This window comes from Equus quagga, chromosome 8, assembly GCF_021613505.1.
Source record: "Equus quagga isolate Etosha38 chromosome 8, UCLA_HA_Equagga_1.0, whole genome shotgun sequence".
NCBI lineage: Eukaryota > Metazoa > Chordata > Mammalia > Perissodactyla > Equidae > Equus > Equus quagga.
The window spans coordinates 60,069,264-60,213,442 of NC_060274.1; the positions used below are offsets into that span (position 1 = coordinate 60,069,264).

Genomic DNA, 144,179 nt, shown 5'->3' on the forward strand with positions numbered 1-144,179 from the left:
TAGAATAGTGCCTGGCACATAGTAGATACCGTGGTTGGTACTGTGTTTAGCCACCCAGATTCCCCTTCAGGAGTGAAGACTCCTGGGAGTGTTGCTGAACAGCTTTCACCTATCACCCTGATTGAAGGTTGCCTCTAGCCAAGACAATTGCACAAGGTCACTCCTCCTTCTCGTTTGCAAAGACTGATCAATACAAAGATATAAAGGCCTGGATGGTACGCTCCAACTTGAGACAACTCTGAAGGGCCACTTGAGTTCCAAAACTTTCCATGAAGTTGGTTGATGACTTCTTTGAGACTATACCAGAGCTCAACTCTTCCTTTGCCTGATTTTGCTTCCTTCCCCTACATTCCCCAAGTGCTGATTTCAAGAGCACTCCCTAGTGAACATGCCACATGCTCTGCTCTGTCTCAGAGTCTGTCTTCCAGGGAATCCCACCCGAGATGGTGTCCAGAGTGGCACTGAGAAAATAGAAGCTTGAATGGGATTTTGGAGGAAAGCCAACTGCCACCTGACAGGCAATGAGGACTCCAACACTGGTGTCACATGGTATGTCCCCCACTAGGTAGTACAGCAATTGTTAAAACTTCTATTGGTGGTAAGCCAGGATAGTATCCTAGTGACAATAAATGCATTAGGTGGTACACTGTGTAGGCATTTGAGAAGTATGGGAGCAACCATATCTCTAAGAACTTTGGAATTGAGTGGTGGCTATTGCTAAGCCCAATTAACACTCTGGGAAAATATGCATATTTTTAAACTACTGACAGGGATTACTCAGCAATTACAAGTTAAGTTTGAAGGGCTGGCCTGGTAGCATAGTGGTTAAGTTCACGCACTCCGCTTCAGCAGCCTGGGGTTCAAAGTTTTAGACCTAGCGCCACTGGTCAAGAAACACCGTGGCGGCATCCCACATAAAAAAGAGGAAGATTAGCACAGATGTTAGCTCAGCAACAATCTTCCTCACCAAAAAAAAAAAAAAAAAAAAAACTTACTAGGATCTAACACATTAAGATTATGTATTTTCTTTACATCATCAAGGAATCTATCAGTGAGAATGGGAGATTATAAATTGGTTAATTCCTTAGACTATCATTTTGAACTTTAGTCTGGAAATAATGAGTTTTAAACTGTACATAACATTTTTTAGGATCTGTCATCTTTTTACATATGCAAGAGTCAGTTCAATTCCCTTAAACAAAAGAACACAACCATTATTCTCGTTTCACCTAAATTTTGCCAACAACAATGGTTTCTCAGCAGCAGACTCCCTGCAGTTAGTTAGGGATAATTTTACAATGTGACAAAAGATTGCAGTATAAAACTCGTTCCAATTAACGTTCTTAAAATGTTTGCCTGCTGGAGGAAGAACCTTTTTTTTTCCTTTTATTTAAAGTGCTATGGATTTTCTTTTAACGTATTTTGGTTTAAACCTCCTGTTATAGCTTAACTGAGTTGGCCCTAAATAGAGTTAGATGGAGCCAGGAAATTTGGCATAAACCAGCCATGGCAGAAACTAGCATGGCCACACCCTTAGGTTGCAAAAATAAATCTTGAACAACAAAAACACTGGGGTTACTTATTATTGTCCTATGTTTTATTTGAACATTTCTTCACTGACCTATAGAATTGTCTAGTCGCTTATTCATTCGTTCTTAACAAATATTTGTAGAATGCCTATTTCGTGCAAGGTACTATGCTATAGATACAAAAACAGTTTAAAGTCAGTTGTGTAGTGTCAACATAAACAAAGAGGTAAACTGAGGCAAGCTCGAATTACTAGAAATTGAGTTTATTTGGGAATAGCAGAGGAATTGTAATATGGGAAATGCAAATTGTAGCAAGTTATAGGCACCAGTTGAAGGTTTGGGGCGGGCTATATTCGTGGGCAAACAATGCAAAGAGCAGGGAAGCACAGCCAGAGTCCAAGCAGTAAGTTCATTGGATTGAGGATGGGGAGAGATTCTTGGCGGATGTTCATTGGGCAGGAGATAAGTACCGTTATCTATAAATCAGGCATTTACGGGAAATCCATCTCTCAGTTCTTAAGTATCATTTTCCTGAGGGCACATGCATGATATTCTCCATTTCATATCCTCTGGTTCCATTTTATTTATTTTTTATTCTTTACTTTTTAAATTTTATTTTATTGCTATGTTGGTAACATTGATTTATAACATTAAATAACCTTCAGGCGTACATCATTATATTTCAGTTTCTGTGTAGATTACATCATGGTCACCACCCAAAGACTAATTGCAATCCATCATCATACACATGCGTGCCTAATCACCCCTTTCACCTTCATCCCTCCCCCCTTCCCCTCTGTTAACCACTAATCCACTCTCTGTCTCCACGTGTTTGCTTGTTTTGTTTTGTTTTTTTACTTAAAAATGAGGAATTTTATTTCCTTCTGACTTAAAAGTCTAATGCGAGTGTTCCAGCAACTTTGTTCCACATAGTCATTCAGGACTCAGTAATGATTCACCTAGTGATAACTTTTCCAGCCAACTTGAGGCAGAACAAACCAAAGCCCAGGGCTGGGGATTTCTTCCCAAACAAACAAATTACCTTCCTCACATTCCAATGATAAACGTTACACATAGCAATAAGAGAACTGGGAAATGTCTGATGGCTTTGTGTCCAGGAAGAAGGAAAAACTGGATTTGGGTGAATGGCTGGCAGTATTTATCACACCTTGATGGACAACAGTTAATCTCCCTTCTTCTGCTCCCTGCTCCTCTAATCATCTCCCAATGGAGAAAAGAGAGTCTCTTGAATAAATGGTGTTGGGAAAACTGGACAGCCACATGCAAAAGAATGAAAGTAGACCATTCCCTTACACCATGAACAAAAATCAACTCAAAATGGATTAAAGACTTTAATGTAAGACCTGAAACCATGAAACTTCTAGAAGAAAACATAGGCAGCACGCTCTTTGACATTGGTCTGAGCAGCATATTTTCAAGTCCCATGTCTGACCGGGCAAGGGAAACAAAAGAAAAAATGAACAAATGGGACTACATCAAACTAAAAAGCTTCTGCACATCAAAGGAAACCATCAGCAAAACAAAAAGACAACCTAACAATTGGGAGAAGATATTTGCAAACCAAATATCAGATAAGGGGTTAATATCCAAAACATACAAAGAACTAATACAGCTCAACAACAAAAAAGCCAACAATCCAATTAGAAAATGGGCAAAAGATCTGAACAGAGATTTCTCCAAAGAAGAAATATGGATGGCCAACAGGCATATGAAAAGATGCTCAACATCATTAGCTATCAGAGAAATGCAAATCAAAACTACAATGAGGTATCACCTCACTCTGGTCAGAATGGCTATAATTAACAAGACAGGAAACAACAAATGTTGGAGAGGATGTGGAGAGAAGGGAACACTTGTTCACTGCTGGTGGGCGTGCAAACTGGTGCAACCACTATGGAAAGCAGTATGGAGTATCCTCAAAAAATTAAGGATAGATCTACCATATGATCCAGCTATCGCACTGCTGGGTATTTATCCAAAGAACTTGAAAACACAAAGGCATAAAGATACTTGCACCTCTATGTTGTTGATTTTATCTTCTACTTATGAGTGAAATCATACAGTATTTGACTTTTTCCCTCTGACTTATTTCTCTGAGTGTAATACCCTCAAGTTCCATCCATGTTGTCACAAATGGTCAGATTTCATCATTTCTTATGGCTGAGTAGTATTCCATTGTGTATATATACCACATCTTCTTTATCCATTCATCCTTCAATGGGTACCTAGGTTGCTTCCAAGTCTTGGCTATTGTGAATAATGCTGCAATGAAGATAGGGATGCATGTATCTTTACACACTTGTGTTTTCATGTTCTTTGGATAAACACCCAGCAGTGGAATAGCTGGATCATATGGGAGATCTATTCTTAATTTTTTGGAGGAATCTCCATACTGTTTTCCACAGTGGCTGCACTAGTTTGCACTGCCACCAGCAGTATATGAGGGTTCCCTTCTCTCCACATCCTCTCCAACATTTATTTCCCGTCTGGTTAATTAAAGCCATTCTGAAGGGAGTGAGGTGATATCTCATTGTAGTTTTGATTTGCATTTCCCTGAGAATTAGAGCTGTCGAACATCTTTTCATGCTCCTGTTGGCCATCTGTATGTCTTCTTTGGAGAAATCTCTGTTCAGATCCTTGGCCCATTTTTTAATTGAGTTGTTAGTTTTTTTGTTGGTGAGATGTGTGGGTTCTTTATAGATTTTGGATAGTAATCTCTTATCAGATACATGGTTTACAAATATCGTCTCCCAATTGTTAGGTTGTCTTTTCATCTTTTGATGGTTTCCTTTGCTGTGCAAAAGGTTTTTAGTTTGATGTAGACTCATTTGTTTGTTTTTTCTTTTGTTTCCCTTCCCTGGTCAGACATGGTACTTGAAAATATGCTTCTAAGACCGATGTCAGAGAGCATACTGCCTGTGTTTTCTTCTAGACATTTCATAGTCTCAGGTCTTACATTCAAGTCTTTAACCCATTTTAAGTTAATTTTCATGTATGGTGTTAGTATAGTCTACTTTCATTCTTTTGCATGTGGCTGTCCAGTTTTCCCAACACCATTTACTGAAGGCAGTGTCCTTTCTCCATTGCATGTTCTTCCTTCTCTTGTCGAAAATTAGCTGTCTGTAGATGTGTGGGTTTATTTCTGGACTCTCCATTCTGTTCCATTAATCTGTGTTTGTTTTTGTGCCAGTACCATGCTGTTTTGATCACTATAGCTTTGCAGTATATTTTGAAATCAAGGATTGTGATACCTCCAGCTTTGTTCTCTTTTCTCAAGATTGCTTTGGCTATTCAGGATCTTTTGTTGTTCCATATAAAGTTTAGGATTCTTTGTTCAATTTCTGTGAAAAATGTCATTGGAACTTTGACAGGGATTGCATCCAATCTGTAGACTGCTTTAGGAAGTATGGACATTTTAACTAAGTTAATTCTTCCAATCCAAGAGCATGGAATATCTTTCTGTTTCTTTGTATCTTCTTTCTTTCAACAATGTTTTATAGTTTTCGGTGTGCACATCTTTCACTTCATTGGTTAAGTTTACTCCTAGGTATTTTATTCTTTTTTGTCACGATTGTAAATTGGATTATATTCTTAATTTCTCTTTCTGCTACTTTGTTGTTAGTGTATAGAAACACAACTGATTTTTGGATCTTGATTTTGTATCCTGCAACTTTACTGTATTCATTCATTATTACTAAGAGGTTTTTTGGTGGATTATTTAGGGTTTTCTATATATAAAATCATGTCATGTGCAAATAGTGACAGGCTCACTTCTTCCTTTCCAATTTGGATCCCCGTTATTTCTTTTTCTTGCCTGATTGCTCTGGCTAGGTCTTCCAATACTATGTTAAATAAGAGTAGTGAAGGTGGGCATCCTTGTGTAGTTTCTGTTCTTAGAGGGTTAGCTCTCAATTTTTCTCCATTGAGAATGATATTAGCTGTGGGTTTGTCATATATGGCCTTTATTATGTTGAGGTACTTTCCTTCTATACCCATTTATTCAGAGTTTTTATCATAAATGGATGCTATATCTTGTCAAATGCTTTCTCTGCATCTTTTGAGATGATGATGTGATTTTTATTCCTCATTTTGTTAGTGTGGTTAACGTTGATTGATTTGCAAGTGTTGAACCATCTCTGCATGCCTGGAAAAAACACCACTTGACCATGGTGTATGATCTTTTTAATGTTTTGTTGTATTTGATTTGCTAATATCTTGTTGAGGTTTTTTTGCATTGATGTTCGTCAGTGATATTGGCTAGTAATTTCTTTTTTTGCATTATCCTTGTCTGGTTTTGTTATCAGGGTGATATTGGCTTCATAGAATGAGTTAGGCAGCTTCCTCTCCTCTTAAATTTTTTGGAAGAGTTTGAGAAGAATGGGTATTAAGTCTTCTTTGAATGTTTAGTAGAATTCACCAGGGAAGTTGTCTAGTCACAGACTTTTAATTTTGGGGAGGTTTTTGATTACTGTTTCCATCTCTTTACTGGTGATTGGTCTGTTCAAATTCTCTATTTCTTGATTCAGTTTTGGAAGGTTGTATGATTCTAAGAATTTATCCATTTCTTCTAGATTGTCCCATTTGTTCGCATATAGCTTTTCATAGTATTCTCTTATAATCTTTTTTATTTCTGAGGTATCTGTTGTAATTTCTCCTCTTTCATTTCTGATTTTATTTATTTGAGCCTCCCCTGTTTTTTTCTTGGTGAGTCTAGCTAAAGGTTTGCCAATTTTGCTTATCTTTGCAAAGAGCCAGTTCTTAGTTTAATTGATCTTTTTCTATTTTTTTAGTCCCTATTTCATTTATTTCTGCTTTGATTTTTATTATTTATTTCCTTCTACTGATTTTGGGCTTTGCTTGATCTTTTTTATGGTTCCTTTAGATGTACTGTTAGATTGTTTATTTGAGATTTTTCTTGTTTGTTGAAGTACTCCTGTTTTGCCATAAACTTCCCTCTTAGAACTGCTTTTGCTGTATGTCCTAATTTTTGCCATGTTGTATTTTCATTTTCATTTGTTTCAAGGTATATTTTTATTTCTCCTTTGATTTTGTCATTGACCCAATTGTTGTTCAGCAGCATTTTGTTTAATCTCCACATGTTTGTGGCTTTTCTCATCTTCTTCCTGTAGTTGATTTCTAGTTTCATAGTGTTGTGGTCAGAAAAGATGCTTGAGATGATTTCAACCTTCTCAAATTTATTGAGACTTGTTTGTGGCCTAATATGTGATCTATCCTGGAGAATGTTCCATGTGCATTTGAAAAGAATGTGCATTCTGTGTTTTTCGGATGGAATGTTCTGTACTTATCTACTAAGTCCATATGGTCTAATGTGTCATTTAAGGCCAATGTTTCCTTATTGATTTTCTGTTTGGATGATATGTCCATTGGTGTAATTGGAGTGTTGAAGTCCCCTACTATTATTGTGTTGCTGTCTATTTCTCCTTTTATGTCTCTTAATTGCTTCATATATTTAGGTGCTCCTATTTTGGGTGTATAGATATTTACGAACTTTCTATCCTCTTTTTGGATTGTTCACTTTATCATTATGTAGGGCCCTTCTTTGTCTCTTGTTACAGTTTTTGTTTTAAAGTTTATTTTGTCTGATATAAGTATTGCTACCTGCTTTCTTTTCATTGCCATATGCACGGAGTATCTTTTTCCATCCTTTAACTTTCAGTTTGTCAGTGTCTTTAGGTCTGAAGTGTTTCCCTTGTATGCAGCATATATAGGGGTCTTGTTTTTTTATCCAGTTGGCCACCCTATGTCTTTTGATTGGAGCATATAGTACATTTACATTTAAAGTAGGGGTTGATAAGTGTGTACTCATTGCCATTTTGTTTCTTTTTTTCTTGGTATTTTAGTAGTTCTTCTCTGTTCCTTTCTTCTTCTCTTGCTCTCTTCCCTTGCAGTTTGATAGCTTTCTTTAGTGTTATGTTTGGATTCCTTTCTCTTAGTTTTTGTATATTTATTATACGTTTCTGGTTTGTGATTACCATGAGGTTCCTATACAATAATCTGTGTATATAGCAATCTATGTGAAGTTGACAGTCTCTTTAGTTTGACCTCTTTCTAAATGCTCTACTCTTTTACTTCCCTCCTCCCACATTTTATGTTTTTGATATCATATCTAATCTCCTTTTTGTGTGTATCTGTTACCCTCTTATCATGGAAATAAATAATTTTAGTACTTTTGTCATTTGACCTTCATATTATCTTCATAGGTGATTGATGTGCCACCTTTGCTATATATTTGCCTTTAGCAGGCAAATATATTTTATTGTTTATTTTTATGATTCTCTTACTCCTATTTATGGTCTTCTCTTTTCCACTTAAATAAGTCCCTCTAGCATTTCTTGTAAGGCTGGCTTCTTGGTGATAAACTCTTTTAGTTTTTGCTTGTCTGGGAAACTCTTTATCTCTCCTTCCATTCTGAATGATAAACTTGCTGGGTAGTGTATTCTTGGATGTAGGTTTTCTCCTTTTAGCACTTTAAATATATCGTGTCACTGCTTTCTAGCCTGTAAGTTTTCTGCTGAGAAGTCAGCTGATAGCTTTATGGGGTTGCCTTTGTATGTAACTTGTTGTATTCCTCTTGTGGCTTTATGATCCTTTCTTTATCTTTAACCCTTGACTTCTTAATTATAATATGTCTTGGTGTGGGCCACTTTGGGTTTATCTTGTTTAGTGCTCTCTGTGCTTCCTCTACCTGGATGTCTGTTTCCTTCCTTAGGTTAGGAAATTTTTCAGCTATTATTTCTTCAGATAGATTTTCTGCCCCTTTGTCTCTCTCTTCTCCTTCTGGGGCATCTATAATATGGATGTTAGCATGCTTGATGTTGTCTCAGAGGTCCCTTAGACTGTCCTTGTTCTTTTTAATTCTTTTTTCTTTTATCTGTTCAGCTTGGATGATTTCCTCTGGTCCTTCTTCTAGCTCCCTGATATGTTCTTCTGTCTCATTTACTCTGCTTTTGAGTCCCTCTAGTGAATTTTTCATTTCCAGTATTGTATTCTTCATTTCCGATGAATTCTTTTTTATATTTTCCACTTCTTTGTTGACATTGTCACTGAGTTCATCCATTCTTCTCTCAAGATCAGTAAGCATCCTTATGACTCTTAGTTTGTACTCCTTGTTAGGTAGATTGTTTATCTCTTTTTCATTTAGTTCTTTTCCTGGGGTTTTGTCCTGTTCTCTTACTTGGAATATATTCCTTTTTCTCTTCATTTTGCTTCTTTCTCTGTGGTTATATCTATGTATTAGGTAGGTCAGCTATGTCTTCCTATCTTGGAGAGGTGGCCTTATGTAAGAGATGCCTTATGAGGCCCAACAGTCTGCTTCCTTCTCATCACTAGTTCCAAATGTTCCAGGAGTGACCCCTGTGTGGGCTACATGTGTCCTTTTGTGTCAGGATTGCTCTTGCTGCAGGTGCCCAGGGAAGATAGGCTGTCCCCCTGGCCAGCTGGTTGCAATATTCAGCTGCATATGGCTACTGTGGACCCTTCAGTCACTTTATTGGGCATGGGGAGCCCCAGCACAGTTGGCTGCAAGGTCTAATAACACATTCCTGTTGGAATTTTTCTGTTAAGTGAGTAGGCCCCCAGCATGGCTGGTTGCTAGGCTCAGGGGATTACAATTCCTGTAGGCCTCTGGCCTGCAAGGCTGATGTCAGCTCTCTCAGGATTGCACCTGAGCAGGGCTGGACCCAGGCATGGGGGCACCCAGTTGTTTCAGGCTTTGGGATGTAGGGCAGATCCCCTATGTGGCTGTTTGAGAAGCACAAGTCTGCTGCAGCTGACAAGATCCACTGCCCACGAGGCCACACACCCCATTAACATAGTCCTGCCCCATCTGTGTGCCCCGACCCACTGAAGCAGACCAATTCACCCCACTTCAGAGACCCCACACACTCTACAAATGCAGGCCTGCCCCTCATGCTTGCCCTGCTCCACAGAGGTGGACCCACTCACCCAGTTGCAGAGGTTCCAGGCACCCCACCTATGCAGGCCCACAAGTTGCCTGAGGGCTTGCTCTTGGGTGGGGCCAGTCCCTAGGGTGGGCTGCCTGCCTTGGCTGAACTGGATTTAATTGGTACTCTAGTGGGTGGGACAGACTCCTGGGCTAACAGGCCAGGGGAAGAGCTCCAATGGCATCTCTCAGCATCTGTGTTAGCATGCCTGTACTAGGTCACAACTATGGCTGCTGCCAATGTCTCAGTCCCTGGGGACATTTCACTTCTTGCTGAGATGCACCCAGAGCCTATCACATGAGTCTCTTTTCACCAAAGGACTGCACCGTTCTTTCTAGTGATTTTAGGTTGCTTTCTGAAACAAGTGAATTTGTGCATGGGCCATTTAAGAATAGGCTTTTTCCCTCCTTATGTCTGATAGCTTTTCTGGGGGTATTCCTCATTGTTGTTAATAGCCAGCAAAGCCAGATATGATGACACTTGTCTTGGTTTGGCTGAGTCCAAAAGCTGCTTATTTTGTTAACACTCCTCTGCTCAGATCCCCCACTTCTCCAAGGAAGGCTTCATGCCTTAGGATTACTCCCAGCAGGCCGTGAAGCACTGTGGCTCAAAGGTGGCTTTTTTCTCTCCAGAAGGGAATTTCTGCCTCTTCAACCTCAGTCAGCACTGTCCCTTGTGGTAGGCGTTCTTTTTATCCAGTTTTGAGTTCTCTCTCAGAGGTAATTGTTCCAAGCATAGTTGTAAATTTGTTGTGTCCATGGGAGGAGGTGAGTTCAGAGTCTTCCTATACTGCCGTCTTACACTGTCTCTCACTCTGGTTCCATTTTAGATTGAAATCAGTTCACACTAGAAATATAGTGTCTACTTCGTGGCCTCGTAGTGCAGATCTTTAGCTCACACCAACAGGACTGAGGCAAAAACAGTACTCAGCTGTGGGTCATTTTCCAGTTTGTAAGAGAGAAAAATGCCTCCACTCCTGACTGCAGCTCTCCCAGCAGCACGTAGTCCTAGAGGCTGGAGGAGAGCAAGAATTGGCGCTCATCCGCACCACTGGACTAAGTCAGCCTTTACAAACAACTCCTTCACCTTCCTCTGCTACCTTCTTCCCAGTAGCTGGGAGTCTTCAGAAAGGTGCTCTGGAAAGCAAGTTTAGAGAAAGAAAATGAAGTAGGGAAGGTTCTGCTGGGGCTGTTTTCCTGAGCGAGGAGGCGATTTTGTCTAGCTCAAGTGAAGTGGAAAACTGTGAAAACGAAAAGGGAAAACAAGATGAGATAGTTGGATAGCTTCCCCATTTTTTTCAGAGTTGACACTTCATGCTGCAGTTTTATTCCTTAAAAAGAATTTTATTGAGGTATAATTGACATATAACATTGTGTTAGTCTCAGGCATACAATGATTCAACATTTGTATATATTGCAAAATGATTACCACAATAAGTCTAGGTAACATCTGTCACTATACATGGTTACAAATTTTTTTTCTTGTGATGAGAACTTTTAAGATTTACTCTCTTAGCAACTTTCAAATATGCATACAGTATTATTAACTATAGTAACTATGCTGTACATTACATCCCCAGGATTTATTTATTTTATAACTGGAAATTTGTATCCTTTGACTACTTTCACCCATTTCCCCAACCCTCCACCCCCTGCCCCTAGCAACTACCAATCTGTTCTCTGTATCTGTGAGTTGCAGTTTTCTTTCTTTCTTTTTTTTTTTAAGAAGATTAGCCCTGAGCTAACATCTTCCACCAATCCTTCTCTTTTTGCTGAGGCAGATTGGCCCTGAGCTAACAACTGTGCCCATCCTTCTCTATTTTGTATGTGGGATGCCTGCCACAACATGGCTTGATAAGTGGTGTATAGGTCTGCACCCAGGATCCGAACTGGCATACCTCGGGCTGCTGAGGCAGAACGTGCAATCTTAACTGCTGTGCCACTGAGCTGGCCTCTCAGGTTTTCTTTTTAGATTTCACATATAAGGAGATCATGCAGTAATTGTCTTTCTCTGTCTCACTCATTTCACTTATCATAGTGCCCTCAAATTCCATCCATGTTGTCACAAATGACATGATTTCATTCCTTTTTATGGCAGAATAATATTCCATGTGAATATGTATATATATATAATATATCACATCTATATATATCTACATGTGATATATATATCACATCATCTTTATCCATTCCTCTGTCCATGGACACTGAGGTTTTTTCCATATTTTGGCTGCTGTAAATAATGCTGCAATGAACATAGGTGTGCATATATCTTTCCGAATTAGTGTTTTGTTTTCTTTGAATAAATACCCAAAAGTGGAATTGTTGGATAATATGGTAGTTCTATTTTTAATTTTTTGAGGGATTTCCATGCTGTTTTCTATAGTGGCTGCATCAATTTATATTCCCACCAACAGTGCATGAGGGTTCCCTTTTCTCCACATCCTTGCTACGACTTATTTCTTGTGTTCTAGATAATAACCATTCTAACAGGTGTGAGGTGATTTTTCACTGTGGTTTTGATTTGCATTTCCCTGATGAATAGTGATGTTGAGCATCTTCTCATGTGTTTATTGGCCATATGAATATCTTCTTTGGAAAAATGTCTATTCAGATCTTCTGCCCACTTTTTAATCAGATTGTTTGGGGTTTTTTGCTATTGAGCTGTATGAGTTATTTATGTATTTTGGACTTTTTTAATGTATTAAATTTGCTAAATGTTAGACACAGTCTTTTTCTAGTGTCTGCAAAATCTACTACAAATCTAAAAATACTAATAAATATGAGTCCTGGATTAATAGAGTCATTGACTCTTTCCATTATTATGTTATTAAAACTGATTTTATTAAACTAAGCAAGAAGTCAAAGGAAAGAAATGTTAAGAGCTATTATTTCCTATTGCCATTGTCATACCCATGTGAGACCCTTTGCAGTTGCTATTCCCTCTGCCTGTAGTGCACTTGTTCCAGACCATCTTTGCACAAGTAGCTCCATTTAGGTCACAATTCAAAGGCTACCTCTTCAGAGAAGCCTTCCCTGATTACCCGATAGACAGTAACTCTCCCCATTGTGCTCCATCATAGCACTCTTCTTTAATTTCCTGGTAGCAATTAGGTTTTTCTAAAATGTATTTGTTTATTTTGTTTGCTTGCTTGCTAATTTTTGTGTCACCTTCCTCAACCAAATGGAAGGAAGGCGGAGATCTTGTCTACTTTGTTCACTGCCATTTCTTCTTGCGTGTCTGGCACATAGTAAGAGCTCTGTGATTAGTTTTTATAAAAATATATAAGTTTTTAGACAGAAAAATATGGGTGTATTTAATTGCTTTGGGTTTCTGTTGTATACTCTTCACTGGGAGACCCATGATAGATTCCAACATTTAGATGATATATGCATGGCTTATGTACTAACGTTCTGAATGCTGAGCCAGCTCCTCACTGATTGATGTGATCCATTTAAAAACATTAAGGGATTTGTTATTGTCATCAGGTTTGTTTTAGACTTTTATAGGTCAAGACTTTCATTGAATACTGCCTCTGTCTCTTCAAAACATTTATAGACTTTGCATCTTCTGTCTTATAGTGTTACCACCTTATTTGGGCTGATAATTTGAAATTAGAAGCTTTGTCTTACATACCTGTTTATCTTGTGTATAGTGTGGGTTTCATACTTATGGAATGAGTAAATGATGAGAGATACAAGTAATCATGATATGTGTGACTTAAGCCTACAGGGAAATGTTACTTTTGTGTTCAAAGAAGCGAGTTTGGGCTAAGAGGTCCAGGAGGTAACTAAAAGTCTAATCTAAAACAGACAAGTTATAATTAGTAATATCACTGGTAAAGCTGCTTGAATTAGACAAACCCTAATTATGTCCTGCTTCAGAGTTATTACTCAACTGTGATATCTCAAAGAGTAGACTATATGCGCCCCTCTTAGCAGAAAGTCTAATGTTCTCTAGAGTTGCCCACCCAGAATATGTCTAAAAGTCCTGGAGGAAAACTCACATTTCCCACAATATACTCTTGTTGCTTGTCTTCTTGGCCAGGGATCTTATTGTAGATGAATACTACAATCGTTCCAAAAGTAGATTGCCTATCTGTGTTCCTTACTTTGCTTTGCTCATAGATTTGTCTTAACTTCCCCAAATCTAGCTAATATCAAGCAGTAACATGTAACAAACACTACCAAGCGATTTGCTTATAGCAAAATGGCCAGAACCAACTCTCTTATTAGTTCCTGCCTGTTCCTACATTGTGAGGATTGTTTAACTTCTGCCATAGGCCTGTCTTTTCTACATCTCTCAAATATCTCCTTTCTCTGGTCTACCAAGAGGAACTCCACACCCCAAGTCCTTTTCTCAGTTTCAAACACATTTCAATCAATGTCCTTATGGAGATGTCTGGTAGATTGAATTATTGGACCCAGTTCTTCATCACTTCCTGTATCTATAACCTTTGCCTTATGGTTTTGTGTTCTCTCCTACTCAAGGCAGAGTACTTCTCTGCCTCTTGACTTTTGCCTTGGCCATGTGTTTTCCTTTGACTAATAGAATCTTAGTAGCTGTGATACAAAAATAAGCTTGAAAAGTGCTTATGTGGTTGGGCATGCCTGTTGATGTGCCTTCACCATCACTGTGAGAAGAATGTGTGTTGACTATCCCACTGGGACGAAGGAGGATGAAAGTCATGTGGGAAAGACCCAGATCTGCAGACCTGCAATGTGAAGCAAAACCAGCCCAACTGACTCACAGATCTGTGAAAATAAAATATTTTTTTCAGTCATTGCATTTTGAGGTTATTTATTATGCACCATTATTGTGGTAAAAGTTAATTTAGTCAAGATGTAACTCTTTCCATGGTAGTCATATGTTTACATCTTTATGCAAAGTAGTTTGGCTACTTTTTATCCTGAGTGTATCCATTCCAGAGTAGCATTTTGATTTTACCTTTGCATAATCAAAATGCGTGTCAGAATACTTTCTCAAAGTAAAAAGAGAAGTCTTCCTATAAAGGTGAATTTTCCTCTAACTGTACGGAAAACCAAAAACTACTTTTAAGTGGCCACTTTTCCATCTCTGGAAAAAAAGGAAAAATTAAAAACCTGGCTGAGCATTATGTTTCAGATGAAAACTAGATTTATCAAAAAAAATCAATGGGTGATTTGTTTTCTTTCTGATGAAATATTTCTCTATAAATGTACCCTTCATTTTATAAAAATATTCCTGGAATAATGATTCTTCTAGTATGTCTGTCTCCTGCCACTGGACTCCACGTCCCCTAAGAGAAGGGCAGGGATTTGTCTTGTTAATTTTTATGTCTCCAGGACCAATTCCAGTGCCTGGCTCATTATAATTGGTCAACAGTTGCTTGTCAAATTTCTTTACAGTTAAATGCAGATCCTATAATAATTCACATGAGTGGGAAAAGCTGAGGACTTGGGTGACTTTAGAGAAACTTTGGTGGCCATTCTGAAAGATTGGATAGGATTTGAGTTGACAGAGAAGATATGGGGAAATATTTTAAGTAGGGAGTGAAATTAACAAAATGAGGTAACAAGAAAGCACAAAGCTCATTCAGAACCAATTAAAACATAATTTACAGATATTTTTACGTATAATTTTAAAGAAACTTTTGTTGTAGAAAATGAAAGTACTCTATTATTGAACCCAAAGACCAATCAGTACTAATGGAATTTCTTTAGGTTATTGAAGAACATACAAGTACAGTGGAGATTTGCAGAAAAGGCTATTTTCTTTTCATTAGTATGTTGAAAACTGGTTAAGTAGACACATTTCAACTGCAATTCTATTTCAACCTTAATCCTGTTGGCCCAATTGCCCCTCAAAATTCCACCAAGATTTGCTTTCATCTGCATCAGCATTCTGTATGCCTCAGTTTCCTCAACTGAGAAATAGACTTAAATTTGGTACCCCCTTCACAGAGCAACTGAGATAATACAATGTGACCAGCTATTGCTAATAATATAAATATTAATAAAAATAATAATAGCAACTATTATGAGTACCTACTAGGTGTAAACCAATGTACTAGGGCCTAAAGACAAATGGTAGATGGAATATATTGAATCCATTTGATTCACATGCTTTTCAAGATAAGTCTGAGAAATGAGGAATAATGACATACAGAATGCATAACAGCTGAAGTACCTACGCACACTGGGAGTAAGGGGCAGTACCGTGACTCAAGTTCAGATCTGCCTAAAACCAACACCATGCTATTTTGAATTGAACTGATACGTGTAGTTTGGAAGATCATATGGAAGCTACTATATTTCAGCCATCCTTCCCACTTCAGTCCATTGCCAAATATCCTTGCAATACAAAGTGATGTGTTCTACATTATATAAATTTGTGTGTGTGAATGTATATATACAGGGTGATTTGCCTTTCTCACTTCCTGATGATAAAACTTGAAGAATAATTGTTTCTGTGACACATATATTGCACATATATGTTTTGATTTCACAGACCCTGGAATGCTCTTTTACCCCTCTTCAGCTTGGGAGTTACAACATGCTCGTAGATAGCAAGAGAGAGCCTGCTGCTGCTGCCTTAAAGTCAGTGCTTAAAGAATCTCATAAAAAATTGAAATTCCCACCTTTATTCAAGTTTGTCAGGAAATCTCCCCATAGCCCTTTATATCTGAAAATGCATTCTAGCTTGTTTAAAGCACTGTGGGGAACAGTTTTACATTTTTTCAGTTGCACATAAAATCACCTTATGAGCTGCCAAAGGAAAACTGGGAAAGCTCAGTGAATGGGAGTGCCTCCTTCAAAACCTTGTATGTGAAATGGAGCTGACATGTTCCCTGCTTAAATAGCTAAGCTGGCTACTTTATCTCTTCATTTCATTCCTAACCTAGAAATTAGGAATTCTTTAGGATATGCTTATTAGTTAAAGTGAGATATAATCAGTACTCACTAGTAGAAATGAGACAATAAATATATTTCAAAGGCTGTTCTGACATAGGAAGTGTTGAAAGCTGAAATGGAGCTATACTGGAGCAAAGTTTTTGTGTGCTATTAAAATTAAGTATTAATGTTTTTATTATTTATTTATTTATTATTTATTAATCCAAACTAGGTTATTTTAAGTTAAGATGATAATTGCAATCCCCAGGGAAAACATAATGATAATAACTCCAAAGATATAGTAAAATAAACAACAATGGTGAGCTAGAAAATATCTATTTAACACAAAATAAGGCAGTAATAGATGAATCAAGGAATAAAAACATAAGACAGAAAACAAATAAAAAATGGCAGCTGTAAGTCCTACCTTATCAGTAACTACATTAAATATAAATGGATTAAACACTCCAATTAAAAGCCAGAGATGGGCAGAATAGATTGTTAAAAATGATCAAATACTTCCTGTCTACAAAAGACACACTTTACATTCAGGGATACAAATAGATTGAAAACAAAAAGGATGGGAAAAAATATACCATGCAAGAACTAACAGAGAGCTGGAGTGACTATACTGATATCAGAAAAAAATAAACTTTAAGACAAAAATTGTTACTAGAGACAAAGAAGATCATTTTATAATGATAAAAGGGTCAATCTATGATGAATCTATCAGGAAGACTTAGCAATTATAAACATATATGCACCTGACAACAAAACCCCGAAGTACATGAAGCAAAAACTGACAATTTGAGAGAAATAGACAATTCAGCAATCACAGAGACTTCAACATCCCACTTTCAATAAAGGATAGAATAGGCAGATCAATATTGAAATGGAAAACTTGACCAATGCTATAAACCAACCAGATCTACCAGAAATCTGTAGAACACTCCAATCAAGAACAGTGAAATACACATCTTTCTCAAATTTACATGGAACAGTCTCCAGGTAGACCAAATGCTGGCCATAGAACAAGTCTCAATACATTTAAGAGGGCTGAAATCATACAAAGTATACTGACTGACCACAATGGAATTAAATTAGAAGAAAAATACCAGAAGGAAATTTGGGAAATTCACAAATATGTGGAAATTTAAAATATATATATTCCTAAATAATTAATAGGTCAAAGAAGAAATCACAAGGGAAAGTAGAGAGTACTTTGAGAAAGTATACATCATATTGAAAACTATGGGATGCAGCTAAATCATTGCTTAGAAAGAAATTTATAGCTCTAAAGATCTCTATTTAAAAAGTAGGATCTCAAATCAATAACTAATCATCATCCTTAAGAAACTAGAAAAACAATAGTAAACCCAAAGCAAGTAGAAAGAAGAAGAAAAAAAGAGACAATTCTCCAAGTTCTAAGAGAGTTAGTCGTTCTTCTATAAATTCTTAGTGAAAAATTTCATTTGGAAAGCTTATTGTAATTTATTAAGTACAGAGACCATTTTAAATTTTACTTTATGATTTTAAAAGTAATGTTAGTTCACTGTAGAAAGATTGGAAATTGCCTTAAAACATTTTAAAAAATCACAACCTGGAGTTAACCATCATCATTTTGGTACATTCCCTTTCAGTCTTTATTCTAGGCCTATATGCATAAAACTTATATAGAGGACGGGAAACATATATGTATCTCTTTATATTTTTTTACTCAATATTTGATTATAAATTTCCTTGTGTTATTAACTTTCTTTGAGATATTTTCAATGGCTGAATAATAACAATCACTGTATATACAGCTTAATTTATTGAACCACTTCCCTATTTTTAAACATTTAGATTACTTCCAATTCTTTTCTTAGACTAAAGTTCTAGATGTGAGATTATTGGGTCAAAGATTAAAGTACTTTTAAAGCTTTCACCTGTTGTAATTTGCTTTTCAGAAAGGTCATACCAATTTACCATTACCATCAGCAGTGTATTAGAGTGCCAATACCGAGAATATTTCCTGAATCCAAACTGGGTAGTATAATTTGACAAGTACTAATGTATTTACAAGATCAAAAATTAAACTATTTAAAGTTAAGAACATTCCAGAAAATTTAGGACATGATTTTAAAAATCAATAAATAAATTACTGTTTTCCTTTTCAAAAATGACCAAAATTCTACTAGGCTGAGTTAAAGTTTTTGCTATATCTATTCATAAAATCTAGAGTTGGAATTTAGAGTCATATGTCTAACTCCTTAATTTTACAGACTAGTTAACCCAAGCCTAGAGAGATAAAGTGAATAGCCCAAGTCATAGAGCCATGCCCATGACTTGGAGTCTAGTGCACTTTTTTGAAGCAAGTTAATATTTTAAAAATGCAAGTAATATGTGAATATACACCTGTAAAAATTCAAACTTTACAGATATGTATGGGGGTGGGGAGGAAGTGGCTTAACTCCTCCACCCCATCTTCAATTCCATTCTTCTTCTCAAAGGTTCGGTGGGAAAGGATCCAGACATTTTCAAAATTCTTGAACTATAAATATAAGTTTAAATTTTTATTTTAGTTACCTTCAACTTGGCTTTTTCTTTTCTTTTTTTCACTTAACCATATGTTCTGGAGATCTTTTCATATTTGCATGTAGAGATCTGCCTGTATTTTTAACTGCTACCTACAACATAATATGGACATGTCATGATTTACTCAAGCATCTTTTTTGAAGGGTATTTAATTTGTTTTCATTTCTTGCTGTCACAAATGATGCTGCAATGAACACCTTTGAACACACATCTTTATGCACATGTTTAAGTGTTTCTGTAGGATAGGTATCCAAATGTCAATTTCCTGGTCAGTGAGTGTGCATATACTGCCGAACTGTGCTCCAAACAGGCTACACTATCACCATTAGTATAACAGGCAGAATATACCCCCTTCCAAAGATGTCCTCGTCCTAATTCTGAGAACCTGTGAATATGTTATCTTACCTGATAAAGGGACTTTGTAGAGGTAATTATGGTTAAGAATCTTGACACTGTCCTGGATTATCCAACTGGGCCCAATCTAATTACATGGATCCTTAAAAGCAGAGAATTTTTCCCAGCTGTGGTCAGAGAGGGAGATATGACTACAAAAGAATGATCAGAAATGCCATATTGCTGGCTTAAAAGATGGATGAAGGAGGACGGATATGCTGGTGTCCTCTACAAGCTGGAAAAGACAAGGAAATGGAGTTTTCCCTAGAAGCCCCAGAAAGAAGTATAGTCCATCCCATACCTTGATCTCACACGAGTGAGACTCATGTTGGACTTCTGACCTCCTGAACTATCAGATAATAAATTTGTGTTTTTTAAGCAACTAAATGTGCAGCAGTTTGTGACTGCAGCAATAGAAAGTGAAAATTTAAGAGAATACCCATTTCTTGAAATACTTAACATTAGATATTTATCAATCTTTTTAACTTTTGCAAATCTGATAGTCAAAAATGGTAAGCCACTGTTGCTTTCATCTGAATTTCCTGCTGAGACTCAGCTTCTTTTCATATATTCTTGACCCTTTGAATTTCCTTTGGGACTTGGCAGAGCATAACCTAAGTTCATTCTTCTGTTGGAGTATTCGACATTTCTTACTGATTTGTAGTCTCTTTATATTTTTACATTCTGATATCGTACTTTATAGCCTTTGCTTGTTACATGTGTGCCAAATATTTCTTCCCAATTTGTCACTTGTCATTTTACTTTCTCACCACTCATTCTACTTTATCAGAGTTGCTCGATTTGCCTCATGATTTCCTAGCCCATCGCTCGATGCTGTTGGTGGGTAAACACTGCCTGTGTGTGCCACATACTAGGATGTTGTTGAAATGGGAACCATCTATGCTGGTGGACTCCTCCAAACTTCACTAGATCAAAATACTGCCTGACTCTATGGAGGAGAAGAGTTTTGTCTATTTATTTTTTAATGGAAATGTATGAGATAGTAGGGAAGGTTGCTTTCTTAAGAAAAGAATCCACAGGTCCTGTAAAATCAATGAACTGAGAAGTTGACAGATTGATTCAGAATGATAGATTTTTTTCCCTCAAATGCTACATGACCTGTTGTACTGAACAAGGAGTGTTCAGTTGAGCACTTGGCTGACGTGGGGTTAGGGCCAGCCCTATTCTGTTTTCATCCTATTCAGGTCTCACTAAATCAAAATTTTAAAAAGAAAATGTCTTGGGAATCTAGGAAAGTCAGGTATATTTAAAACACAATATGTGACTAAAAAGGTTAAAAGCTAATGTCTATTGACAGATTACTATGTGACAAGCTTCCCACAATCCTCACAGCAATTCCATAAGTGGGTATTGTTATCCCATTATACAGATGAAAAAACAGGCTCAGAGAGGCAAGTGACTTGCCCAAGATGGCATTAAATGTTAGGACCTGAACCTGAACCAGACCTCACTCAGAAGTCTTAAGCACTATAACTATGCTAGATATCACATGTGAAAATTAGTCTTGCCATCCCACAATAAAACCTCTCCAGTAATCTGAATTAGTAAAACATTCTGAATTATACCTTGTTTAAGTACTTTTGAGGATATGTATAGTAACTGGGAACCAAGCTACAAAGCGTCCAATGGAAGACAATTAAACAAAAAACTTGATTGAATAGACAGCAGTGATTTATAACTGTTCATTGGCTTATCAGTTGATTACATGCTGATGTATGCTTCAGTGAAATGGTGAAGGGTGCTTGAAAGGTAGCTTTTCCCATTCCTCTGAAATCTTATTTACCCTATAATTTGCAAAACAAATCTTTTATTCAGAGATAATAATTACAGGAACTTCACTATAGCTCCTACCTGATTTATCTCAAATGCTGGATTTGTGGAATCCAAACTAGGATTTTAACTGTTAGGTCTCACATTCCTGGTTTCTCTTTGACATGCCTACATGGGGAAAGAAGACAGTTGGCTGCAAGTGTGACAGAGACAGTGCACTAACTGCTTTCTGGAGAGGAAAATATATTCTGGGGACATTTACAGCCCATTCAGAAGCTGTTAGAAGGGGGGAGGCTGCAGTAGAGCCCTGAGGCTGGCCTTGCCCTTGAGTCTTCCTGTCCAGAGGAGTGCTCCAGGACAGGCTCCCACAGAGCCATCTCAGCACTCACCCAGGCCTGTGCACTCCCTTCACTTATCCCACAATATCTATGAGTCTCTGCTCACAGAGAATGTTGAATCAGCTTCTTCAATACAAATTCCTTTCCCAGTATCTTTCCACAAGGAACTAACTACTTTGTTGCCAAGAAAGATACAGGGCACATTTTGACCAAATAATGGAAAAGTGTGTGTGCGTGTGTGTGTGTGTGTCTTCTTTGTTCTTTTAAATCTTGCAAGGGGCACCTGATCAAAGGTAGGATAGGACTCCTGGTTTGCTTTTTTTTTTTTTTAAGTCCCATTTTCTGCAGTCCCAACATTTGCATTTTTCCTTTGCAAAAGTAATCCACTCTCTAAAGTTATTGTTATTAAAGATGTCCAGTGTGTAGTAGACACAGATTGTTTACCAGACTTCCTTCCTCTGGAGAACCGCTGGCCCCCACCGCTCCCAGAGATGGAATCAGGAGGGTCACCTGCTGTTGAGAACGAGCCCTGGCCCTGGCCCCCGTCATTGTTTCAAGGAAGGGTTCAGTTCCTAAATGACTTGGGACCAAACAGTCAGAGTCCTTACCAGGGTTCCTGCTAGAGCTAGCAGGAAATTCTAGCTCGTGCTCTTGCACGTCATCCTATTAGGAAGATCTGAAGTTAGCTTACCAGTGGCCATATTTTTTTTGGCTACCTGAGGGAGGCAGCCGTCTGGGATGAAAAAGAATGAGAACAAACATGGAGGGAGGCAGAATCAGTTGAGAGACGCTTTGAGGACATTGCCTGAGCCCCCAGATCCAGCTACCTCCTGGGTCAACTTCAGCTATGGGTTCGAGCAGTGTGAGAAAAACCATCCCTGTGGCTTACACTAGTTTCTGCTCAGGTCTGTCACTTTTAACTAAGGATCCCAAGTAAAACTTTCTTCCATGTACATTCAAACACCTATTGCCCCCCTCCCCACTTTTACCAAATAAGATCATTCTATACATATTGCTTTACAACTTGCTTTTTGACTTAATGTGTCATTGGCACTTTCCCAGGTAGTACATTAGAGCAAACTCGTTCTCTTTAACACAGCAGAGCATGCCATGTGAATCCATCGTGCCTCTCTTTTTAAGCTATTTATCAATGAATGGACATTTTGTTGGTTTCTCAGTTTTTGATATTACAACTCAGCCAGCAATGTACATCTTTGTAAAAATATCTTTAGGCACTTGAGTAAGTATTTTTATAAGATAAATTCATGGCAATGGCATTTCTGGGTAAACAATTTCATAGAATTTTTCATAGAAATTGCCCTTCAGGAAAATTGTGTCAATGCTAAGCTCACAGTAAGAGCATTTATCACAGAACCCCTTTTTCCACCCCCTAACCAAGGTGTGGGATGCTATTATTCTTCTTAATCTTTGGAAATCTCTGAAGTAAATATATATCTCATTATTTTAAGATGTGATTCTGGAAATAGTCATGGGTCAAGATTCTTTCCTTCTGCTTCATGGTTATATGTGTTTCCTTGTCTGGGACATGCTTGTACATGCCCCTGCCTCTTTTCTCCTGGGATCTTCATGTTTTTCCTGGTCGTTCATAACAGCTCACTATATATTAAGTATAAAAATCCACTGTCTGTCATATAGCCTGTCATTTTTTTTTAATTAGTCTCATTTTTTAAAAATCTTATTTATGATGTCTTGTGCCAGGCTGAAGTTTTAATTTTCACATAGCCAAATATATAAATATTTTTCTCTTTTTATTCATTTTTAAAAACTCAATAATGTTATGAATCTACTCCTAACATTTACTCCCAAATGTTTTAATAGCCACCTATAAAGAAGTTAATTTTGTTAGCTAGACAATTGTGTGCTAACACTTTTTAGCATACTAGATGTAGTTAGTAATAATTTTGTGAAGAAATTACTATATGTCTCTTTAAAAACTGTTCTATTTCAATGTATGTGGTGATTTTGACTCTGGAACACTTGGTTGTAGCTCACTCTTCAATTCAGTAACGGTTGGCAAGAGCCGAGATGAGGGTTGAGGGGTTGGGTTCTAGCCCATTTTGGCCACCGCCTTGGTGAATGATCTTGGGTGAATCATGTCAGCCCTCTGGGCTTTATGTTCCCCGTCTTGAAAGGAGGTTGGATGAAATAAACTCTGAAAACCTTTCTAGTACCTAACTTTAAGAGTCTATGAATTCTTTGCTCATATTTTTATTTATTTAAATTTTGTACTAAGTGATAAATCATTTTCTAATACACATTAAATAGTATTTCATAGTTTTGTAAAGAGTTTTTTGTGGGGGGGGGGGCAATAGGAAGAGAATTCTATTCATTAATTGCCTGTGAGATTCAAGGCACCTTACATATATTGTTTTATTTAGTTTCCACAGCAAACTTTTGAGATGGAAAATGTAACCCCATTTTACAGATGTGGAAACTACAGCTCACTGAGGTTAGGTGACATTTCTGGGGTCACATAATACGATGAGGTGGAGCTGGGCTATCACCTGATCTTCCTAATTGTTTGATGTGGGTATTATTATCTGCGTTAGTTATTGTTGTTGGTAAACTAAATTTATTACTGGTTTGTTCAGTATTTTTTTTGAATAGGTAAATTATTTCTATGTTCAAAAATTAAAAAGTATAAAAAGATGTGCAGTGAGAAATCTCTCTCTGACTTCAGTTATCCATCCTTGGTTAACCATTGTTGTTAGTTTCTTGTGTAAACTTCCAGAGACTTTCTGTGCACATACACGCAAACATGATTTATTTCCCTCTTTCTTACTCTAAAGGTAGCATGTTTACGCATTATTGGGCACATTATTTTTTCATTTAGTATTACATCTTGGAGAGTTTTCCAGATTATTGTGGAGAGAGTTTCTTTGTTCTTTTAACACGGCTGTAGTATTCCATTGTGTGGATGTACCATAACTCATTTAATTAGTTCTCTATTGATTGACATTTATAGTATTTCAAAGTTTTGGTTATTACAAACAATGCTGTGATGAAAAACTTTGTACATGTATCATTTCACCCATGCCTAAATGTATCCTGTAGCATGAATTCCAAGGATTTCCCTGTGTAATTTTGATAGATATTGCCAAATTGCCTCCATGGGATTTGATCCAATTTATACATTGTTCTTTTTTTAAAGATTAGTACCTGAGCTAACATCTGTTGCCAATCTTCTTTTTCTTCTTCTTCCTCTTCTTCTTTTCTCCCTAAATCCCCTGCCCCAGTACATAGTTGTACATTCTAGTTGCAGGTCCTTCTTGCTGTGCTATGTGGGACGCCACCTCAGCATGGCCTGATGAGCAGTGCCATGTCCGCGCCCAGGATCCTTGGGCTGCCGAAGTGGAGAGTAAAGGAACTTAACTGCTTGGCCATGGGGTGCCCCCACCAATTTATACTTTTATCAGCATTGCACAATGGTGTTTATTTTCCCATAGTCCTGCCAGTTTGCTATCACAATTTTTAACTTTTGCCAAACTGAAGTGTCAAAAATGGATTCTCAAGATGGTTTTAATTTGCATTTCTCTTGTTGTGAGTGAGGTTGAGAAGTATTTCATTATCTTTAGGTGCCATTTGTATATCATTTTCTGTGACCTATCTATTTGTGTCCTTTGTCCATTTTTCTGTTAGGCTATTGATCTTTCTCTTAGTGTTTCTAAGAGCTCTTTATATATTGTAAAAAGCTTAGTACAAGATTTAAATAAATAAAAACTATGAACAAAGCGGTTAGCACTTTAAATTACAAGTATTTTTTTCCTATTTGTTATTTGCATTTTGACTTTACCTGTGGTGGTTTTTGCCATTTAGGGTTGAGTAGGGAGGAAAATGAAGCCAGCAGGGAGATGATAGATGGCAGAACTGGGAGGAATCAGTTACTAATTAGAATGAAGAGCAGGCTCAGAGGAAGGGACGGGTGAACGTGTGTTGCAGAGGCTGCTGACTGCCTCCCCATCATCCATTTCCTACATTGTCCTTTTAATAGAACTTCCAGTCCTAACCAGGGCTTGTGGCTACCTGAAATAAAGACTACATTTCCCAAATTCCCCTGCCAATGGTGGTGGCCCTAAGGCTGAGTTCTGACAAATAGTATATATGCAGAAGTGGGTTTTTTGCTTTGGGTTTTTTTTTTTTAAATTTATACTCCATTTTTTTTTTTAAATAGTCTTTATTTTTTGGGGTAGTTTTAGTTCACAGCAATATTGGACAGAAGGGAGGCAGAAGTATTGTGTAACATTTTCTAGTAAACCTTCTTTAAGAGACAGCTAGTGTATTCCTTTTGCTCTTTCTTCCTCTTTCCTTTCTCCTAACCCTAGAAGATGGATGCAATGGCCAGAACTCTAGCTTCCCTGTTGGAGCATGAGGATGAAACTGTTACCCTAAGAATGTCAGGGCAGTGAGCTGGAAGCAAACAGAGCCTCTGTTAATCATGGAATCACCAAATAAGCCCTGAGTTGCCTAGCTTCAGATTTCATTTACAGGCAAGAGAAATGAACGTCTCTCTTGTTTAAGCCATTGTTACTTTAGCATTTCTGTCACATTCAGAGAATCTAATCCTAAGTGATGTAAGTTTGGATGGGCAAGAAGCTATGGTCAGCTGGATAGGTTTCAGAATTTTAGAAATCAGAAGTGGAAGTTTCAAATGATTGTATGATATGGTCTAGAGTGTAGTTTCACTTAAAGTGGAGTGAAATGAAAGTCATTTTGCTTGAAAAGATTAAAGAACTATGAGGCCAAGGTGTTAGAAAGATCATCATCATAAATACTTTAAGGCCACCACATGTTGAAAACGGGAGCCTGGAATCTTGGCAATGAAATCCCCTGTGAAGGGAGGACACTGTTCTGGGGTTTGGTAGCCCCTCTAAGAATGGAGGGAAGAGGTTACTATTAATTAATAACGTGGACCTCAGACAAGGGGGTTGCTGGAGACAGATAGATGGGAGGGCAAGGGTCTAGAAGCAGCAACAAGTACTACTAACAGTTATCATGCCACCATTAACTTAGGAGGGGAAGGTGAGCCCCCTTTGGAGAGGGTTTTCAGGGCCTGATAGCAGAGAAGGCTAGGTTTCAGGTAATGGGAAAGGGTAGGAGGACTTTGCAAGGAAAAATGTGAGCAATCTGTTCCAGTGACTGGCATATAGTAGGCACTCACTGCATATTTGCTGATTAAATCACCACGCAATGGAGGTTCTGAAGGCACTTGAGAGAAAAGAATAAAAATAAATAGAAATATCTGGAATAAACTGGAAAAAACAGAATTATCTGTAATGAAAAGGAATAAAACACTAATATACACAATAAGATAGATGAATTTCAAAGTAATTAGGCTGAGTGAAAGAAGCCAGACAGAAGAAAGTAGATATTGTATGATTCCATTTGTATAAAAGTCTATATTAACAGAATCTATAGTGACAGAAAGCAAATTAGTGGTTGTCTGGGGAGGGAGGAATTACAAACGGGCATGAGGACGCTTTTGAGGGTGACAGTGTATTCATTATGCTGATTGTGGCGATGGTTTCATGGATGGTTACATATGACAAATCTTATTAAATTGTATGCTTAAATACATGCAGCTATTTTAGGTCCATTTTACCCACAATAAAGTTGTAAAAATGAATATATTTGGACGGAATTTCTTTTGATGTACCTTAACAGATAAATGAAGACAACAAACATCAACTTCTTTTAAATCAAAGATTTTGTCAAGCTTCCAGGTTTTTTTTTTATGTTTTTAATGGACAGCTCAGTTACTCATGTATAAAGCAAACACTTGTTTGTTAATCGTGGCATGTGTATAGCAGTGTTCCCGTGCCATGTATCCATTGCATTAAAACTTCTGATTAACCCCAGAATGCCTTCACTGGAATCACCCAAAGTGGCAAGAAATTAATCTCTAAGGTGTAGAGAGGACTGTTGGGTGTGTGGAATTTTTTTTTAAACCTAGAAAATAAGAAGCACTTAAGATTCTTTGTCCAAGATGTGTTCTTAGAATAATTTCACTCTGGTATTGTTTGCAACAACAACAAAAAAGGAATATGTTTATTTGTTTAAAAATAAAACTTCTCATCTTTGATAAGCAAACATGTTAAACAGCAGATATTTTAAACATGACCTCACCCATCCTGTTCTTGAACTGATGATTTGTAAGAAAACCTCTCGCGATCTTTAGGTTCAAACGAGAGCCGCCTGGCTGACAGTCATGCATGAGGACACACGTGTTGTGTCTTCTGCTGATACTGCCCTTTCTCCAAACATTTTCGAAATTTCTCTTTGGTAGAGTCATCTCTGAGCTAAAAGGAAAATTGGTCTCTTCATTATAGTTACCAATCACCCAAAATGTTATTACAAAGTTGATAACCACTTTATCTACCAGAACTGGTTCCACATCATTTCGGACTATTTTCAAAAATCTCCCAAAATTAATTCCCCCAAATAAAAAACATTTGCAACGATGTTGTGAAAAACATTCTATTCTTATTTGACTAGTAAGTTTCTTGACCAATGGCTGGTGTAGGGACATGTCTTTTTATTTCACACAAGAAAGAAAGAAAGCATTTTATTCTTTACATTTAAAATTGTCATTAGTACATTAATTCTTCATGGAGGAATCAAGATTTAAAATGCATATACAATAACACAGTGTTAATACAAATAAAAACCAGCCAGATGCTAAGGTCATTTTAGTTAACTACCATAGTTTGAATATAATAAAATTAATTTTTCTTGATCCAAATTAAAATGGAATCTTAAAAACGTTTATCTCTAGAGAATGTTATTTAAGAAAACAATGTCATTTTCAGATGTGTTCTGAAGTTCAAACTCATTTTGTAGCAGCATTACAGAATAATGTTTTAATTAAATTTGTTTCTCAAAAAACTGTCAAATTTCCATTTCTTTGGAAGATACTTTCACCAGTTTGCTGTTCAGCCCCACAGGTTAAACTTTATTCATTACTATTAAAAATATTAGCAATATTAAGAATATTAGACAAATTGCATTCATTGCTTTTTCATCTTATCAAAAAGACACAGGCAGTCTTGCTAGACTAAACAGGTATCTTTAAAGGCGTGCAATCGTGACAACCATGCAATGATTTTAAGGAGGCCACTCAAAGTACCAATAATGTCATCAACAGGCATATCTTGCTCCTCCTTATAAAGAAGAGATGAGCAAGTTAGGACTGACGCTATAATGAATACGTAATACATTGGGTTACTATATAGAAGGGTTCAGTATGTCCGGGCACCTGGTTAGATAATTTATCTTCATACTAACACAGACTATGAGGCTTAGCAGCAGCATCCAGGCCAAAGGATGTCTCAGCTGAGGCTTTCCAGCAGAAAGTTGTTTAAAGCAATGCCCAGGCCCTTAACATAACTGACTGAAAATGCTCCCCTTACAGAGCAGATGGTTATGTAACAGGAATGTTTGTTTTTCCTGGTGAAATCCTAACACAAAGATTAATATCAAGACTACAGTGACCATGCGCATTGCAAAAACCAAAAAACGTGGATCACCTCACTTGCAAGACATGTTATTTCACATCTCTCTGTCCTTTTCTCTGGCGCACAAATGACTGTAACTGTCTTAACAAAGACAATAAGATCTCCTAACGAGGTGCTAAGATGACTGGTCCAAATACACAAGCAACAAAGTTGGCAACATCGCCAGCTCTCGCTGAGAACAGTCCAGCCCACCACGTGCATTCTTTAAGATTTGCATGACCACTTTGATCTGCTCTCATGGATGCTATTCTGGTAAGTTGCAAGAGATCTTGTTTTGGTTGGTTTTATTTCAAAATACAATTTTCCCAATAAAAATGCTAGACCTCATAGACAATCCCAGGCCAACATAAAAGTCATATAATTCATGCTTCTGGATGCAGCATTGGTTCCTGAAGAAGTTCTATGAAACACTTTGACCACAGAAAAAGAGCAACTGTTGGTTTTGGAGACAGTGTGAGTCAGTGTCTAAATCTCAGACTTTCACATCCTCATACAGGCTGCAGGGGCTACCACAGCCCCCTCATGCCCCATCATGTCTGCATGTCCAGTGGGAAGTGGGCATGGCTAGGGCTCAGCTGGACTCCTTTCCATGGGGAAATGCCAAGCTGACCTCCCCAGGATGGTCCGTGGACACCTTTGCTGCCACTTGTAGAATGAGATCATGCCCTAGTGGCACCTAGTTCTGGGCTATGTAACAATAGATGTCAATAAATATGTATTTTGTGTTTGACATGAACGTACCATTAGCTGTGAAGCTCATTTTAAAAGGAGAAGGGTTCTCATCAAGCATGTGGCCTCTCAAAGTGATTACTTAAAAAGTGAACTGAATTTGTCTATGTGTGTATATAGTTCAGTTGGACCAGTGAGGTCTGATTTTAGCATGCTTAGGCCAGAAAATCCCAACCCAGGAGACAGTGAAGGGAGAACCATCACAGAATGCCACCTTCTTCAGAACACTATGCTTTCAGAGTTGTTAATTTCCAATTGTGAGTAAAGAAATAAGGGCCATCAGTAATTTTCCTTGAGTACCTATGCTCTGATAAATGGCTTAGCCACATTTGTTAGTCTTTTTTTTCTAGATTGTGTAAGTTTCAGGTGTACAGCTTTATAATTTGATATCTGTATACACTACAAAGTGATTACCTCACAAGTCTAGTTACCATCCATCACCATGCTGTTGACCCCCTTCACCAATTTTGCTCACCCTCCAACCCACTTCCCCTCTAGTAACTACTAATCTGTTTTCTCTATCTATGAGGTTTTGTTTTGTTTTATTTTGTTTGTTCATTTGGTTTTTTTCTTATGTTCCACAAATGAGTGAAATCATATGGCATTTGACTTTCTTTGTCTGACTTGTTTTACTCAGCATAATGCCTTCAAGGTCCATCCACGTTGTCACAAATGGCAAGATTTCATTCTTTTTTATGGCTAAATAGTATTCCCTTGAGGGTGCGTGCATGCATGTGTGTGTGTGTGTGTGTATACAGCACATTTTCTTTATCCATTCATTCATCAGTAGATGCTTAGGTTGTTTCCATATCTTGGCTATTGTAAATAATGGTGCAATAAAAATAGGTATGCATATAACTTTTCGAATTAGTGTTTTTGTTTTCTTTGGATCTATACCCAGAAGTGGAATTGCTGGGTCATATAGTACTTCTATTTTTCATTTTTTGAGGAACCTCCATACTGTTTTCCATAGTGGCTGCACCAATTTACATTCCCACCAACAGTAGCCAAGTGTTCCCTTTTCTTCACATCCTTGCCAACACTTGTTATTGCTTTTCTTTTTGATGATAGCCCTGCTGACGGGTGTGAGGTGATATCCCATTGTGGTTTTGATTTGCATTTCCCTGACGATTAGTGATGTTGATCAATTTTTCATGTGTCTGTTAGCCATCTGTATGTCTTCTTTGGAAAAATATCTATTTGGATCCCCTGCCCATTTTTTACTTGTTTGGTTTTTTGCTGTTGAGTGGTGTGAATTCTTTATATATTTTGGATATTAAACCCTTATCGGATATATGATTTGCAAATATCTTCTCCCAATCAGTAGGTTGTCGTTTGTTTGTTGATGGTTTCCTTCACTGTAAAAAAACTTTTTAGTTTAATGTGGTCCCTTTGTTTATTTTTGCTTTTGTTGCCCTTGCCCGAGGAGACAGATCCAAAATAGTATCACTAGACTGATGTCAAAGAGATAGATCATCCGGACAGAAAGTCAATAAAGAAACGTCAGCATTAAACCACATATTAGACCAGATGGACTTAGATGTATACAGAACACTCCATCCAAAAGCAGCAGAATGCACATTCTCTCAAGTACACGTGGAACATTCTCTAGGATAGACCACATGTTAGGCCACAAAACAAGTCTCAATAAACTCAAGAAAATTTAAATCATATCGAGCATCTTTTTTAACCACAATGGTGTGAAACTAGAAATCAATTACAAGAAAAATGGGAAAAACCACAAAAACGTCGAGTTTAAACAACATGCTACTGAACAACCAAGGGTCATCAAAAAAATCAAAGGAGAAATCAAAAAACACCTAGAGACAAATGTCAGTCCTTTCTTTATCCATCCTCCCTTCCCTAATTTCCTCAGGGAACACTTGGTGCCACCACATACAAGAAAGTTGTCTCTGAGAGGAAAAACAAAAAGTCTTCATGAGATGCTCTTCTACCCAGGAACACTTTCAAGCAGAATTTAAAGGAGATCATTTACTTCTGCTTATTTTTCTAGCGACTTTTCTCCTCCTCCTCCTCCTTCTTCTTTTCTTCTTCTTTTCTTCTTCCTCTTCCTCTTTCTCCCCCTCCTCCTCCTCCTTTCCCTCTCCCTCTTCCTCTCCGTCTTCTTCTTCATCAACATAAGCCCTTCTAGAACCTTGCTTCACTCTCAGACAAAGCCTGAAGAGACCATGTCTCTGAATGATGGGACAACTCAGTGTCCACACTACTGACCCCTGGCCTTTTCCTGTCAGGGATGTGGCAAGGAAAAGCTTCAGGTCATGTACCTGCATAGAAGATGGTGGTGCCTTCTGCTGACATTGCTCTCTTGCAGCTTGCAACTACAAAATGAGACTGACTCTGTTACTAATTTAGAAAGGCAGCTGGCTTTTCATCTGTCTGCTGTCAAATGCTTTGTTAATGTCATATTGGATTATATGATAAGAGTGGGATAAATCCTTCAATGAGTTATCTCAACCACACTACAGATAGTAAAGTGAAGCAAAGTGGACTAGGTAATGATCCAGAGAGAAGCCAGAGGACTGAGTTCATGAGCCATGTTCAGTGAAAGGACTGTATTTGTTTGCTGTCTAGTTTACTATGTGGTCCCTACCAAGGGACCATGTGGCGTATAAACCAAGCTTATTCCACCCATTAGGATTGACTTTGTCTTTTTATTTATTCATTTTCCATATAAAACACACCTATAAAGAAATAGCCTTCATTATTTGCCATCATTAAGAGGACCTGTCCCCACAATTGTTCTTTTCCCATTATTTGCAGGGGTGAGTGGGTGAGTAAAGAAAGCAGCATTTTTCTTTCATTTTTCCTCTCCCAAAGAACCTAGAAGAGGGATCTGAACACACTGGTTGTTCACTTACTGGTGACCTATGGTATATTGCTAACCTGGGTCATAACACTCAAAACGGAGTTGACAAGAAGGAAAGACTGGTGAACTTGTGGATGGAAATCCTGGGTTCAAATCCAGGCTCTGACTTCGCCAACTTTGGGAACTCTCTGTTCTTCACATCCTTACTCATAAACTGCAGGATGTTATCCCCTCAGAGATAAGAATCAAGTGAGGTAATAGATATGAAATAATTCATGTGTAGGAAAAGAGATGTAAAAACATAAGGCTTGATTATGCCCCACTAGACCAAGGGTCCCCAATTTGATTGATCATTGGAGGTGTCTGGGAAACTTATTAAAAATATAGAATTCTGGGGCGGTCCAGTCCTGTGGTGGTTAGGTTCATATGCTCCACTTTGGTGGCCCGAGGTTTGCGGGTTTGCATCCCAGGCATGGACCTGCACACTGTTCATCAAACCATACTGTGGCGGCATCCCACATACAAAATAGAGGAAGATTGGCACGGATGTTAGCTCAGTGAAAACCTTCCTCACCAAAAAAAAAAAAAAAGAATTCTGGGCTTCTACCTTAGACCTACTGAATTAGAATCTTTGGAGGTGAGACCTGGAAATTTGTAATTTTAAAGCTTTCTGAGCAATTCTGATGATCACTCAGGCCTGAGATTCATAGCACTTGGGCTTGAATTTCCTGAAGACGGGAACTGTGTATCTTGCTATTTTGAAACCTATACACCTAGCATATGGTATTTACATAACCAGATAGTGACCAAATATTCATTGTGTAAATATTTGTTGAGGGCATACTCTGTGCCAGGCACCATGCTAGCCACCAGGGAGACACACAGCACAATCCTGGCCTGTACAGAACTTACACTCAAATTGCTGGTGGTGTGGGTGTTACAACACAAGTAGAATAGTTTCAATGCAATGTGCTGACTACCGAAAGACAGCTTGAGCCATTGAAGGTTTTAAGCAGTCCTTTGAAATGTCTGATGTTGCTGAAATTGTCAGTCTTGCCTTTATGTTTGATGTCCAAGTACATTCTATTTTCAAGGCTTTATTATGGCCAATATTTTCTACAGAAAATATGAGAAGCTTTGATGAAAACATTTTGTGGATTTTCCCATCAGTCATATTTTTTGGTTCTTCCTAGTAAGTTTCTTTGGACCCATGCAGTACGTTCATTCTTACACACACAACATGTAGGGGGCAAATGCTAGTGGAAACATGAAGTCTAACCAGCACAGGTGCAGAACAGGAGCCACCAAAGGACAGTCTGGGAAAGGGGAGGATGAGAAATAGAGCCTCTGGGAAGCCTCACTCCAAGATGAAGTGAACTTTCCAAACTTAAAGAGGCTGCAAGAAGAAAAGTTAAAATTCCAATATCTGTCCTGGGATGTGAAGAACAGCAAGTGTTCTTGATTCAACCCAAACATGGCCGGCTGACCCCAATGTCTGGCTGACCCTCACATAGCTGGCTGACCCAAGTTTTACCCGTCCCTTGAACCAAACTTGACTCCTATGTAAACCCTGAAGTCGTTTGAAAATATTTTCCTCTGTTTGTCTTCTGCTTTCGTCTGAGAATGCTCTGAGGAGAGCTGTGTGGAGCCACAGGGGAGTGAGCTCAATTCTTTAATATTTCCACATGCTTTTATGACCATTTCCCTACAAGCATTGGCCAAGGAAGGAACGATGAACATTGAGAGACCCTTTGATCTGTGCAGGGTGGTGTGAGCAAACGCAGTTTCCACTGAGGCAGCGTGGTAGGACAGGAGGCACTGAATTCGAAGCCATTGTTCTGGTGTTTTGCTCTGAGTAGCCATTCAAAACATGCTGCTGCCTGAAGGAAGGAGTGAACAAGTGAAGGGATGGCTCCTAGGCCTGATTAAAACACTTCACCAAACGTGAGACTAAACTACGGCAACCTCAGAACCCAAGCATCAGGAGGTTTAAATGTATTCCAGACTCTAGGCAAGCAGCAGAGACTTAAGATGTAGACCTTGCTAGGTGTTCATAATCTGAGAACCTCTGAGAGACAAACTGCCAATTCCATAGGCAATTCATAGAAGGAGAGGTCTAGTATTGAATTCTGCATGAAGGAGGAGTCAGGACTCTGGCTGAACCTTGCAGGCTGAAGAGGGTTTGGATAGGCAGAAGAGAGGGGAAGAATGCATCTTAAGTAACAGGCTGAGAAAAAGCACAGAAGTGGTTCAAATCATGATGAGAACATTTGTGAGACAGTGAGCTGACCCAGATGTCTGAAGGAGGTCCTGGGGAGTGGTCAGAGTGGGTTGGCCTTGAGGTGAGCAAGGGAACAAGGACTTGGAGTTATAAGAGCACGAGGAGGAACAAGGCACCACTAGAGGCTCCTGAATTGAAGAGCAATGTCCTGGGTGACTGGTCTGGCCGAGTAGGCACCTCCACACCCACCTCCTGGCCAACACTTGCTCTTTGCACAACTGCTGAGGTTGGGTGAAAATCCAGTGAATATTTCTGTTGCTCCTGCAGGTGAACAGATCTGCAGATGTGTGGGCCAAGCCCCCTTTCATGCTCCCATGTCCGAAAATCAACCAACATGATGAACACTAGATCACATGCTTTCTAAACAAACCAGGGGCCACTTTCCTCTAATACGATTTGCTGGATGACAGATGATCCCAATCCCAGTAATTACTTAGATACTTTAATTGACTTTCAGTGGCAGTAATAAGTAACTGGAGTTTAGGCTTGTAGAATTTCCTTCCTAATTGTTGCTGTTAAACTACTCATTATAGGGATAAATAGCATACCACTTTATTTAAATCATTTCCTCTGTGCATGTAAATTCCAGCAGAAGTATCCCAGCATTTGCAGGCCCCTAGGAGAGCTGTGTGGGGGCGAGGGGCTTCATGGCGCACCATTTGGAGAGCTGCTCGGGCTGGTTGGCTGTTTCCTTTGAATTAGCAAGCCACAAGTTTCCAACAGTGACGCACTTCCTAGTTCTTCAGAATTAAAAGGCTGCAGAAAGGATAATTGACCACAGATTGTCAGCACGAGAGATTTACTGTCATTAGTGCAAACTCAGATGAATTAATTTAATATCACGGAATATAAAAAATGGCTAGAGAGTTTCCTTTCTCAGCAAGTTTAACGTACTTAAACAGCTTTTCACACTTCACTTCTGCATTTGGGTGTAAAGGAGGGAGGAAATCGTAAAGGACCCATGAGCGGGAGTGGAAGGCAGGGGTGAGATTAACTTGGCAGAGATCAGAAAAGGTAGATTTCAAATTCTCAAATCAAATCCAAGTGAACAGACCTCTTCAGGGTTGCTTGTTTTCAGGGTGGTGTAAAAGCTAAATAGACATTCATTTTTAAAAAAATTCTCAATATTGATTTCTGTTTTTCAGGGTACTATTAATTTAGAAAATTCTACTGCAATTTGAGTTCTTCATGTTTTGACTCAATTGTAAGAGAAAGAACTTAAATACTGCAAGGTAGATTCCGAAGCCTTTATTACACTATAGACACCAGGTTGGGAGATCTGAATTGTTTCATTCAGAGCCATGCCAAGGTGGCCCCTTAACATATTCTATTTTGTTTTTGAACCATCCATTCTTCTGAGGATATTTTCACTCATTTTAAAAAATTATTTTATTGAGATCATATTGGTTTATAACATTGTGTTAATTTCAGGTGTACATTATTATATATCAATTTCTGTGTAGAATGCATCGTGCTCACCAGGAATACTCTAGTTTATATCTAACACCATATGTAGGTGCCCCTTTACCTCTTTTGCCCACCCCCTTCCCTTCTAGTAACCATTAATCTGTTCTCTTTATCCATATGTTTGTTTATCTTCCACATATACACAAAATCATACAGTGTTTATCTTTCTCCATTTGGCTTATTTTCCTTAACATCATACCCTCAAGGTCCATCCATGTGGTTGCAAATGGGACAATTTTGTCTTTTTTATGGCTGAGTAGTATTCCATTGTGTATATATACCACATCTTCTTTACTCATTCATCAATTAATGGGCATTTGGGTTGCTTCCATGTCTTGGCTCTTGCGAACACTGCTGCAGTGAACATAGGGGTGCATAGATCTCTTTGTGTTGTTGATTTCATGTCCTTTGGATAAATACCCAGTAGTAGGATAGCTGGATCATATGATATTTCTATTTTCAATTTTTTGAGAAATCTCCATACTGTTTTCCATAATTGCTGCACCCCTTGTATTCCCACCAGCAGTGTATGAAGGTTCTCTTTTCTCCATATCCTCTCCAACACTTATTATTTTTCGTCTTGTTAACTATAGCCATTCTGATGGGTGTGAAGTGATATCTCATTGTAATTTTGATTTGCATTTCCCTAATAATTAGTGATGTTGAACATCTTTTCATGTGCCTGTTGGCCATCTGTATGTCTTCTTTGGAAAAATGCCTGTTCATATCCTCTGCCCATTTTTTTGATAGGGTTGTTTCTTTTTTTGTTAAGTTCTATGAGCTATGTATTTTGGAAATTAACCCCTGGTCAGATATATGATTTGCAAATATTTTCTCCCAGTGGGTGGGTTATCTTTGCATTTTGTTTATGGTTTCCTCTGCCTTGCAGAAGCTTTTTAGTCTGATGTAGTCCCATTTGTTTATTTTTTCTTTTGTTTCCCTTGCCTGAGTACGCATAGTATTCCAAAAGATGCTGCTAAGACTGATATCAAAGAGTGTACTGCCTATATTTTCTTCTAGGAGTTTTATGGTTTCAGGTCTTACAATCAAGTCTTTAATTCATTTTGAGTTAATTTTTGTGTATGGTATAAGTATGGCCTACTTTCATTCTTTTGCATGTGGCCGTCCAGTTTTCCCAACACCATTTATTGACAACACTTTCCTTTCTCCATTATATGTTCTTGGCTCCTCTGTAGAAGATTAGCTGTCCATAGATGAGTGGTTTTATTTCTAGGCTTTCAATTCTATTCCATTGATCTATATGTCTGTTTTTGTGCCAATACCATACTGTTTTGATTACTATAGATTTGTAGCATATTTTAAAGTCAGGAGTTGTGACATCTTCAGCATTGTTCTTTTTCTCAGGATTCCTTTGGCTATTCAGGGTCTTTTGTTTTTCCATATAAATTTTAGGATTCTTTCTCCTATTTCCATGAAAAATGTCATTGGGATTGCATTGAATACACAGGATGCTCTAGGTAATATGGACATTTTAACTATGTTTATTCTTCCAATCCATGAACATGGAATATCTTTCCATTTCTTTATGTCATCTTCGATTTCTTTCAATAACGTCTTCTAGTTTTCAGTATATAGGTCTTTCACCTCCTTGGTTAAATTCACTCCTAGATATTTTATTCTTTTTGTTGTGATTGTAAATGGGATTGTATTCTTGACTTTTCTTTCTGCTAGCAACTGATTTTTGTAAGTTGATTTTGTACCCTGCAAATCTTCTGCAGTTGTTGATTATCTCTAATAGTTTTCTGATAGATTCTTTAGGGTTTTGTCTATATAGAATCATGTCATCTGCAAACAGTGAGAAGTTCACTTCTTCCTTTCCAATTTGGATACCTTTTATTTCTTTTTCTTGCCTAATTTCTCTGGCCAAAACCTCCAGTACTATGTTGAATAGGAGTGGTGAGAGTGGGCACCCTTATCTTGTTCCTGTTCTCTGAGTGATGATTTTAGTTTTTCACTGTTAAGTATGTTGGCTGTGGGTTTGTCATATATGGCCTTTATTATGTTTAGGTACTTTCCTTCTACACTCATTGTATTCACAGCTTTTATCATAAAAGAATGTTGGATCTTGTCAAATGCTTTCTCTGCATCTATTGAAATGATCATGTGATTCTTATTCCTCATTTTGTTAATGTGGTGTATCACATTGATTGATTTGAAGATTTTGAACCTCCTTGCATCCCTGGTACAAATCTCACTTGATCCTCGTGTATGATCCCTTTAATGTATTGCTGTATTTGGTTTGCCAATATTTTGTTGAGGATCTTTGCACCTATATTCATCAGCAATATTGGCCTGTTATTTTCCATCTTTGTGTTGTCCTTGTCTGATTTTGGTATTAGGGTAATGTTGGCCTCATAGAATAAGTTGGGAAGCATTCCATCTTCTTCAATTTTTTGGAATCGTTTAAGAAGGATAGGTATTAAATATTCTTTGAATGTGTAGTAGAATTCTCCAGAGAAGTCATCTGTTCCTAGACTTTTGTTTTGGGGGAAGTTTTTGTTTACTGTTTCAATCTCTTTGCTTGTGATTGGTTTATTCAGATTCTCTATTTCTTCTTGATTTAATTTTAGGCGATTGCATGCATCTAATAATTTATCCATTGCTTCTAGGTTATCCAATTTGCTGGCATATAGTTTTCCACATATTTGTGACTTTCCCAGCCTTTTTATTATAGTTATTTTCTAGTTTCATAGCATGTGGTCAGAAAAGATGCTTGATATGCTTTCAATCTTCTTAAATTTATTAAGGCTTTCCTTGTTTCCCAGCATACGGTCTATCTTTGAGAATGTTACGTGTACACTTGAGAAGAAGGTGTATTCTGCTGTTTTGGGATGGAATATTCTATGTATATCTGTTAAGTCCATCTGCTTATTATTTCATTTAAGGCTGCAGTTTCCTTGTTGACTTTCTGTCTGGATGATCTATCCATTGATGTAAGTGGAGCATTGAGGTCCCCTACTATTATTGTGTTGCTGTCAATTTCTCCCTTTATGTCTGTTTGTAGTTGCTTTATATACTTTGGAACTCCTGTGTTAGATGCATATATATTCATAAGAGTTATGTCCTCTTGGTGGAATGTCCTTTTTATTGTATACTGCCCTTCTTTGTCTCTTACTGTCTTTTTTATCTTGAAGTCTACTTTGTCTGACATAAGTATGGCACCACTTGCGTTCTTTTGCTTGCCATTTTCTTGAAGTATTGTCTTCCATCCCTTCACTCTGAGCTGTGTTTGTTTTTGGAGCTGAGATGTGTTTCCTGGAGGCAGCATATTGTTGGGTCTTGTTTTTTAATCCATCCCACCATTCTGTCTTTTTATTGGAGAATTCAATGCATTTAGAGTGATTATTGATATATGTGGGCTTAATATTGTCATTTTATCTCGTTTTCCAGTTGTTCTATATTTCCATTGTTTCTTTTCCCTTGTATTTCTGACTGTCATTTCAGTTTAATGGTTTTCTGTGATGGTTTTCTCAGTTTTCTCTTTTTTTATGAATGGTGGCTCTGCTCTGATTTTTTGCTTAGTGGTTATCATGAGGTTTGTACAAAAGATATCATAGATGAAATAGTCCATTTTCTGATAGCCTCTTATCTCCATTAGCCTAAGCAAATTTCATCCCTTTCCCCTTCCCCTTCTGAGTTATTGTTGTTACAAATTGTTCTTTTCTGTATTGTGAGTCTGTGACTGAATTGAAGTGTTTATAGTTATTTTTGATGCTTTCTTTCCCTTTGTATTTTGCATTATAATTAAGTGTTTACTAAACTATTCTGATATAGAGCTTCAATTTTCTCATTCTATCTGTCTATTTATCTCCTTGCTCAAGGTTTTGTAAACCTCTACCTTTCGGTTTCAGATGGTAGGGCTCCTTTCAATGTTTCTTGTAAGACAGGCCTAGTGATGATGAACTCCCTCAGCTTTTGCTTATCTGGGAAAGCTTTTATTTCTCCATTATATTGGAAGGATAGTTTTGCTGGATAGAGTTTCTTGGTTGAATGATTTTGTCTTTCAGTATTTTGAATATATCATTCCATTCTCTCCTAGCCTGTAAGGTTTCTGCTGAGAAGTCCACTGAAAGCCAGAGAGGGGATCCTTTGTAGATTACTTTTTTCTGCCTTGTTGACCTTAATGTTTTATATTTGTCATTGACTTTTGCCAGTTTTGTTATATGCCTTGGAGAGGTCTTTTTGCGTTGGTGTAATTAGGAGTTCTATTGGCTCCATGTACTTATAAATCAAGTTATTTCCCCAGGTTTGGGAAGTTCTCAGCTATTATTTCTTTGAATAAGCTCTCTGCTCTTTTCTCCCTCTCATCTCCCTCTGATATACCTATAATCCTTATGTGGCTTTTTCTAATTGAGTCGGATATTTCTCAAAGAATTTCTTCATTTTTTAAAAACCTTAGTTCTCTCTCCTCCTCTACTGGAAGCATTTATATATTTTTATCCTCAAAATCAATAATTCTGTCCTCCATGACATCAGCTCTATTTTTTATGAATTCTAGCTTATTTTTAATCTCATTAATTGTGTTCTTCATATCCAGAAATTCTGTCTGGTTTTTTTTTTTTTTTTGAGTTTCAATCTCTTTGGTGAAGTATTCCTTCTGCACGTTAATTTTATTCCTTAGCTGGTCAAATTGTCTTTCTGAGTTTTCTTGTAACTAGTTGAGTTTCTTTATGACAACTATTTTGAATTCTCTGTCATTTAGATTGTAAATTTCTATGACTTCAGGGTTGTTTCCAGAGAATTGTCATTTTCCTTCTGCTCTGAAGTATTAATGTAGTTCTCCATGGTGTTTGATGAATTGATCCGTTGCTAGCACATTTGTGGTAGTATCAGGTTGCAGATCCCACCTGCCACCCCTGGAGGGGGCAGAAGGTGCTGTGTTTTCTGATCCCACCCTGTCTGCTGGAAGTTGTACCAGTAGGGCCCCTTTGCATTTGCATGCTGGCTGCAGCAGCTTGGCAGGTCACACACACTCACACGGTGGGGGCTTCTGTGCTCTGCTGCCAAGTCACTCTAGTGTGGGACCACTGCATTCGGCAGGGGACTTACTGAACTGGTAGACTAGATGGGAGGGGAGGGCCACTTTCTCTTGCATGTGGGCTGGCTCTGAACTCGTGGAGGCTCAACAGAGCTGCTGCACTTGGTGGGGCCTCCTTGGTGGGGAGCATTCCCACAGGAAGGGCTGCCGTGGCACAGTGGGTACTCCTGCAGCATCAGGCTGCAACTCTGAAAGCATTCACGCACAGGCCAGGCTGCCCTCACCTCCTCTTACAGTCATTCCAGTCACTGTATGGGAACCTGTGACCTAGATTGCTGCCACCAGAGAGGCAGAAGGGTCTGCCCACCTAGTTCTACTACTTCCCAGGGATCCAGTCCCCCCACCTTCAGATGTATGGCTGTGTGGATCTCTCAGGTGTCCTGTTGTGCTGTGTACGAAATCCTCTGTTCGTTAATGAATGTCCATTTAGTTGTAACTCAAAGGGGAGAGACAAAGGGAACAACTCATTTCACTATGATGCAGACATCACTCCTTACTCATTTTTTAACTCATACTTCTCTGAGTAAAAGGGAGCCAGTGCCCAGGCAAAGAGAATGCCTAGAACTGGAGTAATTTATTTTCATTTTGCTTCCCTATGGTTCTTTTTGCCAAAAGTATATTCCTTCTGACTCTTAGAACTCAGGGCAAGCTGCTACTGGCAATTTTTTCACTTTGATTTTGGGGAGGAGGGCTTCATTCCTGTATGATCATTGAATCGAGCCTTGCTTTGCAATCTGTCCACTACTTCCACTAAGAAACAAACATGTGGGCCTGGTTCCTATTGTTGTTGCAACTGAAATGGAACTAATCTCACTGGTATCCGTGTGGCTCAGCACTGTGCGTTAATATCTGTGAATGTTGTTGCCAATTACCATTGCTTAATTTCTCCTTTTTATTTTTCAAACATGCTGTGACATACCTGAGAGGTGAGAGTAACAGAAATTCCCTTCTGAAAGGAGAGAAAGTCTGTAAAATCCAACAGATACATAGTTAGTTACTGCATAGTTGTTGTTTCCATCCCATTCCTGAGTGTCATGACAATAACATAGAGGTAAATGAACATTTCATAAAATAACTTCATTAGTAGCTATGTTGTTAAAAACATACACAACAGCAACAACAAACTTAATAGTACTATAAGCCCTGGTCTCTCCTCACACTGGCTGTCACATTCCAGGTCTGAAAGTGAGTGGCTGGACTTCTCAGGATCAGTGAGTGGTGGAAATTGTAGAGACTTGGGGCTGCAGGTTCTCTGCATGACTTCTGGTTTCTAACATTTTGAGTGAGTTGTTACTTCACCCACATCCCATTAATCTAGTGACGGCTTACCTCAAAATTTCTTTGAAAGAGTGATAGTTTGAGTTTCCTAATTCCATTTTCATAATTCAAAATGAAGTAGAGCCTCCAACCCCGTCTATTTGTCCAGACTTTGTGTGTTTGTATGTCACAGAGAAAGACATAGTATTTATTTTTAACAAAAGAAGATCGTGTAAAGAGGATAGAGTTAGGGTGGAGAGAGATTTAAGGAAGTAACTTCAAAGTTGTTGAAACCCAGTTATAAAATGCTTGCTCCTCCATCCATACAAGACAGGTAGTAATGGAACTACCTTTCTCATTTCAAAATGTGTGTGAAATGATGGCAACCTTCATACAATAAAAGGAAAATGACAAGAAATAGCAGTGTACCTAACTAGATTACGTTAGTGTATGGTGATTTGCTATTGTAGCCAGGAGTCCTTTCATGTTCTCCAACACAGATTGGATCCAGGCCTGACCAGGATGACAACATGTCCTCTTGAATGGATACCCATGTATCTTTTTAAATAAAATCTACATGCTCTGTCTTTGCTTGGGGTGCAGCTTTAACTGGCCTGTCAAATGCCTGGCTGAGTGCCTGAGCCCAAGGCGGGTTAGAAATAAGACAGCATATCAGATTGGAGATGCTGGGAGAAGTATTGGGAGGCAGGGACTGGATGCTGGTCACATTGTTGGCCAACAGTGTGCAAAGCAGACTTACTCCATTTCCAGGACCAGAATATAGGGGGAAAAGGCAACTTTCAAATTTAAATATGACAACCTGCTACTCAGAAAAGCTTAGCATCTCTCTCTAGGGATGGCTTGGCCCATATGGCAAGTTATAAGGGATATTTGAAATTTTCCAAACAGAGAGAGAGAAAGGACCAAAGAAAGAAAAAGAGGGAAAACAAAAAGGTTTCATTTAGTTTCTCTGCCTGTCTCATTTTTTGCAATGAGATGCTAAATGACTTGTTTTGAATGTCTCGTACAGTTATGTCCTAATGAGTGAATGCATTTCTGTATGTGGTAAGCACATGGTACATGGGCAGGCTGTCTTGGATGTCATCTGCCTTGTGGAGCACATCCCTGTTCACTTTCACCTCCACTACCCTGACAGCGTATCTCATCTCTCTGGCAGTAGAGAGACCATTAATCACTAGCACCCTGTCCATGAGTATTGGGGAAGTTGGGGAGAGGTGGCAAATATTAAATCATCAATGAGACAAGGCTATGTGTGGAGTGACACCAGAGGAAAAGCTCCAGGTCTTTTCTACAGTCACAATTTCCCCTGATCCTCACCACATCACTGGGCTTGGGTGAACATAGAGAGATTTCCAATAACTACACTAGGTTCCAGAGACTCTGTGGTATAGATTTTGATGGTTGACTTTAACTTATTTCATATTGGCATTAATATTGGTATATCCCCTATTGTAATGTGTTTCCCCTCAAATTTAAATAGTTTCACTTTTATTCTCTTTCAAAGTAGTTTATGAAATGCAGAGTATAAAGAAGTAAGTGAAAATAACCTTGAATCTTACCACTCAGTGATAACCCTCTTATAGTACTTTCATAAATACCTCGTTAGGTACTTTCTCTATGCATATATACACATAAACATAAGCAAAAAAGCACATATTCTTTCAAAACCCCCCTTTTTAAATTTAGAAATGTATCATGGCCAAATTCCCATTCCCATAACTAAGCTTTACATCATTTTCTCAAATGACTTCTTAATTACATGATTTCTTTTTTCATTATTATAAAGTACTTGTGGATACATTTTTACACATTTTGCGACGTCCATAGGATAAATTTCTAGAAGTGGATCTGTTGATTTGAAAGTTATAAACATTTGACATTTGGATATGTGTTCTCATATTATCTTCTAGAAAGTCATATTAATGGTAAGTGTCATGGATTCATCCACGGTAGGATTTTTTTAAAGTAATGTTTGTATGTTTATTTCCTGCCTTTCTCTGGTAGAGAAAAAGTATCTAATTACTATGTAAGAGTCTTCTAGAAGGAAAACTAATGCTATGGTCAGAGGGTGGTTCTGTCAGATTAATTGTCCTTTTACAGTTCCTGGATTTCAGTTATTATTTGCTGTTAAAAAGTAAAATTGTGAATGGTCACTTCTTTAAGTTTCTTTATGATTTTCAGTTACAATTTTGTGGTTTCAAGCTAACTATACTGTGTAAGCATGGTGTCTTTTGGGTACTTTGTAGGCAGGCATATGTGTTGGATTTGCTTTGGAGTTTAAATTACTAAACAGCTAGATGACTCCTATGGACAGCGTAATGTGAATGCAAGACAGAGGCCCCAAGCAGCTCCTCCCCATTCAGTCTGAAAATGATACCCCACCCCTTGACCAGCAGCAGGCAGCATATATATTCAGGCTTGTTTACATAAGAAGGCATATGCCATGAAGACATATGCAGATATAGAGTCAAAGGTTCTTAGCCCATTGCTAAAGAAACATTTCCGTAGTCTTATCAATAAACAGAAGACAAGTGAACTGAAACTGTCATGTGTGGATGAGGAAAGAGGTGGAGAAGGAGCTATCGTGACTAAAGTGTATGGGGCATCTTGGAGTAGTGTGGGGAAAATTAGAGACAGCAGCTCCCAGAAACCAGCATATCTAGGCTTTTTAGACATCAGCAAAATAATCATATTAAGGAAAAAATGTAGTCCCAGTGGCAAAACTGAAACTCAGACACAGAATAAACAGTTTTATAAATTCAGCCAGTTTAGTTTTTAATGATTCCAGTGCTTGTGTATGTGTATGGCTATGAGTTTGCATGGAGTTCATTGTTCAGTAGCAGGAAGACATACAGCATAGAGCCTGGTATATTGTATCATGAAGCTCAGTTCTTTAAACATGAAATCATAGCCAACCCCTCAGAGTGCAAACAGGAGGCGTGAGAACTAGCCCAGCACCCCCACCATCACCATCTGTTATCTGGACCCTTCACTAATATTTACGGAGCCCATAGAGCCCACAGGCATAGACGCCTCCATAATTCAGTGTACCAATGTCGTATTCTGAAAATAATTTAATCTTGGCTTTTCATGTAAAAGCAAAATTTTTAAAATGTTAGTAAATTCAAAAAACATGTGCCTTGAGATAGGCTACATGGCTGTAAAAAAATCATTTTTCCTGCATTGAGAACCCATGTCCTGTTCTAAAATAATCCTGCAGACAATTTTGGCTCTTCTCCCTATCTGAATGGTCCTTATTGAACTGCCTTCCAGTGGTATGATTTTTCTTGTCTTTCCTTCTGTCTTGTTTTATTATGCAGAAGGAAATTAGAACCTGGTGTACCTAGGACAGTTTATGGGACTTTAAATAAGTAACTTACCCTCTCAGAGCCTCAATTTGACCTCTTAATTAAGGACAATAATACCCACCTCTCAAGGTGTTATGATAATTAAATTAAATATTATATGAGGAAAAGGTAAAACCATGTACAACATGTCTGTGATTCCAGATAAGGAAATTGAGACACAGGGAAGTTAAGTGGGCATACAGAAGAGTAGTAGTTTCACTGCAGTGAATAAATCTGTTCACAACCCTGACCCGTGAACCCCAATGTGGCTTTTCTGAGTCTGTAAGCATTACCAAGCTGACACAATGCGTTTAATGATAGTGGCAAAATCTTTGTGCCTACACTATGTTCTCATGCTCCCTGAATTTTGGACATTTCTTGCTTTAAAGCAGCTGAAGCCATTGAACCCTGGCTGTCTGTCAGTCTTAGTTTTAGCTGTGAAGGCTTAGGGTGGGTTTTACCTAGTAGCTCACAAACTGTCTTCTGGGGTGGTATGCCTTGGCATCTCAGCACAGCAGCGTCTCTTGAAAGCCTTTGTGGTTATTTCTGGAATGAGTCCCAATGCTTACCTCATACAGGTGTATTAATACTCCAGCCTCCTTGACTTATGGTTTCCCTTTTTCTCTGTCACCAGTTAAAGATGGATACCTACTTGTAGACTCATTATGAACAATTGCGCAACAAAATATGATGATTTCCTTTAGTGTTTTGCCCTTTTATCCATCAACCTGGTCTTCTTCTCTTGCTCCTATGCAGGCTTACCCTTTCTCTTTCTCAAGCCATTGCCTGTTTGACATGATGTGTGTTCTTCAGTCAGCCCAGTGGCTTGACTGCATCAAGGTGGGAGAAAAGGACTAATTGAAAAAATAGGAAAGTTATCACATCCTCAGAATGACTTTTTAATGAAAACTCACTGAAAGCAATTAATTTTTTCCAGATGATTTTATTTTCTTCTTGGACAAGACTCATGTTTTGATTGCATTTATAAAGCTCCCACTGCTGGCACGGCTGCTTGAATTGGTCACTGATGGTTGGAACTTCCATACTGGAGCCCTGGTTTTGATTATCCAAGAGTGAGGAGAATTACTTCCCAAATCTCCAGTTGTCCTCCACAGCCTCCTTTCCACACTATTCTGCTGTCTTTCTTGTCAGGATGACAATAACAAAAACAGCAATAATAATAGCTAATATCTACATTAGTGCCTGCTATGTGCATGGAGCTTTCTTAAGCATCATACCTACATTAACTCGTTTAGTGCCTACACATAATCTACTTTATAATCTCAAGGAATTTGAGGACAGGAACTGCTGATCTGAGCTGTGATAGAAGCCACTGTCAGACTGTGGGGACTTGTAGTACCAAACAATGGTTCTCAATGGGCATGGGGGCGAGGGTGGATTTTGACCATGTCTGGAAACATTTTTTTATTGTCTCAACTTGGGGGTGCCACTGGTATCTAATAGGTAGAGGCAAGCTATGCTGCTAAACATCCCACAATGCACAGGCCAACCCCCCAAAACAAGGAGTTATCCAGCCCAGAGTATCACTAGTGCAGAAGTTGAGAAACCCTGGTGCCACATGATTTAAGTTCTCTTGCCCAGATTGCCTAAATTCCAATCCTGCTTCTGCAACTTATTAGCTGTGGATCTTGGGCAAGTTACTAAACCTTTTCATGCCTCAGTTTTCTCATCTTTAAAATGGGAATGACCCATAGTAATATTACACCATGGGGTTGATGTCGTGATTAAGTGTATTAATACATGTAAAATGCTTAGCTTGATATCTGGCCTGTAGTAAATTATCCATGTGTAAGCTGCTATTTTTATAATATAGCATCCTTCTGGCCTTGGGGAGATAAAGTGGGCTTTTCTTCAGTCTTAAGAGGAGGCCTTCATTTCATGCCATATAAGTGAATGGGTTTTGTCCATCTTAATCCTAAAAAGAATGTCCTGTCTTAGCCCAACAGGAAGCTCAGGAAAAGTTATCTTTTGTTTGTTTCAATAGAATATTGCTTTCTCATCTTTTTTTTCTGCATCTTGTTTTGCAAAAGAAAGCCAAGGTTTTCTGCCTTGCACTTGCATTTTGTTGCTTTGCTGTTTCCATGCCAAACTTCCAAGGACAAGGCTGTCCACCTGTTTCCCCTGCATCATCAGGCCTTGGGTTATTTTGGTGAGAAAGGAGTCTTTTATGGCTTCATCAAGTCTACATTCCCTCTTCAGGATGGGTGTTCTCTGCATGTAGAGAAGGAAAACCCATGTCTACTTAATCATCAGGCAGAATTATGGGTCGATATCACTGGAATCATCTAGGAACTGAGGCTCGAGAGGTCCACTAACTTACGCAAGTTATCCAAAAAGTGAGTGAGTGAGTAAGGAATACATCCAGCCTCTGGCTTCCCACTTCCATATTCTTTGCATTCCCCACTAAGGGAATATTAGTCAACTATGCCTACATTTCAGCTCTTCAGAGTCTCATGAAATTATTTGCTATGTTTTTGTGGTGGGAGACCACTTTGAACCTCAGTTGGTACATGATTACAACTCAGACTGGCTGGGCATTTCTGAGCTGATGGAGTAGGCCTGCTAGAAGATTCTACCAGAAGAAGGAAAGCCTCTTCTGAAGGGGATAGGAAGCTTAAAAATTGTAACCTAGTATTAAAACTTCAGTATTACGAGGACGGAATGGTGTCTGTCACTTAGTGTCTGTGAAGATGAATTCTCTCTGAGCCCAATGAGTTTATTTGTGAGTCCTGTGGTAAGCAAGGAAGCAGTGGGTAAATTTGAAAGATTTGTTTCAGAAAAACTTTACAAAATTTTGTGCCCAAGGAGCATAGCTATATGTACCTAACAGAATATAAAATGAAACAGAACACTGGATGGTTTGGACTGTGGAGAGTTCTGGTGCATCTCTTCTGGGAAGTTATGGCAGTACTGTCAGATGCCCAGGGGAAGGTGGCAGGGAAGTGGGAGCACCCACTAGAGTGGACATGAGACCCTCACTGGGGACTCACTAGACATTCCTTGGAAGTATTTCTGCAGGCAAGAGCCTTTGAACTCTGATTTGTAATGTTACTGCATTGGTATGTATAGGCCTGAGGAAATTGATGGTGTTTGAAATTTCACAAAGATTTTGATATCTCAAAACGCTAATAAATTTGGTGTTTCCTTATCCTGTTCTTTCAATCTTTCAAATTGACATTCCCCCCTGGCACGCACTGTAGACTGTTACTTTCAAAAGTTGGCAATACATTGCTAGAAATAATATACTTACAGAATAGCCTGAAACCCTGGAAGAATGGTTCCATAATGTCATTTGTGAATTACCTCAGTACCAGACAAGGCATTCACAGCAATCAAAACACGTTAATTTTAAACAACGTTCTGTGTTTTAGACCACAACTACTATATCTATTTTGAAGTAGTTTAAATATAAATGAGGTCCACAGAAATTTCAGGCAAAATACAACTGCCAAAATTATAGGATCACTGGCAAATGTCTGAATGGCAGTCCATGGCTGGGCCTTAAAAGATTGGGAACAAACTTGTGAAAAGAAATTGAAACTCTGCAAGCACAGATACATTTTGGAATTCTATCCACTTGGAATTCCTTTATTCAATATGTTGACTGCCTATGTGTGCCTGTCATAGACTTGGTAGTAGAGGTGATGGGGGTGTTGTCACACCACCAGGAGGAGATTGGTGAAGAGAGTTAGTGTCTTAGTTATCTATTACGGCTTGACAAATCATCCCAAAACCTAGGAGCTTAAAACAAGAATTTTATTATTTCTTATAATTTTGTGAGTTGACTGGGGTCATTTGGGCAGTTCTTCTCTTGGAGTCTCTGACATGATGAGAGAAAGTGGCTTGAACTTGATCAACAAAATGATTCCACTTGTCTCAAGTGTTGGCAGGGTTGGCTGGAAGGCTGAGACATCTTTCTCTCTATCTCCATATGGTCTCACTATGGTGCTAGCTTGGGATTCTTTAAATGAGCTTCTTCAATCTGAATCTCAAGAATGCAAAAGCAAAAGCTGCCAGGTCTTCTGAAGGCTTAGACCCAGACTGGCCTGGTGTCACTGCCATCACGTTCTATTGGTTTAAGCAAGTCACAGGGCCAGCCTAGATTCAAAAGATGGGGACTACACAAAGCCATGAATCCTTGGAGGTATGGCTCATTGGGGGCCACCTTTGGAGACTGGCTACCATAGACAGGCAAGGTAATACCAGTGACAAAAAGATAGGGAAAGTGAGCTCTGAGCTTAGGCAGACAAAAAGAGCTAATTCATAAACAGATTAAACGATGTTAGCTAGCATATAAAGCATCAGTTACCCACAAAGTACAGAAAGTTATACCATGCATGAATAGGGATTTTTTTCTAATCCCGAAAAACATATTCCATGACAAAGAACTGTATAAGAGTGACCTTGGGTTTCTCATTCTTTCTGTACCCTTGTATTCTCATCCTGTAAATGTACTCCAGGTACGTACGGCATTATGTTATTATACGAAAAAAGAAACAGGGCCTTATTCATTTGGAAGTTAAGAGGTAGAAGTTAGAGGCTGTTGTTGTTATGTGCCATCAAGTTGGGTCCAAATCCTGGCAACCCTATGAATGAGTGATGTCCACAATGTCCTGTCCTCAACAGCCCTACTCAGGTCCTGTAAACTCGTGCCTATGGATTCCTTTGTGGAGTCAATCCATCTCATACTTGGTCCTCCTCTTTTCCTGTTGCCTTCTACTTTTCCTAGCATTATTGTCTTTTCCAAAGAATTCTGCCTTCTCACGATGTGCCCAAAGTAGGACAGCCTCAGTTTTGTCATTTTTGCCTCCAAGCAATAGTTCAGGCTTAATTTGCTCTAGAACCCACTCGTTCGTCTTTCTGGCAGTCCAGTGTATCTGTAGAGCTCTCCTCCAACACCATATTTCAAATGAATCAGTCTTTTCCTGTCAGCCTTCTTCCCTGTCCAGCCTTTGCACCTGTGCATAGTAATTGGAAATACAAGGGTGTGGATAATCCTGGCCTTGGTTTCTAATGACACTGTCTTACTCTTGATGATCTTTCTTAATTCTTTCATTGCTGTCCTTCTAAGTCTCCATCTTCTCTTGATTTCTGGGCTTCAGTCTCCATTTAAATTGATGATTGAACCAAGGTAAACAAACTCTTTAACAATTTCAACCCCTTCATTGTCTACATTAAAGCTGTGTAGTTCTTCTGTAGTCATGATTTTTGTCTTCTTGACGTTCAAATGCAGTCCTGCTTTGGCACTTTCTTCTTGGCCTTTTCTCAGAAGTCATTTCAACTCATTGCTGCTTTCTGCCAGTAAGATGATGTTGTTTGCATGTCTTAGATTGCTGATATTTCTTCCACCAATTTTCACTCCTCCTCCACTTGAGTCTAGGCCAGTCTTTGTATGGTATGTTCTGCATACAGATTAAACAGATAGGGAGATAAAATGCACCCTTGTCTGGCACTTTTGCTTATAGGAAACCATTCTGTCTCTCCACATTCTGTCTTGACTGTGGCTTCTTGTCCATAATACAGGTTACTCATCAGGACAATCAAGTGCTGAGGCATGCCCATTTCTTATAGAGCAGCCCATAGCTTTTCATGATCCACGCAGTCAAAGGCTTTACTGTAGTCTATAAAACATAGACTAACCTTCTTCTAAGTTCTGTGTAGCATTCCCGTAGCCAATGAATAACCACAATTAGATTTCATGTGTCTCTCCCTTTTCAAAATTCAGCTTGAACACCCAGCATTTCTTGCTCCGTTTAAGGTAAAAGCTTTTGTTGCAGCACCTTGAGCATCACTTTTCTTGCATGGGAAATTAGAACAGTGGTCCTATAATCCCTGCACTCCTTGGCATCTCCTTTCTTGGGCATTGGGATATATAGTGAGCGTTTCCAGTCTGTAGACATTGTTTTGATTTCCATATTTGTTGGCATATTCTCACTAGGATTTTGACAGATTCAGTGGCTGTCAAATAATTCTCTGTCTCTCTGTGGCTTGAAAGAATTCTATCAATATCTCATTTACCCTTGGTGACCTATTTCTTGTCAGAAGTGGGAGGAAAGGGAGACATTATAAAGTAAAGAAAAGCTTGAAAAAGAGGCTGTGGAATCTTTACTGAATGCCCTTCATTTTCTTGACATAGTTAGAAGAATGATTGTTTACTCAGGGTTGAGAAGGGCAGTGTTAAGTTTGGCATATGCTGTGGAAAATGGGAAATGGTTCCAAATAAAGGGACATGGCATGCTGAGAAGCACTGGGCCAAGCTGATGTTGACCTCATAAACGTGTAGTGTGGCCCATTCGTAGAGCCATATGGTTTTCTTCTACAGCAGACTGGCAATCTGGGACAGAAACAAATCAGCACTAGGTTTTCATAAAGTAACAGGTTGTAAGTGTTGGAGGTATGTTCCTCTTTCCTTTCTTCGGGGAAGACTATGTGGAGACAGCTTGAGGATCTTGAAGACATCACCTTTCAGGACCCTCCTGCCATCTGCTTCCTTCAAGGGAGGCATTCTTGCCTGGCACAGCTTCCTCCCCATAGGTACGTCTTCTCAATAAACACAGTAGGCAAAGCAAGGCCTATAGGACTCATTCTAGTTGAGTTCAAGGTGGAAAGGCTACTTTCTAAGAAATTTATTTTTGCAATATTTCCATATCAATAATTTATACATTTTTTAAAAAAATTTCCTTACATACATCACACATGGTCATTATAGAAAATTAGAAAACATAGGTAAGTAAAAAGAAAAAATCTTAAAAATTATCCTAATCCCACATCTCAGAAACAACAATGTCAATAATTTGATACATCTTGTTTTTTCTTATGTATATACAAAGTTGTTATATATAACTGCAGGGCAGTTATTACACTCAGGACAAGCGACATAATTTGGGCGGCCCAGCGTAAAATTAAAATGTGGGGCTCCTTGTTCAAATATTAGGAATTTCAAGATGGTGACAAAAGAACATTAAACCAATTGTGGGGCCCTTCTGAGTCTGAGGCCTTGTGCAATTGTGCAGGTTACATACCCATAAAGTTGGCCTTGCTTATCCCTTAACCTCAATCATAATCAGCTTACCAGAGCTGCAACTTACTGCTGCAAGTCTTTCTCTCCCTTCACTTCTCCTAGGTTCCAGGGCAGCTCTGGGGCTGCCAGAGTGTTTGCAGCTGCAGATATGACTGAAGCCAGTACAATGGACCCTCCTCAGGTTTCATCCTCAGGAACACGTAAAAATGAGTAGTTCATTTTCAGATATTTTCCATTTTCACCTTTCGGTGTGTGCTAACCTCCCTTCAGCCTCATCTCCAAGGGAGCCATGCCCTCTGGCAATTTCCTGAGGGTTGGGCTTCTCCTGGGCAGCCAGCCCAAGAGACAAAGCACCGAGCCACAGAGGATTATTCTTGGCCCTTGAAACCTAATGGAATTCTCCCTGAGTTTCAGGCTTGTTTGGGATCTATGACCCCTTTTATCCTCCCAATCTCTATCTTTTGGAGTGGGAATGCCTATCATTTGCCTGTCCCACCGTTGTATTTTGGAAGCCGAAAACTTGTTTTCTAAGTTCACAGGTCGACAGATAGAGAGGAACTTTGCTACAGTATGCACTATGCCCAGAGTCTCACCCATACCTGATTTAAATGATTTAGAAGATGAGATAGGACTTTTTGAGTTGACTATATTTAGATGAGATTTTAGACTTAGAGTTAATGCGAGAATAGATTAAAACTTCTAAGGAGTTGGGGAGGAGGTGAATATATTTTGTCCATGGGACAGATTTGAGTTTTGGGGAGGCCAGAAGGCATACTGTACTGAGTTGAATTGTGTCTCCCCAAAACGTATACTTAAGTCTTAACCCCTGGCACTTGTGTAGTGACCTTCTTTGGAAATAGGATCTTTGCAGATGTAATCAAGTTAAGATGAGGTCATACTGGTTTAGGTGGCCCTAATCCAATGACTGGTACCCTTATAAGAGGGAGATTTGGACATAGAGACACACAGGAAGAAGTGCATGGGATGACAGATGCAGCGACTGGAGTGATGAGCCTGCAAACTAAGGAACACCAAGGATTGCTAGCATCCTCCAGAAGTGAGGAGAGAGATCTTAAACAGATTCCCCCTCAGAGTTTCCAGAAGGAACCAACCCTACCAACACCTTGATTTCAGAATTCTAGCCTTCAGAACAGCAAGAAAATAAATTTAGAAGATTTTAAGCAGGTAAGGACACAGTCCCACTTATGATCATGTAAAAATGATCACCATAGCTAAGCATGGGAAAAGGATTTTAAGGAAGTAGGAGGGTCAGTGGAGAGACAAGTCATTCCCCTGTGACTTCTCCACTGGTCCAGGTAAGAGATGCTGGTGGCTCAGAAGAGGGTGGTAGCAACAGAAATGGTGACAACTCGTTGGACCCAAATACATTCGGAAGATAGAGCTGATAGGACTTGCTGGTGGATTGGAGCAGAGGTGAAAGGAAGAGAGGAACAAACAATGGCTCCAGGGTTCCTGGTGGAGCCCTGGGTGGATGTTGATTGTCATTGGCTGAGTAGGGAGACTTGGAGAAGAGCAGGTTGGGCATGCTCAGGAGTTCCAGAGATCGAGTTCCTCATCAGAGTTCATGTGGAAGTGTCAAGTAGTAAAGTCCTTTCCTCAGCCAGTCCAGAGGGCAGCTGGGTGTCCAAAAACCTCAACAGCCTCCCAGTGGGAGTCACCTTGTGAAAAAGTCTGCTTGAAAATGAAGTCTAGAGGGACAGAGAACAATCTGATGACATTCTTTGAACTCATGGTTTCAGCCCATGTCTAAAATTTGCCCCACTTCTTTAGGTTTTGAATATCTGGGTCAACAGCGTCTCTCTTTTTTTATTGTTTAAATTCATTTAGGCTTCTGTCATCTGTCTCCAAAAGAGGGCTGGGTTCGATAAGAAATATAACTCAGCAAATAGTATAAGAAAAATGATGACATAGCAAGGTACTTTACATATTGATAAAGTTTCCTAAAACAAAGCTTATCTATTTCCATCTGTTTCCAAGGTGGAGGGAGCAATTTGAGGTCATTTAAGGGGATATGACATTAAAATATTATTTCTTAAGCAAAATTTTTTAACAACTCAGTTATTTCTTTATAAAAGAGTGAGACCAAGGTAAGTTGTTCTTCCGCTCTGCCTCGTTACCCAGACTCTCTCCCCATGACATTGCATAGCTCCCTCCCCTCCCGTGGTCCTGTGGAAGCAATGGACATCCCAGGGTAACCGCCTCTCTCTTTAAAGGCGACTCTCTCATCAGCAGCAAACCTCTGAGGCTTCAGAGTTAGGTCTCATCTGCCAACAGCTGGCTTGTGCTTCACACCCCAGATCCTGCAAGCCTCATCCTGGAGGCTTACAGCCTTTCTCCGCACAGGAAGAGCCGTGTGGCACTTGTTTCTGAGGCACTGCTGGAAAGGAAGAGCAGGGCCAGGTTGGGAGTATTGTTAGCTTCGCCTTATTAATAAAATAGGGTTAATGATTTATTCATAGCTGGGACAATGCCGCTCTGCTCTGGAGGACAGCACAGAACTGTTACATTAGAGATGAGCAGCTGCTGTGGAAGAGATGTGAGCCTTCTGAGAAATGGTCTCGGGCTGTTTCTATGAGGCAGTGAGCAGATTTATCTGACCAAGTCAGGGCTTGGAGGCAATTATTTGTGTACTGTGGATGCTGTAGGATAAATGCTGGTGATAGAGGTCCCTGGCAAGTTGCCTCCTTGCTTTTCCATTTCTCCTCTAATGAGTGTTTGTTCACCTTCTTGCTTTATCCTCTCCTCCTCAGTACCTGGAAGATGGCTGAGTTTGTAATTCAAGATGTGTTATCTGGGGAATATCAGTATAATACACATCTGAACGTGATCCCCATCAAAGGGAGCTCGTCCCATGAAGCAGAAGAGAGAAATGGTATTTGGGCTTTTCTGGTGCTAGCCTAAGCAGACACTATTTTTAAAGATTAAATCCTTTAAAATCACATCTTTTCTTTCCCGGATAGACTGCAGAATTTTTTTTTTTTACAAATAATTAGGGAAGAGGTTTAATTCACTGCAGAAGTCTGATAAATAACTGGGAGGGAGAATTTTTTTTTTTTTCTGCCAGTTACTGTCACTCTTGTTAAGGACAGCGTAGGTTTCTGTCAGTTCAACTGTTTGTTAGGTGATTAGCTGGTGGAAGGGGTTCAGAGGGCAAGGCAAGACAGGATTTGACAATCTCCAGAAAAAGAAAAGCGAGAACACTCACTTCCCAGCAAACCGAACCAGCTGTGGCTGGAATTGACAAAAATCAGATTTATTTACTGCCACGTTGCTGTTTTTGCTATTGCCCCCATCTGAGCCTCCATGTCCTCCCCTGGGATGTCAGGAGATTTAGATCAAATGACACAGAAGAGAGCTGGATATTTTTCCTCTTTGGTGCCTGACTAGAGGGGAAAAATCAAGGCCATAGGAGGTATTGAAGAAAATCTCATTGTTGGTGTATATGCTTCCACACAGTAAGGCTTCCTGAGGGACTCCCCTCCCCTCTGCTCAGCTTCCTTGAGAAGAGATGAAATGTTTCAAAGCATTTCCACCTTTACTAATTTTTAATGCCTCTACCAGACTGAGACTTGCCCACTGGAAGAAAAAAAAATCTATCCTCGTTGAAACAGCCAAAAATAAAAGTGATCCTCTAACAGTAGCACATTTAACCTCCTCCACGACTACCAGCAGGAGCCAAGGAGTATAGCTTTTGCCCAATATATTAAGCCTTAAAAATGTCTTGGGGAAATGATCACACTGGAAATCAGAATATGTTTAAATATCCTTCACAACATTCAGAGTCTCCTCACGGAAGAATGAAAGAGGCTCTCACTCAGATCCCTCCCTATGACTTCTCCAGCTTCTGCTCCGGCTCCTCCCTGCCCATTCCTTTCCTTTGCTCCTTCGTCCAATTTCCCCCCAAAAGCCACCCAGGAGGGTCCATGCAGGAGCCAGGAATGTAACCCTAGGATTTGGTTTCCCAGGCCATCAGGAGATAACACGGCCTATCGGCCAAAAAATAAAGCTTCCTGATGGCAGTTGCAGAAATTACAGCTAATTATCTGCTCCATGCTTCCTGCAAAGGATATATATTTTAAGCTGCTGGGCTGACTTTCTCCCTTGGCTGTATTTAAGGGTTAGTTTCTGACCTGCTTCCTGGTTTAATGGAATAGTTTAAACATTACAAATCATTACTCGATTCTAATGAATTATATCTCCCCTGGCACCTCACAAAATCCTTATCATACCAGAGGAAATAGTTGGAAGGAACAGGGCAGTCTCCACGATAATAAACAGCATCGCATGCCATAGGGTTATAGAATTTAGGATTCCCGGCTTCTTGGGTGGTTGAAAGCGTTTGGCCCTCAGCCTCACACTCGCCAGAGCACCTGAGGCATGTGGCTAAGCAGCATGAACTCCCACTCCCCTGCCTCGCTTGATTGTTCACTTGGCTTAATTGTCAGCTCCTGCTAAGAACATGTAACATCTCATTTTCCCAGAGACTGTAGAAGTGTTGAGCTTCGCTCGTGGCCAAGCTGGTTAGCTGAACATGCAGCATTGCCTTCCTTGATGCGCAAATGCTGGGGATGGTCTGAGCCTACCTCGGTACATAGAGGCCTTTTACTGAATTCCAGTTTCCAATTCTAGTGAAGATCTGGACCCAGGTTTTCTTTGCGTGTAATTGTGTGGGCAGATAGTTTCATCCAGCTTGGTCTCTTTACATATATTGCCAATCTTATTAAATAGAAGAAAGTAACCAAAACACACGTTTGTGACATGCATGGCATGGAAAAAAAGAGCTCCTGAAAAGTGCTTCTCTCTCTCCAAGAGCTGGAGGGAAGAGAGTCAAGTGTCTGATTCCAGTAAAGCAAAGAGCAGCAAGGCGAGTCTGGGGAGGTCTACCAGTCTTGAGGACTGAATTGGGAATTCCCACATCTCTAGCTGTTTGACTAAAACACCCATGTGGAAAGTGAAAAATCGAACTGCATGTACAGGTGGTTGGTTTGTGTGGTACCAGATGTCCTGATTTCTCCTTTGGTGATAGCAGGTTTGAAAACAAGGTGAGTAACCATTGAAGTATCGACCATGCAACACGTCTCTCATTACATAGACTTCTCTTGCAGTATATTGAACTGTAAATAATAGAACCTCTGAAATAGTTGATAATCCATAATTATCTTTACAAAGGATAAGGCATGTGAATGTATGGGTTTAAGTTGCTGAGTTGATATGACTCAAAGGTTGACCTTATTCCACAATCTATTAAAAAATCTCTTACACTGCCCTGTGCAGGTAACTCCACCTTAGAAACTAACTTGTCTTTTCCTCAAGATGTTCCCCATTAAAATTCAAAATTCCCTGGGAGAGGTAATTCACCTTAGGAGGGGTAAATTCTTTGGATTGTTTTCTAAGATGATATGTAAGGCAAGGGTCTTTGTGAAATGGACTCTAGTATCTATGCCCTGCAAAGTGGAGTTGGTAAATGTGGAAATGTCCAACTGGGGCTGAAAGAGCTCCAAAGCAAGGCCAGCCATCTTTGCGGCATGCAAAGTGTCAGGAGTTCTCTTATAGGCCGTTAGCCAAAAGGAGAAACGACCTCCCGCTGGACAGATATTGATCACTCCCAAGTAGAGAGGCAAATACCCAAACGGAGAATCAAAGTTCTTTCTTTGTGTGTGCATGATACTATAAACTAGTAAAATTGATATTTGGAGCCTTTCATTTTTAATGTTTTCATTTCTGAGAGAGAGAGAACATTCCACAAGGGAAAAACAGAGCCCTTGGAGTCACTTTCTCTGAGGAAAGTTAAGTGAAACCAGGGATAGATTTGCGGGTAAATACAGCAAAAGTGAAAATGAACGTATAAGGAAGATCACATCTAGAAAGATGAACGTCAGGAAACTTGATTTTTGTTTTGCCCAGAGCAGAGGAGTGCACAGGGAAGTGGGAAAAGCTCAGATGATTTTTCAGTGAGGAAAAACAAAATATCTCATGAATTCTGATTTGCTTTAAAAGGAGACACATCTGACGGGTGTTTCAGCATCTTCATAGATACTGCAGAAGGAAGGTTTAACATAATATCTCCCTCAGCAAGACAGTTTATCACACTCAACACATATGACAGGAGAGAAAAAAAGGATGGGAAACCATTCTGGGGTGAGCAGAGGGTGACAACAGGATGGGAAAATCCAGCTTCACCAAATATTTATTCATGCTTATATAAACTTCAATTAGCCATCTTCACATGCGAAGTCTCTGCTGAAGAAAAGGAGCAGTTGGAAATGCGACTTGGAAGTTGCTTGGTGTCAGTTATTTTGCTGCATTGTTGATTAATGTAATTGAAGTATATATTACAGAAACAGAAAAGGAAATGTGACTTCTTCAGGGACCCATTAATTTCTTAAAGATAAAGTGTTTGAAGGTTCAAAGGCTTTGTTGAAGCTTATTTTAAATTTAAAATTTCCATTGCCAAGGGATTGATTACCATTCTTATATTAGCTTTGTCAAACACCAAGTTGATCTTAGTTCTTTCAAAGTTTTGTGGCACTTAACTGTTTTCAGAACATTTTTTTTTCAAGAGGAGGCTGTCTTACAAGTTCTCCCAAGGACAGACTTGCTTTCCCTTTACAAGAACAGCAAGATGAAAATTTCTAAAACCTTAAAAAGAGCAATTCCCACTCTCCCCATCTCTGGGATCTTGAAAGTCATTTCTGCAAGTCAGGTACAGCACCTCCTCATTCAAACACTTTCTCGTACTAGTTTCTGTTTAGTTTTGCTTAGACTTTAAAACATCAACTTATTTAAGCGTCTTTGTGCATTTGAAGCTTTAATAATGTTGTTTAGGGACTCCTCACTAAGACTATTTAAGCTTTTGCCATCTCTCCACCCCGAATGACTACACACAGTTCTTTTTATAACTCTCTGCTGTCTTCCTCTGATCACTGTTTAAGGCGCTCTCATAAACAACACCCTTCGAATGTAAGCCAAGACGTCCCAAGCACTAGTCTTTTTTTGTGCTGTCCCAACAGTGAACTCGTTAGTTCAAGAAGTCAGACAGCAGCATTTCCGGCTCCCTGGAAACCCAGCCAAAAAGAAAACTGTCATTTCACACTAGAGTAAGAACAGGAAATATGCTCTTAGGAAATCAGGGTGGAAATAGCACTGCCATCCATGGGGACAAAGGTGGGGTAAGAGAGCCATGAGAGCACATTAGAAATGAAAGCATTGTGATCCAAGGCGTTGCCATAGGAAATCAATAATGAAATTGCTGACACTCTAAAAGCCGTTGAACAGAAAATCTTTTTTCTTACAAAGGGAAAGGCATTTTTTCCTCGTCAATTTTGCTTTTCCCTGAATTTCCTGTCCTGATGCTACTGCACGGTGTTAGGAGTGTGAAGTCCAACCAGCAGGGGGCGCCCACAGGACCCGCCTCCTTCTGGGCTGTCTCCAGAAAACTAAGTGTGGATGCACAGCTGGGCTCAGACCTTGACAATTGTCCCTCCATAGCCACACCCAAGCCTCGATCCCATGCCACCCAGAGAACTGTTTGGCCTGGGCTAACGGAGACACACATTCTCCTTTCTGGCGTGAGAGGTTTTGCCTCAAGAAACGCTGTCACTCACAATGACTTTATTTTCAATATCTTTCCTATTTGAGCTCAATTTTAGGGATGACTATCTGGATCCCACTGCAAATATCTCAAAGGCAGCAGCATGCTGGGTCTGGATCAAAGAAGCATGACTTTGAAGACACTTCCTTTCCCCCGATTCTCTCACCGGGTGTATTCTAGGTGTGCTCCTGATTCCAGATCTTTGTCTCAGCCTTTCTCCTTCCAACCTACTCACTAGGCATAAACGCTCCAAATATCTGCTTTTGAATCTTACAACCCCAAAGAATTGGCAGGAGAATCTGGACTGAAAAGGCTTTAATGTACTCCCAATCTCTACTAATATTTGCATATTAACTAGTTCTCCACCCTTTGGCTGAAAATAGTGAATTGTAAGTATGGTGTGTGTGTGGGGGGGGGGGTATGTGTAACTACGTGAAATCAGTGGTGAAGACACTCAGGGACTGTGTGGGGAACAGTTACCTGTCACGTTAGAGCAGGAGTGGAGCTGATCCACTGTTTTACACAGACAGCCAAATGCCCACAGAAAGGCCATTAATAAAGGCAATGAATGATGATGAAGAGGTGGACTGGGGAGGAAGGGAGAATGTGGAGTGGAAGCACAAAACTAGAAGCTACAATTTCATTGGTGCTAAAAGAAAATACCCAGTTGGTGGCTGGTGGGCAGTATGGAGAAACACTTAAGGGGACTGGGCTTTGCCATCACCGTCAAGCTAAATAGCCCCTCCTGGGGATCAGATTCTAGTCTGGTGAGCACAGGAGGGAGGCTGAGCTGGCTGTCCCATGGGGAATTCAGAGGTGCTGAGTTTTGCACCATTTTTAAACTTTGCAGGCCGGGTTTCTCTATACCTAAGTGTGTGGGGACACCCTCAGCATTGCCCACTCTCAAAGAGCCTTCCTCTATTAGGAGCTGCAGGAATAGAGCTGGTGAGGGGCCTCTGCTCTGCATTTTTGTTTAACAGTAAGAGGGTAGATGCATTGGCAGGGATCTCTTCCCTCCCCCCTCCCCATTTCTTCATCATTCAACAAGTGCAGACTTACAGGCACTGTCTTAGGCATTCAGGATATGTAGGAGTAAGTGGTCCCTGCCAAGAGTTGGAGATGTAAGTTGTATTATCACCTTTTGGCAGATGACAAAACAGGGTCAGAGAGGTTAAGTGGCTCAGAACCAGGGTAAACTAAAGGATTGCACTGATAGGTAATTTGAGAACTCAAAGGCTGGAAGAGACTTTCATGGTTTTCACAGTCATTTCTCCTTTTGGGGAGGCTATGTAGAAACAAAGCTATGACACTACTCTCCCCCACCGGTGTCACCATTAAATGGATGGAGAATCTGAGCTGGAGTTCTTGTGACTGGGCTAGTAGCACCTTGTTAGTGCTATGTCTCTACCAGTTTGTTCGACCTCAGGCACCTTCCAAACAGGCCTAGCTCTATTTTTCAATACCATTTTAGAACACTGAATGGACCATGATAGTGAATAAGAGTGTGACTATAGCAATAACAACTACGACTGCAATTACTATCGTGTCTACTGATACTGAATTCATCTAGGTGTCACTTTTGCTACAAAGACCTACACGAATATCAGCCCTGCAGGTGTCATTTTTACCACTGCAGTGTAGTAGTTGAGAGCATAAGCTTGTGCATCAAACAGACCTGGATGTGAAACACTATTATCGTATTTACAAATGACGAAATCGAACTGCATAGGGTTTTTTACTTGACTGAGATCACATGGCTTGCAAGTAGAAACAGAATGCCAAAATTTGACCTGTTCTAGTCTTACTCCAGGGCCCACACTTATTTCACTGTGGGATGCTATGTACTAACATTAATCCCAGCATTTATTGGCAATAGGAACTATTTGTTAGGTGCTTCTCGTGTGTCAGGAACTGTACAAAACCCTGTGCATACATTGTCTCAGTGAATTGTCTTCAATTATTCTTTATAATTACCTCCATGTTATGGAAGAAGGAAGGAGGCCTCCAGAGATTTAACAACTTGCCCAGCGTTTCACAGCAAGGAAGTAGCAGAACTCAGACTGGATCCCCAGAGTGTCTGACTCTGAAGCCCATTTTCTTAACCACCCTGCATGCTGTTTAGACAAGAAATCTAGAAAGGACTGATGGATTAGTGTCATATTCAAAATTTCCTTTTGTCGTTGGGTAGAAGATTCCATCACTGCCTTCTTGGATACAGAAAAACTGTTGAGTGTCCAGTTTAGAAGTCCAGGTTAGCAGCACAGGAGAAACAAATATACACAAACACAGACCTTTGAGTTAAAAAGGACCTTTGAGATCATATAGTCAAAATTCTTTTTTGGTTCAGAAAGTTAATGTTTCCATATCCTGGCCAGATGGAGGAGATCTCATACCTAAAAAGGAGAGTTTCAGTCTGGATCATCTAAAATGCATTTTTTATGAGAGTTGATTTACTTAAAAGAGCAAAGATACCCAATATCAGATTTGGATTGTTAATGCTGATAAATGTGGTGCTATTTTTAATTAGCCTTGACTTCTAAACCATGCAGGTTAACTGTGAGTATTAGGATTAATGAATTTTTTTATTGAGCTTTTCTGTATTTTCTAAGTCTTCTGTACTTTTTTATATATAATCACCCCACAATTAGAAAAAGTGCTATTTTTAAAGAGAAATGAACAAATTGGATTTCATTAGTATTAAACAGTGAAGTGGAAACAGAACAGGCCTCAAAGTTAGACAAACCTGGCTGTTGAAGCCCTGCTCTGTGCCTCGTGATTTGTGTGGCTTCAGCCTCTTAGCCTCACTGAACCTTGGACTCCCTCTGTCAGTGGAGGATTCCACCTACCTTGCAAGACTGTGTGAGGCTTAAAAGATGTATTGGTGTAAATTACTTATTAAATCTCCTCTCTCCCTTTCTCTTTTATTTCTTTCACTAGTTAAAAATACAACTTCCAGGAGGCGGGGGCAGCAGAGTGGGGGGGAATGTTATATAGAAGTTCCTAAAAGCATTTGGCAAATGATGAATTACAAAGTCCTAAGGTTCTTCCTACAGTGTCCTGGGGATAGCAGCTAATGAACTCATAAACATAAAACAGATAAAAAGAAAATTGGACAAGAAGAAGGAGGAGGTAGCTGAGACACAGTAAGAAAACATTTCAAGAATATAGCATTGTAATTTAAGTTCTCATCTGCATCTCATTATCTTAATAATCCAAAACAACAGCCCTTCAAGATGCCTTACACAGAAGGAGGATGGGAAATAATTTCCTTGGACAGGGTCCCTGGCCTCTCTATCACGTTAGATATTATTTCCAAATGTTCAATGTCAAGGGAGTGTTTCACATTCTCCTAACCATTAAACAGTTGGGCTCCCTTTGGGGAAGGGATGAGTGCAGCTACCCGCAGAGCGGCCTCCTGGAAGAGACTTCTCTGGAATTCCAAAGCTCCAGCAGGAATACAGTGCTGCATGGGGAGCCCCCATAAGAAGCACTTTATCCAAATCTGTATCCTCCTTTTGGATTCTACAGACAAAGCTCGTTCCAAGGGGCCATGTAGGATTTATTTCATTTTTTTCCTGGGAAATTTAATGTTTTCAAAAACTGTTGATTTTGAAATATGTCAAACTTACAAAGGAGTTGCAACAACAGTACAAAGGATATATGTCCTTCACACAAATTCCACAAACGTTAACATTTTAGCACAATTCTTTTAATTACTGTCTCTCTGATTACATGTAATTATTATCATTACTATTTTCTAAAACCATCTGAGAACAAGTTGCAGATATGATGTGTCTTGGCCCTAAATACTTCAGAGTATTTCCTAAAAACAAGGGCATTTTCTATAAATACAGGACAATTATTATAATCACAAAATTAACACTGCTACAACACTATCATCTAAGCCTCAGACCTTATTCAAATTTCACCATTGTCCCAATGACAGACTTTATGACAAAAGGATCCAATCCAGGATAAACCATTGCCTTCTGTCCCTTTATTCTCCTTTAATCTTGAAGTTTTCTTCCATCTTTCCAGTCTTTTAGGATCTTGACATTTTTGAAGCGTGTAGACCATTGACTTTGTAGAATTCCCGTTAATTTGGATTTATCTGTTTCCTCATAGCTATTTTTAGGTTATACATAATTGGCAGAAATATCCTAAAATATACGTTGGCTCTTTCTCAATGCATCATACCAGGAATGTCCATTTGTGCTATTAAAACCATCCTAATCATGATGCTATTGTTCTCTTTGTAACTAATAAAAATCATGTAGGGAGATATTTTGAGACTATGTAAATATTGTGTTTCTCCTCAAACTTTTACCCACTAGTTTTATCTTTTAAAATATTTTAGAACTTGTCCCTTTTTGTAACTTTTGGCTAAAATCACTGACAGCATACTATTAATTAAAGTTCATCCCTCCAGAAAGCCATATATCATAAGGATGCACTTTGAGGCGCACAAGGCAGCCCCATAACAGAGCCCAGATGCCCACAGACTAGATTTGTTCTCTCTGCGTGTCTCTGAAGCTCATTTTGTCTTTAACAATTCCTTCCACCCCCACTGGGAGAGAACTCTTTCAGACAGCTCTCCAAGCTGGCATTGGGACAGACTGGCCCCCTGCCAGCCTCCAGAGGCTCTCCCATGCCCACCTTACTCCCACCCCTAAGACTGCAGTCCAGTGCTTTGTTTTGGGGGCTTTTTGCAGAGCTTTTGTTTTTTCATGTCTGCGGATCTCTTTAGGATGGCTTCTTATGGTTTACATGGGAAATTGTTAACTTTTGCCTCTGGCAGGGCCCTAAGCTCTGAGCCCTGTGTTTGAACTGGTAGACTAGCCTGGTGCCCAAGTAAGGGGACCATCAGAAAGGCAAGAAGAAGGCCCTCCACCACCAGATGTGAGCTGCGTTGCTTTATTCTTCAAAAGACCTTATGAGAGCCAGCCGCATGGTCGACTGGCCAAGTTCGTGCCCTCCGCTTTCGCGGCCCAGGGTTTAGCCAATTTGGATCCTGAGTGTGGACATGGCAGCACTCGTCAAGCCATGCTGAGGTGGTGTCCCACATAGCACAACCAGAAGGATCTACAAGTAGAATATACAAGTAGGTAATGGGGGGCTTTGGGGAAAAGTAGAAGAGAAAATAGAAGATTGGCTAGGGCTTGCCCGGTGGCTGAGTGGTTGGGTTTGCGCACTCCACTTCAGCCGCCCAGGGTTTCCCCGGTTCGGATCCTAGGCGTGGACATGGCACCACTCATCAGGCCACACTGAGGCAGCGTCCCACATGCCACAACTAGAAGAACCCACAACTAAAAATATACAACTGTGTACTGGGGGGATTGGGGGAGGTAAAAGCAGGAAAAAAAAAAGAGATTGGCAACAGATGTTAGTTCAGGTGCCAATCCTTAAAAAATTTTTTAAAAGACCCTATGAATTGGAGCTTGGGAGTTGTACCACACGCAGCAGACACCTGTCCTCAGGAGGGACACCTGCCCTGTTGAGGCATCTCCCCGTGACAGTCCCACCCTGTCCTTTTTCCTCCTAGTCTCACAGGGAGAGCCCACCATTGTGTCTGACAAAACACACCCTTGGGGTTGAACTTTTCCTTTCAGATCCTGCTTTCTTATTTAGAAACAAATGAGGAAAAATAAAAAGAAAGAAATTGGCATTCTTTTCTGTCTGCCCAGGGTCCTGTGGGAATTTTGGGCTGCCACGGTCTGCAGTACCTGCCACAGTCACTTAGATGGCCAGTGCTGGAACTGCTGGGCTCAGCCTTGGCGCCACACTCCACTCCAGGGAGGCCAGAGGCATTTCTTTCTCTCTTTCTCAATTTCTCTCCTTCTTTCTAGAAACCCGTGATGTGAATTGAAACTCGTGGTGGTTTTTTTCAAATAACAGTTTTATTGAGATATAGTTCACATAGCATACTATTTGCCCAATTAAAGTGTGCAATTTGGTGGTGTTAGTATATTCACAGAGCTGTGCAACCATCACCACAATGTTTCAGAACATTTATATCACCCCAAAAGAAACCCCATATCCATTAGTCGAGACTCCCAAGGGGTAGTTTTAAAAATGCCAGACGCTGTTTCTTGAGCAATAATTGCCCATTGTTTGTCTTTTTCCTGGACTTACTATTCAGTCGCTCTCTTCCAGATGAGCTGTGCCTGCAGTGGGCTTTCTGAGAAGATTTAATTAATTGATGGCAACTATGCAGTTGGGTTTTCTTCCTTAGGGAGCACTAACCTGAACTTATGCTTTAGTAAATTTTGATTTAGAATTTCTTCTGACTTGTTCCCTGGTGAATCATGAATGGGTTATTCTTAGGAAATGACAGGATTATGGGAATCATCTTTTCTAGGATTTACAGTTTTATTAGCACTTTCATATACCCAATGTTATTTTATTCTCCCAAACAACAGTTAGAAGTAAAAATAACAATAGAATTCACTTATAAAGTGCTTATTCTGTGCCTGGCAGTTCTAAGTAGATCCCAGACATGCATTGACTCATCTAATCCTCAACCACCAGATGAGACAGGGCTCTGTCAAAATTAGCCAGAAATGCAGAGTGGTTAAATGATGACAAGCCCAAGGTCGTAGAGCTAGTAAGGGCAGAGTTGAGATGCGCATATGCATATGCAGTGTGATTCCAATCTGAACTCTAAATACCACTCTCATTGCCGCTAGTGCTTTCAATTTAGAAGCAAGGACTGAGGCCCTGAGAGGTCACACATTATGAGAGGAACTAGTTAGGACTTGAATACAAGTATTTGGACCCCAAACCAAATGCTATAATGACGCAACATGCCCCCATCAATGACTTAGTTTAATATCTTGCCAGGTACGCAGAATTAAGTTCTTTGTTTAAGACAAACAAACAAACAAATAAAAGGAATAGAAAATATTTCCTATTGAAGCTTCATATCATCAAATCATTATGTCATTATTATGACATTATAAGCTTGGCTATAGTTTTGGTGGGCCAGACGTATTTTTCAAACAAATCTCCAAGGTCAGTTTTCCCTTCTTTACAACCTCTCTTTTCCCCTCCCTTTGCAACCTCTCTTGATTTCTCTTTCTCAGTATTTCCTATTCACAAATGGGGAATGAGGCACATGGCTTTAATAACCAAGGCAGTGATTCATGTATACTTTCATCTAATCAGAAAGAGCAGTGGCAAGTCCACAAACTCATTTTGGTTGTATGTAATTTTAAAAGAGTTGACATACATGTCTTTCAGAGAGAAAATAATAAAATTTGAAAAGCAAAAGTCAGCTCGGACCTGCCAACTGCAATGATAGGTTGCACAGAAGAGATCCATGGAATTCTGAAGCCACTTGGGTTTTGTTGTGCTTGCTGAAACAGCAGCAACTGTGATCTCTACCATTTTAAATGGTTTAATAACTTTTGGATAAGCCTTCAGAGTTAAATGGTTAAATCACCAAATGCTCCGTAAAATAATCATGCAAACAATTTTCTGGCTAATTATCTAACATGAACAGAAGCACACAGCTGCTAAGATATATAATTGCTGTTTCTTCAGGGCTGGCTATTGTATTTACATAATTCCTTTACTGATCTCAGTGTGGTTTGGTGGGAGGCCACTGACATAACATCTCATGAAATGAGCAAGTTGAAGTCCCAGCTCTGGTCCCAGCTCGTGACTCACTTTGGTGGTTTTTTTTTTAAGGGAATGGATTGGGGCTTTCAAATCCATCCATAATGGACAAACACATAACTAGTATGTACATTTGTATGGTATATCCAAGTCTTGGACATGTATATTTAAATTGTCCAGTGTGGGTAAAGATAAATATTTTAACTTATTGTATGTATAATGTATGTATAGAAAAATACATATATCACAATTGTCCTGTTTACAAAGGAATACTCTCATGTAACCAGCACCCAAAGCAAGAAGTAGAACATCACCAGGATCCCTGTAGCATCCTGTCTCCCTATTCCAATTTTTACTCCCTCCAAGGGTAGCTATTATCCTCACTTATATCAACAGAGATTAACTGTACCTGTTTTGTACTAAATTTGAATGAAACCATACAAGCTATTCCCTTTTCTGCCTCGCTGCTTTCATATAATGCCATGTGTGTAAAATTCATCTATATTGTAGTAATTTGTTCATTCTAGTTGTTGTATCGTATCCCATGGCATGAACTGCCATTTATTTATCATTCTACTGTTAATGGGTCTTTGGATAGTTTCTAGTTTGGGGGAAAAGCTGCTATAAATATTGTGCACATCTCTTGGTAAGCACATGCATACATTTCACTTGGGTCTATACCTAGGAGTGGAATTGCTGAGTTGTCGGGTATGTAGGTTAGAGGGTTTTGACCTTTGGTAGATACTGCCAAACAGTTTCTCCAAATAGTTGTACCAATTTGCACTGCCACCAGACTAGAGAAAAGTTGGGATGAATGTTTTGAAGAATATTAACTGATGCGTGCTAAATTTTAGAGAGCAGTTCAGAGTAAGGAAGAAGGGTGAACAGTAGGTCTAATGGAAAGGACTCTAGCAGTATGGACTTGTGAGGAAAGGACAGGGTCAGCGAAAGGAGCCTGGTGGAGGAAGCAGTCACATTCAAGGTCATTTCATAGGTAGGAGAAGTCTCTGTGGATGTTTATCCCCCACTCTATCTTCTTCTGTACACAACATGGTCCTAGAGATTCCAGGCCTTTCTCCCTCTTCTCTTTAGTCCAAGTGGCACATACTTAAGGGCCACTCAGGTCTGAAGGCATCCTCTGGAGGCTTGGGGATGCCCTACCTGTTGATATGGCTGCCCTTGCTGAGGTATACATATACTTAACACCGCTGCCTGGCCCCTGTGAGGCAAGGGAAATGAATGACGAGAAATGAGGAACAGGCAAAGAGAAATCAGAGAGAACAGAACAGAAATCTGAGTTGAGACCAGTTATCTGGTTGGGTAATTTTAAGCAAATCACTCAAATTCTCCCATGGCTTTGGTTTCCTCAGCTGCAAAAACTAAAAGCAATAATTCTTTTTCTTTTTTTTGCTGAGGAAGATTAGCCTTGAGCTAACATCTATGCCAATCTTCCTTTATTTTTTAATATGTGGGTTGCCAGCACAGCATAGCCACTAACAGAGTGGTGTAGATCCACACCTGGGAACTGAAACTGGGCCGCCAAAGCAGAGCATGCTGAGCTTAACCACTAGGCCATGGAGCTGGCCCTGAAGGCAACAATTTTTAATTCACTAGATTTATTTGATGATCAAATGAATTAAAAGAATATATGTGGAAATGCTTTGGAAACTTTAAAAAGGAAACACTGGCTTTTTTTTTATAGAGTATTATTAATAATCAAATTGTCACCTTAAAGTAGAAATGTATCTCTAAGAAATGATATTTATTTCATTTTTCTATTCAAATTATAACATTCACATTAACAGACTGAGAAATATTCTTTCTGAGTAATGTTAACAGGAGTAACATATAAGAATGTCTCAAATAATGACATAGGCCCAGGAGTACCCAGGATTCATTGCTTCATTCATCCAGACCTCCATCCGGACTTACATCTGTTAATTAATTAGTTTAACAAACATATATTTGTTGAGTACTCTTTTGTTTTGGGGCAGTCTAGGCAGAGACTCATAGCAGGATTGAGAGATAGACTTCAAGGGGTCTCTGAACCTCCTAATCTTATATGGAAGGGAATGTGGGGGTGACTACTGCCATCAGATTCTCACAGAACTCTGTAAGCCTCCCTTTTGAAAAAAGGTTAAGAAGCACTGTTTTAGGGATGTGTAGAATAAAAGAATATGAAAACTTTATAAACTCGTATATCATTATCTAAATAGGAACTGTAAATTAAGCTGACAGCAGACTCCCCATTAGCAACAATAGATGCCACAGAATAACAAAATCCTATCTTCAAAATGCTGAGCGAAAATAAACATTAACTTAGAATAATATACCAAGCTTGATTGTTATTCAAGTGTGGGGTGAAATAAAGAAAGGCATTTTCAGAGAAAGAAAGATTGAGAGAGTTTGCCAACTTTAGATCCTTACCAAAGTAACTATTAATGAATATACTTTAGGAAAAAGGAATTTTAAGCCCAAAGTTAAAAAGCAAGAAGAGATGGTGAGCAAAGAAATTTGTAAACATGTTTGTAAATCTAAAGAAGCACTGTTTAAAAAAATAAAAAGATCAATTAGGGAGTTACTCAAATAACAAGAAACTAAAATGCTGGATGACAAGAACATGGGCTGAGGGAGTGGGGAAAGGCTGAAATTATAAACTCCAAGTTCATTGTATTAATCAGGAGGAAGGTAGAGAGAGGTCCATTTTAGACTTTAAGCAAGTATGTCCTTTAAAGTGTAAGAGTAACACTCAAAGAATAGGGAAAAAAAAAGACGTATAATTTCCAAACAAGTACATATAAAAGAAAGGATTAAATAATGCTAGAGTGATCTAAGAAGAAGCAGGAAGGAGAAAAAATAAGCTAAGAAAATATATAATAAGTAGAAAAAACAAAATGTAGTAGAAAAAGTCTGGATATATTAGTAACCTCAGTAAATGTAGACAGATTGAACGTGTTTGTCCAAAGGTAGAGATCAGATTGTTTTAAAGAAACACCATCTATGTATGTGCTGTTTACAAGAGATATACCTAAAACATGATGATGCTTAAAGATTGAAAGGGATGGGAAAAGATAAAACAGGTAGACTAATACTGCTGGAGAAGTAATATTAAGGCCAAATAGCATCGTTTGGAAGAAAGAAGGTCATGATTTAATGACTAAAGAGCAATTCACAGGAAAGTGATAGCAATGTTGAATCTGTGTCTTCCAAGTAAAACAGGCTCCTAACTTACAAAATAAATTTGACAAATCTATCTTAATGGGAAATATTTTTGCATTCCTTTTTCATAAACTGATCAAGCAGTAAAAACTGATAAAGATATATACATTTCGAACAACACAAATAATGGGCCAGCTAAAAGAGACCCATACAGAAGCCTGTATTCCTCAAGCAGAGAATTCATGTTCTTTTCAAGTACACATTGAGAACACTGACCACAAAAGAAGTCCTAAGAAACACCAAAGAACCAATAACACAGACCACATTCTCTTTCTACAATGAAATAATAATAGACATCAACAACAACAAAAAAGAGCCCCCCAAAACCCCATATATTTGGAAATGAAAATAATCTTATAAATATTCGTGAATCAGAGGAGAAATAATAATAGAACTTATGAAATATTTAGAACTGACTGACCACAACACAGTACCTAGAAAAACTTGTGGGATGCTGGTATGGCCTTAAATTTGCATTTATTCAAACAATATGGTAACTGTGATTGATAAAGCTAGGGAATGTTATTGTGGAAAAGAGGATCAGGGGAAGTTTCTAAAGGAGGAAAGTCTGATCTGAGAATGAAAAGATAGGAAAGAAGAAGGAGAGGAGGACCCCAGAGGAGAACATTTTGAAAAAAATTCAGTGGGAAATTATACCAGGAAACAGCTATTGTACCTATAAATAGTTACACTGGGTTTGTTGGTACTTTGTTTTAGACACGTCTTCTGAGTTTTGTTATACAACATATTCCTTTAAAATAAAAATAGAAAATGATTAAAGTTATAAACTTGTACTTGGATTGGCTGTTTGTAGCACAAAATAATTGGTTTGAAAGTTACAAGGAGTTTGGAGCAGTTTCAATACACCATTAGGTGGTAATCCCTGAACCAGGGCTAAGAAATGGTCCCTAAAAAATAAGATACTGTGAAGGAATTAGGGTAATTGACATCAATACTGCATATTGGGGTTCCAGTTCCTGCAAGGGAAGACTATCTTTTGTTAGACTAATGCTGCTGCAGACACTGGATGAAATATAAAAAAGACCATTCGAAGGCACTGGAGAGTGATCAGAAGTAGACAGAAACAGGGGAGCACTTGACCCCTGAAGGAAGGGAGTTTGCCCCCAAGGAGATTCCTAGGATGCATACTATACAAAGTGCTAGAACTCAAGCAAAAAAACTTTTGGCCCAAAGGGACAGAGAACAGAATGGAGGATAGACAGATGGCTGGAAATTGAGGGTGAGGATCCCAGAAAGGAGGAAGCCGTGGTGAGGAGGGGGCTAAATCCTTCACATAAACTCCCTTCAAATCTTTAATTGATTTCTGAGCAGTATAGGCATGAGTAGCATTCCAGATATCCCAAGGAGAAAATGACATCTAGGCCCCTGGAAGAGCTGAGGAAAGATTGCAGCTGCCGGAAGCACAGGGGAAATTTGGAGTTTGAGTGCTGACAAGTTAGAAGAGCTTGGTAAACCCTTTGGACTTTCCACTGAAACACCAGAAAGACCTTAAGAGTAAAAACTATATAACAGAACTAATGGGTTCACCCTGGAACTAAGGGAAAATGAAAATAGACCCAGTAAAGCATAACACCAAGCCTCCAGATGTTAATGGTGATCTGTTAGTAATTTGACTGCTTGCTTGAACAAAATTCAGGATAAGAACACTTCAGGATAAGATGACAGATACAGAGCCTCTACAAAGTATCATTTCAATAATTAAAAATTGCTAGACATGCAAAAAAATTTTTTATTGTTACACACAGTCAGGAGAACAGTAAAACAGACACAGACTGACAAGTGACCCAGATGTTAGAATTATGAGAGGAGAATTTCAGAAGAGAATTAAAGACAGAAAGGAACCAAGTGGAAATCCTAAAACTGAAAAATACGTTATCTGACAATTAAAAAAATCATTTAGGGGCTGGCTCCATGGCTGAGTGGTTACATTCGCGCGCTCCGCTGCGGCGGCCCAGAGTTCGGATCCTGGGCGCGGACACAGCACCTCTCATCAGGCCATGTTGAGGCGGCGTCCCACATCCCACAACTAGAAGGACCTGCAACTAGGATATACAGCTATGTACGGGGGGGTTTGGGGAGATAAAGCAGAAAAAAAAGATTGGCAACAGTTGTTAGCTCAGGTGCCAATCTTTAAAAAAAATCATTTAGTAAAATTAACAGCATATAGAGAAAACAGAAAAAACTATCAAACGCAGATCAATAGAAATCATCCAAACTGAAATGCAGAGAGAAAAAAGATTGGGAAAAAAATGAACAGAGTCTCAGTGACATGTCAGTCAGTATCAGGTGAATTCATATAGGTGTAGACTGATTTCCAGAAGGAGAAGAGAAAGAATAGAGAGATAAAAAAATAGTTTAAAAAATAATAGTTCGATATTTTTTAAGTTGATTAAAAAATAAACCCAGCATCCTATGGATCAAGGATATTAAGTGAACCCCAGTGGATAAATATTAAGAACCCCAGAAGGATAAATATTAAGATAACCACATCTAAGAAAATCATTGACAAACTGCCGAAAAACAATGGTAAATAAAAAAGTCTTAACACAGTCATGGAAAAAAGACATTAAATATAGGGGACAATGATTACAATAACTGCTGGCTTCAGAAGTGATGGAAGCCAGAAGAAAATACAATGGCATCTTCTAAGACTTGTCATCTAGAATTTTATATCTAGTGAAATGTCTTTAAAAATTAAAGTGAAATAGGGGCCACTCTGGTGGTGCAGCAGCTAAATTCACACATTCCACTTTGGTGGCCCAGGGTTTGCCAGTTTGGATCCCGGGTGTGGACCTACACACTGCTTGTCAAGCCATGCTGTGGCAGGTGTCCCACATATAAAGTAGAGGAGGATAGAGATGGATATTAGCTCAGGGCCAGTCTTCCTCAGCAAAAAGAGGAGGATTGGCAGCAGATGTTAGCTCAGAGCTAATCTTCCTCAAAAAAAAATTAAAGTGAAATAAAGACATTTTTAGACAGATAAAAGCTGAGCACATTTACCAGCAGAAGCGACAACAAAAAATGCTAAAGTTTCTAAATATCTAAATTTTAAAAAATTAATCTTAAAAATGCCAAAAGTTCTTCCAAGGGGAAATGATATAAGTTGGAAATTCAGATTCACAGGAAGAAAGGAAGAGTACTAGTAATGGTAAATGAGTAATGATAAAATACTATTTTTCCTTTAAAAAATCTCTATAAGTCAACTGATAGTTAAAGCAAATAGTTTATTGTAAAGGGTTATAACATATATAGCAGTAAAATGTATGACAACAATAAAGGGCCGTGATATGAAAGGAATTCTATTATTGCAAGGTACTTCCGTTACCCATGAAGTAGTACAATATTAATTCAACATGACTGTCACGGGTTAAGCATGCGCATAGTAATTCCTAGGAAAAGACATAAAGAGGTAGAGGTAAGAAGCCAACAGAGGAAAGGATGGAATAAAATGCTAAAAATTACTTGATTACCACAAAAAATAACACAAGAAAGCAGAAACAGAAGAACAGAGGGAGAAATAAAAAAATAAATAGACTTAAACCCAACTATATCAATAATTTGATGAAATTTGAATAGATTAAACACTCCAATTAAGAGGCAGAAATTGTCAGACTGGGGGAAAAAAAACCCAAAAACTAAGGCCCAAACTATATGCTGTTTACAGGAGAGGTACTTCAAATATAAAGATACAGGTCGTAAGCTAAAGGATAGAGAAGGATATACCGTGGGCACACTAAGTATAAAAGTGGTATAGCTACAACAGTATCAGACAAAGTTGACTTCAAGACAGAGTATTACCACAGGTAAAGAAGGTGCTCATTTCATAATGATAAAAAGAACTAATTCATCCAGAGACGCAACAATGGTAAACGTGCGTGCATCTACTATTTAACCACATATAAAATTGAGTTGAATGGCAAAGTTATCCCCTATTTTTTTGTGAGAGAGCTCCTATCCTTTCTGTGGCTGTTGCATACCCAGGAATGATGTGAGGATAGAGATGGTTTAAATAATGTTTACCACGAGTGTAATTGTATATGCAGTGTAGCTAAATGGTATGTTTCTTCCTGTCGTGAAACTATATTTGGATTTCAGGTGGTAGTTGTTTGTTTCTTTTTTAACTTAAAAATAAAAAATGTTATTGTTTCTATGGATGTAACCCCAAGTTCATGAACTATAGGGATCTCCCTTGCAGATTTCTGTAGCCCAGAGTTGTGACTTTGAAAATAAGCTGAGACAGCAGCCCAAGGTGGTCTATGTCAAGGCCATAAGTCCCTTGTGGTGAGACCATTCCTTTGGTGTTTCTTTCTGGAAGTTAGGCTACAGTTGGTTCCACAGATTGCTGAAATCCTGGCATTAAAGCAGAGATAGCAATCAGTATGCAGTCTTGATGCTCTACCGTAATAACATTCACATGCATGAACACAGTGAGTCATCTTGCTATTCAACATTTCCCAAAGTTTCATTTGCCATGGGGTTGTTTGGAATGCAGAATTAATTGCAAAGTATAGGGAGACTCTCACATTGACCCAACAAAATGGACACAAAACAAGAAAACTTCAGGAAAGGAAAAGGGAAAATCAGAGATTCGTTGAATTCAAAAGGATCCCTGTCAGTCATCTCAACCAGCAATTTCCAAATTTAATGAATATAAAAATCACCTGCCGAGGTTGTTAAAGTGCAGATTCCCAGGTCCTGTGCCCAGAGATTCAAATTTACACTCTGTGATGTGACTCCAGAATTAAACTTTTAACAACTTCTCTCTGCAAGTAGACCTCAGACTACACTGTAAGAAACACTGATCTAGTTTCAACAGATCGTACATGGCAAGTGGCTTCCAGCATCTACTCGAACTTCTCCAGCCACTGTTGGTTCACCACCTCGCAAAGCAGCCTATTCCATTTTAGCAAGTTCTCCCTTGTTCCGAGCCCAAGTCGGCCTCTACCTCCTGTATCTTCAGGCTCTTCCCTCTGAAGGTACACAAAATAAGTCAGCTATCTCTCCTATTATGACAGCCCTTTATATTTTTTAATATAGTTGTTGCACCTCCTTAATAAAGCCTTTTCTTTTCCAAGTTAAATACTACTAGTTACTCCAACAGTTTCTAAAATGGTATGATCTTTAAACATATCGTTCATCTTTATGTTTGCAGTGTGTGTCTTAAAATGCGATAACAGAGCTGAAAAACATATTTCAATTTATCCTCAAAATCTTTAACAGGTAGTGTAATTCATACAACTTTCCCTTTAAAAAAGATGTTTTGGCTCTTCGAGGTCCATATAAATTCATAATCACCTTCTCAAGTTGTCCAAAAGAGCCTGCTGGAATTTCAGCTTGGATTGCACTGAATCTGTACATCAATTTAGGTAAAAAGGACATTTTAACAGTATTGATTTCTACAGTTCATGAACACAGTCTCTCTCTCCATTTATTTAGGTCATCTTCAATTTCTTTCTGCCGTGTTTTGTCAAGTTAATCCCTATTTCATATTTCAATGTTATTGAAAATGTTAAAATTAAATTTCCAATTGTCTTGCTAATATATTGACTGACAAGTAATTTTTATATATTATATCTTGTAACTGTGCTAAACTCACTTATTGTAATTTTTTGGGTAGCTTCCATAGGATTTTCTATTTAGATTATAAGGTCATCCGTGTAAAATACAGACAGTTTTACTTCTTCCTTTCCAATCCGAGTGCCTTTAATTTTTTTTCTTGCCTTATATAACTGACAGGAATTTTGGACACAATGCTGAATAGAAGTAGAGAGAGTGGATTTCCATCTGTTTTTCTGCTTTTAGAGGGAAAACATCCAGACTTTCACCATTATGTCTGATGTTAGTTGTAGGTTTTTCGTAGATGCACTTTACATGGTTGAGGAAGCTGCCATCTAGTCCTATTTGCTAAGATTCTTTTAGCTTTGTTTTGTTTCGAATCAGGAACAGAGCAGAAATCAGCATTCTTTTTCCATAAAGGGACAAATAATAAATATTTTAAGCTCTCTGGGACACACATTGTCTCGGTCACATGTTCTTTTTTGTTTTTTACCCAGCCCTTTAAAAATATCAAAAACGTTCTTAGCTTGCAGGCCGTGGACCATACTTTTGTTGATCCCTGATTTAGAGGTTTGTTGTGCTTACAATTCTCACAACTCACACTAGGGGGCAGTAGTACCAAATTGCCAACCCTCCACATCCCCAGTTTGGGGGTATCAAGAGAAGTGGAATGAACTGACAACCTAATTTTAGCCTTTGAATGTATTACTTTGCATTCAAGTATGCTCATGAAAAGACTGTAATCCCTATTTGCCTTTATTGACTTAATAGCATTGGAAGAGAAGACTCATGAAAAAGGATATAAATATTATCAGTAATTGAAAATGTAGAATGCTTTCATTTCTTGCTCATCTACAAAATTTCTAGTCACTAAAGAGTAACACATTCTGTTCTCTGTTGGGCTGAGGGCCAGCTAGTAATGCACTTAATTCTTTCGGCCCCTTTACACTTGCAAATTTGAACATTACAACAGTCATCTGTTGTACTCACAAACCAACTAAAGAAAGTTGAGGGTTTTCTGAGATCTCTTGAGCTCCTATTTTCTGTCTATTGTGTTTCTCACAAGAAACGTGCTTCCCTATCCATTTCCTGCATAATTAGAACAGAAAAATCCCACAAAACATAACATTTATATTTTCCCTTACGTTTTTATATTAAAAAGAATATTTTGAGCAGAACTAGTTTGACCTCTGAAAATATTGTTACAAGAATAGGAAAGATTTTAAAATATAGTTTTCCACCAATGTTTCTTTTGTTATTAGTATTATTTTTTTAATTATCATATGGTAAGTTTGACTTTCTTTCCTTTCGGTGTGCATTTCTATGAATTTGAACACGTATAGATTTATGTAACCACCAGCATAAACAGCATACAGTACAGTTCCATCACTCCCTAAAAGTTCCCCATGCTATCCGTTTTTAGTCACACTTTCCCCCTACCCTTAGCCATGGATCTGTTCTCCATCACTGTAGTTTCATATTTTCAAGAATGCCATATAAATGGAATCATACAGTATGTAACCTTTTCAGATAATTTCTCTTACTCAGCATGCTGTCTTTGTGATTCATCCAATTTGTTGCATGTATCAATAGTGTATTCCTTTTCATTGTGGAGTAGTATTCTATTGGATGGATTTATCACATTGTTTAAGCATTCATCTATTAAAATACAGAACATCTGAGTGGTTTTCAGGCTTTTGCTGTCAGTAGTAAAGCTGCTATGAGCTTTCGTATGAAGTTTTTTTGTGTAGACATAAGTTTTCATTTCTCCACGGTAGGCACTCAGGAGTAAGAGAGCTGGATCATATGTTAACTTTATAAAAAACTGCCACACCACTTTTCAGAGTGGTTGTATCATTTTGCGTTTACATCAGCGATGTATGAGAGTCCCAGTTGCTCTGCATCCTTGTCAGCACTTGGTATTGTTGGCATTTATATTTTAACAATTCTAATTGGCATGCAGTGGTATTGAATCATGGTTTGAATTTGCATATCCCTAATGGGTAATAATGTTGAACATCTTTTCATGTGCTTATTTACCATCCTTATATCCTTTGTGGTGAAGTGTATTTTCAAGTCCTTTACCCATTTTTAATTTGAGTTTTTGTTGTTTTACTATCGAGTTTTGAGAGTTCTTTATATATGCTAGATATAAGTTCTTTGTCAGATATGTGATTAGCGAATATTTTCTCCCAGTCTCCAGCTTGTCTTTTTATTCTCTTGACAATGTCTTTGACACAGCAAAGTTTTTAATTTTGATGAAGACTAATTTGTCAAATGTTTATTTTATGGATGGTATTTTTGGTGTCATTTCTGAGAATTCATCATCTAACTCAAGGTCATGAAGATTTTCTCCTTAAAGTTTTGTAGTTTTATGTTTTACACTTAGGTCTATAATTCATTGAGCTAATCTTTGCATAAGGTGTGTGGTTTGGGTCAAGTTCATGTTTTTACATATGAAAGGCTAATTGTTCTAAAACCATTTGTTGAAAAGACTATCCTTTCTCCATTGAATTGCTTTTGTCAGTTGCTTTTGTCAGACCTCAAATATCTGTATTTTTATAAACCTATTTCTGAGCTCTATTTTGTTCCATTGATCCATGTGTCTATCTCCTCATCAATTCCGAACTGTCTTCATTAGTAGCTTTATAATAAGTCCTAAAAATCTTACACCAAAGACTTCCAACTTTATTCTTTTTCAAAATTATTTTAGCTCTTGTCATTTCTATTCTCTTCCACTTAAATCTCAGAATCAACCAGTCTATATCTACAAAAATTCTACTGGGATTTTGATTGATATTGCTTAAATCTATAGCTCACTTTGAGAGAATTGACAATTGACATCTTTACTATGTTGAGTCTTCCAAACCATGAACAGACTATGTCTTTTCATTTATTTAGATCTTTGATTTCTTTCTTCAGCATTTTCTAGGTGAACATGTAACAACCACAGCGGGTTAGTTACAGTCATTAGATTTATAATTAAGTATTTCAGTTTTTGGAGCTATTATAAATGGTATGTATTTTTAAAATTTTAGTTTCCAATTTGTCATTGTTTATATATAGAAAAAGAAATGATATTTGTTGAACTCTTTTCTGCACTGATTCTTTACAGAGTCCCTTGGCAAATATTGAAAAGTTTCTCATAGTATTTAGCTCTCATTGGAGAAAGCAGAGCACTAGACCCTTGAGGCTCAGACACAGCAAGATAGGAGGGAAGCATGGTTCACGTGAAATACCCTAGGCTTAGGTAAAATGAGGCATTCTATCTTCTCCCTACTGCTTCTCAAACGTGTGACCTTGGACAATCCCTTTGCATAGGCCTAGCCTGGTATAAATTCTCAGCAAGTACTAGCTTTCCTTGAAGAGAAGAGAAGATGGAAAAGTCTAGAACCCTCATTTCCAGATTTTTTTTTCCTTTTGAAGCATTCAAGCTCTTTCTTCAAACAATAGCCTATATGTCAAACCTATAAAAATGAAACTGTGTAGCAGAGCGGTACAAAGTCCTAGCCATATTCGTTGAGTCTATTTCTAGACCCCACACTATCCCCTCTGCAATACCCACTATTCCTTAGAAAGTCAGGAAGCACTGTTTGAGAAAAAAATTGTCTGCAGTATGGATGTAGGCAACCCTGTGAAGGTGGCTCCAGACTCCATAGGGTCAGAGCAGAGAAATATAAATAGCCTTGCTTCTCAAAGTGTAGGCCCTGGACCAGCAGCATCACCTGAATCCCAGCTTCTATCCAGACCCACAGAATCAGAATCTGCATTTTGACAAGATGCCTGCTGATCTGTGTGCACATTAGAGTTTGAGAAACCCTAGTGCCACGTGAGGAGAGGGAAAGAAAGCACGCAATAGAGTCATCACAAAATGTGAAGAGTCATCACAAAACTGCTTCTAAATTTTGCCCAGCTGCATTCCATTGACATCTTTAGAAATTTAATAATTTGTGTAACATTATTAGCATTTATTCAGATTTCTTCAGGGAATATGAGTTCATTAAAAATATAATACAGTTTACTTATTTTTTCTCTTTGACCCTTCAGACCCATTTTTGGATTTCTAAGTTATCTTTTGATTATGCCAACAACCTTCCATGAAGATTAGTGGGTCGTAATTATTTTGTTTAAAAGAACCAAACTTTCCAGTCACAAACAGAAATTCATAATTACCTGACTCTATAAAGTAAGTTGTTAATGGAATATTAGCTATTTGAATTAAAAGGTACTGCACACAGATAATCAAACAAGAGAGAGAACACAGGCAAGAATCTCTACTTCTTTTCCACAGTAGTGTCTCTGTGGCCCTCCATCTGGATGCTGGCATTCTTTCTGTAAAGGATTGATTTTTCCACATCTGAATACTGATAAATCTATAACCAGCTCTGATGTTAATATTGTGCCAGGATGAAAAACAGAATAATAATGACACAGCAGGGATTACAACATTGAAAGAGAAATTGAGAATTTAGCATATTGAAAGGGGGTTTATTATCTATTTCTCGTGTGATCTGACCTGGAGTCCAGAAATCGTGGCATCCTTCCAGTTCCTTCATCTGTGAAGCTTGGATAGTTAGTGATTTTCAAACTATTTTATATTTATGGACCCCCTTGTGCACAGGAAATGGTACAGGCAGGCGTATATGTGAAGGAAGTTTAAAAAGGGACAGCTTGGGAGCAAGCTGAATTGGAAAGCCGGGTTTCAAACTCCTGGGCAAGTTGCTCTCTAAAGTGTTGCCTAGCTCTGAGAATGGGGCAGCACAATAAGCAGTGCCTGAAAATCAATGGATTGAAGCCAAGTTGTATTTATCTAAATAATTTTATATTCATTCTTGATAAAAAAGATTGACAAATTACATTGCTGAGGAGAATCTCTGTTAAAGTAAAAGGGTCGTGGCATTTACTGGGTTGACATCAAGTATATCAGATTCCATCCATTCTTTCTGAGCAATACATTTCCCATTCATTCTCTCCTTGCAGTTTTCACAGCCACCCTCCTAGCTCAGGTAAACATAACTTCTGCCTGGGCAAAGAGCCTCCTTCCACCTCCAGTCCCTTGGGGAAAGACCAAGGTTTACACATATGAAACAGGCAAGAGATTCTGCAATTTGCTCCTGGCTTTCTTACAAAGCCCCACTGCCGCAGAGAGCAGAGTCCAAAATCCTTTGCCTGGAATGGAGTTCTCTTCTATGTGGCCTTTACCGACTTTCTATTTCTTGTATTCCTGTTGGTGAGCTTCACAATCAAGTCAGTGGGAACTACCCTCCCTTTCATATTTGCACCCCAACCAGTGCCTTTCTCTCATCATTCCCTTTGCCTATAGTATCTTATCTATTTATATGTCTACATGATACCCACCCTTCAAAGACAGTTCAAATGCTACTTCCTCCCTGAAGTCCTTCCTGAGTCTCTCTGTCCTTCCCACAGTCCTCCTGATCCCTGCTCCCCAAACTAGTAATCACTCTATTACTGAATATATGTATGGCCCTCACTCTGAGCACTACCCCATTCCACTTTGAGTTATAGCTCTATACATTTAACTTGTTATTTTATTATTGGCTTTCCATCGTCTCTTCTGTTGGCTATTTAGAGCATAAACCATGTCTTGTTCAATTCTGAATCCCCTGTGGTGTCTAACACATGCCTGATACATGGCAGATATTTGATGAACAAAATACAGTCTGTCTTCTACAATGTGATTATTGTCTCCCTGAGAAAACCTATGTTACAAAAACAGTTGTTTCAATGGGAAAAGGAGGTTATGGCTATTAAATTTAAGGTCATAACAAAATTATTTTTCTACATGAATTTCAAGAATAAGCCTTTTTAATAGCTCTAAGTATATTTGTTACTGAAAGTGGACATAGATATTGGGTAAGCATAACACACTAAAACAACTTAAATGCTTATTCGCTTCCCTCTAACCCACTCATTAAGAGTTTCTTGATGTTTATCACCCTTGATCCTGAACTTGTACATTTCCTTAGAATACAGTTCCAAACTAATCACAGTGAACCAAATCTAGGGAGGGTAATTGAAAGACGAGGATGCAACAGAGAAGTCATTTTCCCAAATTAATTATGAACCTCTTTGTTTTGGAAGGAGAAGTAGAAATTGCAATGTTATTGTCCGCATAGGAAACGTTGAGTTTATGCCCTACTCCACCCCCTATATTGACATTCTACCCTCTCTTCCTTTGGGGATTGTTGAGGACCTTTCTTCACTCATCTAATTCCCTCCTCTCCATGGGAGAAAGAGTGAACTGGTTGTTCAGAGCCCATGTCATTCAGGGGCCATGGTTTTAGCAGTGGGGAGAGTCTCTTGGCACTGTAAACCTGGAGCTCCTTTCTGCTCCCGGGTCCACAGCTGATTGGCTAAGGATTTGGAGCCTGCTCTGCAGACTGAGTCAACCGGTCAGGTAAATTCTATGGCCTGGATTCAGGAGAGTATTGGAATGATTCCATGTTGGCCTCAGGTCCCAACTGTGTTCTCTAATCCAGATATTACCAACTCCTGCATTTTCATGAATGTCTGGTGTTTTCTCTGCCAGTTGCAAAATCTAAACTTGGTTCACTTTGGCTTGTTATCATTACACCTATTTTCTATCAGTTAGAACATAGAAAAGGGGAGAGGTGAGTCTTTGGCTCTCTAGCCTCTGGCAGAAAAACTCTCTTGCATTTGTAAAATATTTTATAATTTAAAAAGCATGTTTACTTCTAGTAGCTCACTTGATTCTCACAACCCTGAGAGATACATTAAGATCTTTCCAACCTTGGCCATGATCTTTTCAGTGGCAGAGGATCCAAGTCTTCTGACATCAGAAAAACGTTCTCTCTGCTCTGTTTTGAAATTGGCCCTTAGCAGTGACTTGAACAAAATTCCTTCTATACTATTTCCTGTGAGCTAGGGCTAGGAAGTCTCTTCAGCAACACTTTCAAGCAGAGCTTCTCTATGAACTTGGGGACAAAGTGCATAAATAGAAGAAGATGCCTATGAAATGAACTTGAGAGGAAGTGACAGGAAAAAGAAATGCGACTTGTAAGTGATCAGCTTGGAAATCCAGCAGCTGTGGCAGAAATGCACAACAAGAAAGAGGATTTGGAAGAACAAGTCTTCATTCGCTTGGTCCTCTGACTTCCAGGAGACCAGGAGAGTCCAGTTGTGAAATCTGTAATAAACTATATATTCTGGAGTTGACGCATCAGGAGGACTGGGAGACCATTGGAAGAACATGATGACACTTCCTCATACTGGAAAGCTGTTAAATATCATTAATGACCTTTAATTTGAATAGGAACAAAAGTATCTCCTATTCCCTTGATCTTTTCCCAAGGTAATGCATACTGTTAGGGTTATCCAAGACAGACAGAGATGGAAATGCTGCTTGAGCCAGTTTCCCACTTATCCTCCAAAGGCAAAGAGGCCCTTTCTGAAATTGCTGCTTGGCAACCTAAATTTAAACCTTCACCCTTGGCTGCCACTCATGGAATCTGTAGACAGGACTGAAAAATAGAAGTACATCAGTGAGCATGGATCTTTTAAAGCTGGCTCTCAAGCTTCGGCCCCTGCCCTCCTAGTAGGTACCTCTTGGCACGTGTGCTCAGGATTTTGCCAGTCTAGCATTTACCTACATGGTTTTGCTAGGTTGCTTCAGTGTGGATTTCTCATACAATGGCTCAAGGAAGAAGAAAAGGAAAGGGAAATTTATTGAGCCTTCAGAAAGTGAGTTTTGGTCTGCTGTGAACATCTGTTCTCCCTCCAAGGACCTGTGGAATGAGATGCAGATGCTCAGATTCTAGGTTACTCCCATGTCCCTAAGCAGTCCTTCCATTCTTGTGTGGTTTCTTAAGGAGTTTTCCTGCACCTAAAGGGCCAAAACAATAAAGGATACAGCTTAAAAGTTATAAGAAGCCTTTAAAATCTTCCACCAATAGTACCCCTGGCAATCTCTTAGAACATACTTGGACTAGGTTTGCTGGATCTCTCTCAGTTCTTGTCTTATGGTCTTGGAAGTCAGCCATGCCTAATTGCTCTAACATAGATTTCTCATTAGTGGGTCATGAAGCCAATTGAGCAGGTCTTGACCATCACTTTTTAAATTAAAAAGACCTTACCAGATTAGAAAATATAAAAATGCATTGTACTTATCCTTAGTCAGAATTTTTTTTTCCATTAAACATTAGCCTGTGTAAGATATTTTTAGTGTGGGTGGCCACCAAAAATGTTTAAAAAACATGTTCTAAAGCAACAAGGTCATATATTACAAAAACCAAGAGCGCTCATGGAATAAGTGACAATGGTAGACTTCAGGTTTAAGTCCAGCACTTTAAAAGTTATTTTCTTCTAGGCATTTCCACTAAAATGTATGCAGCTGCCATTAGATAAGTGGTCTACCCTTCTGTTATGACTGCATGAACCAATCAGCTAGATTTTCCCCTGATGTAATATCCATCTCTACCACCACCACCACCTCCTCCTTCTCCTGTTTCCATAGGAGATTCTCTTTGAGAAAGCCCCAGATCTGGTCCCTTACAGACTGGAGTATCCCTGCTGCTGCTCTGTATATCTCCTGAAAATTGGTACATGATCAGTCTATTACCAGAAATAACCCATTCTTACTCATAGCTGTCCAGAAAACCATATAGAATCCAAAGGATAGGGCAGATTTTTCTTGTTGCCATTATTGTTATTCTCCTCAAGCCACCCTCTGCTGTGTTGTCTCTCCTTGTAAGGATGCCTGGGAATATCCTCTTTCTTGGGATTCCCTCCTTCATCCTTTTCTATCCATTTCTCTTTGGGGAGCTGAGCTTCACTCAGCCACCACTCCATATACTCAAACCAGCTAGTCCCACTTCAAGCTGTCACCACTCAGATTCAAATTAGGAGATTCTTTTCACCTGGACCTTCCCATGCTTCAGAGTGGAGTTCTCTTAAGACCAAAATCTTTCTCTGGCTGATACTGCTCACCCTTCAAGACATAACTCTAACGCATTATTATGATTAAAAGGGACCACAATAGGAAAGGACAAAGGGAACAAAGTGGACAGAGTGTCTGATCCTGCCATGTTGGTTTTATCTCATTAGATTGATTCTCTGTTCTCTGCACCAGAGGAGGTCTCCACATTGGACAGTCTGTGAGCTCACATTGAGATTTCTAAAGAATCTATGCTTTTGTCCTACTGAATAATGTTTGAATCAAGGGGTATTTAAAATATAGATACACATTAGTCCCTTCCCCACATTCTATAGTTCTATAATTGTTCAGAGAGGAAATGTTGTTGAGGACTAGAACAATGACCGAAGGCTTTGTGGAATAGATGAGGCTTGAACTGAACCCAGAAGGGTGGGCAGAATTTGGAGAAGTGAAGCAATGTAAATAGGACTTTGTAGGCAAATAGGACAAACAAACATAGCAGAAAGAAATCACAAGACTATGTTTGAAAGAGTGGACCAGGCTGGTGGTATTGGAACTCTGTTGTGAGGTAGCATGAAAACATGGATTAAACCAGACCCTCCTGGAAATACTTGAGTGCCAGGAACAGAGAGTAAATCTCAAAGTTTTTTGAGAGAATGAAAATGGTGTTTTAGGGAGATTAACATTCTAGTTTGTGGAGCAGGATTTGGTGCAAAGAGACATCCAGCAAAGGTAGATCACAAGAGGAAGTACTATAGTAATCCAGCCTTGAGGCAACCAGGCCCCAACTAGAGTGATGCAGTGGGAACTGAGAGGGAAGCAGAGATATGAGGGCTTTTACAAGACAGTGTGCCATTGACATAGAGCAATCTAATCAGCAACATTTTATTTATGCACTCGGTCCTGAACCAGTTAATTTGCCCTTCAGATGTATCATTCCTGAATATGTAAACTCTCTCATTAAGATACAAGCCATATGCCTGCTTTGAAGCTATGCCAGACCCCACCTAATGCTGGCCTTTACCTCTTTTTTCTCATTGGTAATCAGCTCACTGAAGCAGATGTTACTTCCTGACTCCAGACATGCCAACAGCCTCAGAAAGAAATGGATTATAGAATTGGGGTCTGCACTCAGCATGATCCAAATACGGAAATCAAACTGAGGCTTTCTTAGGCTCCATGCTTGGCCAGGGGAATGAAAAAGGGCTTAATGTTGAGCCTCAAAAGACACTGTGGTTACCAGAGCCATAGTGGGCCCATTTACTTGCCTAAAGAAGATCTCGCCAGTAATAACAATGAACACTAATGGCGTAGTTTCGATTTACCTTCACAGTTCAATTTGACAAATATTTATTGGCTAGGTACCAGGTATCAAACAAGCCTTTGTGGATAAAAAGATGCAAGGGGCACAGTTCTTGCCTTTGATAAAGTTTCCAGCTGAATAGGAAAGACAGAGCTATAAACAAGTAAATAACATTACAATGGCGTGTTTTGGTCTCTGCTTGTCCTCTGCCCACCAAAAAGTTGTAATGATCTGATGCTACAGAGATAGACAATTTGGGATTAAAGTCTTCCCACTGCATACTTTTCAATAATCACTTGGAAGGTCAAGAAGCCACATATAAACACCTTACACTAAACCTTTTATTTGAATAAAAGCAAAAAAGAAAACTAAAATCAACAACTCCTCAGTAAAACCTGGGAATTATTTTGCCTTTTCCCCTGGGCCTATATTTAACCAGTTGTGGTTTACTGTCTGACCTTCTTTTACAGAAGCCTTGAACTTTATAATGTGGAGGGCCTTATTCTCAATCCCTGCAGTGAGTCAGACTGCTGATGCTTAGCAGTGGAGAATTCCAACCAATAGCAATGGCAGTAGTAGGAACTGGAAGGAAGAAAGCCCAAGTTCTTCGTGAAATCCCTCTGTGGGAGTTGCAGAAGTAGAGTCTAATGGGGTTTTGGTCTACGAAGTTTAGGACAAAATGAAAAGCTTGTTGGTGAACATTTAATCTCTGTAAATTATAATCATTTATTTACAGACAGAATGTTCTCCCTCAATAGATATTGCTTCCCGGTGAAAACATAGACGTCATCTTAGGAAAAGGTCAGCCCAGGATCACCAAGAGAAGAACAGATTTTGTTGTTAGTCATATAATTTATATTTTTCTGTAATAAACTGTTGATCTTTGCCAAAAATTAGAAGCATATATGATTGTAAGTCTTTGCTTTTCTTCTTGTTTTATAGTAATTATATTTTTAGTTTAAATGAGGTGGGTTTTAGTAGTGGGGGTTACATAAGGTTGAGGCTAGAGAAAGCTAACAAAAGAGATGTTGACTGGAAATAAGTGCTGTAATTATATTGGCTTTAAGGATTATTTCAAACCTTAAGAAGAGAAGAAGGTATTGAGAACTCTGTTTTTTTAAGTAGAAATTGTAGATACCTTGTCTCTAAATAGTCTCAGGCTAGTTTCTTTGGAAAATATACTGCATCCCTCCCCCGCTTCCCCCCCATATTCTTGTTTGGTTTAGTTTAATAATAATGTGAGGGGCCAAAAAAGCTTTTAAAGCTGATTTCCTTCAGTTTGTAATTCCTGGCCAGGAACTGGAAGACTGATCTGCCATGTCCTCTGCAGTCTCCTGGCTATTTGTGAAAATATAAAGTGAACCAAAGTGCACATGCCTACACACACACACACAGCCTAGGTCAAGACAGCACCACAGAAAAATATGTTCTCATTAACTTAATTTCACTAAAAGTGGAAGTGGTAAGAGGGACAACAAATCCCATTAGTAGGTTGTTTTCTTGTCCTCAAATGAGGCACCTGCTGATCAACAGCACTTCCCAGAGAGTTAAGTCATATACGGCATTTGGGCATGGTGGAGATGTAGGGGAGGAAGACATTTCCTCTACCCACTCTAGGTCCTTCTGGCTGGGTTACAAACTAAATTCACATGAGACAGAATAACGGGAGAAAATTAAACAAAGCTTTATAACATGTATGCATAGGAGAGACTCAGGAAAACTGAGTAACTCGCCAAAATGGTAGAGGTTCTCATCTTAAATACCATCTTCAGCTACAAACGAGGATGTTGGGGGTGGGGGAGCCAGTTACGGGAGATTACCAGAAAAGCACAGTAAACAAGAGTAAGGTTATTATGCAGATTTAAGTCCTTGCCTTCTGCATTGATATGAGTTTTTAGAGATAAGGTCATGCCCCCTTCTTCCTGGTACAGAGAGGGAGACACCTTTACAGATGGAGATTTCCCATACAAATGTAAATGTCTGTTACAAAGGGTAACTTTTACTTTTCAAAGTCCCTGTTATGTCTGCAGTTTTTAAAAGTAACCAGCCCAAAATAATCCTCATGCCAAAGAAAAACATTTTGGGGTGGCCAATTCAAATCCCCCACAGAGACAAGACCTGCGTCTCCTGTTGGTCAAGGACAACCTAAAATCTGTTCATAGAGGCTGGAAATGTTGAGGTGAAATCACAGCGATTTTGTGTTCTGTGCTTTTCAAGGAGACGCAAATAATTCAACAGTTGTGTTTCACTCCAGTGGAGTCCCCCAAACACCCCCCCATCCCAAAAACCACTTGGAGGGCTACACAACAAAATAATTAGTGAGTTCTTCACAGTTCAGCTGTGTAGCCAGGTGCCAGAGGTGGTCTTCTGCAGATTTCAGGTGATTACTTAACATATTGAGTCAGGTAAAATTCCACAGTCCCTCTTCTTGCTGATTTAGAAGTTTTTCTTCTCTTAATAAAAAGATCCTAGAAAGTTGTATAAATCACAAAGGTACTGAAAAACATCAGTGCAACACTTATTTAGCCAAAGTAGCCCAATGTCTAAATTATTGTCTACTAATGATGTTTCTACATAGTTTAACATTTTAAAGCAAAAGTTATCAGCCTAATGTGGCTTTACCTGCAAGACAGAGAACCATTCCCTTTATTCAAACTAAAATACAAAGGGCATGATTTCCCATCCATTAGAATGAGAATGGACTTCCAACACTCCTTAGAGTTCTACCTAAGGCAACCAAAGGGAAGGTGAAAGAATTATTCGTTCAGAAAATATTGTTTGAGTACCTACAAGATTTCAGACATTATTAGTTGTTGGTGAAACAAACCATGCAGCACGTGCTCTCATAAAGCTTACACTTCCTGCATATCTAGGATGTTCACCCAGTAGAAAGACTAGATTCAAATTATGCACAAGGGATTGCAACAAAATGAAGTGTGCACTAAAAAGGTGACCAAGGAGGTAAGGGGTCTGAGAATTATATGAGAAGAAGAGGAGTTGAAAGAAATTGGAAAGTTTAGGGACATTGCAGGTGTGATACTCTGTGGCTCTAGAGAGCACATCCTAGACCAACAGGTGGTGGATTTCAGTTCATTATAAAAAGGATATAATGCTTAGAATCATCTCAGAATAGAATGAGCTGCTCTGGAGGGTGACAGGAGCCCTACCCCTATGTATTGGCGTATCCACCATCTTAGACACCACTGTTCAGTGGCCTTATGGAGGCATTTTTACATCAGGCAAAGTTTTGCAACAGATGACTTCTAATGAGCCTTCCAATTCTGAGAGTCTATATTCTATAAACCTGATGACTAGTAACCACAGAAGCTACCAGCTCCATTTAGCAATTCATTCTTCAGCCTACACATGTTAAGTCCAGTCAAGCAGAGAACTGGGAGAGACTCTGTCTCCCTTTGTTCCAGGTGGAACAACACAATATAGCAATAGAAACTGCTCCTTCCTCTTACCACAGACTCGTCCTTAATCATCCGCCTAGAGTGCTGGTCACTGACAAACGATTTTTAGAAGGGCCTTCAAACTCATGTAGTAATTTCTTCAAAGATACATAGTTCATTGATGGCAGAGCCCAAACAATAGACACTGCTGTTTGAGTCCAGTTCATTTTCTGTGATGTGCAGATCATAAAAAGTGGATTTTGAATCAGGTTCTGAAGAGCAAGAGGATGGGAATATTTGACTGTGGCTGATCACATGCTGAGCCTAGGACGTGGGTTCACTTCGTCCAACTCCTCCAGGAGTTATTTAATTCTCTAATGTGCCAGCTCCAGTCTTTGGAGTAGACTAGCTATAAGATTCTGACCAGAAAAATCCCAAACTTCTTTCCCCACATTTGCACTTCTCTTTCTTCCAACTCAAACTTTAAATTTCTATGATTGTTTGTATAATCACTTTGTTTCAGAAACAGCACAACTAATGTCTTTGTGAGGAAAGGCCCTGCAAATGCTCAAAACCTCAAAACAAATTTCAAATCTCTATTTCTTGTTTTGTAAAAATGGAAAGAACAATTAAAGAGATTGTAGGGGGAGGATCTGGCATACAACATCCTCAACCAACCACCTTTCAGGGTATTTTCTTTGGAGGATGTGATTACAGCTGTTCAAACTTAAAATTATTCACATTGAGCAAACACCTTGATTTTAAAAAGTCATATGACTATACATAAACTAAAACATGGCAAGGAATCAAAACTTGGCGTTTTTCGTGGACATATGTATATTGCCCATTGGCTATGACTTCTGAAGGGTACTTTTTGGGGCCCTGGGTTGGTGGGAAATGATAAACGACTGAAGAAAGTGAATTTTGCCTAGTGAGTCATACTGGGTTGCAGCTGAATTTGAAAACAGCAGGTAGTCATCAGAAAGGTTTATGTGAAATCTAATGAATCAGAAAGAGAAAGCAAGGGGAAATACTTTCTTTTCATTCAGGGCCAGAATCTTAGCTGATGTAAGTCTTGAAGAATTAGCCAACATATGGAAATTATCCCAATGTGGTTATATGGGATGGCAGTATGAGGAATCGTTAAAGGAACAGGAATATTTAGCTTTGTGAAGAAAAGATCTGTGAGACAGAGAGCTCTTTTCAAATATTTGGAAGGTCAGCATGTGGAGAAGGGAGTACTGTGTGTTGCTCCCAAAGGCAAAACAGAGTCAATGGATAGACATTGGAGAGACAGGCTGTGGTTTAATATTCTCTTGTCTCCCACTAGGGCAGCAGAGCATGGCTATTTCCTCACAGCAAGATACGCTCACGTGAGGGGAACAGGAAGATGTTTCCAGAGCCATCCCTTAGGAACCAGGATGGGAACTGAGGAGACTGACCCAGCTCTGGGACTGACAGCAAAGCTTCAGCCTACCTGGAGTGGCCTGTCTCCAAACACAACATCTATATGCAGTTCAGGCAAACAGGCAGCAACAAGGAATGGGAGGCACCCAGACTTTGGAGTCAGGAAGGTCTAGGTTGAAACTATGGCCATATCATCTATTGTCTGTGTAACCTTGAGAGAGTTGATGGCTTCTCTGTGTTGCAGTTTCTTGATGCGTACAATGGGGATAACATCACCTTGCTAATGGACAGCTGTTGTTTATGTCTACTCAGAATTCCTTCTCCCTGTTCTAGGAAGCAGCACCTTGATTTCCCCCAAGTCAAGTAGACTGGTGTCAATCAAGGTGGCCTTCCTACCCTTACAATCAAACTTTTCCTCCTTGGAATTTTAATCCTGAGAGAGACGACCCAAGGGTGGAAAATGATTGGAGCTGCGTCTTTCTGAGGATGGTACAATGAAGGGACTGTCCATCAGTTCCTGCTGCCCTGGTTTCCTGAGTTACCAGGTTGCTGTCCTTCTTGGGGCCTGGTTGTTCGGCTTCTTCAATTCTGTGAGCTACCTCATGTTCTTCTAATAGATGGTGTTTTTGCATAAATTAGCTGAATCAGTTTCTGTGATTTGCAAACACAAAAAACCATATCTGTACAACTACCTTAATGGGGTTGCTGGGAAGATTAAATGAGTAAATATACATAAAGCTCCCAACAGTGTCCTACTGTCTGGGACATAATAGGTATTCAATAAGTGGTAGCTGTTGTGGCTATCAGCTACTGTGGACCCAAGATGAAGTGGAGAACAATTCCAACAGGTGGGGAAGGCCACATTCTGAACTTAAAGTAGGCACACAAATCAGGCATATGTATTCTCAAATATCAGGCCCCAGCTACTATCTATGTAAACAAGAACTTGTTAACCACTAGAGTTGCTTGGCCATGAGATTTGGTGGGACTCCCTGACTCTGGAAGTGATCAAGCTTAGACTGAAAGACCCTAATCAGAAGGCCATAGAAAGGTTCCCACATTGGCAGAAAGGCTGGACTTGAGGGTCTCCAAGTTCTCCCCCAACTCTATGCAATTCCATGCAATTGATGCTCCAACTGCCATAGACTTATGTGCAGGGCCAAGAGCCTCAGGGCTTCCCAGGAGCCAGGGAACATTTTCAGCCCTGCTCTTACCTGACTGTGTGCCATTTGATGCTGTTAATCTTCTCTCCTTCCTAGCTTTCCTGTGCCAACCCTCCTTCCTGATTTTCCTCCTACCTCTCTGGCAGGGCCTTTGCATGCACTGTTCCCTCTGCCCTTAATGCCCTTCTTTAATTCAGCCTTCAGGCTGACTCCTGTTCATCTTTCAAGATTCAGTTTAAGGGTCAGGTCTACCCCAAAGCCCTGCATCCCACCCTCATCACCCCAGCCCTCCGTCCCCCGTCCCCTCCCCAGTGTGCTTCAGCACCTCTGTTCCAGCAGTCAGCACACTGAGTTGTCCTAGCTGGTTCTTCACCCTGTCTCTACTGTGAGGTCAAGGCAGAGGCCAGACCTTGTTCGCTGGGCATCCCTAGTGCCCAGCACCATGCCCAGCACAGAGCAAGCATTCAAAAAAAGCTTGAGGAAGGAAGGGAGGCAGGGAGATGTACCAAAGGAAGAAGACCTTACACTACAATTTTGAGTTTTATTTGCTGTTGAGTGTGCATGTTGGAAGTCATTTGTTGGCATTTATTCCTATAGTTGGAGAACCAATTTATGCAAATATGTCCAAATGGGGCAGGTGGGAAACCTTTTAACTATTCACGACTTACCTGGTTTTGCTGCCACAGAACACTGCTGGGACCCAGAGCGTGAACCAACCTGAGACCCTGGTGCAAAGACACCGGGGGAATCAGATTGACTGAATACTGCAGGGCAGCACTTTAGTTTCCTGCTCTAGGTAGCTCTAGCCCTGGATAATTCTTAAAGTGTTTCCCCCAGGATCAAAGATTACACAATAGTTTATGTAAAGTACACTTGAATATATCTATCGTAGACTTACACAAACCACCCTAAATCCAAACATTTACCATATGAGCCCAAAGAGAACACTCATACTACTTAATTGTTCCCCTTCATTAGTTAGGGCATGGAATTGGTGACATGTTAGCTGCTTGAATCTCCATAGGCCATAACTCTATGACAAAAACAAAATGAGAAACAAAACCCCCGCTAGCCTGACTTCATTCAGTCTTGGTTTGTTTCCTCCAGCTGTCTTTATGAGCATCTCCACTGATGAAGAACATGATGGTCTCTCACTGTGTTGTACTCCATTCCCAGAAGCATTTATGTGACTTGTAATTATTCTTACTAGTTCAATTAAACTTAGACCTTACATTAGAGAAAAACGTGTTTCTCCTTATACTTTGAATTATGAGCTCCTAGGGTAGAGGCTGTGGGATAACAAGAAGTTGGGCCGTTAGAATTATTATCCTCAGTCATCAGACAAAGCCTCATTCTTGCCCATGCTTCAGAGAAGGAGCAGGAGTGAAGCATGCACTGGCGTGCCTCCCAGGGCACATTCAGATGGTGGAAGGAAGGTCTCCCTGCCTGAGTACACACCCTGAGTGCCCACCCTCAGCAGACCTACTGGCATGGGCTCATCAAGCACAAAGGAGAGGAAGTGTGGAAAGCTCACATTTCTTCCATAAAACAGGACTGCTCTGGGGTTATAGAAGTCATAGGATTTAATCTGTTTGCTGGAAGGAAGCAAGACTTTAGCTAGGAGGAGAGAAGACTTGGGGATGTCTTATAAGATTAGGGAGACATGTGAGAGTTGTCTTCAAGAGAAATTAGGCCTATTCTCCATGGTCACATGAGGCAGAACTCCAGAGTGGACACATTGCCACTCAGTGTGGTAGAGACCTTTCTATCAGACAGAACTGTTCAAAGAGGGGAGGGACTGCCTCAGCCCTGTCCCCGGAAGGCTTCCTCCAGAGACTGGGAGTCCTCCTCACAGAGAAGTTGGGGAGGACTTCAGAAACCCAGTGGGTGACTGGGCTAGAAGGCCATGTAGATTCCTTTCTTCCTCAAAAAAAGTAAGACACCACAACTTAAAAGAATCTGAGAGCATGTCAGTGAGGAAGAAGGATTACTTCTCTCTTGCTTAAAATAGGTTTTGTGGGGTCTTCATGAGTGTGCTGGAGAGCATCAGAGTGATTTTGATCATTAACCAAAAAAAAGTCCCCTGAACAAAAAACATAGAGATAGCCAGAGTAAGCTGGAAGGAGTCTGGAGAAACAATTCCCAAATTGCAGAATCAGTTGGCACACACTGGACTGCAGCTAAAACTATTTTTGTTAATCATTCGGAATTGCCAGCTATACACAGAGCACTGTTGTAGGTACTGGGAGAGTTACAAGATGTTTATGGCCCAAGGAAAGTGTAATATATGCGGAGAAAGACATTTTCACTAACCAAAAATTCAACATCAACATTAATAAAATTTTGAAAATATTCAAATATGAGTGAAGAGGGAGCAATTGAAGAGAAGTCTAGCTGTAACTTAGAAAGCCGACCCCTGTCATGCCTATGTTTAATGTGACGACGCACATCCCCTTCTCATCATTCCCCAGTCCTTCAGGGCTTCAGGTAGGGTGGAAGGAAGAAGAACTCTGCTTTTGGCAGAGGTCTTTTCTTTTATGCAACAATTTTCTAGTTGGTGAAAACAGCTCATGCAAACTCTTGGCTTTGTTTTCCTGATCTCTTTTTCTTCTTCTTTATTTCCATGCTGCTTTATTGATGCTTTGCCTCCACTTCCCCACAGACTGGAGGAGAGAGCAACCACAGGACAGGCAGGGAGGTTGACTGGGGGGAGACAGAAGAAGAGACAACAGCTTCTGCTTCCCCGCTTTTGGCTGTACCACTAAGTCTCACCGTCCAGGTGATGGTAAGCCTCATAATGCCAAATGAAGCCAGGGGAAGTGCCCACATGATGCTAGCATACCACGCTGCCTCCAGGACCAGTGGGCTTTAACCTGAGTCAAAGACATGCACACCCGTTGTGGGCACACATGCATACACACACACATTTTGCATTCACATTGGGAGAAATAATGATTCCATTCTCATTTGAACCAAATACTAGAGGGCCTATTTCCAACTTGAAAATTACTACTTAATTTTGTAGATTTTTAGATCGGACATAGAAAAATATCCCCAAATACCAAAGTCTACAGGCCTTATATACCAAAGAAGGGCATGAGAAGGAAAAGAATATGGAAGCTGGGAGAAACTCTTGGCAAATGATTTCAATGGAGCTTTGTATTTTCAAAGCAGTTCTAAATCATGAAGTAGCCATCCCAGCCATCCTGAGAAAGTAGGTCAGCACAATATTTTCACAGGTGAGGAAACTGAGATGCAGTGTTTGGTGGCTCACCTAATACATGCGACTAGGGTAAGAACACAAACTTCCAGATTTCCACCTGGACACTCAGTCAACTAGGTTGCCTTCTCGCCAGAAAGAGAAAATACAAGCATTTAGCAACTTTTATTTTATATTTTTATATGTTAACTAGGCTAAAACACAGCTGCTCTAGACCAAGAACTCTTGAGGTGATAACACACCGAAGGGTAGAGTTTAAAACTTATGATTATTCCCCAGCTAGTCCATAGTACAGAGGCTCTGCTCTGGGGACAGGGTGGCCAAAGCAGTTGCTGGAGAATCAGGAGGGCTGGATTCTAGGATTAGGCTGCATGACTTTGGAAAAGTCATTTAAAGTCCCCGAGCCTTGGAGCCAGCCCAGTGGCATAGTGATTAAGTTCACATGCTCCGCTTCAGCAGCCCAGGGTTCATGGGTACGGATCCCAGGCACGGACCTACAAACTGCTCATCAAGACATACTGTGGTGGCCTCCTACATACGAAAAATAGAGGAAGACTGGCACAGATGTTAGGCCAGGGCCAATATTCCTCATTAAAAAAGAAATCTCTGAGCCTTGCTCTTTCATCTTCAAAATGAAGACAGTTTTTTTTAAAGGTTTTCATCTGAAAACTGCAGAAAAGCATAAAATACTTGTTACCCCATAATTTCACTGTACTTTTTGAAGTATATACAAAAAGAAGTGTTAGTGCCCCCTCTATACTCCTCCAATACCATCCCAGAGCTTGATGCATGTTTTTCTAGGCTCATGAAAATATAAAATATATATTAACTTATGTACATATGTAAAATTTTATGATTTTTAAATAAAAAATGGAATCATGTTGTTCTGCAACTTCTTTTGCTTAACAATATGGCATCATTCCACTTCACACTGATCCTGTTTTAATAGTTGCAAAATATTCCATTGCATGGATGTTACACAATTTATTTATCAAATCCTTTTTCAATGGTCTTTTGTAAGGTCCAAATAATACATGAAAAAGTGCTTTGTAAATCATAGGCATGGTTTAAATATAAATCACTATTTTGATTATTGACCAAATATATATGACATTATATTATTTTTAGCTTCTAAGCTCTAAATGTATTTAAGACTATGTAGCTTCACAGAGAGAAGAAATATGCTGCCTATAATGCAGAATCACCATCATCGTTTGAAAATTGTTTATTGCAAGGATTATAAAAGGACTGGTGATAATTGAATGTACAATGCAGCATCTAATGGGTTCTCTCACAGGGAAAAATTCATTTTTATCCAATTAGTAGCTCTATTTATTCAGCTGATAACTTATATTCTAAAACAAAATTTCTAAATCTCACACCTTACTTTTGTAAGTAAAACAGAATTGAAGGTTAAAAACTTTAAAGTGAAGTGTGTGAAAGAAAGATGTATTGATGTCATCTGATGCATAGAATAAGATGAGTGTTTTGCTTATTTTGTATGTGTCTGTGTTATGTTTGTTTTGTTTTGTTTTAAATTGCCCCTGAACTAAAAGTGGAGCATTAGCAGGTCTTTTGTCAGGGGACAGAAATTGGATTTTTACTAAGAAAATGGAAGCTGAATTTTCTATCTCTGATATACTACCTACAAATTTAAAGTAAAACGGAGCAATAACATTCTCGTCTGTGTATTAGAGCAAGCCTACTTTTAAGGGGACTATGTAAGTTTTGGGCTTAATTTTCCAAGTTCCTCATGTGCAGTAATTGACATTCATTAATTGGACCATTCTCCCCTTCATTTTGTGCAAACGTAAAAGGTCGTATACAGCAGAATTTGCCTCACTCCAGTGCCTTCAGGAAAGTGGTGACACCCAATGGGATTCTCTCCTAAAGACAAAGTTGAGATATGTGGTTTGCAATCTCCCAAAAACCCTTGCAGTCGTTTTTCTTGTTAAAGGCTAGAAGACAGAGGTTCAGGGGTAGGTGGCCTCTGCTACAACCCACCACTCTGGTAAAAATACAAAACCACAGGCTGCCTGTTAGATCTCTGAGGTCATGCCCTCAAGTGTGTTGTCAGCGCTGCAGCAGAGCCACGAGGGGACATGTGGATGTGAGGTGGCCATATGCTAATGGTGACTGTCATTCTCAACCTTTGTTCCTCCATATCATGCGTGGTGGATACTGTTCATAAGCATAGTTCACAGCCACTGACATACACAGATTACAGGAAACGGCACTTTCACTTTGTCTCTCAGTCAAGAAAACACATCAGAATGCAAGTGAGGGAAAGTGACGTTAACATAGAGATAATCTTTAATCTCTTCTGCTGTGCAAAACTTTCACATTTTTCTTCACAAGTGATTGTGACCCAGCAGCGTGGCCAGTGCAACAGCTCAGGACCACTGGACAAGGTTAACTATTCAGGTCTCTTTCACATCTGAGTTCTCTGACCCTAGGAAAGTTATAAAGATCCCAGCTACAACCAGCCAGCAATTCCTCATAGGATTTTGATCAACCAGAGTGATTTTATATAGAAATATCCAGAAGGCTGGCTCAGAACCAGGCTTTCTCTCACATGCAAGAGACAACATTTCCTAACGTGTGGCCTGGAGAAAATTTCCTTCCGTTCCCCCACCGCTGGACAAACTCCAAAAGACTTATTTTTGCCTAAAAACTGGATTTGTATGAGATGGTTACAGACAATGGGTGGAAACTCAGTTCATTATCACATAATCCAGGAAAAGGTTCATGGAGGACAGCACCAAGGAAGCCAACAAGGCCAAATAGCGAATATTTGAATATCGAATTTGTCCATCCTGATTGCTCTCCTCTTTTTTTGGTTTTAGGTCACTGATTAAAGGTTTTTCACAAATAGCTTCTTCTTTCTATTTAAACTCACCCAGAGACAGTGCTAACAGGGTGCCTCTGAAGTTCTCAGTGCCGCCCTCACCCTGGGAGACGGGAAGAGTGAAGCTCTTTGCACTGAACTCCCTCCTCCCCAAACATATCTCTTCATGATTGGTGAACATTTGCACCTCTCCTGTTGCACACTGATCTCATGTGCACTCAAGTGTTCATATGTGCAAGAGAAATGCCACTAAATGCCGCTGCCTGCTGAGCTCTTGATTTGCAGGACAGAAGCGCTGTGGAAATGGCCCACTGAGCTAATCTTCACAGGGAAGAAGATTACACTCACAGTACTCTCACTCTCGCAAGGAGCTCTGTATGCAGCCTCGTGTTTATGAAACATGAAGGCACATGTCATAAAAATGTTCTGCATATAAATAAAATAATGCAAAGCAATTATTCTTGTTAAGAATGCAACAATATGATTATGAAATGTAAAGTGTTAATGACAAATAAAATACGTTTTAACTTGTTCGAAATGATTTGCCTCTTTCTTCAATGCAATCTGTGCAACTAAAACAAGGAAAGATGCCACGTGGAAGGAGTGTGTAAAAGGCAGAAACCTAAACACAACAGAGACAAAAGCCAAAATCCAAAAAGTCAAGTTCACTATGTTATCTATGCAGACTGGCTGTCAATATTGTTCGAATTAGCGGGTTAATTGTCAAATCTCCAGTTCACTTCAGGCTGTGTAGATGCAGTTTGTGTCAAAATTAGATGCTTCATAAATGGCTCTTTTGATGTTATCTTCAAATTCATCTCCTCTCCTAAGTAGAGCTATTAAAGTAGCTTCTACAGTGGCAGCAATCTTTCCAACTAAAGGAAAATAGCTTAAATACTTAATGGGCCCAATTCTCTGCAGAAGCCCTGAGGCAATGATGCTGGGAGTAAGTATTTAGCAAGCTCTGTCACTACAGGAGCCTCGAGTGGGGTGGGGCAGGAGCTTGGTTGGGGAGTAGATGGAGCTTCTCCCCTGTCCCACCTTTAGGGTGCTCAGTGCTAATGGTTATGGAGACTGAATAATCAGCCTCATTCATGACCTTATTGCTCTCGACTGTCAGGCCAATTCAAGTTCTTCCTTTTTTCAGATCACCGTTCTCTTCAACCTCCAACCCATCCTCCCTGCCCATACTCCTGCCCCCCTCAACCCCTGTCTTTCCAACCTATTCACAGAGAAACATCAAAGATAACACCCAGGAACCCTTCCCCTCCCCCATACCAGGCTTGCAAACCATTGCCCACCCACACACATCCCCTTTACCTTCTCTATTTGAGGGCAAACCCCTCCACCTGGGCTTTGGATCTCATCCCTGAATGATTCTCAGGCGCTTTATACCACTCTCGAGTACAGCCTCCCTTCTCTCTTCTAAATTCAACTGATTTACCTTCTAACTATAGAGTTCCCACTGATAAATGTTGAAATTGTCATCTTACCAGAGTGCGCTTGCCAGATTAAACACATGATAAACAACAAATAATGCTTTAGTATAAGTATGTCCCAAATATTGCATGGGGTATACTTATACTGAAAAGGTATTAGTTGTTTACCTGAAATTCAAATTTAACTGGGCATCCTGTGTCTTTATTTGCTAAATCTGGCAACCAGACACCCAAGAGGTCTTTCTTGATCACCCACTGTATAAAACAGTATTCCCCCTTCAGATAGTTTCTATCATCTTCCTTTATTTGTCTTCATACATTATCACCACTGGGCATATTATATATTTATATGTTTGTTTATTGCCTGTGTTCCTCCACCTCCTCACTGGAATATAGATTCCATAGGAATGGGGAATTTTAAATTCTTTGCTGCATCCCCATTGCCTAAAACAGGGCTTAGCACAAGGTAAGTGTCCAGTAAATATTTGTTGAATAAATACAAGCTTGAGTCTCTTTCTTTTTAAAATAATTGTCACTCAACTCCACAATCTTCCTAGATCTACTTCTCCATTTCTCTCCTCTATTTCAGAACCAGAGTTTATAAGAGGTCTTAACACTCATGTTCCTTCGACTTCGTCTCCCACTTCCTCCTCTTCTCACTCCAGTCTGGCTCCACTCTTATTCCACCAAAACAGCTCTGGCTAAGGTCACTAATTACCTCCATGTCATTAAATCACATGGACATGTTTTACCCCCGTCTAATTTCTTGACAAGATTTGATGCTATTGACCTGCTTCATGAAATAAGCCCCTTGTTTCACTGGCACAGTACCCTCTTGGTTTTCCTTCGACCTCCCTAATCACTCCTTCTGAGTATCTGTTACCAGTTTATCCTTCTCTACCTGGCCATTAACCTTGGAGTTATCCTAGGCTCTCTTCTTTCCTCACTCTATATTCTCTCCCCCCAGGTAACCTCATATATGCCATGGCTTCAATGGCCATTTATTTGCTGATGACGCCCAAATCTGTACATCTAGCCCAAAACTCCCTTCTTTGTTCCAGACCTATATATTCTATTGCCTATTTGGCATCCTCATCCCAAATTTATCTCAAACTTTATTGTCTAAGATGGAATTTAACAAGCTCTGCTTATCGTAACCCTGGTCGTCTTCTGTTGTTCCATGGAATGACTCCTCCATGAATCTAGTGGGGCAAACCAGAAAACTAACAGTCATCCTTGACTCCTGTAAATCTCATCTCCCAAATAGGTCTTGAATCCATTCATTTCTCTTTATCTCCAGAGTCACCTAGCACAAAGGAATATTACCTCTTGCTAGACCACTGCAATATCTTCTTAACCAAAAGAACTACCTTCACTGACTCAGATCTCCTTCTAATCTATTCTCCACATTTACAGCTAAAGTGATTTTTCCACCTGTCAAAAATTCTTCATTGTTTTCTTAGGAGGCCCCAACCTCTCCTTCCAGTCTTATCTCATGTCACTCTCTTTCTCATTCTCTCAGCTGCAGCAACACTGGCCAGGAATCAGTTTCTTCAATGCAACTACATATTCAGGAGGGTTAGATGAGAAACTGATTACAAAAAACAAAAGTTTTAAATGTGAAGTAGTAAGAAATAATGTTTCATATGAAAATCTGCCATCAGCGATCTGCCATCTGCCATCTGCCAAAAACATTATATAAAATTTAGGACTGAAAGGTCCTTCACACATCATCTGGTCTAATTCTCTTCCCCCAAATAAGGAAAATAGGGTCCAGAGAAGAGAAGGAAATGACCAAGTCACACAGTTTTTTAATGACAGAGCTAAGAGTGCCTGGATCCGAAGTCACTCTTCTTGCCCCAGCTGATGAGAGAATAACTAATGAGAAAGAAGATGACCTGAAAATTACTATAGTTCTAAAGACATAGAGGAGTCAATCAGAATGAGGCTGAGGCAGATGAAGGGAGCTAAAACCAGTCCACCAATCAACCAGCAAACATCCCCACAAGAGAACTAGTGAGCCTTCAGACACAAGAATCAGGAACTTTGTCAATGAACAGTCAACCAGGTTGAAAAGGCCTACTATAGGCAGGTTCCAGCAAAATAGTCAATGCACGTGGATGGGGTCAGTGTTGGGGGCTTGGCAGACCAACTGCTCAGTATATAAGGAAAGAAGTGGGTCCTGACCAAACTATCAATTGAGAGCCTACCTTCTATGAGTCTGCCACATAAGCCACCTGTGATTTTCTCAAGGAAACTGTCCCTCTTCCATGAGTCCTTGAAGAAACTAAAAATAATCAACTTGGTGTCCACTGAAAGTTACAAAATGAGGGCGATAGATTCAAGGCACCAATATTTCCTGACAATTAGGCAAAGGTATCATCTGAGAGATCCTACTCTCATTTCCCTTCAAAGGAAATCTCAAGCTACTGAGCACAATTCATACTTTGAAACTAAAGTTGTCATTCAATAGCCAAGAGAAGCTTTCTGGAGGATTCTACTATTGGGATCAGGGAGGCTGAGTAAATACCCTGTGTGTGCTTATCACTACGGGCACTGAAGTGTAAATGAGTGTGAAAGTTGCCTTTTGGTGTCAAAAAACCTGACAAGATTCTTTTCCAAATGGGATTGGAGTTATTAGTAAATTTGTTGAGCTAAGAGGCACTCTTTATCAGCTGTGAGTATTTTTAATTGGTTTCCAGGGAACACCTGTGTTAGGGTTATAAGCATCAAAGGTGATAAACAACTTAATTATCTTCCAGAACCATTAGGAAAAAGTACCGCTGTTGGTGAGCTTTCTTTGATGACTTCTTTTGAAATGCCATCCTGCTACTATTGTGGGGCTATTTGTAGTTTATTTCCCAGAACTTTGATGGTCCCTTCCTAAATAGAAAAGGCAGTTAGAAGCAGATTAATGAATTTGATAACATTCGCACTGATCAGGGATACCTTAGGTTACCACTGGCAACAGCTTTTCCGCAGAGAAGCAGCAAGCTAGAGAGAATCAGAAAACCTTGAGAGAATTTTGAGGAAATAGAAAGGCCCTGGGTCTGGCACCCATTTCTGTATCATGGTGGTTTCTGAGAAAAGGGAATTGCCAAGCAGGCAGCTGTTACAGAAGGGAAGGGAAGATTTTAGTATTTTGTTTATTTCCAATCACTGTCTTTAAATTTTATTCATGAAGACAAGTCGAGACGTGAAGGCAGAGTATGGTGGCCTATGCATTTGTTGGTAGGCCAGACTCTCTGCTCAAAGTTCCTTTCTTTCCTAAGCTTCCACCTTTGGATTGTGAAGATTTTTTTCAATTTCTAGACTCTATTTGAATACAATGTCCCTGGGAGGGGTTTTAAAAAAATCACTACTATAACAGAAAATGATAACATTTCTGTGGAAAATAAGGAACAAATCAGAAAGTGGTATTTGAGTAGGGCCAAAGATGGACTTTCCAGAATTCAATTTTGCCCAGGACTAACACAGAGTTACTCGGCATTTTGGTCTTGTCTTCTCCTCTTATTTCTCTATCACATGGAAAAATCTTCTGGCTCACTTTCACCTTCTCCACTGAGGTTACGTGGTTAGCCTTACCTGTCTTTTACCTGACAGAAATGAATGAGATACTATGTTTTGAGTGCCCCACGAAGTGGTGCTACAGAGATTCAGAGGAATATACTACGATCATTTCTAAACACTTCAAGTTTTAAAAATGTTAACTGGGATACAAATCAGAGTTGGAAAGGGATCTCAGAGAAGTTATTCCTGTCTCATTTTACAAATGAGGAAACTGAGCCCTATCTGGAAAAAAGTGCTGAGCCCAGGGCTCCTGGGGAATTACCCCATAACCTTCCCACTTGATTGTTCTGAGAGAAATTTTGCACTGTGGTTGGGACTAGAATCATGTTAAATAACTGTCTCCACATGATGTCCTTGGTATTGGATAGAATTAAAGGGAAGCCCAGTTGCCCAGCCTCTCAGCCCTGCCCCAAATCGGCAATCTACCAAGTAGGCCAAGCATTAATTCCCCAAAACCACTTTGAGGAATGGAATGTTTCATCAGAATAAAAATGTCAGTTGGACATTAAAAATAAGAGCTTAAAAAAAGGATTTTCGAAGACATGACTTAATTGCTTCGGATTTAAACTGAAAATAGAACGACTGAGTAGTCTCTTGGTCTGACTTGATTTCAAAAGAGATGGGACTTTCTTTTAGCACTAGAGGGTCTATTAATCTGGGGATCTACACTGTGAGCTGAAAGAGGGGCTTCTCTCCCTTCAAGCTCATCTCTACCACCAGCTACTTTCCCATCTCCTTTTCCCTCGCCCAACTGGTCAGCTTTAAATTCTTTCTGAATGTTGGTGGGAATTTTTTGTTCCCACAAACAATAGTCCAGCTATATCCATTTACATAATATAAGCTTTAAAAATAGAGTGTGTGTGTGTTCCCATCTTGTGATTCCATATTTGATATGTGGTATGTTTTGGCTCCAGGAAGGCATTTAAAAAATTCTGGTTATCTCAAACTAAATTGCCTCAGTCTGCAGACAAAAGGTCGAAAAGGAATTTCCATGCACTCTCTGCTTTGTTTCTACCTATTTCCACCACAGCTGTATTTCTGAGATCTTTCTGGAAGAGGCAGATTAGAGAAGTCCTTCCTCCAGAATTTCAGTTTCATAACAGAGAAAGACAGGCATCTTCCTGCTCTGGGTTCTATTACTGTCGACAGGGGAAGGGCAAAGACGATGACTTTTATAATATTTAATTGGCAACCAGTCCATGGCCAGCCATATTTGACTCTCCATCAATTTCTGTCAGCTGGTGTTGATGGTGGTCATGGACAAAGTCACAGGGTCATGCTAGTGTGGCACCCACAGCCCTTTTGGTTTTGAATAGAGACTGTAGTGTAGAAAACATGATTGTTTTAGAGAATAAGACCCTGTTTAAGAATCCTGCATCTCTAAAACATCTCCCAAGTTTTTCTCAAGCTCTTTTCCTAGCCTAACCACCACAGAGTAACTGTGCCTCTCTGTGATGGTGACTTTGCAGATCCCCTTAAGGGGGACTCTGTACCGTTAGGTATTTGCCATGATTTATTTATGAAATAGTTTTATAGAACAATCCTACTATTACTAAAACTACTAGAATTAATAGAAAGACAGTTATCCGAGGGCCCTTCTACCCAGCCAGACTCCAGCTAGGGCTTCAGATGGGAACTCTATACTCGTAGAAGGCAAAGCTGCAGCACAGGTGATTTCCATCTATGGAGATTTTTCATCTTCATATCTTATTTCTTGGGTATCCCCTTATCATTTTGCCCCTGAGTGGCCAGTAGCATCTGATCCATGTCTGACCTCTCCAAACAGTTCCTCTCACTAATGTCACCCCATCTCCTTTACTTAAACTTCGTATCTTACCAGATCATCTATCTTAGCAAAACTTTAGTATCCTGGGTTCCTTTCTTTCAAAATCTTATAGATAACCAGTAAGAGATGTAATACACTAGCACATGATAAGATTACATGGGCATATAATATAGCCCTTAAGAGTATGTTCTTTAATTTCTATGTGTGGATGAACCATAATTTATTTAACCATTTCCTTACTGTTGGACATTAAGTTGTCTCTAATTTTTTGTTAAACTGTGATGAACATCTTTAAAGAATTTTTTTTTTCATTTTTGTGGCTATTTCCTAAGATTAAAATCCTATAATTAAATTTTCTGGTCATGGGGGAAAAAAAGAGTGCTTTAAAGTCAAACCATGATACCTGAAACATTGTATTGTAAATAATAATGACCCAATCAAAAGAACTATTATTATTGTATTGTCATTCATCAACAGGAGCAATGGCAGCTATTAATGGTATGTTGATCACCCTCCCTGGGTATTATAATTTTTCTAAGGGCTTTCAATGATTTTACCCATTAAAGTGAGGAATGTGAAAATTTCTCTGTCTCCTAGCTGGCCAGTTGGGGCAAGGTCTTGCTGAAATGTTTTCAATCCTTCCAATCCTTCTCCTGTCCTGTACTGAAGGCCTCCAGCCCTGCTCAGTCACAGCTGTAGGCAGGGCTGGCACAGCATACAAGAGAGAAAGGACTGGCCAAATGGGGTGGGCTAGAGTGGATCCAGGTCCCCTCACTTCCTCTCCTCTCAGGAGCCATATGGGCAGTGTGCCCTGATCTTCTCAAGTTCCAAAACCAAGATTCATGAGTTATCTTTAAGCTCAGTGTAGGATGCACAGATAAGAAGACAAGGATTTTCCTCCCTCAAATTTAAGTCCAGCTGTCTTAATATTCCACATGATAGGGTTTAAGTTAAATGAAGAATCCTTTTTAATACATGTGGAAGAAGCCAGCAAATGCACACCCTCCACCAAGTCTCAAGAATGGCACAGGAATTAGCACCTTCTGGCCATTTATAAATAAAACTGGCAGAGTGGTGATAACATTCCAGAGAGAGCCACTGGGCCCTGCTGGTTTGGATTGATTGTGGGGCCTTTCCCATTTCTGGTGCAGTAACTGTAGACTTGTCATCTGTCTGCAAGGATGCTAACTACCACTGAGCCATGCACCCAGCTCTCATGCTTTCCCAGTTTTGGCTACTATGTTGTCCTGGCTCTAAAAGAGAACATATTTCTCAAGTGAGTTAATGCCTACTTACCACTTTGTTGTAATGTGTAATTATCATAAATGACACTTAATTGTTTAATTACTAGACCAAAGGGTAGATAAGAACTTGCTGCAAGCAAAATACAAGACCAAGCCTCTCTCTATATAAAAAAGCATATATATTATATATGCACAGTACCATACATGTACATACATATCTAGAAGTATTTTATATAAGCCTTTATGTATAAATCTATACTTGCGTATGCTTTAGATATACCAAATTGTCATGGGTCCGATTCTGTGGTCATACGTGTGGACCGCAGGAGAGATGGAGCCTGAGGAAAGAAAGGGTTTGGATGGCTCAAAGGGTGAACTCCCTTTACCCGGGCTGCTTTAGTAACTGTTCCTAAGAGTCCTTACCAAAGAGACTATCACCAAAGACTACTCTCCTGAGCACTGTTGACCCTGTCCTTTTGTTGCTCTCCTCTTTGAGAAAATAATTCACACTGCAGTGAGAGCCTCTAGTGATTGGATTGCACATGGTGCCAATTCAAGATGAAGGGAGGGTGAGCCAATCTAAACAAGGTTTCTTAGCTGGAGTCCAGTACTTGCCCAAAAGAAGCACTGATCCTTTGAGGAAATGTGAAGAAAGGAGTATTCCCTTAAATCCCCTCTGTGATTTGTGCTGAACAGTACCTACAGCTCTTAAAGGAATGTTGACCTCCCTTTTCACAAGAGGAAAAGATATGAGACCTGAAAAATTCAAAGCAATTCTAGGAATGTGCTCCTCTTACAACCAAATGTTTTCAGAGAAGCTATTCCTCGTGCAACATTTCTCACATGCTGTTACTGAGGGCACTGGGAGGTTATACCAGCTTATAGGAGCTAACAGTTATGGCTCCTGTTAGTTGAGCACTTACTATGTGCCAGGTGCTGAGCTAAGTGTAAGTGCATCCTAATTCTATCTGCATTTTATAGATAAGGAAACCAAGGCTTGGAAAGGGTAAGTAATGAGCCTGTTGTCACACAGCCAGTAAGTGGCAGAAGCAAAATTTGAACCCAGGCAGTCAGGCTCCAGATCCCATCACTTTAACTACCAACCTATACCAGTACACCTTGCAATGCTGTGGGACTAGTACTGAAGGCTTCAAAAACTCAGAATCATTCTGTTATATTAGGAAAAACAGATTGATTCCCACCAATTTTGAGTGTTCTCCTTTGCTAATGGGAAGTCTTGCAAAATATCTGCCAAGAAAATGAAAACAATAACAGCAGCAGAGGTTCTGGTGAAACTAGTATCTCATTGTGACTCAGCCCTCAGGAACAAGTCAAGACTCCTGTTTTCCCCTGCTTGGCACTGACTACTGTAATGGAGGCAGGAGGCACAGTCGGATGAACTCTTGGGAAAGTGTGTTTAGCAGCTCCCACTCCTGGGGTTCATTAACCATGAAGGAGATGGACGTCACAGAAATGGTTACAAGTCAGCCAGGGAAGAACTGGCTAATGACACTAGTCTCATGTTCCCAAGCCCAGAGGTAAATTACATGTTCCCTTCAGAGGACGCTTTTAGCCCTGCCACAAAACTATTAGGGCTGTTAGAAAAAAGACAGTGGAATCTTTATATTTTCTTAGCTACCTAGTACCATCATATGTATACTTGATATTTTGAAAAGAGGCTTTAGATGTCATGAAACCCACAGGAAGATTTTATAACAATCCTCTTGTGCGAAGTCCTCCCTACTTGTCTTCATACTATCTGAGGTGACTCTACTCATTCAAAAATTGCTTCATTTAGCACAAGGACAGTTTGTAAAATATATAGTCTGCAAAGCTAGCCTTACCCCTGAGGGGAAGGGGAGGATGCTGTCTCATGCTTTTGGGGAGGGACTTTTTATGTATTCTTTTAACAAAGTTATATGGAGCAGCCGCTATGTCTGGGTAACTACCTAGAGGCTGTGGAAAATACAGGGCTGGATGGCATGGCCCTTTTCTTGAAGGAGACTTTGGAGCAATGTCTGCAATGATCAGAAGGGATGAGGTGAATACAAATAGCGGAACAGGACTTGCTGTCATACAGACATGATCCATGTGCTGCGGCCATTTTGTTTGGACCATCTTCGTTTGTTACCTCCACTCAAGTCTCTTCTGCCCTGGAAACAAACAAGCAAACACACAAACTGAGGAAGATAAAACTGAAGATAAAACACCACAGAAAATGTTTTAAAACTCAACTTATTTTAGAGCCCTGTCTTCCAGACTTGTTTTGATGAATTAGTTTTACAGTAGCATGTTTACAAAAGGTGAAAGTCATGAAAAAGAGAATTTTTAGAGGGAGAGAAAAGATGAATTGCCTATATGGTGCACGAGAAAGAAAACACTTTCTCGGTAAATAAATTAGATTAAGGCTCCAGATCTGCCACTTACTTGCTCTATTAACTCTATAATGCACAGCCTCTCTGAGCTTTAGTTTTCTCATATAGGACTAAGAGTACCTGCCCTGATATGAGAGTAAAATGAGACAGAATTATAAGATACGCCATAACCAGATTCTTTTTGGAGAGAAAACTGAGTGAATCCATAGGTCTTTAACCTTTAATTACTTTTTCTTTAGCTGTTTTCTCTGTTTGGTTGAGGTGACACAGAAATAGGGAGTATGCTTCTGTAATGCTAAGTGATTTCTTACCTCAAGAAGCTGGAAACACCCTTGTATCAGATACCTGATATGCACCACTTCCAATTCTTTCTGTTTTACCTGTCTCTAACTCCCGCCACTTCTGTGGTGACTAGTTCTACATGGTTTCTGATAAATTCACCCAGGTTCAACCTGACAGTGATGCATTCTATGCCCTGACTTTGCACCTTCTGCAAAAAGGTCCCCAGGTTAATACAGAAGTTTAGAATCCTATGGGACCCTGCTAAGCACCCATGCAAATACAACCTGGAAATGCAACAGAGTTAGCACCTCCATGGGACGAAAATTTGACCAGTGCGTGACAGAAGCCCATGAATTGATTTATTTCCCCTTTGTCTCCATAGAGAGACTGTCCTGAGAAATAGTTATGTGGCTTCTCAAGATAGTCTTGCAACATCAAGCAATAAGTTAAACTAAGCAGGAGCTGACTTGATCAGCATTCTTGTATTTTCTTCCATCCTTCTTTGCTTCATACTCCATATTCCTCATTCTGGATGACACTACCTAATAAATTAGCATGATGTAAGACTTTGGTTCAAACTCTGCTTTCTGGGAAACTAAGGCTAAGACAATTGCTACCAGAGTGCCTCCAGAAACCAGCCTTTCAGGAGGGTATTTTGTATCTGGGTTAGAAAGACCCCATTGCAAGCAGAAGGTATGGCTATGATAAGCCCTGGCATGTATCGGCATTATAATAACTGATACTTTCACCTATGGGTAATTGGGCTGAGATGCAGGTGACAGATGAGGAGGCCATGGTGGTTAAAAGCATGGATAAAATGATAATAATAGAAAGCGTGGAAGAAAGATGACTGCTATTAACTGCACTGGAAGCCTTAGAAAATAAAAGATAGACTCAAGGAAGCCGACTGTCAACTCAAACCAAGCTGAGAAAGCCAGAAAAATTCTACAGCAGTTTCACTGGAAACAGTCATCTCCTGGAAATATAAGAAAGACTATGCTGAAAATCAAGCTCAGAATCTAATCGTAAAGGTGGCAGAATCACAAATGAGAGTAAATATGCAGCCTCAACAAAGCCCCAATATCAAAGTCAGGATGTTGGCAGGAAAAGAGTGGATAGGACTATTTGGATGAACCAGCCTGAGAATCTCGAGCTCCCATTGAACCCTCTAGGACTCTTACCAGAGGACAGAAGTGGCTGCCTGCCTGGAGACTGTTCAGGGACTTCCCCTAAGGCAGGTGCCTCATAAAATGATAATTTTTCTCCTTAAGATATGCCCCCAGCATCCCTCATTGCCTCTAAACTGTTGACCAAGATGAAATCTCAGCCCAGCCCAAGCACTACTCCTGGAGGCAATACTTACATACCAAAAGAATTACAGAAATTTGCTAATAGGGTTTGTTAAGAATAAGAGCTACACATGTGCGAATGGAGCTTAAGGGTCCTGAACTGGAGTGAAAAGTTCAGAATATGAGGCTGAATAGAGGAAAATTCACGGACTTGGGGCACCCATCCATGATTGGGATTTAATATCCTACAAAGGACCACTGAGCCAGTTCTAATACTCTGTTGAGATGTGTCTTGAAGCTTGGTGAAGAGAATACTAACATCAACTACCATGGTAGAAAATTACAGCCCATCACCCAGTTTCTAGATCTAAATCAGTTCACAGACCCAGAATCCAATGATTGACAGACAGACCAGGATCCCTTGAGGAAGGATCCTTCAATGTTACCACAAGTATATACAGGAAATATTCCTCTGATTCTTCCCCCAAATGTACCTGTGGCATTTGTTAGAGTGACTGTTCACTGTTAAAAGGGGAAAATCCAGGCCTTCTAAAGTCTATTAGATAAATAGTCAGGTCTGAAATGATACCAGGGGCCTTGAAGTGCCCTGAAGGACCTCCAGTTAGAGTGGAAGCTCATCTGAGCATCGTGATAAGGGAACTTTGGCCCAAGGTTGTCTCACAGTGGGTCCAAAGTATTCACACACCCATCTTGAAGTTATTTCTCATACTATGAGTGTATCATTGGGATTAATATATTTATTAACTGATAGAACCCTCACACTGGTTCCCAGATCTGTGGTGTATGGGCTATTATGGTAGGAAGGGCTAAGTAGAAGCCCCTGAAACTGCCTCTATTCCTGGCCGAGACCATAAATCAAAAGCAACGTTGCATCCTAGGAGGAATTGCAGAGCTTGGTGCCATCATCAGACTTGAAGGATATAAATGTGATGGTCTCCATCATATCCCGGATTCAATTTACCTGTATGGCCCTGAAAAATCTTGAAGGAACATGATGGATGACATAGAACTATCATAAATTTAACCAGCTAGTAGTCCCAATCACATATGACAGAGGTGCTATCTTTACTGCGAGTGGATTAAAGGGGCCTCAGATACTAGGTATAAGACAATTAATCAGTGGATGTGTTCTTCTCAATGCCCTTAAGGAGGAAGGATCAAAGGCAGCTTACATTCACGATGTAGGAATAGTAACTCACTTGGGAAATTTGTATTTTCTGTCCCCAGAAACTTAAGATCCTAGTTTCCATTGTGGTGTAAAGGGGGAGGGGCACTACTCCCAGGAGCACAGAAAGGGTTCCACTGAATTTGAACCTTTAACTACACATGGAGTCTTCATTCCAGTGGACCAGCAGGCAATGAAGGGAGTTATTTTGGAGGCAATTGTTATCAACCCTGATTACTAGGTGGATCTAGGACTTCTACCACAGAATACAGCCAGGGAGGAATATGTCAGTATCAGAAGGATCACCTTAGTGGGAGCTCTCTTGATTAAGTATACTTATGTTGTCCCTCCCTCCTTCCCTGCTTCACTCCCCTAGCCTTTCACTCCAGCTCGCTGGGAGCTGGGAAAGCAGTAACAGGGAATCTTTTGTCTCAGGCTCCCGTTTCAGGAGAACCCAAGCTCAGGCTGCTGTCCCACTGGCAGATTCCAATGTACTTACTTGCTGGGAGAGAATGTAAATGCCAAGCGCTTTGCTTTTTACTTAGTCATCATGATGATCTTGAGAGGTAGAATAATTATTTCTATTTCTCAGATGAGGAAATATGTTCAGTTAAGTCAAGTATCTTACCAAAGGACATATAGCTTATGAATAGTAGAGACAGGTTTTGACCTAGGAAATGTCTTGCTCTAAACTTCAAGCTCTTTCCTTTACTCCTTGATGCCTAAATCAGTGATGATAAAAATGAGTACTAGAAAGACGACAATTCTTCCTCTTCTATCATTCTGATAACCCCCTTTGCACTATTAGTGGTCGGTTTCCACTTGAAGTTTTAGTTTTTCTTTTTATATGTAATTTAGTATACAGTGCACTTCTATACAGGTAGATATTGTAGGGCTGTTAAAAGGAAGAGTAGGGTTCCACCATTCTGAAATGTGTGATGGAGGAAATCAGAGAATGCTCTTTTAACAAAGAAAGATCCAAGAAGTGAAGGTAGAGATAAAGTAAAAAGTCAACTTATTAAAATTTTTTCTCCTTCAGGAAATGATTTGTTTCTAAATAAATTTAGCACAATAAAAAACGAGACAAGAAAAATGTGAAATCCTATTGTATAATTTTAAGTTTGATTATGTCACTGAATAAATTAATTGGCAGTAGAGTGGAAAGAAATAATCATCCATAAAGGAAGTGAGAAAGGTTAAAGAAGCCGACAGTAATTAAATGGTGACTGAAGCTGAATGGAAATTGATCTGTGTTAGCTGAAGGCCATTCCTGTCTTTTAGAATGTTATGCATCAGGAAAGAGAGAACAGAAAGTTTTCTGCTATTTCAATATAAAAATATGTCATTTCTGAGCCAAGGTCACTAATTCAAGACAGCAGTGCATTCCCAGTACACATATTCTAATATTCCACACCTGTTGGCAAGTATTGAAATAGATAAGATTCTTTAATAAGGCTGTGCAGGACTATGAGTCATAAGAGCTTTGTTGGTTTGCTGCCTGTTTACCCTTGTGGAAGCTGAAAGCAGATTGAGTCAATCCAATGCAAATAGAGGTGAACGTGGCAGCTCCAGCTTTTAGCTGCTATGTCCTCTGATGGATGGTCATCTGTTCCCAGGGTAATATCTGCTCAACAGGGACTCAGATGACAGCAGGAGGCTGGAAAACTTGTGCTCTACTTAAGATTCTGTTATGGTGTTGCCTCTGAATATTAGGCTTTCTTATATAACGCATCTAATAGGAAATAAAACTGCATGATGTTTATAATTTTTATTATTTATTATTATCGTTTATTTAATGTCTCTTACAAAGGGTAACTTTTTTTTGCTGAGGAAGATTCGCCCTGAGCTAACATCTGCTGCTAATCTTCCTCTGTTTCGTATGTGAGCCACCACCATAGCATAGCCACTGACAGATGAGTGGTGTAGGTCCACTCTTGGGAACTGAGCCTGGGCTGCCAAAGCGAAGCATGCCGAACTTAACCACTAGGCTGCTGGGACTGGCCCTATTATTTTTATTATGAATGCTAACATTATAAACAATCAATCATTATTTTTGACAATGATGAAAATGACTACCATTTATTCAGTGCCTACTGAATTCAGGTTCTTTTATATATAAATTGCTGTACTTACAACTCAGGAAGGCAGGTGTTATCATTCTCACTTTCTATATAAGGAAACTGAGGCTCAGAGGGAATAAGTAACTTGCTTAAAATGAAGGCTGAGACAGTAAATCAACCTGGGTTCCTCTCTGCTCTTTTCATTTACAACATGGCTGCTCACTTACTCCCAGGAGTCTACATAAGCAATGGCAGACTGTAACAAAATCCTTCATGTTAACAGAAGGTGCGTTATAGAGTAGAATTAATGCACATTTTTGGAATGGTGGGTAAATATGATTAAGGCCACTGCCATCGAGCATGGTTGAATCAATAATAATAACAAAAATACAGTTGATTCACTATGATATTTGGGCCGTTATCTCTATCAAGTGATGTGAAAGATGCACAGGCAACCCTAGAAGGCCTTTCATCCATTGAATACACATGTATTGAGTGAGTTCTAGGTGCTAGAGTTGTACTAGATGCTGCAACTGAGAAAAACAAGAAAAAATAAATATAGGGATGAATGGCATTGCTAGAAGGAGTTCTCATTCCTTCGTAGTATTTATCAAGTCAGAAAAGCATTATGCTTACAGTAATTCCTCTAAGCAGTCTAACACAAATGGTGGTCTGGGGCAGGTATTTCAATCTGAATAAAATTTATAGATCTACATTTTGATCCTCAAGGTAATTTTCAGTTCAAATCACCTGGAAGTCAAGGTTCTTTCTATAGAGTATCATGGAACACCACAAAAGAGACTGCCAGTTTATCAGCAAGCCTATGTTCCCTATTTCCTTAGTACATAGTTAGTTACTACATTTCCCAGCCTCCCTTGCAGTTGCCTATGGCCATGTGACTGAATTTTAGCCAATGGAAAGTAAGTAGAGATGATGGGCATCAATTCCTCTCCTTGTTCATAGACATCTCCCCAGAGCTTTTCTCCATGCTTGTTCCCCTTTCTCCATCTCAATGCAGATGAGCCTAGTGATCCTAAAGCCACATGTTAAAGATAGCAGAGCCGTAACATGGAAAGAACCTGTAATCCTGGATAAATACATGGAAGGCCTCTCTCCCAGGAATCGCACATTGTACTACTATGGGAGCAAGAAATAAAGTTGAGACACTAAAATTTGGGGGTTTGTTTATTACAACAACTAGTACTACTCTAACTACACAAATACTAACATACATATTCACCAGATATTTATTTGAGTACTATTACATATTTAATTCCCTCTGCTAGGAATAATTCAACTAGAAGATAATGTGATTGCATTGTTACAAAAAGGTTTCCCCTTTTCAATAATCAGTAATGCATGAGATATTTATCGTCACATTCCTGAGTTTGTCTCTTACTTCAGATTTTTGTTTAGACATTTGTTTTGTCCTCCACTAGGATTTGCTAGCAAGCAAGTAAAGTGATAAAAGTTTTTTATTAAATGTGAGAGAAAAATGTAAAGGTGAGAACTTAAAGTTGATGGCTAATGAAAGAGAAATTCTGTCACCTGGGAAAAGTTTTCCAGGATTCGTTTTGGCTACCCCAAACTAACTACTGGAAGGAACACCGGTATCCTGGAGAAGCATAGTGAGGACTGGTTTGAAGAAGCATAATGTGAGATTGCCTGGCTAAATTCCGAGCATCTCAAAGGAAATGGCATCATTCTGTCCATTAATTCAGCTTGGACACAAAGACTTGGGCAATGTCACTGAGTGAAAAGCAAGACTATGCCTGACTTCTTGGCCCCTATCAATTTGGGGGCAGCCAGATGTGGCAGAAGGGGCCTGGACTTTGATATCAAACCCCACTTTGAATCCCCACTCTTCCACTTGTTGCAGGTGCTTTTAAACCACTTTGAATTTCAGATTTCTCACCAGTAAACAGGGAATGGTAATATCCACCTCTCAAAAACACTGTGAGGATCAGAGTCAATGTTTTCAAAGTGCTAACGAATAAAGTACCTCAATATATGGTAGTATTATTAGATTTGTTATGAACTGTGCTTACTATGTTTCTAAAGAACACAAAGAAAGCTTGGACCATTTCATCAAGGTATAATGGACAACAAATAAATGTTTGGGCTACTGACATTATGGTTTCCTTTCTCATTTCTGCAAGAGCGAAATTAAGTTCATTTTATTTCGTATCATTCAATAATTAAGGCAAAATCATGGCAATCATTTCTAGTAAACTCTTGGAAATGTAATTTAATTAAAAAAAAACTTCTCAACTGCTTTTAATATGCAAGACACAATGTTAGTTTCTGAATATGCTGAATCTTGCATTTTATTTGTCCCTCAATGATTATTTGTAAACTTCTGTTGTCACCAAGATAAGAATTACCTTATCTCAGAAGAACTGAGAACTTTTTTGTTTTAAAGAACTATTTCAAGGACCAGTGAGAGATAAAGGGGTTTGTTGCATCACTGCTAAAACTTTATTCAACTCTCAGTATCCCAGAGTGAGTAAATGAACCTCTTATAAAAGATTTAGAAGCAGTGAGTGGAAGTTAATTTATATAATGTGTATATTTAATGCTTTGGGATTGTAGAACAACACTAAACAAATTAGTGAAGGAAGGGGCAAAGAATAAAGAAGGCTCTTTCTTTTTATTCCCCATATGTCATCAAGTGAATATATTTTAATATTCCCATGACCCAGAGCTTACCACAGAGAGGGAGGGCAGTATGTTTGGTTTGAGCATGGGGTAATTTTAGACTGCAAGCTTTCTTGAGGCTGGGGCTGTGCAGTCTTGCAGATCCTTTAAGCTCTTATTAATCAAAGCTTATTCTTTTATCACTTCCAACCCATTGCCACACCAAACTCATGGTGAACTGTCAACCATGGTTACTATTAATTGCTGTTATTGATAGGACCAGGCGTCCTTGCCTCCCTCACCTGCCTGGATCGCACCCCTGACTGGCTGAAGAACAATGAAGGTATGAAACTCTTGTAGGCAGATTTGTAATGCACAGGCGATAAATCCTATCAGCAGTAACAGAGGTACACTGTTCTCCCCTCCCCCACCAGACTCTTCTGGAAAGGCACTTCTGCTGTACATCTCTTTGGAGAGCAGTGGTGATCTGAAGAAATGCTTCCTCTTGAAAGAACCCTTTTCATTCACAGTGGAATACTCTTGAATTTTGCAGATCGTCAAACACACACAAAAAGTTTTTTTCTTAATAGTTGAGGAAATAAGCCTAAAGAAAATGTGTACCTAATCCTATTAGCTGACTTAATATAGAATTATTAAAAGCCTTGATATACAGGATTTAACACAATCTTTCTAGCAGGGTGTGATGTAATCTGTTTCTGTTCCTCAGCTAGCAGATGGCTTACCTTTAAGTAATTTCCAATATGTGAAGAGATCAAAAGCCATCCTCTCGCCACTGAGGCAGTAATCGTTCTTCTCTGCTGGGGGTTGCTTGGTACTGTGGTAGGGATATGCAAAGGCTCCTGGCATTTCCAAAGATAGAAGGGCGACATTTCTTCAGACTTTGAAGTTAATAATCCTTCAGAAGTTAAAAAACTGAAGGATTTTTCAAAACGCCTTTAATGTTCTATATGCCATGTGCGAAAGTAAATATCTGTAAGGAATCACCAAGGGCTGGTGCGAAGCTTGGAGGAGCCCTCTGCAATCTCCCATGTCATGGACTGGCGCAATCGCTCACTGCTCAGGGTGTGAATAGGTTGTGCTTCCATCAAGCAGCGCTTTTCGGAGGATGTGGTTTCTGCATAGGATGTTTTGGGAATGATGCTAGAAATAAATGTGAAATGCGTTGCCTATGCTGTCATTGATGAGCCCAAGCAGTGGCATGATGACAGGCCTATCCCTGCCGTCAACACAGGACTCTTCCAAAGGCTGGGATGCTTTCAACTGCTTCCTCGCACATTTGTCTAGTTGTTGGAAATGATCTCTTGGTGAAGAGATGGGGTAAATTTGCATTCGGGATTCTGTTTGATCTTTACTACTAGAGAGAAAAATGTTTTGTATCTCAACAGTTTAATATGCTCCTAATGGAGCCAGAGCCCACAGTCATTTTTTGTAAAATCGAATTCAGATTTTCGTGACCTGCTGAGTGATAGAACCCTGCTGAATTTTGAGTTCAGACAAACCAAAGTGTCTCAGGGTTTGTTACCACCTTTGCTTAAGGCTCTTGCTTTTGATACAGAGAGATTTCGTTTTATTCCTTGGACCAGTTATTTTCAGGCTACTTAAAATAAGAGAAAAGTCTCAGTAGGAAAATATATTCCAAGGCAGACAGGAGACCTAAGGTTGGATCTTCTCCTGGGAGATAAAACGGATTATTTTAACTTGAATGGCAGACCCCTCTACTATCACCTCCTCCTCCTTTCCAGCATTTTGGTTTATGCATTTGATGGCTGGAATGTTGACAGGCAATGGATGGATAAATGAGCACCGTGTAGGCATCCAGAGAGACAGAAGGAGAAAATATGAAATAAAATTCCAGAGGCATATGCAAGAAACCTGCAGGCACCAAGTTTCATTTGGAAAGGAGGTATGGGCAAATGGCCTAGGACAAGAAAAATTATAAGATGGGAACCTGAAATGCCATAAGGTCATTTTACCCCAACATAGAAAATCATGCACGAATAGAGAGTACCTATTTTCCCAAGATGGACTCACCAAGATGTTTGGAGCTGTAGTGATATCTCCTCTCTGTCTAACCCACAGCCGAGAAGGAGCAATATTATTCCTTAAGGTCCTCAAAAGATTTTACTCCAACTATTCTAAGAGATATTCTCCTTTTGAGAATTTTCTTTAAGTACCCTGAAATAACTGATCCAATGAATAAAATAAAACCTCTCCAAATCAAAAGCAAGAGCTGGTAAGAGTTAGGTGAATGATTTATGACGACTCTTACACAAACCTCCCCAGTTGTGCATTGAGCTTATCCCTTCTTTCTACGATGGTTTCAACACCACTGCTCCTATACTTCCTGGAATCTCTTTTTTCTTGTCCTTGAAAACCACCATTATGTCTCTGTTTTCTTCTCTTCAGGATTAAAGGACCCATGGTTTCTTCAACCTGGCTTTATTTAAGGCCTTTTGCTTCCTCACGAATCTTCCCTAAATTTGCTACACTCCGTATTGTGAATGAGGGTACAGGATGTGGCAATTCAAGTAGAAGGCTGAGACTATTGCAAGCCACTGGTTTGTTCTTTCTTCAGTCATGTATCTAAAGATAGTCTGACTTTGAACGGAATGTCTGAAACCTAATCATAAAAGCCTGAGGAGTCTGGAAAAAGGTGAAATTTGGAAAGTCAGTGATTCTGTTTGAATATTGGTCTATCAGCTTGGATAATAATTGCCCATCCTATGAGGTGAGAGAGAGAAAGAAGTCGACACCAATTGGACTAGGTTAGTGAGACTGGGTAGGAGTGGGAGGGTAGTCATGGAAAATAAAAAATCAAGCATAAAAATGAATCTAGCATTATTGCTCAATTATTCAACATTGCCATAAGTGTCTGTAAGGAGCAGCACGATCTAAAACTTGCTCACCCCTGAAGATTGTTAACACTTAAGGAATGGTTGCTTAGTTCTTCTCCTACTCCCGTCCAAAAGAGAAAGATTCCAGGCTCGAAGTTTCTGGGCATCCTGTTGAGAGAAAGAAATGAGCAAGAGACTGCGTGCAAGGACTCTGTCCCTTCTGCTTCCACGTCTTGCAACCAGAGCTGCTCTGCTACCCCGCTCTGTTCATCTTTGAGGAAGTTACAGTTAATAATTAGCCAGTAGCTAATTATTCAGCTTCCCTCACCCATGGGTGTGTGCCCCACATCCCTGCTGCATCTGAACTACAGTTAATCCATGAATCCATAAATCGACACTGGATAATGTCTAATTGATTGTATAAGATATTGGTTGCATAATTAGACATCTAGTTTTGAAACATGGGAGAACTTAGATCATGCACCAATGTGACATTCAGCTCACAGGAAAACTGTGATAATTCTCAAAGAGTTCTGTTTCCTTGAAAGGAAAATACTGCATAAATCACAAGGCTAGCTCTCTTCCTGGCTCCTCAGGGCATAACAATATTCTCTCTCAAGCTGGAGTAAAGAGACATAACCTCTCCAAGTGATATTATCCAGCAGAGCATTGACAATTGCCAACCTCCTTCCCCCATCTTCCCCTATCACAGGCTGGGGAATGGGTTAATTTTCTATAATCTGAACTCAGACTCTGGATTCCTATTTCTGCTCCTTTGTTAAAATTACAGGATGAAGTTCTGCCAGTAGTGAATGAAGAATCACAGTGCCAAAAAGGACTTTTGGAGGTCAATAAATTCATCTGTGCCTTTCTGCAGGACTGTGCCCCTTGCCATCCAGTCAGGAGCTCCTGGGATTTTGAGGCGGTACAGGATGAATGCAGGATCTCTGTAACTCTAGCGTGCAGTCAAAACCTCAGCCCAGCAGTGAATGCGCAGCACTTTCTGTCTTCCTACAGTGCCCGGAGTAAAGACTTTTCGCTTCATACATCATTCACAACTTGCTCCAGGGATTTCACAAAGCCCGTACATACCCTTTGCAAAAAGAAGAGAAGAAAAAGAACAGATCTGGGAGGAAAAAACTGAAAAACCAAAGGTGTGTCTGACAAATGTAGCATTATCAACAGGGAAATTAACAAACCACCGTGTAGCCTGGGATGTTAATCAATTAAACAAATGAGATTTCTCATTCTGTTCACACATTAGAAGAAATCTAGAGAATTTCAGAGTCAAACGTGGTTAGGTAGTGTCGTTTTCTCACTGAGCTCTAGTGCCGTGAGGAACAAGGCACAAGAAGATGGACATTGGAAGCTACTCTTCCTCTAGAGGGTTGCGGTAAACAGATGCTGAGTTGGTCCCACCACCTGGCTCACAAAATCCCAAGGTTAGTCACACCATCTGGCTCACAAAATCCCAGGGTCCCAGAGGAGGGTACCACTTGGAGGTGCTGGAGATACTGTCAGTGTGCTGCCCCCAGTGACTGAGGAGAAAGGGCTCATAGCTCACAAGAGGAAGGGATGCCTTCACTTGAGCCCTTGAATATCCAAAGCCAGGATTTTTTTCCATAAAAAGGTGAAAGGACAACTTATTTCTTCCTAATTCTTGAGGGATTTTCCTTTTTCCACAAGATGATTTCTTATGAGCATCATGATTATTTTCCGAGTAATTAGCACTTCTGCTAAATAGTAATTGGAACTCTAACCCCCCCAATACTGTACTATATCATATCATATTAAATTATATTATATTCTGGTTGGGCTTTATAGTAGCTTGACAGGCAGAATTGCATGGAAAAAATTGAGCCATAGATAATGAACCAAAATAATTAATTAGAGACAGTCATTAGTTTCTAAGTAGTGAATAAATTTAGGAAAGCCACTAGATAAATCATTTTCATTGACTTTACCTCTTGAGAAATAAAAAATACTGATTTTTGACGCTTGATGAAAAAGACCTGGAGCTGGAAGCCTGTGCTTTGCTGTCACTGAGTCATCTGAGGCACCAATAGCACATTCCATTCTTCTCTCCACTTGCGCTCGCCCCATGTCCTTTTCCCTAAGGCTTCATGAAGAAACAAGGAGCAGGTCATTTTCCATGTCTTGGTCCTAGACCTAGGAACCCACCAAGTCCATGTTCACTGAGCTATAGACAGAGCCCAGGCTCACTGTTCAAGTTACTAAAAACCAAGTGCTGAGTATACAAGGTCCCATGACATGTCACCTCTCTACCCCGTCCTTAGCCTGCCAGGCCTGACACCTCTCCCACATCCTCTCCTGACTCTGGGTTTGGGGCATCTCTTCTGATTTGTCTTTCAAGATTACCCAGGAAGCAATCCACAGTTTCCCCTACCCCAACTCTGAACTTGGCCCACTCCCCTGACTTTGGAATTCCCAGAGTTCTGAGAAGAGCTCCTTCCATTAGGCTGGGCTTGGGGGATCCTGTTGGCTCTCATCCCATTTGGCAAGAAAGGGAGTTGGGGTTTTCTAGCTTGCACTGAACAGTTAAGGAAGTAGACATGAAACCTCTCAGTTCTGAATTCAGCTTTTATTCCTCACGCAAGAGGTCAGTTCTGCAAGAGGAAACTGAAGACTAGAAGATCTTTGGGGGAGAACCACACTCACTGTGTCATTCACTCATTTCGTCACTCATGAATTCAATAAACATTTAAGTTTCCACTATATGTCAAATATTGTGCTAGATTTAAGATCTTGCTATGTTCGCCATGTTTGTGCTGCTCAAGAAGATATGATTAATGCCTACCCCATATGATCAGACTTGGAGTAAAATCACTGCAGAGTGTTGCAATTTTATTTGGCCAACCAGCAATCAAAGTGCCTGATTGTTGCTATGACCCAGATGCCAACAATATGTGCTCAAAAGGTCACAATGACAGACTGCTTATAGAAAATGTTGTGTATAAACCTTGGTCAGAATGCATGATATTAGGACAACGTCCAATTCCATTATCTCTCCCTGTAGTAACTTCTAATGATTATCCTGGGATCTGTCTGCTTCATGAGACATCCCTATATGAGCCCAACAGGGCTGACTCATCTCTTTACCATCATTCTGCTTGTGGATTTTAATATTCCCCATGTGTTTGATTGGTTTATCTGCCTCTTGCCTGGAAACTTAGTCAAGAGGAAATCCAAGGTCACAAGATGATGGAACAGATATTTCAGTCTCTTAGTACAAGTGGCTGGCTTTGTTTTCCTTTATTTTACAGAAAAGAAAAGCAAGACATAGTTGCAACTTGGTAGTGTAGTCTATAATAGGACCCACATATTTGGGTTCTCTGCACTGAGTTTCCCTAAGACTCAGAAGCACCACAGTAAGGAATAAAAATCCATGACAAGAGGAGAGTAATAGAGCATGCTGCACATAAAAACGGATTTTGAGTATCTCTGTCTAGTAGCTGGGAAAGATGACAAATAGTGTGATCCTTCGAAATGAATAGGATTCTAGTGATTTCACCGTGGAAACACTACAATGGTTTATTTTCAATAGTACTGCAGGTAGACACCAACTTAATGGCACTTGTTCATAAAAGCAACGTGGATTGCATAGTTTGGAAACTGAAGAGAGAAATCCTTTAGATAAAAAAATTTATAGGGTTTTTATGGGTAGCTTCATTCGATCAGCCATTATTCCCTCAGAAGTCTTTAATAACTCTGTGGTACCTTTAATGAAAAGCTTTCCTTAACAAAGATATCGTTACTTTAAAAAGACAACTTTTTAATATATCCTGAAAGATACAGAGAAGCTATTGAAAATCAATTGAAGAACTGTAGGCATGTTGCCTTACTGTGATTGCTACAGATTTGGAAGAATTTCTGCCCCAATTGCGCTACATTTGTAAAGACTTCCATAATAGTGTTTGGGTTCAGACCAGCTCTTGTTCAAAGCACTGAAACAGCATAACGGAGGTATGTAATAGAAGGACTTGATTAGGACAGTAGTTTTTTAACTTTGAAAGCAGAGTGGTTCCCCAAAGAGTCACTGACAACATTTTCTCTCACATATATCACTGGGGGAAATGCTGGATTCTTGGAAGGTGAACAGAGGGCTTCCCAGTTTCCTGGGATATTAAAGGAGGAAAATACCACCAAAATCCAGCAGTCCTCCATTAATGCTCCCATCTGTGCACCCTCCAACCACTGCCCCAAACACAGGAGCAGGTGTTTGTAATATGCACCATGTGCTATCATTTGACTTGAAATGAACACATCCATTGCTGGTAGTAATGTAAACTGGTTCAACCACTTTGGAAATCTGTTGGCACTGTCTACTTATGTGATACTGAATGTGTCACCCGGACATTCTATCCTACATATATATATGCCCAACAGAAATGGATACATATACTCACATGTACAAAAGTGTTCACAGCAGCACTACTTGAAATAGCCTCAAGCTGGAGACTATTCAAATGCCTATCAATGCTAAAATGGACACATTGCAGTAAATTCACAAAAGAGAATACTGCATGTACAGCAGTTAGTACTACAACTACTTGCAACAATATAAATGAATCTTATGAACACTATGCTGAATGCAGGAAGTCAGATACAAAAGAGTTTATACTGAATGAGTCCATTTAACTTCTAAACAGGAAAAATTATTTTATGATGTTAGAAGTGAGGATAGTAGTCGCTTTTAGGGGGAGTAAGTGACAAAAAGGAGGCTTCTGTTTCTGATCTAGGTGTTGATGAATGGGATGAATTTAGTTTGTGAAAACTTACTGAGCTATCCGCCTATGTTTGAGCATTTTTCTATATGTGTGTGTCTTAATCTATTTCGGCTGCTACATCAAAATACCATAGACAAGGTGGCTCACAAACAACAAACATTTATTTCTCACAATTTGGAGGTTGGGAAGTCAAAGATCAAGGCACCAGCAGATTTAGTGTCTGGTGAGAGCCTGCTTTCTGGTTCATTACAACCACCTTTTCACTGTGTCTTCATATGGAGGGAGGGACAAGGGAACTCGCTGGGGTCACTAATCCCACTCACGAGGACTCTCCCTTTATGACCTAATCACCTCCCAAAGGTCCCACCTCCAAATACCATCACAGTGGTATTTGGTTTCAATATATGAATTTGGGGAGGACACAAACATTCAGTCTACAGTAGTATGTTTTTCGTCAATGAACCCCCTCCCAAAAGATTCATGCAATAAAAATCAATAACTTTCCTGTACAGCAGAAATAATAAATATGTAATAGAAGAAAAGATCTTGCTTACAATATCACAAAAAGTAGAAAACACCTAAGAACATACGAACAAGAAATTTTCAAGACATCTCTAGAAATAAGAATTTTTCAGTAAATGAAGATATATACAATGTTCATAGATGAGAAAACTCCCTGTAGTTCAATAGCTCAGGCATGCCTGCAAAGACTTAGCGGCAAGTATGAATCACCCTTCTGTGGTCATGCATCATGGGGAAGCAATGCCAGCTTTGGGGTTCAGAGTAGGTCAGACTCAGACTACAGAAGAGTCTCACATTCAGCAGAGAATTAGAGGCAGAATTGGTAAAATATGGGTATTACCTGGCACCCTACTTGATAAGACATAAAGAGAAAATGAAATTCTCTGATCTGTGTCTGTTTTGATGTTGTATAATTTCTAACTTATTATGTTTTTAAAAAGAATCAAAATTCAGTATTGTCCAGAAAGGGAAAATGGCTCTAATTTTAGGAGAACCTAAGACAAATATCATGCCATACTAGGTAGTAGACAGTCATAAAACTCTAGTGGTTAGAACTGTGCAGAATCATCACAGGAATAGACAGATCAATGGAAAACAATGAAGAGTTAAGAAACAAAGTCACATAAATGAGGAGATTGCATCTAACACTTGTCTTGGCAGAACATTCATTTATTTATTTTATAAACGATATTTAATAAGATAGGCACAAATTATAAGGTGTCAGGCATACTATTTCTATTCTTACTTTATCCCTAAATTACAGGGTTGGAATAATGAGTTCAGTTGAAAGAGAAATACACTGATTGCCACACTGCCTGATTTAATCTAATGTTCACTCTGGTGTCAATAATATACCTATGTTTTTCTTTTCTCTGCTTTCTAATTTTTTTCTAATGGTTTTTTTATTTATAAAAATTAGATTTAGCTAACATTACATATTATTTCTAAGAAAGATAATAGAAGCTAATCTTGTAACACTATTCCCACCAAATTGGCAAAAATTAAAAGTCTGATAAAAGCAAATATAGGTGATGATATGAAGCAATGACAACTCTCATACATTCCCTGTGGGAGTGTAAATTGATGCAATTACTTTGATATTATCTAGTTACATTAAATATATGCCTAACGTGTGATCCAGCAATCCCACCCCTAAGTATACACTCTTGTGCACAGGTGCACCAGGAAACACGTAAAAGAATGTCTATAACAACATTATTTCCAAAATGCAGAAACTATCTATATTCCCATCAACAGCAGAAGGGCTAAATAAATTGCAGTATAGCATATAGTGGAATATCATACAGCAATGAAAATAAATGAATCTCAACCACATACAACTGCATGATGTCAAGTGGCAGAAGTCAGACACAAAAGAACACACACAGTATGAGTCCACTTACATAAAATTCAAAAACAAGCATTACTACACTTTAGTGTTTAGAGACACAAAATTGGGTGGCAAAAGTATTAAGAAAAGTAAAGGGGTGGTAACCAGGAAAGTGGTAACCTTTGAGGGAAGCAGGTGGATTGGGATTGGGAAGGAACACATGGGACCTTCTAGGGTATGGGCAATGGTTGGTTTCTTGATCTGGTTCATGGTCACACAGACGGTACTTCACTTATTAAACACATCTTTAGATTTTATTACTTTTCTACATATGTGTTAAATTTCACAATTCTTTAAATAGTTAAAAAAAATAAGCCAAACATTTTAGGTACTTTTTCTTAGGGGGCCAAGGATAAATGTCTCTGGACCATGACTTTCCTTTCCCTGTGGTTGGCTTCCCGTGAGGCCCAGAACTCCTCATAATTCCAGCTCACTGCTTGTAGCACTCCATGTTAGCAAATAAATAACTCTAGGTCCTGAGACACGTCACATTGCACATGAAGCTGAGTTAGCTCAGCATTCTCTATTTTAGAAATTTGGATTTACTTCTCCTCACAGGATCATGAGTCTGTAATTGACTTTTTTTTAAACTATACTTTTAAAATGAATCCAGGTTGTTTTGAAGTGCGTTTGTGATCTAGTGAAATACAGAGTGCTATCGATTAGAGATTCTGAATGTCATCTGTTTGTTATCATTTAGTAATGTGATATGCCTTGTATGCCCACTTTGGGGGCTTTTTTATTTCTGTATTCAGCACTATTGCAAAATCAATCAAATGTGAGCAAAAGCAAAGGCAACCTGAATGACCCAAAACTGAGATTTGAGCTTCCAAAACAAGCAGCAAAACAGTTTTTACTAGCTCTAGTGATTGTCAGAAAGATAACGGTTACAAACTTTATTTCAAGCAAGTTTCTGAAAGATCTAGAAATGTGATTATCAGAATGCAGATTGTACAGAATTGTATGTCCCCTGATTATTCACAGATGCAAATTATCATGGAACTGGAAGCGTACTAAGACACTGCAAAGATGTTCTGACATTAGTAATATGCTGCCTATATTATTTTAGGGTCAGTCTGCTCATTCTTTCCAAAGGAAGAGCCTTATAGTTTGTATTCTTCCACAGATGGGAAATCACCAGGTAAGGATTATTCAAACACATCCAACCTATTAACCACGCTTCCTTCCAGAGAATGGAATTTTTGTAGGAAGACAGGCAAAAAGCAGTCACTTTTTTCTTTATATAGTTTGGAATTGTTTGATTTTGATTAAAAGAGTATTTCATAATTGTATTGTACTTCATATTTTAATTTCATACTAAAATCAAGGTGAAAAATGAAATTAATCAGCTATCCTCACTGCGTCTCCTTCTTTGCATGGCCAGCTCCATTTCGTTCTTCACATGTCAGTTTAAAAGCCATCTCTTTCTCTCTCTCAAGTAGATTTTTCCTGTTATTCTCCTTCATGGCACCTTGTTCTTTCACTATGTAGCATTTATCACATTTTTAATCACATGTTTATTTGATTGTTTATTTTGTTGTCAATCTGCCCCATTGACTCTAAACTCCACCAGGGCAGCTACTGTATCTATTTTATTCACCACTCTATAGCCCATGCCTAGCATAGTGCCAGGTATATAGTCACTCAAATATTTGGTGAATGGATGAATGAATGAATGAAAGAAAATTCAGATTGAAACTACCGGATGAAAATTACCATTTTATCCTCTTGCACAAAATACAACATTGTAATCCCAGGTATGAATTCATCCTTGCATTATTTTGCTAGACACTTGCTTATAGTACTAACGGGAGCTCAACCCTGGGAATCAGCATTATGGACTCCATCTGGCTGTCCAATAAACCCACTGAGTTAAAACAGATTTCACCTTAGGTCAAAGATGCCTTCCTCCTCTCCTAACCCCGTCATCTACACACTAACACTCACTGCCCCCACCAAAAAGCAACATAATGAAGATAAATAGGCATTTTACAGACAGGTAATCTCATGATAACAGATCCCTGTTATTTACACCAGCAAAGCCATTTCCATGGTGTCAGGACTTGCCTGCATCCACCAGGGTCGGATTCTGCCAGTCCGTGATCTGTAAAGGTGTAGGGTTCATTAGGGCTCTGAGAACAGCTGTTCTCCGTGACTGCCTGCCAGCGATCAGATTACAGGATCTCATTAACTCGCTCTCCTTGCCTGCTTCAAACCTTTTGTTAGAACCAAGACCTATTATTTCAACTTGCCTGGAATCAAGAGGGCCAGAGGCTATGAGTTTTGTTTTACCTACTTCTGGTCAGTATCACTTTAAAAAGAATCCAAAGAAAAGCAATAACAATAACGTTTATATTGCAAATGTTGCTATAAAATATAGAATTGTTTCATATCTCTGAGCAACTACTTTTTGTCTGAAACTTCCTAGTTATCTAGATAAGAATGACAGTTTAAATCTTGCTTAATCTGCAATAGTCTGTCAAATATGGAGAAATCAAAACAACTCTTAGGAAGTTTTATTTTTTTATGTTGCTTTATTTATTTATTTATCTTTTAAGTTTGGTTTGGTAGCTTAGCTGAGGAATGAAAATGCCCTGAGCATTATTGAAGGCATGTGTGTCTACTTGGGGTTCACTCAGCGCAACAGGCTCAGCTCAGAGAGTTGGCCAACATTTTACTTCTTCAAAGTATGAATTGCAAGGACGTATTGGTCTTTTGTAAGAGTCTGCTGTGGACAAGTGAAGGGTGACTGGAGAATGTTCTAGGGACAAATGGGAGAGATGTGTGCCAAGGCATTGACACACATGGACATGGAAGGATAGAGAAATAAGAACATGGAAGGATAGAGAAATAAGAAGAATGCCGTGTGCTGAAGAATAAATACAGAGGGAAGAGTGGAGCCAGAAGAGGTGCAGGGTAGGTAGAGGCCAGATTATTCATGGCTTTGTAGAGTGTATTAAGGATATTGATCTTTAACCCAAAACAAAAAAAGGGCCTTTGAATGGCTTTAACCATGCATGAAGGTAGGAAGGTAGGAATGCGCTTAGATTGGTTTTTTGAAAGGATATATAGACTGGATGCGGGAGATTAGTGAAAGTGACGTTGGGATGCTTTACAGTGATCCATAATGAGAAAGCATGGTAGTTTGAATTGAGATGTTGACTGTAAAAAGAAAGGAGAACAGAAATGAAAGGATTTAGAACACATTTAAGACATAAAAATCTATATTACTTGTTAATGAATTGGGGATATGGTGCGAGGAAACAGGAAGGGTCAAGAATGACTTCCATATAGCTTTTCAGCAACTGGGTATGCCATTCACTGGAGAGAGCACACTGGAGAAAACCACATGTGAAAGAAAAGACAATAAATTCAGGCTTACATATGTTGAGTTTTATGTCCTTATATCAAAGAGAAGCAATTAGATATCAGTCTAGGACTCAGAGGAGGTCTGTCATCAACTTTGGTAATTCAGGTCATGGGAATGAATGGGATGTCCTGGCAAGAGAATATAATGTGAAAACAGAAGACCTGGAACTGAGCTGTAACAAACTCCAACATTTAATGCTTGGAGAAGGAGAACTGGCAAAGAGGCTGAACAAGAGCAGCCAGAGGGGTAGAAGGAAAACATGAAGAGTAGGGAAGGGGAAGAGGGGAACGGAAGCCAAGGGAATAGGTATTTCAAGATGGAGTGAGTGATCAATGGTGGAGGGGTGGGGGTTAATGCTGCTGAGCATCAAATAAGATGGGAACTGGAAATTATCTGCTGGAGTTAGTAATATGATGGTCACAGGTAACTCTACAAAGAGCCATTTTGTTAGAGTGAAGGAACAAAGGCCAAGATGAAATGGGTCGCTAGAGAACTTAGTGGAATATGACGAAATGGAAAAAGTGGATATAGAGTTTTGACAAATTTCATTGTGAGGAGAAAAGGGAAGGCTGATAATTGAATGGGAAAACAGTATTAAATAGGGCTTCTTTTATTGTTATTAAACAGGAGAGACGAGAGGATATTTAAATATTCATGGAAATAGTCCAGTTGAGAGAGAGATTGAATAAACAGGAAAGAAAAGTATTTATTGGCTAGATTGTCTAAGGATGCATGCTGCTACTGGTAGCATCCATGCTAATTCTGGACTCCCCTTGTACCTTTCTTCTTGGCTATCAGCAGACACTGCAGAAAAGAATGCCCTATCTGCCAAGACTTGCCTCCAAGTTCAGTCTCCTAAACCAGCTGCCTCCACTTTGGCCTAGCCTCTTGCTAATCCTTCAAACTTGAGAGGGCTCTTCCTCTCTGAGATCAGTTCAGTCTAGCCCTACAAATTTACTTCCACTTTGCTCCAAAACCAGAGCCATAACCAATGCCTGAGCCATAGAATCTTGGGACCTCATCCTATGTCAGATCCCCAGGGTCCTTTCTTGCCCAGGATGGGAAGTAAAAGGAATAAACACTAAACTCACAAAAGATCAGTACTGTTCAATGGCTGAAAATATTTGTCCCATATCATAGGAAGGACCTATAACCAATCTCTTACTCCATCTTAAAGAACACCCAAATTCAAGGACAGCAAACAATTATAAGCCAGATGTTGTACACCTTGAGATTCCATCCCAAGCCAGGGCCCTGTCTGTGTATGCTTCATAGGTTTTCCTCTCAGCCCTCCTTATGACTATGTTTCCATTAAGTTCAATATGGCTATCACTCTCCACAAAAATCCAGTCCCATCTGTTTTACGTTTCTTTCTGGACCTTTTAATGTCCTAACTTACTTCTTTGGAGAAAATATTGAAAGCTGAAAGTAGTAGATAAAGATTTGTGTTCAGGAAACAGGCTGTCACCACAGATGTATGGTATAATTTTTACTAAAAGTTCAATATCACCTTAATGTGTATTCAGGGAAAAAGCTATAAATATAACGTTCATTCTAAATGGCATCATAAAATAGAACATTTTCATAGCTTTTTACCTAGATGTTGGTTTGTGGCAGTTTTACACTATTATTTCTGATTCTTTTGTGATTGCTATTGGGGTTTCATAATGAAAGAAAGGAAGACAGGAAGGAGGGAAGGAAAGAAAGGTAAAGTAAAGAAAGGTAGAGTAAAGGATTCTGCTTTAGTTTTTCCCCTAACAAGCTAACAAGCACATGAGCATCTGGTTTAAAAGCCCGTTATCCTGTGATATTTCCTTTGGTTCCATCTCTGCTCGCCTCATGCTAAGAGGTAGTACAATACAGTGATAAGGTCTGGACTTTGGAGACAGATAGAACTGGGCTCAAACACCAGCTTCATTGTTTACTATCTGTGAGACCATGGGCAATTTTCTAACTCTCCAAGCCTCAGTTTCTTTATGAAATGTTTAATAATATGAACCTTGCTGGGTCACTGTGAGGATTACATAGGATTAAGTGTGCAAAGTGAATTACATATCAATAAATGGCAGCTATTGTTGCAAAATGAACTGAGACCTAACACATGCATGCCTATTTCTTTCCTAAGAGAAGAATCTAATTGGAGTAAGAACCACCTGTTGCAGATGGAGCCATTCACAATAAATAGAGTCATTCACACTCAAGTTGTGACTCTCATAATAAGGGGGCCAAATGTTCCTTAGCATGATGATGTCAGCATTATGGTTTCCCATGAAATATGCTTTCTTAATATGAGGCTAGACTGTGAGGTCTTTGGGGTGGGACTGGGGGCATGTGTGGTAAGTGAAAATGAATGCCTGCTTTGATGAATATGCTAGCTTCTTAGAGCCAGAGGAAATCGGCCACAATTCTTGCTAGTAGGGAAATTGAATCAAGGCACTTTCTCTCTCTTTAATGCATAAATCCAGAGTGTAGTCCTTTCCCTTTGGGGTCTGCAAAACCTGAGAAGCTTACATTAATGACATCAGAAAGAACATAGGAGAGGAAACGCCAGTGAGGAGTGATGGAGACTCCTGAAGTGTGAGTGTGGATGCTAGACTGGGATTCTAGAAGAAGGAGCTATAAAACTACAGAAGACAAAATTGGGGAGAGTGAAAGAGGGTTAGAAAAGAGGGATAATCCGTGCAGAGTACACCTTCCTTCTGAAGTTTTGAGTCTCTAAGTGCCCCCACATCCTTTTCTGGTTGGAGGGAAACAGAAAATCTGGTATTGCCAGGTGATATGGCTCAGTGAGACCTTCATGACCTTCTCTAAAAGGAATGTGGATACCTTATTTGAATGCTGGTGTTTATGTTTGGTCTGGGAAAGACTAGTCAGGTAAGGAGTGCTTGGGAAAGGACAGGTCATGATTTCCCAATCACTCCATTGGGGGTTCTCCAGCCACCCCACAAAACACCCACATTCCCACACATTGTTGATCACCGCAGAGGGACCATGAGCCAACTTTGACTGAGACTACTCACCAAGCAAAAAGGAATTTCCAGATTTCCTCCCACAACCCACTAGGAGAGAGAAAAAGATGAGACTCTATCACTCCAGGGTTATATGTTGAAAGTTCTTCCTTGATGTGCTTTGTGAACCTTTCTGTGCCACAAGCCTAAAATCACAGCTCTGCTGTTTGGCATGACAATCCTCCTCCTGCCCACCTTCACTGCTCACCCCCAGCAGCCTTCCTTCTGTAATCTCAAACCTTGACAAGTCTTCTCATTTCCACACAAAACTCCTACTTTCTCTAGGTGTCATTAGCCAGGTATCTAATCTGAGTTTACTTATTACATTTCAACTAACTACATACATACCTAATACACACCTATTTCCTCTCATCCTTCTACTGGAGAGATTTGGAGATCAGTAATGCTTCACGGCATGTGTGTGTGTGTTGATCTTGGAATATATTTATACTATTCTTGTAGAAATTGAGACAGAGTAACAGAGTAACTGCATCAGTGGATATTGAGAAAGTGTGAGAGAGGGAGAAAGAGAGAAGTGTTGATATAGAAGCTTTGGCGAGATGGATAGGTGAAAAGAAATTTTAAGTTATCTTGCTGCGTGATACACTTTTCAAACCCCAGGCCACTCATTCAAGAACGCCTTCAGAAATCATCGACATAACTCTTCCAAGTCTCCTAGAATTGTATTGAGGTTTTTATTTGGTTGTATTGGCAGCAGAATCAGACCTCAAGGGGGTTATTCCACATTTGGGTTAAAATTAGGTATAGATCAGGATAGCTGGGTCAGAGGCCATAATACCTCAGGGCCAAAGCCTGGAAAATAGCAATTTAAAAGGGCTTGGAACCATCAGATGGCCATGCTACATATGGGTTAAAGACCCTGACTAATAAATGGGGGAAAGCATGGGCCTGACAGCCCTTCTAGAGCTACAGCTTGCTAGAAATTCCTCAGATTGTTATCACCAGTCCTAGATTTATTTTAATAATCCATCTTCTGGATCAGAAACTTCACCAGGACTGATCCTAAATCATAATTAGGAGTGTGAGGCCAATATCTTCAGCTTCCTTTCCACTCGGTGGCCTTTCTCAGACTCAGTATATCCAGAACTGAAACCAGGATCTTCACCCTTCCAAATTCCCTGTAGCTTTATTTAGTTTATCAATCACCCAGGTAACCAGGAAAAAAACTGATTCCTCCTCTCCCTCACTCTCTGCATGCAATTGGACAATCAGTTTAGTTGTTTCTATTTCCTAAAGCTCATTGCATACTATCCTTTCCTCTTGACCTTATCTCCCCTATTTCAGATCTTCATCACTAGCTTCCCAACTAGTTTCTCAACTCTAATTTCCTTCATTATCTATTTGCCCACCAACACTGTCAACATAATGATCTTTCTAAAACACTTCAATGACTCTTCTTTGTCCACAGGATCCAGTCTAAACTTGTTAGCAAGTTTCATGATTTACTTTACAGATTACACTGACCTTCCTTTCTGACCTCGTATCCTACCACCTCTCCTTAGTGTTCCTATTGGGGCAACATTGTCACATCATACCCCGTGTTCTTTCATATCTCCAAGCTGTGACTTCTACCCAGAATGTCGTTTGCTCACCTAGTCTGCCTGAAAAATTTGGCCCAAATAATACTTACTCTGAATCTTTCTTGATGCCTCTGTACTAAAGTCAGCTCCTTTCTTCTCAATAATCCCACAGCATTTTGACTGTGAGGTGTTATAGGACAAAGACTGTGTCTTATTTTTCTTTGGATCCAACACATAAAATAGTATCTACAACATAGAAGTTGCTCACTATTTATTGAGTGATTAAATTTGATACTATATCTGAGACACCATGTACTTGTTTCTACATGGTAATCAATAAGTATTAAGATAATTAAAAACTAAACAAAGAGCTAGCTAGGAATAGAAAGATGCTTTCTTAATCTGATAGACTAAAAACTTAAAAAACCTACAACTAGCATTATACTTAATGGTGAAATATTGAATGCTTTCCCCCTGAGCTCAAGACTAAGACAAGGATATACACTATCACCATTTCTCTTCCACACTTTACTTTGATGTCTAGTCAGTGCAACAGGGAAAGAAAAAGAAATAATAATATACATAAAAATACATTAAGCTATATATTAGAGATTAGTATACTTCACACACTTACTACATATATTTTTTGAACCAAATATATATATAGTCATGTGCTGCATAACAACATTTGGGTCAATGACGGAGCGCATATACAACAGGGGTCCTATAAGATTAGTACCATTTAGCCTAGGTGTGTAGTAGGCTATGCCATCTAGATTTGTGTAAGTACACTCTGTGATGCTCGCACAATGACAAAATAGCCTAATGACACATTTCTCAGAACATATCCCCATTGTTATATCTTCAAATTTTAACTTTATTATTCCTCATGAACTGAGCTTGTATCTGTAATTTAATGCCAAGTCAGGCATTTTCACCCCTTATTTTCAGGATTGCTAACCACAGCCTCCAGTATAGTGCATGGTGGAGTGCCAGAAACAGAGCAGCTCTGTGGATTCCTCATGGAGAGAGCTTATTCAACTGTGACTGGTGGCATAGCTGCTTTTTTTTCTTCACGTAATTTCCTTCAAAGACAAGTGAACTTTTCCCTCTGTTTTTTCAATTGAGATATAATTCACATAAGGTTCACCCTTTTAAAGTGTACAATGAAGTATTTTACATATATTCACAAGGTTGTGAAACCATCAGCACTCTCTAATCCCAGAACATTTCATCACTTCAAAAGGAAACACTGTACCCATTACCAGTCACTCCTCGTCCTCCACTCACCCACCTAGCCCCGAGAAAGCACTGAATTATTTTCTGTGTCTATGGATTTGCCTATTCTAAACATCTCATATAAATGAAATCATACAATTTGTGCCCTTTTGTGAAAGACAACTGATTTTAAAGAAAAATTAATAACATTGCCAAGTGGAGTTTGTAACAGATATAGAAGTAAAAGGAATGACAAGAATAGTATAAAGATCTAGGGTGGGAGGTGTGACAAACAGAATATGGTCCCACAAAGTGTCCACATCCTAATCTCTGGGACCTGCGAATATTTTACATTACACGACAAAAGGGAATTACGATTGCAGATGGAATTAAGGCAAGTAATGGAAATAGGGAGATTATCCTACATTATTTGAATGACTCAGTCTAATCACATGAACTTAAAAGTGGAAGAATGAGGCAAAAGAGTGGGTCAGAGAGATGTGATGGGAAAAGAACTGACTCACTGGTGGTTGCTGGCTTTGAAGACAGAGGAAGATGGCGACAAGCCAAGGAACGCAGTGGCCTCTACAAACACAATGGTCCTCAGTTTCCAGCCAACAGAAAAATGAGAATCTTGATCCTACAACCTCAAGTAACTGAATTCTGCCAACAACTCGAATGAGTGGGAAATGGATTCTCCCCAGGGCCATCAGAAAGGAACGCAGCCCTGCCAACACTTTGGTTTTAGCCCAGTGAGATCCATGTCAGAATTCTGGCTTACAGAAATAGAAGGTAATAAATTTGCATTGTTTTATTCTCTAAACTTGTGGCAATTTGTTATGACAGCAACAGAAAACTAATACCAAGTGTTGGTGAGAATGTACAGGAACTGGAAGTCTCATAGATTCTAGTGGGGGTGTAAAATGGTACAACCGTTTTAGAAAACAGTGTGACAATTTCTTGTATAGTTCAATATAAACTTATCATGTGACTCAGCAAATCTACTCTTTGACATTTACCCAGAAAATAAAACATATGTCCACAGAAAGAATTTTACATGACTGTTCATAGCAGTTTTAGTCATAATAATCCCAAACTGAAAACAACTTAAATATCCATCAACAGGTAAGTGAGTATTTATACACTTTGTTATACTCATACAATGAAACATAACAATAAAAAGGAAGAATGACTGATACAAGCAACAACATGGATGAATCTCAAAAACATTTAGCTGAGCAAAAGAAGCCAGACAAAATAGTACATACTAGGTTGGGGGTTTTTTCCATTTATATGAAGATATAGAACAAGCAAAACTAATCTGTAGTGACAGAAATTAAATTAGTGGTTGTCTGGGGCAGGGGGTGGAGTGGGATTGACTGCAGAGGGTCATGAGGAAACGTTGTTGGGTGATGGAAATGTTCTACATCTTGATTAGGAAGGTGGTTACATAGTTATGTACCATCAAACAAAACTTATCAAACTGCATATTAAAATGTGTGAATTTTATTGTATGTAAATTAGACTTCCAAAAGTTGATAATAATGTGAAACACGCTAGACATAGTACCTGACATGAAAACTTGACTGTATGTAGGCAAACAGACATAGGTGTTAATCCTAATTTGGACGTTAAATAAGCTGTGTTACCTTGAACAAAACACTTAATTTCTCTAAACTCCCATATTCTTATCTGTAAAGTAATTAGTTAGACCAAATAAGAGATTCTCAACGCTGGCTGTACATTAGAATCACTTGGGAAGCTTTTATAAGGTACTGATGTTCAGGTTACATGCTCCAAAGATTGTCATTTTAATTGTCCCTAATGTTGGGCTCAAGCACTGGCATTTTTTTCAGAAATTTCCTAACTGATTCTAATATGTATTGGTGTGAGAATCAGAGCTTTAGAAAGTTTATTGAAGAAGAAGTCTGCAGTTTTGTCTCCATGGAAATTATCCTCCGGTCTCTAAGAATAGCATCGTTGATTATTGCACTATGGCTTAGAAATTGTGGAAATGCTGGAAGAGATGCCTAGAAAGATACAATAACTGACATACATTTTGCCAAAATATTATATGGAGAGTCATTTTCTATGAAACGTAAATATTCAATAATCATTCCCAGCTTTCTCCACCATTATCCAGACCAAATGGGTCTAAAAGGCATATTATCTGATTTATAGAAAACACCTTCTAAGATAAAAAATAATCAGAATATACTTGAATTTTTTAAATTTTGAATTCATTTTGAATTTGTACTAATTCAAATTTCCATTTTTCATAATAGTCTTAACTGTTTAGGAAGCTGATTGTTTCTTTTTTGATGGCCTACCCAAGTGTCAATTTACTTTAATTTCTAGGCTCCTAACATAATTGAGGCATCTATAGAAGAACCTTCTGTGCTAGTTCTCAGTGAATCACTGGGAAGACTCACGAGTTTCTGTAACATTCTGAAGCTAGTCAAAAGTACAATCCAATTTGGTAGTTCAAAGAGTGATTATTCTCTGTGTGAATTATCCAGATGGCCTATCTCCCTTATTTCTTTAGTTGTTTGACCACCATTTGTCTATTTCTCCATTGGAAGAGAGGTGTGGACACTTGAGGGAAAACAAGTCATAGTTAAACAAATCTGTTTACTTGGCAAATAGCTTCATTTGTGGGAAGAAATAGAAACTGTTTTTTTAAATAGTGGTTTTAGAATTATCCTAAAATCATTTATGAGAAGCTCTCCACGTCTTGATGCTATTGCTATGGTAAGTGTGTGAGGGTGGGGGGTAGTCTGTGTTTTGGGGTGGGGGAGGGGAGGGAAACGGTTATGATAAAGAGTAGACTCTTTTTGACAGTTCAAACCTGAAACATGGGACCAATTTTATTTTTAAAAGCTGTTATTTTCCAAAGTAGGTTTTTTCCTTTTTTTTTCCTATTTAACCCGCTACCTCTTAGTCATGGAGTAGCTATGCACACAAGCCAATGTCATTCTTTTCAAAATTATCCCAGTGGGGGCAATAGGGGTCTTCAGAAAGAAAGCCCACACTGGTACAATAACATATGGTCTAACAAATTCACAAGTGAGTGACTTTTCTTGCAGCTGTGATTCAAATTAGAGGCATTTCAGATGCTTAATGGTGACTTTAATTTACTGTGAGGAAGTGTATGCTGAGCATCTGGAAGGACATGGTTTTACTTTAATCATTTTGATTTAGGTGACAGTAATTACAAGTATCATCATGGTCTGTGGAGAAAACATTGATTTTACTGTTACCTGCCAGGACTTGTTTCCATCTTCCACCAGGGTATTTTTTTTCTTGGAGCAAGAAGGGTTAAATCACCATTCTGAAAGTTCCTTTGCTACTTAAGTGATTGGCATGAACATGGATTCATATATAGAACAAATTGGTGAATTTGCTTAACCAAACTGATAACATGTTAAAAGATTAAGAATAGTGGTATTTAAGGTAACTAAAAAAAGCAGCGTTCATCTGCCCCGGAAATCTTATCTCTAAATAGATGTAGCAACTTGAAAGACTTTTGAGTAACATAAACTGTTTCTGTCTCTGACTAAGCAGGTCGTTTTGTGAAAAGCTCCATAGGGCTCCTGCCAAGAAAGTATTCAATATGGAATGGGACAAATGCTTTGCTCTTAACTCTTCAGTCATTCTGTTTCCTGTTTTACAGGCATAGGATAGAAAGGTTAGAATAATCATTTAACTCTAAATCTGAAGAAGAGATTTAAACTCAAGATCAAAATATCTCAGCCAACCAGAAAGCTTTTCAAACTAGAGAGAAGATCCAGGAGATATGAATAAACGTAATTCAATATGGAGACACAATTAAGTGTGTATGACACATGGTAGGTACTCAATAAATATTTACTGAATGAATAAATGAGAATCTCAACCTATCAAAACTTTGTTAGAAGCTATTTGTCTAACAATTTCTAGAGTTTAAAAGTGTCTTACATATGAGCGCCTCAATGGTTTAAAAAATAGATAGAAACCCCTAAAGACACTTCTCTACTGAAAAGATCCAACTCTGTTGCTGGCTCTGCCAGTATTACTGATATCTCTGGGCTCTCTGCATCTCATATTTTTCATCTGTAAAATGAGGATCATAACATTTTCTTTCTATGTCACAGGTTGTGGTGAAGATCAAATGAGCAAGTAGCAACACTTTGTAAACTGATGAGAGTTGAAAAATGCAGCATTTTCTGTATTAACCTATGTATGTTTTCCCATAAAATATGCTCCCTTTTCCTCTGTGCCTCTCCCATGTACATACTGATAAAGGCATTTGAGATCCAGGCACCGCATTTCCTCTGGACCTTAAAAATAACAAAGTCATAAGGTCCTTCAGAGAGGCTTTACTCATTTATTTCAGAGATGATCAGGCCCAGTCCTGTTCCATTGGATTTGTTGTCTTGAGTGATCTGCTTTGAAGCAATTTCTCTCCTTATTAGCACCCTCTTCCAAGGAGAAATAGCAGAAATTAAAGAATACCAATGCCATATTTTCTTAGAGTTAAAAAGGGCATTAGACACCCCAACGCAGACCGTCCTGTCACGTAAGCATAAGGTCATTTAGAGAAAAATTCCTTGGTCATGGGAGACCACATCTGCATATAGCAAAGCTGGGTGCTCCCCAGGTCCCTGTCCAATGCTGTTTTCATTACTCTAGTACAATTAATTTGACCAATAAAAATGCTTTTGGCATAGAGGGGTTGAAGGCCTTAGTTAAAATGGGAATAATCATTTTCCCCTACCCTTCTTATCCTCTTCTTTGCCTTGGCATTTGAGAAGTGGCATTGGTCGAGAAGTCCCAGAGCCTCTAGTGCAGATATTTAAAGCTATGGATCCTTTGCAGCTCTTTGGTTCTGTCCTTTAGTTTCTTTCTTGTAGAATCCATAAAATGCAAACTCCGTGAAGAGAAAATCTTAATACTGGATGTTTTTAATGTCTTGGTTATAAAAAAAAAAAACATTTAGCAACTTCAATATACTCAGACTATATTCTGGATTGATAAGTTATGGAATATGTATTTAAGGGGATTTATGTTATGGAAATTTGAACTAAATACTCCTCAGGCAATGGTATTATGGTGGCAGCCTCCCAGCATAAATTCTTCCCTATCCGATTAGTCTACCAATCAAGCTAATCCCATTCACCTTGCCAGTGTGTTGTTTAGGAAAGGCATGTGACCTGATTCTAGTCAATGATCTATGAGGGAAGGTCTGCTGGGAAGAGCTGCGGTTTCTGGGAAAGATTTCCTTGTTCTCAAAAAATTCACGAGGCAGGGGTCGGCCCGTGGCCGAGTGGTTAAGTTCGTGCACTCTGCTTCGGCAGCCCAGGGTTTCACCGGTTCAGATCACGGGTGCGGACATGGCACCGCTCATCAGGCCATGCTGAGGTGGCATCCCACATGCCACAACCAGAAGGACCCACACACAACTAAAAATATGCAACTATGTACCGGGGGGCTTTGGAGAGAAAAAAGAAAAATAAAATCTTTAAAAAGAAATCCACAAGGCAGAAATGGCTCCTTTTCTTCCTGTGGACAGTTATATCTGGATGTGATGCTCAGAATTGCTGCAGCCATCTTGATGTCCAGCTGAGAATGAACCCAACATGTACGCATTGCGGAGCTAAGGGAGATGTCAAAGAAGTGGAGATAAAGCCCTGAGAAACCGTGTCTCTGGGAAATAATAAATTATTTTAACCTGTTTAATAGAGGTTTCCTGTTAACCTGTAGCTGAAGTCATCCTAATTGAAAATTTGGGTGACAGAAACTCTAACTTTATAATTAATAACCCACCCTCACACTCTCATCTCAGTGAGAATGCTTCAAAACATGTAACTTGCTGAGACATGGCCATTCCCTGTAAATTTCTCTGGAAGGAAATGTGGCTCTCAGAGCAGACAAATAATAATTATTATAAAGACTCTTCCCGGATAAGCTACTCTGCTTGCTTCGGGTGGGTTGGATAAAGGATAAAACTAACAGCTATAAGGGGTGAAATTTATCAATAAGTCTTTATTGAGTGTCTTCTAGTGCCAAGCATTCTACCACAGATTTAATCAAGAGTAGGTAAATTAGTTTCATGAGAAAGACTGTTTGTACTCAATTATCTATTTCTGAAAGGAAATATTCTTAATTCCCAGCCTGATAGCTCTTATGCTGTTAGTAGCTAGTACAGAGAAATGTGCTTGAAGAATTTGTGTTGACTTTTCTTTGCTAGCCAACATGAAGGCAGCCAGACCCTGCCAAAATCAGCACTAAGACTATTTCTCATGAGTAACAACAATAATATTCTTTTCTTTTATAGCACCTTTAATCCAAGAATCTGAAGCCTATATAAACATTTGCCCAACACTATACTCAAAATCTCAGTATTTGCTTGATGGGGAAATTCAACTAGATGCAAGAACACAGAAATAAAATTAAAACTCAGAATCTTGACGCATAATCATCTTTCAAATATTGTCCCCACATAGAATGCCCTAATCATTCAAGGAAAATCAAAAATTGCAGAGGTTTCAAGAGGATAAAGAACTAAGCTTTTCCAGCCCTAATTGATGATTCATTATTTCTCTTTTCCTGCCTTTTGAAATTATTTTTAATTTTTTCAATTTTATCATACTTCATTTTTGACAGTGGGAGCTCTGAATGCCAAAAGATGGGGAAATGGAACTGATTATGACCATCTCAATATCTTGGGTCCACAAAAATTTGGCCATATTTGAGGAGTGAGGTTTCTTTGGATATTTACAGAGCTTCCTGTTGGACTAAAATTCTTTTAGAACAATGTTTCTCTTGGTTCTTAAGTAATTCTCTTTCTAAATTGAAAGGAAAGAGAAAATCATGGAATCAAATTTGGAAGAATAAAAAATGATGATGCATTAAATTTCCAATATGCTGAGGCTTGGCAGATTATGAAGAGAGCTTTGAATTCTACTATTTGGGACCTAGGATATGTCAGCAGAAGTAGGTAGAAGTTTAAGAAAATTCATAGTAAAACTAAAATTTCATGACATTGTATTTAACAGACAACAAACTCTTTGAACACAAACAAATGAAAATTAATAAGCTGACTATAAATTAATCATTTCCTAATAAAGTAGACCCATCAAGGTCTTAACTTGGCAACATTTTGATTAATTCATTGTTGCTGATTGATGATTACTCTATCTTGATCCATAAAGGTTTTGAATTGAAATATATTCTTAAAAAGTTATAATATTGCATTAAAAAAATTCCATTTAACTCAGTCCATTTGTGTATCCCTCCATTTATCCATTTAAGTCTATGTTAGGGTCTGATTCTGTCTGGCACACAACCAGTCAGCTCTCAGAAAGCAGCTTGACAGTGAAGATTTTGCTAAAATATCTCCACATTTCCCTGAAGCTGAGTTCACAAAAAAGAGTACAGGGGAAGGTGCATATTTTCCTTTAGTTTACATTTTGAGCATCTCATCAATAACCCTCAATCACCCTTGCCAGAGACCTACACTGAAGTTGCAATATCATAAACTGCATAAAAGGATATGTTAAAGCTGAACCTTAATATGAAAACCCAAGATACTACAGGAAACAGATCTAGTTTTAATAGGAGATAGTGAAATGTCAAATTGTGTGTATTATTGGAGGCATACCTTTGTCTTTTTTTTTTGGTTTTTTTTTTTTTAGATTAGGCAAGATCTGTCCATCTGTGCATCTCTGGTTGTAAAACTTACTCTGAAATAACAACTGATGTGTAATTTCTAATTTTCAAAGGACTTCATTATTACTTCGTACATTGACTGCTCATCTCACAACTGCCATATGAAATAACTTGGACAAGCATTATTATACCCACCATTGTCACTTGCTGTAGGTGGCTCAGCTGCTGAATTGACATTAGAATCCAGTCTCCTGATTTTTCATCCAGTGGTCTTTCCTCTCCACCATTATTATTTTCTTACAATACTCAAGTATGTGTGGATTAGCCCTTATAACCTAACTTATTTCTATTAAAATATTGTCACTATCATCATCTTTATTTTCCTATGCTGTCTCCATAAGAACTAAATCACCACATAAATCCCCATTTCTAGGCATAATTTCTCTTTAGTATTGCTAATACTATTAATTCTATTTAGTACTATTAGTACTATTAAATACTGCTAAATCTATTGTTCAATAGATTGATCCTGTATCCCAAAGGCTGATGAACTTCATCATGGAGTGTATCTCTGCTGCACTTAAAAACCGTTCAAGAGAAAAATAACCACATGCCATGATTCTTACCCTATTGGACCGAGTCTGCATGACAAAATCCTTTATAAAAATCTCTAAAACTTTCTGAAAT

General features: G+C 39.2%; 1 pseudogene; it reads right to left on the minus strand.

The window, feature by feature from the left end:
• Positions 1-28,380: 28,380 nt before the first annotated feature.
• LOC124243311 (magnesium transporter NIPA2-like) lies at positions 28,381-119,632 on the minus strand (annotated as a pseudogene).
• Positions 119,633-144,179: the final 24,547 nt, after the last annotated feature.